The sequence below is a fragment of the Coregonus lavaretus genome (genome assembly GCF_964263955.1).
Source record: "Coregonus lavaretus genome assembly, chromosome: 19".
Classification (NCBI taxonomy): Eukaryota; Metazoa; Chordata; class Actinopteri; order Salmoniformes; family Salmonidae; genus Coregonus; species Coregonus lavaretus.
This window is the reverse complement of record NC_140006.1, coordinates 40309430-40453137: the sequence shown is the minus strand read 5'-3', so window position 1 is coordinate 40453137 and position 143708 is coordinate 40309430. Positions and strand designations below refer to the sequence as shown.

Genomic DNA, 143708 nt, shown 5'->3' with positions numbered 1-143708 from the left:
TAAATATAACTGTTGCCGGCCAAAATGACTGGGGGAAGAAAAAAAATGGCATTGCAAAATAATGCTTTTTATCCATTGATGGAAATACCAGTCGATGGAAATACATTTGACCATCATGCCTATCGGTCTATATGTTAATTTGCATAATTTAGTGGAATTCAATTAACCTGTATCTTTATTTATCCAACAAAACTATCACACACGCACAGCTCCTCAGAGGCTGGTTGTTGCTGGAGTAAAACATGTGCTTTTACAAGCCCATTCATTGCGCAACAATTCTAAATACAATCGCGTGTTAAAAACAGTTTTGGTGCACGATTAAAAATAGCTACTATTTTTATTACTCAACTGGTAATTGAAGCACGCCTCCCATTCACAACTCAAGTGCAGGCAACAGGCCATCAGCGAGCCATCATTGATGCATTTAATCACCATTTTATTTCGCAGGGTATCTCTTTGAAATAACTTCTATATTGGGCTGGATGCTGATATGGGAAACTTGCTGAATGATCAGAGAAATGATATTCAAAGCTTTTCTTTTAGGCCGTTTACAGAAAAATAAGTATTGGATGCTTTGATAGCAATATACAACAAGAAATCCACAGGAGCCGACCAACTGGATCCTGGTCTGCTTAAGTGTGCAGCGCCCATCGTTGGCTCAATAACCCACATTTTCTATTTAACATTGGTATCAGGAAATATTCAAAATATATGGAAATCAGCCCTTGTCACTCCATAAGGGCGGGGATATTAGTGATCTTAATAATTAGCGCCCCATTTCAAGGCTTCCTTGTCTAGCTAAGATTCTTGAATCCTTGGTAAATGTATTTTGAATGTAAACCAATCAGGGTTTAGGCCTGGGCATAGCAATATTACAGCAACCACTTTAGTTGTTAATGATCTTGTCAATGCTTTAGACACTAAAATGAAAGGTGCTGCTTTGTTTGTGGACCTGTCAAAAATGTTTGATACTGTTGATCATGCTATTTTATTGAATAAGTTGTCCTCGATAGACCTGAGCTCTGACGCCTGTTCATGGTTTCATGATCATCTTAGTGACAGAACTCAGGCCATCGTGATTGATTGGGATAAGTCAGAATTTCTTGAAGTACATAAAGGTGTACCACAAGGGGTCGATTTTGGGACCTGTTATCTTCACAATTTATACTGAACAAAAATATAAACACAACATGTAAAGTGTTTCATGAGATAAAGATCCCATAAAGATCCCAGAAATGTTCCATACACACAAAAAAGCGTATTTCTCTCAGATTTAGTGCACAAATTTGTTTACATTCCTGTTAGTGAGCATTTCTCCTTTGCCAAGAAAATTCATCCACCTTTACAGGTGTGGCATATCAAGAAGCTGATTATACAGTGTGATCATTACAAAGGTGCACCTTGTGCTGGGGACAATAAAAGGTCACTCAAAAATGGGCAGTTTTGTCACACAACTCAATGCCACAGATGTCTCAAGTTTTGAGGGAGCATGCAATTGGCATGCTGACTGCAGGAATGTCCAAAAGAGTTGGTGCCAGAGAATATAATGTTAATTTCTCCACCATAAGCCGCCTCCAACGTCGTTTTAGAGAATTTGGCAGTACGTCCAACCGGCCTCACAACCGCAGACCACGTGTGACCACGCCAGCCCAGGACCTGAAGAGTATTTCTGTTTGTAATAAAGCCCTTTTGTGGGGAAAAACTCATTCTGATTGGCTGGGCCTGGCTCCCCAGTGGGTGGGCCTATGCTCTTCCAGGCCCACCCATGGCTGCGCCCCTGCCCAGTCATGTGAAAACCATCAATTAGGGCCTAATGAATTTATTTCAATTGACTGATTTCCTTCTATGAACTGTAACTCAGTAAATTCTTTGAAATTGTTGCATATTGCGTTTATATTTTTGTTCAGTATATATAAACACGGTTGGTCAATCTGTTAAAATGTTTTAACTTCATCTCTATGCAGATGATACTATTATGTATGCTATTGCTCCGACTGTTGATCTGGCTGTGTTAAAACTACAGTCAGATTTTATAGCTATGCAGGAATCCCTCGCTGATTTAAAACTTGTGCTTAATACAGGCAAAATGAAATACATGTTGTTTTTAAACTCCCGTAAGAATGTTTCAGATAAACTACATGTTGACTCATTAGATGGTTCTCCAATCAAACATGTTCCCGCATATAAATACTTAGGCATTTGGATTGATAAGGATTTGATGTTTTAAAAAAACATATACAGTGGTGAGAACAAGTATTTGATACACTGCCGATTTTGCAGGTTTTCCTACTTACAAAGCATGTAGAGGTCTGTAATTCTTATCATAGGTACACTTAAACTGTGAGAGACGGAATCTAAAACAAAAATCCAGAAAATCACATTGTATGATTTTTAAGTAATTAATTTGCATTTTATTGCATGACATAAGTATTTGATACATCAGAAAAGCAGAACTTAATATTTGGTACAGAAACCTTTGTTTGCAATTACAGAGATCATACGTTTCCTGTAGGTCTTGACCAGGTTTGCACACACTGCAGCAGGGATTTTGGCCCACTCCTCCATACAGACCTTCTCCAGATCCTTCAGGTTTTGGGGCTGTCGCTGGGCAATACGGACTTTCAGCTCCCTCCAAAGATTTTCTATTGAGTTCAGGTCTGGAGACTGGCTAGGCCACTCCAGGACCTTGAGATGCTTCTTACGGAGCCACTCCTTAGTTGCCCTGGCTGTGTGTTTCGGGTCGTTATCATGCTGGAAGACCCAGCCACGACCCATTTTCAATGCTCTTACTGAGGGAAGGAGGTTGTTGGCCAAGATCTCGCGATACATGGCCCCATCCATCCTCCCCTCAATACGGTGCAGTCGTCCTGTCCCCTTTGCAGAAAAGCATCCCCAAAGAATGATGTTTCCACCTCCATGCTTCACGGTTGGGATGGTGTTCTTGGGGTTGTACTCATCCTTCTTCTTCCTCCAAACACAGCGAGTGGAGTTTAGACCAAAAAGCTCTATTTTTGTCTCATCAGACCACATGACCTTCTCCCATTCCTCCTCTGGATCATCCAGATGGTCATTGGCAAACTTCAGACGGGCCTGGACATGCGCTGGCTTGAGCAGGGGGACCTTGCGTGCGCTGCAGGATTTTAATCCATGACGGCGTAGTGTGTTACTAATGGTTTTCTTTGAGACTGTGGTCCCAGCTCTCTTCAGGTCATTGACCAGGTCCTGCTGTGTAGTTCTGGGCTGATCCCTCACCTTCCTCATGATCATTGATGCCCCACGAGGTGAGATCTTGCATGGAGCACCAGACCGAGGGTGATTGACCGTCATCTTGAACTTCTTCCATTTTCTAATAATTGCGCCAACAGTTGTTGCCTTCTCACCAAGCTGCTTGCCTATTGTCCTGTAGCCCATCCCAGCCTTGTGCAGGTCTACAATTTTATCCCTGATGTCCTTACACAGCTCTCTGGTCTTGGCCATTGTGGAGAGGTTGGAGTCTGTTTGATTGAGTGTGTGGACAGGTGTCTTTTATACAGGTAACGAGTTCAAACAGGTGCAGTTAATACAGGTAATGAGTGGAGAACAGGAGGGCTTCTTAAAGAAAAACTAACAGGTCTGTGAGAGCCGGAATTCTTACTGGTTGGTAGGTGATCAAATACTTATGTCATGCAATAAAATGCAAATGAATTACTTAAAAATCATACAATGTGATTTTCTGGATTTTTGTTTTAGATTCCGTCTCTCACAGTTGAAGTGTACCTATGATAAAAATTACAGACCTCTACATGCTTTGTAAGTAGGAAAACCTGCAAAATTGGCAGTGTATCAAATACTTGTTCTCCCCACTGTAGATGAGCTGGTTATGAAGCTAAGATTTAAAGTTGTCTTTTTCTACAGAAACAGATCATGCTTTTCTCTAAGCAGTATGTATAATGTGTATATTTATGTTGTATTATAAAGGGCGGAATTGAAAAAGAGACCTAGGTCTCAATATGTCTTCCCTCTTAAAATAAAGGTTCAATAAAACATGTAATAAATACAAATATATTATAATTCGCAATGGATGTATAAAAGAACACCAACACTTTCCTACATGTCAGGTACTTCCATGCTCAGGTGCACGCGCTCCCTCAACACTATCAGGATAGAGAAACCAGACGCTTGCTCATTGCTCACATGGAGCACTCCAAACAAAAGCCATTGTAAAAATTGACAAATCTCGTAAATGATGGTTATGAAATAAACCAAAACTTGTTTCTCACAAGTATAGCATTTTGTGAACTCTGCAAACAACATTTCCACGCTGAGAATGAGAACGGTAAATGACTAATTAATACATGCATTAACAGAAATTAATGTAACCAAATGACGGGGATTAAAGGTACATTTACTACTGGTGACATATGTAAAGGGAAAATTGATTTTAAAAAAATATTATAGAAGGGCAAACAATTCATACAATGAAACAATGAATGTGCAAGAATTGGCGGGAGACAGCTGAGCCATTCTGGAGAGAGAACCATTCTTTATAAAAGAATGGTGCCGGAGGGGATGACTGCCATTTTACGGGCTCCTAACCAATTGTGCTATTTTGTGTGTTTTTTCGCATTGTTTGTAACTTATTTTGTACATAATTTTGATGCTACCGTCTCTTATGACCAAAAGGAGCTTCTGGATATCAGAACAGTGATTACTCACCTCGAACTGGATGAAGATTTTTTATTTAATGAGTCTGACGCGAAGGATATAATGTTGCTCCCGGACAAGGCCCAAATCCCCGTCATTCGCATGAAGAAAATAAGGAAATACAGGGGGCGGAGATCGGTGCCTTGTGAGAATTAGTTGGCCAACGTGCAATCACTGCAGAATAAACTGGATGAGCTCCGTTCGAGACTATCCTACCAAAGGGACATTCAAAACAGTAATATCTTATGTTTCACTGAGTCATGGCTGAACGACGACACGGATAATATACAGTTGGCTGGGTTTTCCATGCATCGGCAGGACAGAACAGCTACGTCCGGTAAAACAAGGGGTGGGTGTGTGTGTCTATTTGTCAATAACAGCTGGTGCGTGATGTCTAATATTAAGGTAGTCTCGAGGTATTGCTTTCCTGAGGTAGAGCACACTATCTACCAAGAGAGTTTTCATCTATATTCTTTGTAGCTGTCTATTTACCACCACAAACCGATGCTGGCACTGAGACCAAACTCAAAGAACTGTATACGGCCGTAAGCAAACAGGAAAACGTTCATCCAGAGGCGGCGCTCCTAGTGGCCGGGGACTTTAAGGCAGGCAAACTTAAATCCGTTTTACCTCATTTCTACCAGCATGTCACATGTGCAACCAGAGGAAAAAAAACTCTAGACCACCTTTACTCCACACACAGAGACTCGCCCTCCATTTGGAAAATCTGACCATAATTCTATCCTCCTGATTCCTGCTTACAAGCAAAAACTAAAGCAGGAAGTACCAGTGACTCGCTCAATACGGAAGTGGTCAGATGACGCGGATGCTACACTACAGGACTGTTTTGCTAGCACAGACTGGAATATGTTCCGGGATTCATCAAATGGCATTGAGGAGTATATCACCTCAGGTACCGGCTTCATCAATAAATGCATCGACGACGTCGTCCCTACGGTGACCGTACGTACATATCCCACCCAGAAGTCATGGATTACAGGCAACATCCGCACCGAGCTAAAGGCTAGAGCTGCCACTTTCAAGGAGCGGGACACTAATCCGGACGCTTACAAGAAATCCCGCTATGCCCTCAGACGAACCCTTAAACAGGCAAAGTGTCAATACAGGACTAAGATTGAATCCTAATACACCGGCTCTGACGCTCGTCGGATGTGGCAGGGCTTGCAAACTATTACAGACTACAAAGGGAAACCCAGCCGCGAGCTGCCCAGTGACGTGAGCCTACCAGACGGGCTAAATGCCTTTTATGCTCACTTCGAGGCAAGCAACACTGAAGCATGCATGAGAGAACCAGCTGTTCCGGACGACTGTGTGATCACGCTCTCCGTAGCCGATGTGAGCAAGGCCGCGGGGCCAGACGGATTACCAGGACGTTTACTCAGAGCATGCAGGAACCTACTAGCAAGTGTCTTCACTGACATTTTCAATCTCTCCCTGACCGAGTCTTTAAAACCTACATGTTTCAAGCAGACCACCATAGTCCCTGTGCCCAAGAAAGCGAAGGTAACCTGCCTAAACAGGCCCCCATTAACATCGACAGGGCTGTAGTGGAGCGGGTCGAGAGTTTCAAGTTCCTTGGTGTCCACATCACCAACAAACTATCATGGTCCAAGCACACCAAGACAGTCGCGAAGAGGGCACGACAAAACCTATTCCCCTCAGGAGACTGAAAAGATGTTGCATGGGTCTCCAGATCCTCAAAAAGTTATACTGCTGCACCATCGAGAGCGTACTGACCGCTTGCATCACCGCCTGGTATGGCAACTGCTCGGCATCCGACCGTAAGGTGCTACAGAGGGTAGTGCGTACGGCCCAGTACATCACTGGGGCCAAGCTTCCTGCCATCCAGGACCTATATACTAGGCGGTGTCAGAGGAAGACCCTAAAAATTGTCAAAGACTCCAGACACCCAAGTCATAGACTGTTCTCTCGGCTACAGCACAGCAAGCGGTACCGGAGGTCCAAAAGGCTCCTTAACAGCTTCTACCCCCAAGCTATAAGACTGCTGAACAATTAATCAAATGGCCACTCTGACTATTTGCATTGCATTTTGCATTTTAGATGCTTTTCACTGACAGCCGCAACTCAATAATCAGCTAGGCCTATTGTCACGCGTGCTGCCCAAATTGCGGGCTTGTGATTTGAAACAATCCATTGCTAAAATAAATGTAAGAAGCTAATGATCCTCGATTCCTCTGTGGCTAAGTCGTGCTTTCTGGTGAAGTATTTTGAATGATTTTATTTATTTCTGTATAGAATGGATAAATTATATAATTTTGGCAAATGTATTTCCATTTACTTCCCTTTTGGACCCACCGCTATGCCATTTCTCTCCTGGTCTATTGGTTTTCATATCAACTGTCTTTTGTTGTCCAGAAGTCAAAGGCACAATCCTAGTCATATTAGCAACCCATCCTAGTTTTTGCATCTTTACATTCCCTGTTTTCATCTCTGTTACATATGGAACAGCTACCAGGTGCTCTGTTTAGAATGGTGTTTTCCCAGGTGCTCTGTTTAGAATGGTGTTTTCCCAGGTGTTCTGTTTAGAATTGTGTTTTCCCGTGAATTGCATTTTGGCAAATGTTTGAAAATGACGGTTTATTGGCTGCTTAATTACATGAGTTGCATGTTCTGTTAAGATGCATTACCATAATCTAAATGTGATTTCTGTCATTCTGAGCACTGTGGGTGGACGCCCTAATGGGTTTATGAACCTAATGCATATGGGTCCAGTACATTTCTTAAATGGCCGATACATTTAAATCTTCCCAGTCACGTTGTCCGGCGCCATATTTTCCTAACGGCAACCCTGGTGTGTGTGTGTGTGTGTGTGTACACGCACACACACTCTCATACAGTTGAAATCGGAAGTTTACATACATCTTAGCCAAATACATTTAAACTCAGTTTTTCACAATTCCTGACATTTAATCCTAGTAAAAATTCCCTGTCTTAGGTCAGTTAGGATCACCACTTTATTTTAAGAATGTGAAATGTCGGAATAATACTAGAGAGAAAGATTTATTTCAGCATTTATTTATTTCATCACATTCCCAGTGGGTCAGAAGTTTACATACACTCAAATAGTATTTTGTAGCATTGCCTTTAAATTGTTTAACTTGGGTCAAACGTTTCGGGTAGCCTTCCACAAGCTTCCCACAATAAGTTGGGTGAATTTTGGCCCATTCCTCCTGACAGAACTGAGTCAGGTTTGTAGGCAAACTTGCTCGCACACGCTTTTTCAGTTCTGCCCACAAATGTTCCATAGGATTGAGGTCAGGGCTATGTGATGGCCACTCCAATACCTTGACTTTGTTGTCCTTAAGCCATTTTGCCACAACTTTGGAAGTATGCTTGGGGTCATTGTCCATTTGGAAGACCCATTTGCGACCAAGCTTTAACCTCCTGACTGGTGTCTTGAGATGTTGCTTCAATATATCCACATCATTTTCCTTCCTCATGATGCCATCTATTTTGTGAATTGCACCAGTCCCTCCTACAACAAAGCACCCCCACAGCATGATGCTGCCACCCCCGTGCTTCACTGTTGGGATGGTGTTCTTCGGCATGCAAGCATTCCCCTTTTTCCTCCAAACGTAATGATGGTCATTATGGCCAAACAGTTATATTTTTGTTTCATTATACCAGAGGACATTTCTCCAAAAAGTACGATCTTTGTCCCCATGTGCAGTTGCAAACCGTAGTCTGGCTTTTTTATGGCGGTTTTGGAGCAGTGGCTTCTTCCTTGCTGAGCAGCCTTTCAGTTTATGTCGATATAGGACTCGTTTTACTGTGGATATAGATACTTTTGTACCTGTTTCCTCCAGCATCTTCACAATGTCCTATGCTGTTGTTCTGGAATTTTCCAAGCTGTTTAAAGGCACAGTCAACTTAGTGTATGTAAACTTCTGACCCACTGGAATTGTGATACAGTGAATTATAAGTGAAATAATCTGTCTGTAAACAATTGTTGGATAAATTACTTGTGTCATGCACAAAGCAAATGTCCTAACCGACTTGCCAAAACTATAGTTTGTTAACAAGAAATGTGTGGAGTGGTTGAAAAACAAGTTTTAATGACTCCAACTTCCCCTCTCCTCAAACACACACACACTTCCGTACCGCAAGATGTGACATCTCGCCGCCAAACTCTTATGGGCATTAAGCTCTTGGTTTCCACATCAATCGTGGAATGATGTCAGCTCCCCTCCGCAGAACGTCTTTTGAAGGCTGATAATGTTAGGGGAACATTCCAGTAAACAGAAAATAAACAATAACAACAACAGGGTGAAGTCGGGTTGCAGTCAGAGTTTACCTCCAACGGAGGAGCAGTGGAATGGAATGCTCACCCTTACAGTAGCGTTGAGAGATACAGTACCTATATATTTCTGAACTGTAAAAGTATAGCTTATTCACATGACATTGCTTGAGAAGTCAGACTGGCAGTATGTCTGTTTGTCCGTGAGTCAAATGTATTTTAACAACCCCTTTTACAACAACATTTCCCCAAAGTCCTTACTCTTGCACGCTGCTTTCAAAGTCTCACATTAGCTAGCTCGAGCCTTGTTTACATCACAGTGCTGTCTGTCTGCTGCATCATAGATACTTACACAACGTTATTGATGTACAAAGTGATTGTTGTAATCATTGCTTCTCCCTCCCTCCCACATCTCTATCCTCCTGTCAGGACCGTATCTACTGGACAGACCGGGAGAGGGAGGCGGTGTACAGCGCTAACAGGCTAACCGGCCAGGACATCAGCACAGTGGCCGAGCACCTCAACGACCCCCACGACATAGTGGTCTTCCACCCGCTCCGCCAGCTACCAGGTGTGTGTGTGTGTGTGGGGGGGGGGGGGGGGGTGTAGTAGTGTGTGTGTGTGTGTGGGGGGGGTGTAGTAGTGTGTGTGTGTGTGGGGGGGGGGGGTAGTAGTGTGTGTGTGTGTGGGGGGGGGGGGGGGGGGTGTAGTAGTGTGTGGGGAAGGGGGTGGGGGAGGGGGGGGGTGTAGTAGTGTGTGTGTGTGAGAGACCGAGAGATAACTTCACCCAAAATGTGCACATATCACCTGGACTAGCAAGGAATTGCTCAGATCTCATCTTGCACATTTGTTGTTTCCAGCATGGTGTCAAAGCTAGCTAGCGAGACTCTCCTTTCTCCGATTGGTCTGACTGTCGGTCTCTTTATATCTGTCTCTGACTGTGTCTCTGACTGTGTGTCTGTCTCTGACTGTGTCTCTGACTGTGTGTCTGTCTCTGACTGTGTGTCTGTCTCTGACTGTGTCTCTGACTGTGTCTCTGACTGTGTGTCTGTCTCTGACTGTGTGTCTGTTTCTGACTGTGTCTCTGACTGTGTCTCTGACTGTGTGTCTGTCTCTGACTGTGTGTCTGTCTCTGACTGTGTGTCTGTCTCTGACTGTGTGTCTGTCTCTGACTGTGTCTCTGACTGTGTCTCTGACTGTGTGTCTGTCTCTGACTGTGTCTCTGACTGTGTCTCTGACTGTGTGTCTGTCTCTGACTGTGTGTCTGTCTCTGACTGTGTCTCTGACTGTGTCTCTGACTGTGTGTCTGTCTCTGACTGTGTGTCTGTCTCTGACTGTGTGTCTGTCTCTGACTCTGTCTCTGACTGTGTCTCTGACTGTGTCTCTGACTGTGTGTCTGTCTCTGACTGTGTCTCTGACTGTGTGTCTGTCTCTGACTGTCTATTTGTGTCTCTGTCTCTGACTGTGTCTCTGACTCTCTCTTTGTGTCTCTGTCTCTGTGTCTCTGACTGTCTCTGACTGTCTCTGACTGTCTCTTTGTGTCTCTGTCTCTCACTGTGTCTCTGACTGTCTCTTTGTGTCTCTGTCTCTGTGTCTCTGACTGTCTTTTTGTCTCTGACTGTCTCTTTGTGTCTCTGACTGTCTCTTTGTGTTTCTGACTGTCTCTTTGTGTTTCTGACTGTTTCTTTGTGTTTCTGACTGTCTCTTTGTGTCTCTGACTGTTTCTTTGTGTCTCTTTGTGTCTTTGTCTCTGATTGTGTGTCTGTCTCTTTCTCCCCCACTAAGGCCCAGACAGCTGTAACCTGGGCAGTGAGGACAACGGTGGCTGTGAGTACCTGTGTCTCAAAGCCCCCCAGATCACGGAGCACTCCCCCAAATACACCTGCGCCTGCCCCACAGGACAGGACCTGGGCCCCGACATGCGCGCCTGCGTGCCAGGTGAGAGAGAGTGTGTGTGTGTGGGTGGGTGGGTGTTAGTGGAGGCTGGTGGAGGGAGAAATCAGAGGATGGGCTCAACTGATATCGTTCCATTCATTCCATTCTATCCGTTACCATAAGCCCATCCTCCGATTTAAAGTGACACCAGCCTCTACTACTGTGTGGGATTTGACTTTATTTGAGGTTTTGATTGAGTAAAACTATGTTATGATCACCTTAAAGTCTAATCGTGTTCTAGTCTAATCATGTTCTAGTCTAATCGTGTTCTAGTCTAATCGTGTTCTAGTCTAACATTGTTCTAGTCTAATATTGTTCCAGTCTAATTGTGTTCTAGTCTAATTGTGTTCTAGTCTAATCGTGTTCTAGTCTAATAGTGTTCTAGTCTAATAGTGTTCAAGTCTAATCGTGTTCTAGTCTAATTGTGTTCTAGTCTAATTGTGTTCTAATCTAATATTGTTCTTGTCTAATATTGTTCTAGTCTAATAGTGTTATATTCTAATCGTGTTCTAGTCTAATTGTGTTCTAGTCTAATTGTGTTCTAGTCTAATCGTGTTCTAGTCTAATATTGTTATATTCTAATTGTGTTCTAGTCTAATTGTGTTCTAGTCTAATTGTGTTCTAGTCTAATTGTGTTCTACTCTAATATTGTTCTTGTCTAATATTGTTCTAGTCTAATTGTGTTCTAGTCTAATAGTGTTATATTCTAATCGTGTTCTAGTCTAATTGTGTTCTAGTCTAATTGTGTTCTAGTCTAATTGTGTTCTAGTCTAATTGTGTTCTAGTCTAATATTGTTCTTGTCTAATATTGTTCTAGTCTAATTGGGTTCTAGTCTAATATTGTTATATTCTAATCGTGTTCTAGTCTAATTGTGTTCTAGTCTAATTGTGTTCTAGTCTAATTGTGTTCTACTCTAATATTGTTCTTGTCTAATATTGTTCTAGTCTAATTGTGTTCTAGTCTAATAGTGTTATATTCTAATCGTGTTCTAGTCTAATTGTGTTCTAGTCTAATTGTGTTCTAGTCTAATTGTGTTCTAGTCTAATCGTGTTCTAGTCTAATATTGTTCTTGTCTAATATTGTTCTAGTCTAATTGGGTTCTAGTCTAATAGTGTTATATTCTAATCGTGTTCTAGTCTAATTGTGTTCTAGTCTAATTGTGTTCTAGTCTAATTGTGTTCTAGTCTAATCGTGTTCTAGTCTAATAGTGTTCTAGTCTAATATTGTTCTAGGCTAATTGTGAATAATGATAAGTGAGAAAGTTACAGAGGCATAAATATCATACCCTCCTGTTATTGGTAATGGTGAGAGGTTAGCATGTCTTGGGGGGTATGATCTTTGACCCTCTGTAACTTTCTCACTCCTCATTATTCACGATTCATTCAGGATTATCCGTATTCATGGTAGCATCCACGTTAATGTAGAAGAGTTTAGAAACAGTATATTCTTATTTACAATAAAAGTGACTCCAAAATGACACAAAACATTAATGACCATTAATTTCTATTGGGTACAACATAATATGAAACACAACCAAAGCAAACTGCAAATGCATCCAACAAGTTTGTAGAGTCATTGTGTGCTAGGAATATGGGACCAAATACTAAACTTTTGACGACATTTAATAAACTATAAGTGAATTTGTCCAAATACTTATGACTTCTTTAAATGCGGGGACTAGATAAATAAAGTGCTTTCATTTCTAAACGGTGAATCAGATATGTATGAAAATACCCTAAAATAAAAGGTTACATTATGTGTTGTTGCATCATATGAAACATTTGATCTCAAATCCAAAATGCTGCAGTATTGAGCCAAATTAAAAGTTTTAGCTTCACTGTCCAAATAAGTTGCTAGACTGTAACTAATATTGACTTTTCCTTCTTCCTCTAGATACTATTACCACATCGTCGCCTGTGGCCATCACCATGGCAACGGTCGCCAACGACAAGGACTCCCCACGCACTTCTGGGTCGTCCCAGGCAGACGCCGGGGTGCCCCACCTCACCCCAGCCCCCTCTAGCACCCCAGAGCGCCCCCCTACCCCTAAACCTGGGGTGGTGGAGAAGGAGGACAGGGGTTTGGATCCCGCTGCTGACACCAAAATCATCATCACCTCCACCACAGTAGGCTTCGTCGTCAAGGAGGACAGCAACCTCTCCCACCACTGTGAGTGTGGGTGTTTGTGTGTGTGGGTGGGTGTTTGTGTGTGTGTGTGGGTGGGTGTTTGTGTGTGTGGGTGGGTGTTTGTGTGTGTGGGTGGGTGTTTGTGTGTGTGGGTGGGTGTTTGTGTGTGTGGGTGTTTGTGTGTGTGGGTGTTTGTGTGTGTGGGTGTTTGTATGTGTGGGTGTTTGTGTGTGTGGGTGGGTGTTTGTGTGTGTGGGTGGGTGTTTGTGTGTGTGGGTGTTTGTGTGTGTGGGTGTTTGTGTGTGTGGGTGTTTGTATGTGTGGGTGTTTGTGTGTGTAGGTGTTTGTGTTTGTGTGTGGGTGTTTGTGTGTGTGTGTGTTTGTGTGTTGGTGTTTGTGTTTGTGTGTGTGGGTGTTTGTGTGTGTGGGTGTTTGTGTGTGTTTGTGTTTGTGTTTGTGTGTGTGTGTTTGTGTGTTAGTGTTTGTGTTTGTGTTTGTGTGTGTGGGTGTGGGTGTTTGTGTGTGTGGGTGTTTGTGTGTGGGTGTTTGTGTGTCTATGCAGTATGTTTGTACTGTGTTTAACAGACATAAATAAGTGGCCATTAGCTACATAGGAAAATAGATTGGACAGCACACCATAAATAAGCTTCAATTATTCATTTATTCCACTTATTCTAGTAATTAGCTTCAGCAATTAGCATGGATGTGCAATTTTCAATCATTTAGAGAGATAGAAACAACATTTCACCTAGCGGGCATGATCATATAATATTTCATTATTGTGTGTGAGTGTGAGGCTAGAAGTGGGTACATACACTACATGACCAAAAGTATGTGGACACCTGCTCGTCGAACATCTCGTTCCAAAACCATGGGCATTAATATGGAGTTGGTCCCCCCTTTGCTGCTATAACAGCCTCCACTCTTCTGGGAAGGATTTCCACTAGATGTTGGAACATTGCTGCGGGGACTTGCTTCCATTCAGCCACAAGAGCATTAGTGAGGTTCGGGCACTGATGTTGGGCTATTAGGCCTGGCTCGCAGTCGACGTTCCAATTCATCCCAAAGGTGTTCGATGGGGTTGAGGTCAGGGCTCTGTGCAGGCCCAGTCAAGCTCTTCCACACCGATCTCGACAAACTATTTCTGTATGGACCTCGCTTTGTGCACGGGGTCATTGTCATGCTGAAACAGGAAAAGACCTTCCCCAAACTGTTGCCACAAGTTGGAAGCACAGAATCGTCTAGAATGTCATTGTATGCTGTAGCGTTAAGATTTCCCTTCACTGGAACTAAAGGGGCCTAGCCCGAACCATGAAAAACAGCCCCAGACCATTATTCCTCCAACTTTATAGTTGGCACTATGCATTGGGGCAGGTAGCGTTCTCCTGGCATCCGCCAAAACCCAGATTTGTCTGTCAGACTGCCAGATGGTGAAGCGTGATTCATCACTCCAGAGAACGCGTTTCCACTGCTCCAGAGTCCAATGGTGGCGAGCTTTACACCACTCCAGCCGACGCTTGGCATTGCGCATGGTGATGTGTATGTGGCTGCTCGGCCATGGAAACCCATTTCATGAAGCTCCTGACAAACAGTTATTGTGCTGACGTTGCTTCCAAAGGCAGTTTGGAACTCGGTAGTGAGTGATGCAACCGAGGACAGACTATTTAAACGCGCTACGCTCTTCAGCACTCGGCGGTACCGTTCTGTGGCCTTGTGTGGCCTACCACTTCGCGGCTGAGCCGTTGTTGCTCCTAGACGTTTCCACTTCACAACAACAGCACATACAGTTGATCGGTGCAGCTCTAGCAGTACAGAAATTTGACGAACTGACTTGTTGGAAAGGTGGCATCCTATGGTTAGGGCAGTGAGGAAGCAGGAGGGAGCAGCTGGTTAGGGCAGTGAGGAAGCAGGAGGGAGAAGCTGGTTAGGGCAGTGAGGAAGCAGGAGGGAGCAGCTGGTTAGGGCAGTGAGGAAGCAGGAGAGAGCAGCTGGTTAGGGCAGTGAGGAAGCAGGAGGGAGAAGCTGGTTAGGGCAGTGAGGAAGCAGGAGGCAGCAGCTGGTTAGTGCAGTGGGGAAGCAGGAGGGAGCAGCTGGTTAGGGCAGTGAGGAAGCAGGAGAGAGCAGCTGGTTAGGGCAGTGAGGAAGCAGGAGGGAGCAGCTGGTTAGGGCAGTGAGGAAGCAGGAGAGAGCAGCTGGTTAGGGCAGTGAGGAAGCAGGAGGGAGCAGCTGGTTAGGGCAGTGAGGAAGCAGGAGAGAGCAGCTGGTTAGGGCAGTGAGGAAGCAGGAGGGAGCAGCTGGTTAGGGCAGTGAGGAAGCAGGAGGGAGCAGCTGGTTAGGGCAGTGAGGAAGCAGGAGAGAGCAGCTGGTTAGGGCAGTGAGGAAGCAGGAGGGAGCAGCTGGTTAGGGCAGTGAGGAAGCAGGAGAGAGCAGCTGGTTAGGGCAGTGAGGAAGCAGGAGGCAGCAGCTGGTTAGGGCAGTGGGGAAGCAGGAGGGAGCAGCTGGTTAGGGCAGTGAGGAAGCAGGAGGGAGCAGCTGGTTAGGGCAGTGAGGAAGCAGGAGAGAGCAGCTGGTTAGGGCAGTGAGGAAGCAGGAGGGAGCAGCTGGTTAGGGCAGTGAGGAAGCAGGAGGGAGCAGCTGGTTAGGGCAGTGAGGAAGCAGGAGGGAGGCAGGAGCAGTCATCTGATGAAGCTGTGGCCTAGTGCACTGCCACCTCTTTAGAATGTGTGTGTGTGTGTGTGTGTGTTCGGAGTTAGAGAGGGGTAGGTAGGGTGCGAGGTGACTTTGTACTAATGGAGGCTTTATAGAGATTATGTATAGAAGGGTAAGGACAGTGCCAAGGTAATTCAGCCCTGTACCAGGGGTCATGAGGGGTAATACAACCCTGTACCAGGGGTCATGAGGGGTAATACAACCTTGTACCAGGGGTCACGAGGGGTAATACAACCCTGTACCAGGGGTCATGAGGGGTAATACAACCCTGTACCAGGGGTCACGAGGGGTAATACAGCCCTGTACCAGGGGTCATGAGTGGTAATACAACCCTGTACCAGGGGTCATGAGGGGTAATACAACCCTGTACCAGGGGTCACGAGGGGTAATACAACCCTGTACCAGGGGTCACAAGGGGTAATACAGCCCTGTACCAGGGGTCATGAGGGGTAATACAACCCTGTACCAGGGGTCATGAGTGGTAATACAACCCTGTACCAGGGGTCATGAGTGGTAATACAACCCTGTACCAGGGGTCACAAGGGGTAATACAGCCCTGTACCAGGGGTCATGAGGGGTAATACAGCCCTGTACCAGGGGTCATGAGGGGTAATACAACCCTGTACCAGGGGTCATGAGGGGTAATACAGCTCTGTACCAGGGGTCATGAGGGGAGAAGTGAGACAGTGAGAAATGCCACTTATGTAATATTTTATTTTCTCTTTCTCCCTCTTTCTGTCCCTATCACTGTCTCTCGCACTTTTAATTCCCCTCTCTCTTTTCTTCTCTGACACTCTCTCTCTCTGTCTCTCTCTCTCTCTCTCTCTCTCTCTTTTTCTCTCTCCTCTCTCTCTCTCTCTCTCTCTCTCGTTTTCTCTCTCCTCTCTCTCCTCTCTCTCTCTCTCTCTCTCGCTCTCTCTCTCTCTCTCTCTCCTCTCTCTCCTCTCTCTCTCTCTCTCTCTCTCTCTGCCTCTCTCTCTCTCTCTCTCTCTCTCTCTCTCTCTCTCTCTCTCTCTCTCTCTCTCTCTCTCTCTCTCGCGCTTTCCTCCACCACCACCCCCCCCCCCTCTCTCTGTAGCTGGAAGTGAGCATTTCCTCCTGGGTGAGAACATGACAGTTGCAGTTCTGGGAGTAGTGATCCCCATAGGTAAGTACATGTCCTCTCTCTGTGCTCCACAGGGACTGCTTCTCCTGTCCCACCTGCTATATTTATCTCCTTTCCACTGATCCTGGTTCAGTTTGGACCAGAGGGACCATGCCTAGAGACATGGCCCTACACTCCTATCCACTGATCCTGGTTCAGTTTGTACCAGATGGACCATGCCTAGAGACATGGCCCTACACTCCTATCCACTGATCCTGGTTCAATTTGGACCAGAGGGACCATGCCTAGAGACATGGCCCTACACTCCTATCCACTGATCCTGGTTCAGTTTGGACCAGAGGGACCATGCCTAGAGACATGGCCCTACGCTCCTATCCACTGATCCTGGTTCAGTTTGTATCAGATGGACCATGCCTAGAGACATGGCCCTACGCTCCTATCCACTGATCCTGGTTCAGTTTGTATCAGATGGACCATGCCTAGAGACATGGCCCTACACTCCTATCCACTGATCCTGGTTCAGTTTGGACCAGATGGACCATGCCTAGAGACATGGGCCACTCAGAAGCCATGGTTTGTTTGTCTTGACATTCTGCCACTGCATATCCATTCATGTATTGTCTGTGTTGGGTACGTTCCAACCAAAACAACCATAGACCTTCAGGTGGCTGTGCGTTTGTTTGCATATATTATTGCAGGTAGTCAGAAAACCCATAGAGATGAGAGGTAGTCCAAACTGATGAAAAACGGACTGAAACAGCAGGGGGCTAAACTGGATTTGTCCAATAAGACAGCTCATTTTTTGTTTTACGCTGCAAATGTTTTACGTTGCTTGCCCTAATGAACGTGACCCTGTAATTCTGTCGTTTTCTGGAGTGTTTTATCATAATTAATGTGGAGCTGAGGCTTTACGTGTAGGTCATACTGAGGGCATATAGTCTCTCCTCAGAGTAATGGACACACTGGTGGTCACAGGGACAGCCGCAGACTCACCAAGGTGAATTAGATTAGCAGGGAATTAGCCATTCAGCAGAAAGAACCCAGCTATGTTTGGGCTGACCCCCTTCACCTGGCCCCACCACCTAATCTGCATAAGGTGATATAGACAGGACAGGATTTACCCATATAAGGTAATAATGTCCTCAAGCATAAGTAATGGTATTGTGATGATGATAATATGTTTTTACTCAGGGAAAGAGAGAAAGTTAGTAAGTCTCTGTACTAAAATGTAAATCAATTACAATGAACACTTAGATGATGAAATTATGTCACCTTTTAACTGAAGATAATCTGAAACTCCTTTTGAATCCAGCTAATATTAAAGTGTAATTCATCTGCAGTTAAAGTTGACCTGTAGTAATACTCAATTGAAATATTATGTTGAAGTAGCTAGTGAAGGTAATGTTAGCTTCTACCTAGGATGGGATGTCTTCCAGACACTCTTGTCTCTCGATACTTAAATGTATTAGTAAAGGACAGAACCCTTAAAGATTCTAGTAAATCCTCCGTTTTATGAGCTTGCTGGACAGTTGATGTTCCTCTGTGCCAAACTGTACTTCACTGCCCAAAATTCCAGTCCATATAGCCACAGAATACAGAATACTGGCTCAAGCCCAGTTTTTGCGAAGATCTCTCAGAAATGGCCCATATGGCATGACTTGGGGTCACGGTTACACAGACCCTAGTTGCCTCCAGAAGTTCTGAGACAACCATACTGCTGCCTAGAAATGTGTTCTTCAAAGTAATGAGATCATACCCTGATTATATTAATGGCATTTAATCCACCAGCCTAGCACAGAAATCTCCAACACGTCCGCGTCCCCCTCCCCGCTCTGCCCCCCCCCCCCGCATGCCTTAATTTGCTCTACTTCATCTCTGTGCCTTTCGTCTCATGGTCCGACGACATTAACGCTCTCCCATCTCCCCCATCTTCCCGTGTCCCCCCCCCCACCCCCATCCTTCCCCCTGCCACTGTGTGTTAAACACATGCAGTTCCTATTGTTGCCACAGTGATCTTCGGCCTGCTCTGCACTGGGGTCTACCTGGTTTGGCGGAACTATCGGCAAAACGCCACCAAGAGCATGAATTTTGACAACCCTGTCTACCGCAAGACCACGGGCGAGGGCGAGGAGGATGAGATTCACATCGGCCGGACGGACGGCGGCATGGGTGGCCACCACGGTCACCACCCATACCCAGCCGGAGTGGGGTGTGGCGTAGTCGGCGGAGGTGGAAATACATGCCCACAGTTCATTGCGCTGCCACTGGGTGGCAGTATGCCCGATCCGGGGACTCATTGGTACACGGAGCAGCCTATGCTGTCTACTACGGCGAAGTGAGATGGATATAGTGGGAGTATGGATACAAGACAAGATGGCCGCTCAGGGGGTTAATTTTCAAGATGGTCGCCGCTCAGGCACACGCACACTCAGTACTGAGGTTACGGGTCACTCACGCTGACTGACTGAGTCTGTTGACAGGATGGACATATGATGTTATGATATCATCACATCCAGCCATTCAAGTTCATGCTGTGCCAATTCATTACACAGGATCAACAATTTTTCACTTTCTACGTTTTTTAAATGTGATGTCAGAGTTTGGGTGGGTTCCGTTTGAATTCCTGTCAATTTAGGAAATTGATAAGAATTCAGTTAATGAATTCTCTATGTGTCAATTGAATTTAGATACATTTCCTACTAATATGCCATTTAGCAGACACTTTTATCCAAAGCGACTTACAGTCATGTGTGCATACATTTTTACGTATGGATGGTCCCGGGGATCGAACCCACTACCCTGGCGTTACAAGCGCCATGCTCTACCAATTGAGCTACAGATGACCACACTGGACTTAAAACGGAGTCAACTCCAATTCTGTATGTTTTTCATCCACTTTTGATCAATCTAAGCAGTATTGAGCTGGGTTATATGTCTCACGTTTATTTTCGTCTTTTGATGTTTTAAATTTATGCTCTTCATTTTATTTCCCTGGTGGAACCTCATTTTCGGGAGAGACTTTTTAGGAGGTTTAAACCAGGTCAGCACCTTAGTAGATGGGACAATCTGTATTGTTTTAAGATATTAATTGAACATGTTTTATCGTTCACTTCATGATTACTAAAGATGTCATAGTGTTCAGTTATTCTGGTCAGGGCATTTGTCTTGGAGTGGAGTGAAAGGTTGAAGAGAGAGGTTGCTGTGTGTGAGTGAGTGTGAATTTGCTTGTCTGTCCCAGCGTGTTTGTGTGCATTTACGTGTGTGTAAGCCTGTGTGTGTACTTTCTCTCGCCATTGGAGAGGAGTTTTCAAAGCATCCTTGTTGATATCCTGTGAAGTACAGTTGAGCCCATGGCAGAAACCTCTTTGATGTTTTCCTTATTGAACCACAAAGGCTACCTGAAGGCAAGCAGGGCATAGGAGGGTCGTTGAGAGATTTAGGTGGGATCCAAGAGAAACTGAAAGCTTAGCGAGAGAAGCCTTTGTAGTTATTAATGGTGGCCTGGATTTATAGGCCCAGTGAAAATATGTCTAATTAGCAGCTAATGGCCAAGGGTATCCGTGTTAGGCGTGATAATGACAACAGAGTTGGCTAAAGCAGAAATAGCTAGCTTTCTGGCTAGCAGGCTAATGTTTAACTAGGCTAAAGCAGAAATGGCTAGCTTTCTGGCTAGCAGGCTAATGTTTAACTAGGCTAAAGCAGGACCAGAAATGGCTAGTGGCTACCAGGCTAATTGTTAGCTATTATTCTCCTTTGTAGCTGTTTTCCATGGCCACAGGGTATGTGGTTGGTAAATGTGTCATCTGTTTTTGGGGATTTTATTCTCCCATCTGCTCTCGTTGTCAGTAAACACACACACACACAAACAAACACACACACACACACACACACAGTCGCTCACCCTCGATAGATGACACACAAGCATGCATATTCACTCGCCACTCACAAGCACTCCACTCGCCCCAAAGACAGACACACACACATACACACACACATACACACACACACATACATACACACACACATCCATGCCCCTGTCCTCGTTATATGAGCATATGTCATTGTGAGCTTTCATACAGGAGGACCTCAGTGGGAGGTCTATCATACAGGAGGAGCTCAGTGGGAGGTCTGTCATACAGGAGGAGCTCAGTAGGAGGTCTATCATACAGGAGGACCTCAGTGGGAGGTCTATTATACAGGAGGATCTCAGTAGGATGTCTATCATACAGGAGGAGCTCAGTAGGATGTCTATCATACAGGAGGAACTCAGTAGGAGGTATATCATACAGGAGGATCTCAGTAGGAGGTCTATCATACAGGAGGAGATCAGTAGGAGGTCTATCATACAGGAGGAGCTCATTAGGAGGTCTATCATATAGGAGGAGATCAGTAGGAGATATATCATACAGGAGGAACTCAGTAGGAGGTCTATCATACAGGAGGAGCTCAGTAGGAGGTATATCATACAGGAGGAACTCAGTAGGAGGTCTATCATACAGGAGGAACTCAGTAGGAGGTATATCATACAGGAGGAGCTCAGTAGGAGGTATATCATACAGGAGGAACTCAGTAGGAGGTCTATCATACAGGGGGAACTCAGTAGGAGGTCTATCATACAGGGGGAACTCAGTAGGAGGTCTATCATACAGGAGGAGCTCAGTAGTAGGTTGACTGCTGACAAAAGGCTCCTGTCAGGTGATTTGGTGGCCGAGGCCACGGTGGCCGATTTAGGGTTCGTCCCAAATGGCACCCTATTCCGTTAATAGTGCACTACTTTTGACCAGGACCCAGAGGGAAACCCCAAAGTAGTGCACTGTATAGAGAATAGGGTGCCATTTGGGACGAAGTCTTCAATAGTAATGAGGTTTAGTCAGGTTGGATCCTCCTGTCAGTAAACACGGCCCTCCTTTATGCCCCTCTCTTTTGTCCCCCTCTCTTTTGTCCCCCTCTCTTTTGTCCCCCTCTCTCTCGTCCCCCTCTCTTTTGTCCCCCTCTCTTTTGTCCCCCTCTCTTTTGTCCCCCTCTCTCTTGTCCCCCTCTCTCTTGTCCCCCTCTCTTTTGTCCCCCTCTCTCTTGTCCCCCTCTCTCTTGTCCCCCTCTCTTTTGTCCCCCTCTATTTTGTCCCCCTCTCTTTTGTCCCCCTCTCTCTTGTCCCCCTCTTTCTTGTCCCCCTCTCTTTTGTCCCCTTCTCTTTTGTCCCCCTCTCTCTTGTCCCCCTCTCTTTTGTCCCCCTCTCTTTTGTCCCCCTCTCTTTTGTCCCCCTCTCTCTTGTCCCCCTCTTTCTTGTCCCCCTCTCTTTTGTCCCCTTCTCTTTTGTCCCCCTCTCTCTTGTCCCCCTCTCTTTTGTCCCCCTCTCTTTTGTCCCCCTCTCATTTTGTCCCCCTCTCATTTTGTCCTGTCTGTCACACTGGTGCTCTGCTCCGCTGGGAAAATAGACATTTCAGAGTCCCTTCCATTGTTGTATTTTTGTTCACGGAGACCAACAGGATGGAATGGGAAAGAGCGAGGTGTGGAGGTGTGTGTGTGTGTGTGTTTATGTTTGTGCATTCATGCGAGAGTTTATGTTCATCCCACAGACATATTGAAAACGTTTTTGTAGGCTCTTTGTTGCACAGCCCTCTCAGAATGCCTTCTATGTTGTGTGTATTGCATGGGAGAACAAAAGGTGTGTGTGTGTGTGCACGTTTGTGAGTGCATGTGAGTGTGTGTGTGTTTGGGACCGGAGTAGCTGCGAGGGGGTGGTTTTTTGAAAATCATGATTTGTAAATACATTGTCATATTGCAAAAAAAATCTTTTGATAACGTATTATACAATTCTGTACAAGAAAAATATGTATATAAGATTTTAGATAAGAAAAAATTGTTGATGACGGTATCTTCATTTATTTGAATAAAAGAACACTGAATTGCCTGATTGTACAAACTATGAATTAACCACCAAAGTGTTTTGTGTTTTTACTTGGTCTTGCTTAATATGATATCCTTTTATTTTTCAATTTTTTTATTTATTTCTTAGTACAAATCATACAAGGTGGTTCTTCCTCAATGTTCTCCATATCATCCCATTGTCTTTCATCCCCGGTGTTTTATAATATGAATTATTGTTTTCTCATGCCTTTTTATTATTTTGTTATTTTTTACACAGTTTTGCTGTGAGAGGAAATGGGTTCTTATGTACATGAAGGGAGGGAAAATAACATGAAAATAACATCTGTACTCAAATTGCCAAAATGGTCTCTCACCTTTTTATTATTTAATGAAGTTGTTCTTAAATGTCTTTATATATTGATATATTCAATTTTATTGAAAATCTCTTCCTTGTGTCTTTTTTTGTGTAATTTCTTTACATTAGATTGACAGAGGATCGCTATTTTTCAGCAGTTTGAAGCTGGCGGACCAAAACTGAATAGCGCGAGTCTCTACCATGCGATGGGAAATGGGATGCGGGGAGGGGGGATATTTGTTTTGAATGCAGCCTAGTGCTGTTGCAATTCACCAAGCTTCCACATGGGGGAGACATTCAGAGAGATTCTATTTGTAGCACCTTTAACCACACAAGGTAAAGTGGTCGTGAGCAAACCAAGTCACAGAATCATCATCCGCTGTGTCTCATTCCACAAGGGTGCTAACTTATGAGGCAGCATTCGACGGTAAGAAGATAAATCACCATTCATCTGCATAGTTCCTTAATTATTCCCACAGTAAATGATACACTAGGTATAGGAAGCCCGGTTGAGCTTTGGGCAGATAGGAATGAGTCACAGATGTTGGTCCTCCAGATTAGAGCCCAGATGGGCATCTTTAGTCAGAGCCCCGTGAACACAGGATGGGGAGGATGGAGGATGGAGCTCACTCATATGCTGAGTCAACTGGCACCCATAGCGCTCTCTGGTCCAAAGTAGTGCACTATATAGAGAACAGGGTGCCATTTGGGTCTCAGGAGTACAGTACACAGCTGGGTTTACTAGACAGTAGCAGTGATTCAATCGTAGTGTGTCAGTGATGTGTCATACAGACCATATACTGTATGAATATAAATTAATCTGGGAATCTATCATTTTATACAGTGACTTCAGAAAATATTCATGCCCCTTGACTTATTCCACATTTTGTTGTGTTACAGCCTAAATTTAAAATGGATTATTTTTTTTGTTTTTTCACCCCATCTACACATAACACCCCATAATGACAAAGTGAAAACATGTTTTTAGAAATGTTTGCAAATGTATTGAAAATGAAATACAGAAATATCTAATTTACATAAGTATTCACACCCCGAGTCAATACATATTAGAATCACCTTTGGCAGCGATTACAGCTGTGAGTCTTTCTGTGTTAGTCTCTAAGAGCCATGCACAATTGTACAATATTTGCACATTATTATTTTTAGTGTGATGGGGATGTGACTGCAGGCGAGGGGTCAGTGTGATGGGGATGTGACTGCAGCCGAGGGGTCAGTGTGATGGTGATGTGACTGCAGGCGAGGGGTCAGTGTGATGGAGATGTGACTGCAGGCGAAGAGTCAGTGTGATGGGGATGTGACTGCAGGTGAGGGGTCAGTGTAATGGTGATGTGACTGCAGGCGAGGGGTCAGTGTGATGGGGATGTGACTGCAGGCATGGGGTCAGTGTGATGGTGATGTGACTGCAGGCATGGGGTCAGTGTGATGGGGATGTGACTGGAGGCGAGGGGTCAGTGTGATGGGGATGTGACTGCAGGCGAGGGGTCATTGTGATGGGGTCAGTGTGATGGGGATGTGACTGCAGGCGAGGGGTCAGTGTGATGTGGATGTGACTGCAGCCGAGGGGTCAGTGTGATGGGGATGTGACTGCAGGCGAGGGGTCAGTGTGATGGGGATGTGACTGCAGGCGAGGGGTCAGTGTGATGGGGATGTGACTGCAGGCGAGTGGTCAGTGTGATGGGGATGTGACTGCAGGCGAGGGGTCAGTGTGATGTGGATGTGACTGCAGGCGAGGTGTCAGTGTGATGGGGATGTGACTGCAGGCGAGTTTTAAGTGTGATGGGGAAGTGACTGCAGGCGAGGGGTCAGTGTGAAGGGGATGTGACTGCAGGCGAGGGGTCAGTGTGATGGGGATGTGACTGCAGGCGAGGGGTCAGTGTGATGGGGTCAGTGTGATGAGGATGCGACTGCAGGCGAGGGGTCAGTGTGATGTGGATGTGACTGCAGCCGAGGGGTCCGTGTGATGGGGATGTGACTGCATGCGAGGGGTCAGTGTGATGGGGATGTGACTGCAGGCGAGGGGTCAGTGTGATGGGGATGTGACTGCAGGCGAGGGGTCAGTGTGAAGGGGATGTGACTGCAGGTGAGGGGTCAGTGTGATGGGGATGTGACTGCAGGCGAGGGGTCAGTGTGATGGGGATGTGACTGCAGGCGAGGGGTCAGTGTGAAGGGGATGTGACTGCAGGCGAGGGGTCAGTGTGATGGGGTTGTGACTGCAGGCGAGGGGTCAGTGTGATGGGGATGTGACTGCAGGCGAGGGGTCAGTGTGAAGGGGATGTGACTGCAGGCGAGGGGTCAGTGTGATGGGGATGTGACTGCAGGCGAGGGGTCAGTGTGATGGGGATGTGACTGCAGGCGAGGGGTCAGTGTGATGGGGATGTGACTGCAGGCGAGGGGTCAGTGTGATAGGGATGTGACTGCAGGCGAGGGGTCAGTGTGATGGGGTTGTGACTGCAGGCGAGGGATCAGTGTGATGGGGATGTGACTGCAGGCGAGGGGTCAGTGTGAAGGGGATGTGACTGCAGGCGAGGGGTCAGTGTGATGGGGTTGTGACTGCAGGCGAGGGGTCAGTGTGATGGGGATGTGACTGCAGGCGAGGGGTCAGTGTGAAGGGGATGTGACTGCAGGCGAGGGGTCAGTGTGATGGGGATGTGACTGCAGGCGAGGGGTCAGTGTGATGGGGATGTGACTGCAGGCGAGGGGTCAGTGTGATGGGGATGTGACTGCAGGCGAGGGGTCAGTGTGATAGGGATGTGACTGCAGGCGAGGGGTCAGTGTGATGGGGTTGTGACTGCAGGCGAGGGATCAGTGTGATGGGGATGTGACTGCAGGCGAGGGGTCAGTGTGAAGGGGATGTGACTGCAGGCGAGGGGTCAGTGTGATGGGGATGTGACTGCAGGCGAGGGGTCAGTGTGATGGGGTCAGTGTGATGGGAATGCGACTGCTGGCGAGGGGTCAGTGTAATGTGGATGTGACTGCAGCCAAGGGGTCAGTGTGATGGGGATGTGACTGCAGGCGAGGGGTCAGTGTGATGGGGATGTGACTGCAGGCGAGGAGTCAGTGTGATGGGGATGTGACTGCAAGCGAGGGGTCAGTGTGAAGGGGATGTGACTGCAGGCGAGAGGTCAGTGTGATGGGGATGTGACTGCAGGCGAGGGGTCAGTGTGAAGGGGATGTGACTGCAGGCGAGGGGTCAGTGTGATGGGGATGTGACTGCAGGCGAGGAGTCAGTGTGATGGGGATGTGACTGCAGGCGAGGGGTCAGTGTGATGGGGATGTGACTGCAGGCGAGGGGTCAGTGTGATGGGGATGTGACTGCAGGCGAGGGGTCAGTGTGAAGGGGATGTGATTGCAGGCGAGGGGTCAGTGTGATGGGGTTGTGGCTGCAGGCGAGGGGTCAGTGTGATGGGGATGTGACTGCAGGCGAGGGGTCAGTGTGAAGGGGATGTGACTGCAGGTGAGGGGTCAGTGTGATGGGGATGTGACTGCAGGCGAGGGGTCAGTGTGATGGGGATATGACTGCAGGCGAGGGGTCAGTGTGATGGGGATGTGACTGCAGGCGAGGGGTCAGTGTGATGGGGATGTGACTGCAGGCGAGGGGTCAGTGTGATGGGGATGTGACTGCAGGCGAGGGGTCAGTGTGATGGGGTTGTGTCTGCAGGCGAGGGATCAGTGTGATGGGGATGTGACTGCAGGCGAGGGGTCAGTGTGAAGCGGATGTGATTGCAGGCGAGGGGTCAGTGTGATGGGGTTGTGACTGCAGGCGAGGGGTCAGTGTGATGGGGATGTGACTGCAGGCGAGGGGTCAGTGTGATGGGGATGTGACTGCAGGCGAGTTTTAAGTGTGATGAGGAAGTGACTGCAGGCGAGGGGTCAGTGTGAAGGGGATGTGACTGCAGGCGAGGGGTCAGTGTGATGGGGATGTGACTGCAGGCGAGGGGTCAGTGTGATGGGGTCAGTGTGATGAGGATGCGACTGCAGGCGAGGGGTCAGTGTGATGTGGATGTGACTGCAGCCGAGGGGTCCGTGTGATGGGGATGTGACTGCATGCGAGGGGTCAGTGTGATGGGGATGTGACTGCAGGCGAGGGGTCAGTGTGATGGGGATGTGACTGCAGGCGAGGGGTCAGTGTGAAGGGGATGTGACTGCAGGCGAGGGGTCAGTGTGATGGGGATGTGACTGCAGGCGAGGGGTCAGTGTGATGGGGATGTGACTGCAGGCGAGGGGTCAGTGTGATGGGGATGTGACTGCAGGCGAGGGGTCAGTGTGATGGGGATGTGACTGCAGGCGATGGGTCAGTGTGAAGGGGATGTGACTGCAGGCGAGGGGTCAGTGTGATGGGGTTGTGACTGCAGGCGAGGGGTCAGTGTGATGGGGATGTGACTGCAGGCGAGGGGTCAGTGTGAAGGGGATGTGACTGCAGGCGAGGGGTCAGTGTGATGGGGATGTGACTGCAGGCGAGGGGTCAGTGTGATGGGGATGTGACTGCAGGCGAGGGGTCAGTGTGATGGGGATGTGACTGCAGGCGAGGGGTCAGTGTGATAGGGATGTGACTGCAGGCGAGGGGTCAGTGTGATGGGGTTGTGACTGCAGGCGAGGGATCAGTGTGATGGGGATGTGACTGCAGGCGAGGGGTCAGTGTGAAGGGGATGTGACTGCAGGCGAGGGGTCAGTGTGATGGGGATGTGACTGCAGGCGAGGGGTCAGTGTGATGGGGTCAGTGTGATGGGGATGCGACTGCTGGCGAGGGGTCAGTGTAATGTGGATGTGACTGCAGCCAAGGGGTCAGTGTGATGGGGATGTGACTGCAGGCGAGGGGTCAGTGTAATGGGGATGTGACTGCAGGTGAGGGGTCAGTGTGAAGGGGATGTGATTGCAGGCGAGGGGTCAGTGTGATGGGGTTGTGACTGCAGGCGAGGGGTCAGTGTGATGGGGATGTGACTGCAGGCGAGGGGTCAGTGTGATGGGGATGTGACTGCAGGCGAGGGGTCAGTGTGATGGGGTTGTGTCTGCAGGCGAGGGATCAGTGTGATGGGGATGTGACTGCAGGCGAGGGGTCAGTGTGAAGCGGATGTGATTGCAGGCGAGGGGTCAGTGTGATGGGGTTGTGACTGCAGGCGAGGGGTCAGTGTGATGGGGATGTGACTGCAGGCGAGGGGTCAGTGTGATGGGGTTGTGACTGCAGGCGAGGGATCAGTGTGATGGGGATGTGACTGCAGACGAGGGGTCATTGTGAAGGGGATGTGATTGCAGGCGAGGGGTCAGTGTGATGGGGTTGTGACTGCAGGCGAGGGGTCAGTGTGAAGGGGATGTGACTGCAGGCGAGGGGTCAGTAAGATGGGGATGTGATTGCAGGTGAGGGGTCAGTGTGATGGGGATGTGACTGCAGGCGAGGGGTCAGTGTGATGGGGATGTGACTGCAGGCGAGGGGTCAGTGTGATGGGGATGTGACTGCAGGCGAGGGGTCAGTGTGATGGGGATGTGACTGCAGGCGAGGGGTCAGTGTGATGGGGATGTGACTGCAGGCGAGGGGTCAGTGTGATGGGGTCAGTGTGATGGGGATGCGACTGCTGGCGAGGGGTCAGTGTAATGTGGATGTGACTGCAGCCAAGGGGTCAGTGTGATGGGGTTGTGACTGCAGGCGAGGGGTCAGTGTGATGGGGATGTGACTGCAGGCGAGGGGTCAGTGTGAAGGGGATGTGACTGCAGGCGAGGGGTCAGTGTGATGGGGATGTGACTGCAGGCGAGGGGTCAGTGTGATGGGGATGTGACTGCAGGCGAGGGGTCAGTGTGATGGGGATGTGACTGCAGGCGAGGGGTCAGTGTGATAGGGATGTGACTGCAGGCGAGGGGTCAGTGTGATGGGGTTGTGACTGCAGGCGAGGGATCAGTGTGATGGGGATGTGACTGCAGGCGAGGGGTCAGTGTGAAGGGGATGTGACTGCAGGCGAGGGGTCAGTGTGATGGGGATGTGACTGCAGGCGAGGGGTCAGTGTGATGGGGTCAGTGTGATGGGGATGCGACTGCTGGCGAGGGGTCAGTGTAATGTGGATGTGACTGCAGCCAAGGGGTCAGTGTGATGGGGATGTGACTGCAGGCGAGGGGTCAGTGTGATGGGGATGTGACTGCAGGTGAGGGGTCAGTGTGAAGGGGATGTGATTGCAGGCGAGGGGTCAGTGTGATGGGGTTGTGACTGCAGGCGAGGGGTCAGTGTGATGGGGATGTGACTGCAGGCGAGGGGTCAGTGTGAAGGGGATGTGACTGCAGGCGAGGGGTCAGTGTGATGGGGTTGTGTCTGCAGGCGAGGGATCAGTGTGATGGGGATGTGACTGCAGGCGAGGGGTCAGTGTGAAGCGGATGTTATTGCAGGCGAGGGGTCAGTGTGATGGGGTTGTGACTGCAGGCGAGGGGTCAGTGTGATGGGGATGTGACTGCAGGCGAGGGGTCAGTGTGATGGGGTTGTGACTGCAGGCGAGGGATCAGTGTGATGGGGATGTGACTGCAGGCGAGGGGTCATTGTGAAGGGGATGTGATTGCAGGCGAGGGGTCAGTGTGATGGGGTTGTGACTGCAGGCGAGGGGTCAGTGTGAAGGGGATGTGACTGCAGGCGAGGGGTCAGTAAGATGGGGATGTGACTGCAGGTGAGGGGTCAGTGTGATGGGGATGTGACTGCAGGCGAGGGGTCAGTGTGATGGGGATGTGACTGCAGGCGAGGGGTCAGTGTGATGGGGATGTGACTGCAGGCGAGGGGTCAGTGTGATGGGGATGTGACTGCAGGCGAGGGGTCAGTGTGATGGGTATGTGACTGCAGGCGAGGGGTCAGTGTGAAGGGGATGTGACTGCAGGCGAGGGGTCAGTGTGATGGGGATGTGACTGCAGGCGAGTTTTAAGTGTGATGAGGATGTGACTGCAGGCGAGGGGTCAGTGTGAAGGGGATGTGACTGCAGGCGAGGGGTCAGTGTGATGGGGATGTGACTGCAGGCGAGGGGTCAGTGTGATGGGGTCAGTGTGATGAGGATGCGACTGCAGGCGAGGGGTCAGTGTGATGTGGATGTGACTGCAGCCGAGGGGTCCGTGTGATGGGGATGTGACTGCATGCGAGGGGTCAGTGTGATGGGGATGTGACTGCAGGCGAGGGGTCAGTGTGATGGGGATGTGACTGCAGGCGAGGGGTCAGTGTGAAGGGGATGTGACTGCAGGCGAGGGGTCAGTGTGATGGGGATGTGACTGCAGGCGAGGGGTCAGTGTGATGGGGATGTGACTGCAGGCGAGGGGTCAGTGTGATGGGGATGTGACTGCAGGCGAGGGGTCAGTGTGAAGGGGATGTGACTGCAGGCGAGGGGTCAGTGTGATGGGGTTGTGACTGCAGGCGAGGGGTCAGTGTGATGGGGATGTGACTGCAGGCGAGGGGTCAGTGTGAAGGGGATGTGACTGCAGGCGAGGGGTCAGTGTGATGGGGATGTGACTGCAGGCGAGGGGTCAGTGTGATGGGGATGTGACTGCAGGCGAGGGGTCAGTGTGATGGGGATGTGACTGCAGGCGAGGGGTCAGTGTGATAGGGATGTGACTGCAGGCGAGGGGTCAGTGTGATGGGGTTGTGACTGCAGGCGAGGGATCAGTGTGATGGGGATGTGACTGCAGGCGAGGGGTCAGTGTGAAGGGGATGTGACTGCAGGCGAGGGGTCAGTGTGATGGGGATGTGACTGCAGGCGAGGGGTCAGTGTGATGGGGTCAGTGTGATGGGGATGTGACTGCTGGCGAGGGGTCAGTGTAATGTGGATGTGACTGCAGCCAAGGGGTCAGTGTGATGGGGTTGTGACTGCAGGCGAGGGGTCAGTGTGATGGGGATGTGACTGCAGGTGAGGGGTCAGTGTGAAGGGGATGTGATTGCAGGCGAGGGGTCAGTGTGATGGGGTTGTGACTGCAGGCGAGGGGTCAGTGTGATGGGGATGTGACTGCAGGCGAGGGGTCAGTGTGATGGGGATGTGACTGCAGGCGAGGGGTCAGTGTGATGGGGTTGTGTCTGCAGGCGAGGGATCAGTGTGATGGGGATGTGACTGCAGGCGAGGGGTCAGTGTGAAGCGGATGTGATTGCAGGCGAGGGGTCAGTGTGATGGGGTTGTGACTGCAGGCGAGGGGTCAGTGTGATGGGGATGTGACTGCAGGCGAGGGGTCAGTGTGATGGGGTTGTGACTGCAGGCGAGGGATCAGTGTGATGGGGATGTGACTGCAGGCGAGGGGTCATTGTGAAGGGGATGTGATTGCAGGCGAGGGGTCAGTGTGATGGGGTTGTGACTGCAGGCGAGGGGTCAGTGTGAAGGGGATGTGACTGCAGGCGAGGGGTCAGTAAGATGGGGATGTGACTGCAGGTGAGGGGTCAGTGTGATGGGGATGTGACTGCAGGCGAGGGGTCAGTGTGATGGGGATGTGACTGCAGGCGAGGGGTCAGTGTGATGGGGATGTGACTGCAGGCGAGGGGTCAGTGTGATGGGGATGTGACTGCAGGCGAGGGGTCAGTGTGATGGGGATGTGACTGCAGGCGAGGGGTCAGTGTGAAGGGGATGTGACTGCAGGCGAGGGGTCAGTGTGATGGGGATGTGACTGCAGGTGAGGGGTCAGTGTGATGGGGAAGTGACTGCAGGCGAGGGGTCAGTGTGAAGGGGATGTGACTGCAGGCGAGGGGTCAGTGTGATGGGGATGTGACTGCAGGCGAGGGGTCAGTGTGATGGGGATGTGACTGCAGGCGAGGGGTCAGTGTGATGGGGATTCGACTGCAGGCGAGAGGTCAGTGTGATGGGGATGTGACTGCAGGTGAGGGGTCAGTGTGATGGGAAATGTGACTGCAGGCGAGGGGTCAGTGTGATGGGGTTGTGACTGCAGGCGAGGGGTCAGTGTGATGGGGATGTGACTGCAGGCGAGGGGTCAGTGTGATGGGGATGTGACTGCAGGCGAGGGGTCAGTGTGAAGGGGATGTGACTGCAGGCGAGGAGTCAGTGTGATGGGGTTGTGACTGCAGGTGAGGGGTCAATGTGATGGGGATGTGACTGCAGGCGAGGGGTCAGTGTGAAGGGGATGTGACTGCAGGCGAGGGGTCAGTGTGATGGGGTTGTGACTGCAGGCGAGGGATCAGTGTGATGGGGATGCGACTGCAGGCGAGGGGTCAGTGTGAAGGGGATGTGACTGCAGGCGAGGGGTCAGTGTGATGGGGTTGTGACTGCAGGCGAGGGATCAGTGTGATGGGGATGTGACTGCAGGCGAGGGGTCAGTGTGAAGGGGATGTGACTGCAGGCGAGGGGTCAGTGTGATGGGGATGTGACTGCAGGCGAGGGGTCAGTGTGATGGGGTCAGTGTGATGGGGATGCGACTGCTGGCGAGGGGTCAGTGTAATGTGGATGTGACTGCAGCCAAGGGGTCAGTGTGATGGGGATGTGACTGCAGGCGAGGGGTCAGTGTGATGGGGATGTGACTGCAGGTGAGGGGTCAGTGTGAAGGGGATGTGATTGCAGGCGAGGGGTCAGTGTGATGGGGTTGTGACTGCAGGCGAGGGGTCAGTGTGATGGGGATGTGACTGCAGGCGAGGGGTCAGTGTGAAGGGGATGTGACTGCAGGCGAGGGGTCAGTGTGATGGGGTTGTGTCTGCAGGCGAGGGATCAGTGTGATGGGGATGTGACTGCAGGCGAGGGGTCAGTGTGAAGCGGATGTGATTGCAGGCGAGGGGTCAGTGTGATGGGGTTGTGACTGCAGGCGAGGGGTCAGTGTGATGGGGATGTGACTGCAGGCGAGGGGTCAGTGTGATGGGGTTGTGACTGCAGGCGAGGGATCAGTGTGATGGGGATGTGACTGCAGGCGAGGGGTCATTGTGAAGGGGATGTGATTGCAGGCGAGGGGTCAGTGTGATGGGGTTGTGACTGCAGGCGAGGGGTCAGTGTGAAGCGGATGTGACTGCAGGCGAGGGGTCAGTAAGATGGGGATGTGACTGCAGGTGAGGGGTCAGTGTGATGGGGATGTGACTGCAGGCGAGGGGTCAGTGTGATGGGGATGTGACTGCAGGCGAGGGGTCAGTGTGATGGGGATGTGACTGCAGGCGAGGGGTCAGTGTGATGGGGATGTGACTGCAGGCGAGGGGTCAGTGTGATGGGTATGTGACTGCAGGCGAGGGGTCAGTGTGAAGGGGATGTGACTGCAGGCGAGGGGTCAGTGTGATGGGGATGTGACTGCAGGCGAGTTTTAAGTGTGATGAGGAAGTGACTGCAGGCGAGGGGTCAGTGTGAAGGGGATGTGACTGCAGGCGAGGGGTCAGTGTGATGGGGATGTGACTGCAGGCGAGGGGTCAGTGTGATGGGGTCAGTGTGATGAGGATGCGACTGCAGGCGAGGGGTCAGTGTGATGTGGATGTGACTGCAGCCGAGGGGTCCGTGTGATGGGGATGTGACTGCATGCGAGGGGTCAGTGTGAAGGGGATGTGACTGCAGGCGAGGGGTCAGTGTGATGGGGATGTGACTGCAGGCGAGGGGTCAGTGTGATGGGGTCAGTGTGATGGGGATGTGACTGCTGGCGAGGGGTCAGTGTAATGTGGATGTGACTGCAGCCAAGGGGTCAGTGTGATGGGGTTGTGACTGCAGGCGAGGGGTCAGTGTGATGGGGATGTGACTGCAGGTGAGGGGTCAGTGTGAAGGGGATGTGATTGCAGGCGAGGGGTCAGTGTGATGGGGTTGTGACTGCAGGCGAGGGGTCAGTGTGATGGGGATGTGACTGCAGGCGAGGGGTCAGTGTGATGGGGATGTGACTGCAGGTGAGGGGTCAGTGTGATGGGGTTGTGTCTGCAGGCGAGGGATCAGTGTGATGGGGATGTGACTGCAGGCGAGGGGTCAGTGTGAAGCGGATGTGATTGCAGGCGAGGGGTCAGTGTGATGGGGTTGTGACTGCAGGCGAGGGGTCAGTGTGATGGGGATGTGACTGCAGGCGAGGGGTCAGTGTGATTGGGTTGTGACTGCAGGCGAGGGATCAGTGTGATGGGGATGTGACTGCAGGCGAGGGGTCATTGTGAAGGGGATGTGATTGCAGGCGAGGGGTCAGTGTGATGGGGTTGTGACTGCAGGCGAGGGGTCAGTGTGAAGGGGATGTGACTGCAGGCGAGGGGTCAGTAAGATGGGGATGTGACTGCAGGTGAGGGGTCAGTGTGATGGGGATGTGACTGCAGGCGAGGGGTCAGTGTGATGGGGATGTGACTGCAGGCGAGGGGTCAGTGTGATGGGGATGTGACTGCAGGCGAGGGGTCAGTGTGATGGGGATGTGACTGCAGGCGAGGGGTCAGTGTGATGGGGATGTGACTGCAGGCGAGGGGTCAGTGTGAAGGGGATGTGACTGCAGGCGAGGGGTCAGTGTGATGGGGATGTGACTGCAGGTGAGGGGTCAGTGTGATGGGGAAGTGACTGCAGGCGAGGGGTCAGTGTGAAGGGGATGTGACTGCAGGCGAGGGGTCAGTGTGATGGGGATGTGACTGCAGGCGAGGGGTCAGTGTGATGGGGATGTGACTGCAGGCGAGGGGTCAGTGTGATGGGGATTCGACTGCAGGCGAGAGGTCAGTGTGATGGGGATGTGACTGCAGGTGAGGGGTCAGTGTGATGGGAAATGTGACTGCAGGCGAGGGGTCAGTGTGATGGGGTTGTGACTGCAGGCGAGGGGTCAGTGTGATGGGGATGTGACTGCAGGCGAGGGGTCAGTGTGATGGGGATGTGACTGCAGGCGAGGGGTCAGTGTGAAGGGGATGTGACTGCAGGCGAGGAGTCAGTGTGATGGGGTTGTGACTGCAGGTGAGGGGTCAATGTGATGGGGATGTGACTGCAGGCGAGGGGTCAGTGTGAAGGGGATGTGACTGCAGGCGAGGGGTCAGTGTGATGGGGTTGTGACTGCAGGCGAGGGATCAGTGTGATGGGGATGCGACTGCAGGCGAGGGGTCAGTGTGAAGGGGATGTGACTGCAGGCGAGGGGTCAGTGTGATGGGGATGTGACTGCAGGCGAGGGGTCAGTGTGATGGGGTCAGTGTGATGGGGATGCGACTGCTGGCGAGGGGTCAGTGTAATGTGGATGTGACTGCAGCCAAGGGGTCAGTGTGATGGGGATGTGACTGCAGGCGAGGGGTCAGTGTGATGGGGATGTGACTGCAGGCGAGGAGTCAGTGTGATGGGGATGTGACTGCAGGCGAGGGGTCAGTGTGATGGGGATGTGACTGCAGGCGAGGGGTCAGTGTGATGGGGATGTGACTGCAGGCGAGGGGTCGGTGTGAAGGGGATGTGATTGCAGGCGAGAGGTCAGTGTGATGGGGTTGTGACTGCAGGCAAGGGGTCAGTGTGATGGGGATGTGACTGCAGGCGAGGGGTCAGTGTGAAGGGGATGTGACTGCAGGCGAGGGGTCAGTGTGATGGGGATGTGACTGCAGGCGAGGGGTCAGTGTGATGGGGATGTGACTGCAGGCGAGGGGTCAGTGTGATGGGGATGTGACTGCAGGCGAGGAGTCAGTGTGATGGGGATGTGACTGCAGGCGAGGGGTCAGTGTGATGGGGATGTGACTGCAGGCGAGGGGTCAGTGTGATGGGGTTGTGACTGCAGGCGAGGGATCAGTGTGATGGGGATGTGACTGCAGGCGAGGGGTCAGTGTGAAGCGGATGTGATTGCAGGCGAGGGGTCAGTGTGATGGGGTTGTGACTGCAGGCGAGGGGTCAGTGTGATGGGGATGTGACTGCAGGCGAGGGGTCAGTGTGATGGGGTTGTGACTGCAGGCGAGGGATCAGTGTGATGGGGATGTGACTGCAGGCGAGGGGTCATTGTGAAGGGGATGTGATTGCAGGCGAGGGGTCAGTGTGATGGGGTTGTGACTGCAGGCGAGGGGTCAGTGTGAAGGGGATGTGACTGCAGGCGAGGGGTCAGTAAGATGGGGATGTGACTGCAGGTGAGGGGTCAGTGTGATGGGGATGTGACTGCAGGCGAGGGGTCAGTGTGATGGGGATGTGACTGCAGGCGAGGGGTCAGTGTGATGGGGATGTGACTGCAGGCGAGGGGTCAGTGTGATGGGGATGTGACTGCAGGCGAGGGGTCAGTGTGATGGGGATGTGACTGCAGGCGAGGGGTCAGTGTGAAGGGGATGTGACTGCAGGCGAGGGGTCAGTGTGATGGGGTTGTGACTGCAGGTGAGGGGTCAGTGTGATGGGGATGTGACTGCAGGCGAGGGGTCAGTGTGAAGGGGATGTGACTGCAGGCGAGGGGTCAGTGTGATGGGGATGTAACTGCAGGCGAGGGGTCAGTGTGATGGGGATGTGACTGCAGGCGAGGGGTCATTGTGATGGGGATGTGACTGCAGGCGAGGGGTCAGTGTGATGGGGATGTGACTGCAGGCGAGGGGTCAGTGTGATGGGGATTCGACTGCAGGCGAGAGGTCAGTGTGTCAGATAGCAGTAGGTGTCCTGGGTATCCCCTGGGGAAATGTGGGGCTTTGCAGCAGTGGAGATAAAGCCAACCCCCCCCCCCCTCCCCACATGGTCGCACACACACAGACATATACACACAGACTCACAACACATAACAAGGTTATTATAGTTTTGGTTATTTTAATATTTGTTTTTATTTCTATTCATTTTGGGATTTTTATTTGAAATTCAGTTAAGTTTCAGTTGGTTTTCAGACTTGATTTACTCGTTTTTTTATTTAGTTTCAGTTTGATAAAAACATTTAAACATTTATATTTAGTTTAAAATTTTTATATTATTTAGTTTCAGTGTTAGGGACAGAAAATAGCCTATGCATGGGAGATTAGGAGCCATTTATGGGTTGTAGGCCTATAGTTTTTTTTGGTGTCCTTAATAAAGAGATGCGCTGCTTTTTTGACACCACACTCCAAAAAGCAAGTCCTGCAGGCTCTAGTTTTGTCTTATCTTGATTATTGTCCAGTCGTGTGGTCCAGTGCTGCAAGGAAAGACCTAGTTAAGCTGCAGCTGGCCCAAAACAGAGCGGCACGTCTTGCCCTTCATTGTAATCAGAGGGCTGATATAAATACTATGCATGCCAGTCTCTCTTGACTAAGAGTTGAGGAGAGACTGACTGCACCACTTCTTCTTTTTATAAGAAAATGTGGTGAAAATCCCAAATTGTTTGCATAGTCAAAAAACAGATAAAGCAACACCTCACGGCACAACGCCTCTCCCGTATTTGACCTAGATAGTTTGTTTGTATGTATTGATATGTAGGCTACATGTGCCTTTTTAACAACAACAAAAATGGATGTAGTTCTGTCCTTGAGCTGTTCTATTATGTCATGTTTCATGTTCTGTGTGGACCCCAGGAAGAGTAGCTTCTGCTTTTGCAACAGCTAATGGGGATCCTCATAAAATACTAAATACCACTTCTTGCCACTGGAGGGCAGTAATACTTAAGGTGATGGGCCAGGACCATAGACTTGGATAGACATAACATCTCTGAATCTGTGTCATGCGAGCATGGGTAGCACCACTGAGGCTATCAATGGCGCTGCCCATGCTAACATAGGCTTTTGGCCACTAGAGGACTCTATACAACTCCATGGCCAGGACATAGGTTTGGTTAACTTTAAATTATAAATCAATCCAAATGTGACTTGGATTTAAAGGATACGTGCCTAGACTGGTGGAAGGAAACTCTTGCCGATGTTTACACCAATCCAATGCTCTTTTAACTAGTAGTAGATGTAAGAAGAATCACCTATCTTTACCTTTATCTGACAGAAAGAGAGGGGAAAAAACAACAAATTAACTCATGGCACATTTGACATGTTATGCTTATGTAATATTAAACCTGTATCACTGACTAACCCCTTCAAATAGGGCTAATACAAACAGCTGCAACTACAGCAAAACCATAAGCAGTACAACAAATCTATCAGTTCACAGCCAGCTTGTGTGTGTGTGTGTGTGTGTGTGTGTGTGTGTGTGTGTGTGTGTGTGTGTGTGTGTGTGTGTGTGTGTGTGTGTGTGTGTGTGTGTGTGTGTGTGTGTGTGTGTGTGTGTGTGTGTGTGTGTGTGTTTCTGTTCAGCCAAACAAGGTTTTCTGGTTTATCTTCAAGAAAACTGCGTTCCAGAGAGGTGGTCGTTCGGTTTTTCAAGCCTGATGGCAGTTGTCCACAGACAGAATATTCTCTCCACGAACGCTTGGGAGGCAGAGGCAGACACCCGATCCAGTGCCACAGGGCACAGCTTTAGATAAACCGCCATCCTTGTCTGGCAGAACTGAAGAGGCGACTCTGTAAACATACCCCCCTTTACCTCTTCCAGGTATTTCCGCAGCTCACGCATGGCACCTAATGCCCTGCCAGGTTGACCCTCCGGCCGGACAGTGACCTCAGACACAATCCTCGATGCGAGGAAGCTATATTTCTGAAGCACTGTAGTCGAGATGCTTGTTGGATTCATCCTGCTGGCATCTGCCTGGGGTGCTGTGATTTGCTGAGGTACAAAAGACTCTGCTTCCCTCATCAGTGGCTCCATCTCTGTTGAGCGACGTGCCAGAGACACTCTTGGGTCCATCAGGGAAGCTGCAGTAGGGGTTGGATCGAAGCTAGCTGCCAGAGGATTCAGTATGCATGAGAAGCTCTCACGCAGTGACTTCAGGAGGACCTGCGCCAACTGTTTTGCAACAGTAGTTGACTTCAAGTGTGCCTCAAGGTTGAGAAGGTCAGACAGCGACTGGCTGTCAGTTTGAAGTTGGTCGGGGTGGATCGCGAACGGCTCCAGCGACTTCACAGGCTGCTCTAGCTTGGCCCAGTCACGCTCCGTGCTCGCCCTCGGATTTCTTCCCTGTTAGCTACTGATAGCTAGTGATAGTGATGCACAAGCTAGGCCTATTTGAAACATCGCCATCTACTGGCAGCATTTACACGCCAGATTCAGAAGCTCGGAAACCCCATTAGAAAACAAAGTTTAGAAGAAAACAACTAAAACTAAACAGAATTTCTGAGTTTTATTTTATTTTATTTTTACAGTCAAAGATAATAGTTTCAGTATTTTTTTTGTTTTTCAAATATTTGTAGTTTTTATTTCAGTTTACTAAATAGTTTTTCCAATATTTGTTTTTATTTTTGTTTCAGTTTTCGTTTACTATAACAACCTTGACACACACACACACACTCACCTAGATGCACACGCACACACACACACTCTTTCCCTCTGTCTTGCCTCACACAATCCATCTCTCCATATAGTCAAGCCTCACATACTCCCACCAGGATACTGGTCTGGGAGAATTAATGTGATCTATTATGGCTGACAGGGCATTGAATTTCAATTTGTAAGTGCAAGGTGGATTACTTTGAATGCTTGTGTGATTATTATAACACTAGTAATGGATTGGAGCTTTTGTAAATGCTAAAAGCATTTTGCATTTCAAACGGGCGGACTCACCTTATCCAGATGCACCACTACTACTACTATCAATGAGTAGCACTTACTGGAGAAATTAGAAATTCGGATTGATGTGTCACATTACAAAATTATTTGATTTCTAATCCAATACATATGTATGTCTCTGAATAAAATGTAAAGACTTTCAGTCAGTAATGCATTCACAACATGCATTCGTAACAGTATGGAAAGGTAGCGCCATCTGCTGGCCATTTCTGTCATGACATACAATGAGTTGTAATGTGTTTTCCCAATATCCAATACAAAATAATTGGAAAACGCCTGACATTTTATTAAAACAGTCATATGTCAACAATCTTGCTTTGTTTTAAGAATAATGAATGGAAATTAGTAGTGAAATCAACTGTCAGATTTGTCTCCAATGGATATTGATCATAATGAAATACAGTTTTAACACTATAGCTCACTGATATTTAACTTCATACAGTATTGAGATTGACATGCAACATATTGCTGATAGTAGGAGACAGTTCAATCCAGGCAAGCATAAATGTAAATGTACTGTATATATACTGTAATAATTCTCTCTAGCTGAAATGCCCTGAGGGTAGTGGTGCAAACCCAAAGACCAACTACATTGGCTTCATTTGGTATTTATATCAGTCTGTTAACACAGCTCTCCTTCCTGCTGCACGTGCTAGAGCTAGTATAAAGCAGAGTCAGAATAACAGATATCAAAATAAAAGTCCCACATTACAATCAATAAAGGCCAGTCAAGGCATGTAAAAGCATTTGACACACTATCCCCTAATGCCATACCAGGGGATAGCATAACAGCAATGTTTACAGTACCAGCAGAGCAATCAACCCATCAACCCCACTGGTATTTTATTTGTAACGCGCTTTCTCACAAACCTTTCTCATGGACGTAACAGGGATAGACAAGGGCGCAGTCCTGCTGGTTTTTGGGATCTCCCTTTGTGGCACTTATTGGGTCAATTCATGTCATTGATTGGCTGACGAGTCCCAGGTAGAAAATAGACAATTGGATCTATTTTAAAGGCGAGGACAAAGACCAGGAGACAATATCGCCCTCCAGGATTGGAGCTTCGCACGGCTGTCATAATAACACTTCCACTGGCACACACAAGTCTTTAAAGAAAAAATGTTTTCCTGTCCAGGAACAGGAAGCGAAGAGCTCAGTCCAAGCATGGTTGGGAATAGTGAATGCCATTGACCTCACAACCTGAACCTTAGTGACCCAAGAGGGAGAGAAGGAAAGAGACCTCGGAAAGCGGATGAGCGGAGGTTAGAGATCTTCGCCTGGGTCTGAAATGGCACCCTATTCCCTACTGTATAGTGCACTACTTTTGGCTAGAGCCTAGTAGTCAGCGACTAACGTGACCAGCTGAGCTCAGTCGGTACTGAGTGTCGGAGAAGTCAAGCCACAGCCAATAGGTGACCAACACAAAGAATGAGAAAGAGAGACAAAAGGAGACCGAAGGGGACAGAAGGGGACGGAAGGAGACAGAAGGAGTCAAAAGGAGACAGAAGGAGTCAGAAAGAGACAGAAGGAGTCAGAAGGAGTCAGAAGGAGTCAGAAGGAGACAGAAGGAGTCAGAAGGAGTCAGAAGGAGACAGAAGGAGTCAGAAGGAGACAGAAGGAGACAGAATGAGTCAGAAGGAGACAGAAGAAGTCAGAAGGAGTCAGAAGGAGTCAGAAGGAGACAGAAGGAGTCAGAAGGAGACAGAAGGAGTCAGAAGGAGACAGAATGAGTCAGAAGGAGTCAGGAGTCAGAAGGAGTCAGAAGGAGACAGGAGACAGAAGGAGTCAGAAGGAGACAGAAGGAGACAGAAGGAGAGAGAAGTAGTCAGAAGGAGACAGAAGGAGAGAGAAGTAGTCAGAAGGAGACAGAATGAGTCAGAAGGAGACAGAAGGAGTCAGAAGGAGACAGAAGGAGTCAGAAGGAGACAGAAGGAGTCAGAAGGAGTCAGGAGTCAGAAGGAGTCAGAAGGAGACAGGAGACAGAAGGAGTCAGAAGGAGACAGAAGGAGAGATAAGTAGTCAGAAGGAGACAGAAGGAGTCAGAAGGAGACAGAAGGAGTCAGGAGACAAAAGGAGTCAGAAGGAGACAGAAGGAGTCAGAAGGAGACAGAAGGAGTCAGAAAGAGACAGAAGGAGTCAGAAGGAGACAGAAGGAGTCAGAAGGAGACAGGAGACAGAAGGAGTCAGAAGGAGACAGAAGGAGTCAGAAGGCGACAGAAGGAGTCAGAAGGAGACAGAAGGAGTCAGAAGGAGTCAGAAGGAGACAGAAGGAGTCAGAAGGAGTCAGGAGTCAGAAGGAGACAGGAGACAGAAGGAGTCAGAAGGAGACAGGTCCTCTGTAGCTCAGCTGGTAGAGCACGGCGCTTGTAACGCCAAGGTAGTGGGTTCGATCCCCGGGACCACCCATACACAAACATTTATGCACGCACGACTGTAAGTCGCTTTGGATAAAAGCGTCTGCTAAATGGCTTATTATTATTTATTATTATTAAGGAGTCAGAAGGAGACAGAAGGAGTCAGAAGGAGACAGAAGGAGAGAGAAGTAGTCAGAAGGAGACAGAAGGAGTCAGAAGGAGACAGAAGGAGTCAGGAGACAGAAGGAGTCAGAAGGAGACAGAAGGAGTCAGAAAGAGACAGAAGGAGTCAGAAAGAGACAGAAGGAGTCAGAAGGAGCAGGATGAGTCAGAAGGAGACAGGAGACAGAAGGAGTCAGAAGGAGACAGAAGGAGTCAGAAGGCGACAGAAGGAGTCAGAAGGAGACAGAAGGAGTCAGAAAGAGACATAAGGAGTCAGAAGGAGACAGAAGGAGACAGAAGGAGTCAGAAGGAGTCAGAAGGAGACATAAGGAGTCAGAAGGAGACAGAAGGAGACAGAAGGAGTCAGAAGGAGACAGAAGGAGTCCGAAGGAGACAGAAGGAGTCAGAAGGAGACAGAAGGAGTCAGAAGGAGTCAGAAGGAGACAGAAGGAGTCAGAAGGAGTCAGAAAGAGACAGAAGGAGTCAGAAGGAGACAAGGAGTCAGAAGGAGTCAGAAGGAGACAGAATGAGTCAGAAGGAGACAGAATGAGTCAGAAGGAGTCAGAATGAGTCAGAAGGAGACAGAATGAGTCAGAAGGAGACAGAAGGAGTCAGAAGGAGACAGGAGACAGAAGGAGTCAGAATGAGACAGGAGGAGTCAGAAGGAGAGAAGGAGTCAGAAGGAGACAGAAGGAGACAGGAGACAGAAGGAGTCAGAAGGAGACAGAAGGAGTCAGAAGGAGTCAGAAGGAGACAGAAGGAGACAGAAGGAGTCAGAAGGGGTCAGAAGGAGTCAGGAGTCAGAAGGAGACATAAGGAGTCAGAAGGAGACAGAAGGAGACAGAAGGAGTCAGAAGGAGACAGAAGGAGACAGAAGGAGCCAGAAGGAGCCAGAAGGAGACAGAAGGAGACAGAAGGAGTCAGAAGGAGTCAGAAGGAGTCAGAAGGAGACAGAAGGAGTCAGAAGGAGACATAAGGAGTCAGAAGGAGACAGGAGGCGACAGAAGGAGTCAGAAGGAGATACTTTACCTAAGTTCTGGTAAAAAGAAAGGCTCTATATACAGTAGAGAATATGGTGTCATTTGGGCTTGGACATTCCTTGTACTGCGACATCTGTGTCTTTGACTCCATCCAGGGGGACGGGGTCTCAGACAGACGTCCCAGCGTGTGTGTGGTGGGCCTTGAGAAGGGCTGTGATGTCATCGTGGGACCCCTGCTGCGCTACAGAGAAGGCCGTGCGACCACGCTGGAGGAGGTGGACATGAAAAGAGGGGGGGGGGTGGAAGAAAGAAGAGAAGATCAACACTTGAGGTATGCACTTTAAATCATTCTGTGTATGCTAAGGCAGTGTTTCCCAAACCCTCTCCTTGACTAACCTCAGCTATTCCACATTGGTATATTCCTGAACTAGCACACCTGATTAAACTACTGAAGGACTTGATGATAAGTTGACTATTTGAATCAGGTGTGCTAGTAGTGAAATACATCAAATAAGTGGAATGAGTGGAGGTACTGCAGGAGGTTTGGCACACACTATGCTAAAGTATGTAACCATGCTAAACGACAGCAATATAAAAAAACGTGAGAGAAAACGGCATAGTGCACATTTAAGAATTGATTCAATGAACACTTTGGCATCGAGGATAGGATGGAGGCAATTCAGGGAAGGAGGCCCTTAACTGAGACAGCTTTGCTCTAATCCTCTACCAGTCTACGGGGAGAATTGGACAGAGGATTTCTCTCTCGTTTTTTCCTCTTTCTCTACAGATTAGCAGATTAGTGATTAGCTTGTCATAGTGCAGTGAGGTTTGCCTCAACAATAGGCTTCATTAATCCACAGAGCTGAGTGCTAGCTCTATTATAGCAAAGCCACGCCGTCACTCTCAGCTCAACGAGTCAAGGGATGCATCCCAAACTGCACCCTATTCCATGTTTAGTCCACTACTTTTGACTAGGGCCCATGGAGAACAAGGTGCTATTTGGGACTCAACTGAGGTATTTGGGCTTTCAAATGCTTCCAATGGCCTAAGCTGCTCTTTCAGCAAAGTCACTAATTCTAGTGAGAAAAGAGGACTGACATCCTGTTAACATTGAGTCTTATAATGGCAATATACTTGACTTGAGATGGTCTTTAATTCCCCCCAAGGGTGTAGTTTGTAGTCTTATTCACTAGGTGGCGTAGGAGCAGGGTCGTTAGATGTATTGCCTACTCCTGAAGTCACCATTGGCCTCATGGTGAAACCCCCGAGGCTTTCAGGGGGTGGGGGATTGTGTGTGTGTGTTCTGTAGTGTATCCATCTAACACTCACGCTGTCTGTGACGCTGGTGTCACACTCTGCCCTCTGCAGCAGCAGCCGGGCGATGTGTGTGTGGCCCCTCTCGCAGGCGCACATGAGGGCCGTGGCCCCCTGGCGGTCCTGGACTTTGGTGTCGGCGCCGCGGCGCAGCAGCAGACGCACCATCAGGCCCCGGCCATGTCTCACCGCTAGCATCAGAGCTGTCTGACCCCCCTGGACGGAGAGAGACAGGGATGAGGAGATGCAGAGCTGAAACTGACGGGCCAGAATCCATCTTTAGGCTAGGGGGCTGGACATACAGGACAATATTTTGTTGTGTGTTTGAAATAGAGAGGAAAACTATGCAGGCGCTGCCCATGGGCCAGTTAAGACATGTTATTGTGATTTCTGCGCGGAATGATCACCGTGGTAGTCCTCTGTGGCTCAGTTGGTAGAGCGTGGCGCTTGCAACGCCAGGATAGTGGGATAGATTCCAACAGGGGACCAGTACGAATTGTATGCTCTGCTAAATGACTAAAATGCCTGACACACCATTGGCCCTTGGTGCGGATTCATATAGTTTATAGCTTAGTCTCCTATATCAACATTTAAAATATATTATTATTCTAAACAAGTAATCACTACACAGGTCCAATTTACTGTATATTGATGTTTCATAGCTACACTACATGACCAAAAGTATGTGGACACCTGCTCGTCGAACATCTCATTCCAAAATCATGGGCATTAATATGGAGTTGGTCCCACCTTTGCTGCTATAACAGCCTCCACTCTTCTGGGAAGGATTTCCACTAGATGATGGAACATTGCTGCGGGGGACTTGCTTCCATTCAGCCACAAGAGCGTTAGTGAGGACAGGCACTGATGTTGGGCGATTAGTCCTGGCTTGCAGTCACTGTTCCAATTCATCCCAAAGGTGTTCGATGGGGTTGAGGTCAGGGCTCTGTGCAGGCCAGTCAAGATCTTCCACACCGATCTCGACAAGCCATTTCTGTATGGATCTCGCTTTGTGCACGGGGGCATTGTCATGCTGAAACAGGAAAGGGCCTTCCCCCAAACTGTTGCCACAAAGTTGGAAGCACAGAATCATCTAGAATGTAATTGTATGCTGTAACGTTAAGATTTCCCTTCACTGGAACTAAGGGGCCTAGCCCGAGCTTTACACCACTCCAGCCGATGCTTGGCATTGCGCATGGTGATCTTAGGCTTGTGTGCGGCTGCTCAGCCATGAGTTGAGGAGAGACTGACTGCAACACTTCTTCTTTTTATAAGAAACATTAATGTGTTGAAAATCCCAAATTGTTTGCATAGTCAACTTACACACAGCTCTGACACACACACTTACCCCACCAGACATGCCACCAGGGGTCTTTTCACAGTCCCCAAATCCAGAACAAATTCAAGAAAGTGTACAGTATTATATAGAGCCATTATTGCATGGAACTCCGTTCCATCTCATATTGCTCAAATGAACAGCAAACCTGATTTCAAAAAGCAGATAAAGCAACACCTCACGGCACAACGCCTCTCCCCTATTTGACCTAGTTTGTGTGTATGTATTGATATGTAGGCTACATTTATTTGTATTTTTTATTGTCCTTGAGCTGTTCTTGTCTATTCATGTTCTGTATTATGTCATGTTTCATGTTTTGTGTGGACCCCAGGAATAGTAGCTGCTGCTTTCGCAACAGTTAATGGGGATCCTAATAAAATAACAAAAATACCAAATACCATGGAAACCCATTTCATGAAGCTCCCGACTAACAGTTATTGTGCTGATGTTGCTTCCAGAGACAGTTTGGAACTCGGCAGTGAGTGTTGCAACCGAGGACAGACGATTTTTAAGCGCTTCAGCGGTCCCGTTCTGTGAGGTTGTGTGGCCTACCACTTCACGGCTGAGCCATTGTTGCTCCTAGACGTTTCCACTTCACAATAACAGCACTTACAGTTGACTGGGGCAGCTCTAGCAGGGCAGAAATTTGACGAACTGACTTGTTGGAAAGGTGGCATAATAATAAGCCATTTAGCAGACGCTTTTATCCAAAGCGACTTACAGTCATGCGTGCATAAATTTTTTTGTATATGGGTGGTCCCGGGGATCGAACCCACTACCTTGGCGTTACAAGCGCCGTGCTCTACCAGCTGAGCTACAGAGGACGGTGCCACATTGAAAGTCACTGAGCTCTTCAGTAAGTCACTGAGCTCTTCAGTAAGGCCATTCTACTGCCACTGTTTGTCTATGGAGATTGCATGGCTGTGTGCTTGACTTTATACACCTGTCAGCAACGGGTGTGACTGAAATAGCCAAATCCACTAATTTGAAGGGGTGTCCACATACTTTTGTATATACACTACCGGTCAAACGCCTTAGAACACCTACTCATTCAAGGGTTTTTCTTTATTTTTACTATTTTCTACATTGTAGAATAATAGTGAAGACATCAAAACTATGAAATAACACATATGGAATCATGTAGTAACCAAAAAAGTGTTAAACAAATCAAAATATATTTTATATTTGAGATTCTTATAATATATATAATATGCCATTTAGCAGACGCTTTTATCCAAAGCGATTCTTCAAATAGCCACCCTTTGCCTTGATGACAGCTTTGCACACTCTTGGTATTGTCTCAACCAGCTTCACCTGGAATGCTTTTCCAACAGTCTTGAAGGAGTTCCCACATATGCTGAGCACTTGTTGGCTGCTTTTCCTTCACTCTGCGGTCCAACTCATCCCAAACCATCTCAATTTGGTTCAGGTCGGGGGAATGTGGAGGCCAGGTCATCTGATGCAGCACTCCATCACTCTCCTTCTTAGTAAAATAGCCCTAACACAGCCTGGAGGTGTGTTGGGTCATTGTCCTGTTGAAAAACAAATGATAGTCACACTAAGCCCAAACCAGATGGGATGGCGTATCGCTGCAGAATGCTGTTAAGTGTGCCTTGAATTCTAAATAAATAACAGACAGTGTCACCAGCAAAGCACCCCCACACCATAACACCTCCTCCTCCATGCTTTACGGTGGGAAATACACATGCGGAGATCATCCGTTCACCCACACTGCATCTCACAAAGACACGGCGGTTAGAACCAAAAATCTCCAATTTGGACTCCAGACCAAAGGACAAATTTCCACCGGTCTAATGTCCATTGCTCGTGTTTCTTGGCCCAAGCAAGTCTCTTCTTCTTATTGGTGTCCTTTAGTAGTGGTTTCTTTGCAGCAATTCGACCATGAAGGCCTGATTCACACAGTCTCCTCTGAACAGTTGATGTTGAGATGCGTCTGTTACTTGAACTGTGTGAAGCATTTATTTGGGCTGCAATTTCTGAGGCTGGTAACTCTAATGAACTTATCCTCTGCAGCAGAGGTAACTCTGGGTCTTCCATCCCTGTGGCGGTCCTCATGAGAGCCAGTTTCATCATAGCGCATGAGGGTTTTTGAGACTGCACTTGAAGAAACTTCCGTATTGACTGACCTTCATGTCTTAAAGTAATGATGGACTGTCATTTCTCTTTGCTTATTTGAGCTGTTCTTGCCATAATATGGAATTGGTCTTTTTCCAAATAGGTCTATCTTCTGTATACCCCCCCAACTGATTGGCTGAAACGCATTAAGAAGGAAAGAAATTCCACAAATTAACTTTTAAGAAGGTACACCTGTTAATTGAAATGCATTCCAGGTGACTACCTCATGAAGCTGCTTAAGAGAATGCCAAGAGTGAGCAAAGCTGTCATCAAGGCAAAGGGTGGCTATTTGAAGAATCTCACATATAAAATATATTTTTGATTTGTTTAACACTTTTTTTGTTACTACATGATTCCATATGTGTTATGTCATAGTTTTGATGTCTTCACTATTATTCTACAATGTAGAAAATAGTAAAAATAAAGAAAAACCCTTGAATGAGTAGGTGTTCTAAAACTTTTGACTGGTAGTGTATAGTGTATGTAACTCTGAAATATCCGCTATGGATTTTGTAGCAATTCTTGTCTATTGCTTTGGAATACTGAGAAGCTTGGTCCTACGGTACAATATGTGCCATATAAGAGTGTTAGGATGAAGTATGAGGCGTGTATTTGGCGTTTACAGAGGCAGTGACAGTGACCTGACCTGGCTGGCTCGAGCGTTGACGTCCCCCAGCTCCATGAGCCTGCCGACCACCTCCATGTCCCCAGAGCCGTCCGGGGCCGTCAGGGAGGCCAGCATCACCGCTGTGTACCCCGCCTTGTTCTGGAGGTCCACATCACACACACCTGCAGAGGAGGGAACACACACACACACACACACACATTTAGAAACCTGTATTGGAATGTTCATGTCAACTTGTGTTTTTGTGGGATTGTTTCAGGAGAGTCTATAGAAGTGGATGAACAGACATGAATACAATGTGGAACCATGTAGATACAATGTGGAACCATGTAGATACACGTGTGGAACCATGTAGATACAATGTGGAACCATGTAGATTCACGTGTGGAACCATGTAGATACAATGTGGAACCATGTAGATACATGTGTGGAACCATGTAGATACAATGTGGAACCATGTAGATACACATGTGGAACCATGTAGATACATGTGTGGAACCATGTAGATACAATGTGGAACCATGTAGATACACGTGTGGAACCATGTAGATACAATGTGGAACCATGTAGATACAATGTGGAACCATGTAGATACACGTGTGGAACCATGTAGAAACAATGTGGAACCATGTAGATACACTGTGGAACCATGTAGATACAATGTGGAACCATGTAGATGCACTGTGGAACCATGTAGATACAATGTGGAACCATGTAGATACACGTGTGGAACCATGTAGATACACGTGTGGAACCATGTAGATACAATGTGGAACCATGTAGATACAATGTGGAACCATGTAGATACAATGTGGAACCATGTAGATACAATGTGGAACCATGTAGATACAATGTGGAACCATGTAGATACAATGTGGAACCATGTAGATACACGTGTGGAACCATGTAGATACAATGTGGAACCATGTAGATACAATGTGGAACCATGTAGATACATGTGTGGAACCATGTAGATACAATGTGGAACCATGTAGATACACTGTGGAACCATGTAGATACAATGTGGAACCATGTAGATACAATGTGGAACCATGTAGATACACGTGTGGAACCATGTAGAAACAATGTGGAACCATGTAGATACACTGTGGAACCATGTAGATACAATGTGGAACCATGTAGATGCACTGTGGAACCATGTAGATACAATGTGGAACCATGTAGATACACGTGTGGAACCATGTAGATACACGTGTGGAACCATGTAGATACAATGTGGAACCATGTAGATACAATGTGGAACCATGTAGATACAATGTGGAACCATGTAGATACAATGTGGAACCATGTAGATACAATGTGGAACCATGTAGATACAATGTGTAACCATGTAGATACACGTGTGGAACCATGTAGATACAATGTGGAACCATGTAGATACAATGTGGAACCATGTAGATACACGTGTGGAACCATGTAGATACAATGTGGAACCATGTAGATACACTGTGGAACCATGTAGATACAATGTGGAACCATGTAGATGCACTGTGGAACCATGTAGATACAATGTGGAACCATGTAGATACACGTGTGGAACCATGTAGATACAATGTGGAACCATGTAGATACAATGTGGAACCATGTAGATACACGTGTGGAACCATGTAGATACAATGTGGAACCATGTAGATACAATGTGGAACCATGTAGATACAATGTGGAACCATGTAGATGCACTGTGGAACCATGTAGATACACTGTGGAACCATGTAGATACAATGTGGAACCATGTAGATATCCCATACAGTGAGTGTTTATGTACACATACTGTCCTACCTTTACCATACTCATAATAGTGGAATAACACACACACACACACACACACACACACACACACACACACACACACACACACACACACACAGTGGTACCTACCTGTGTCCAGTAGCAGGCTGACAATGGGGTAGTTGGTGTGAGACACGCTGTAGTGCAGCACTGTGTTGCCGTTGTCGTCAGCCATGTTAACTAGGAAGGGGAGGAGCGAGGGCGTGGCCGTCCTCACCTCTCTGAGGTACACAGACACCGTATTGGCCAGGGAGTCCTCCTCAGCCGCCACCCGGAACCAATGCTGGAACAGCACCACCAGGCCCCGCCTCTGGGGAACAGACAGAAGTTAACCGGGGAGTGTTAGTTCGGGGCTAGGACAAAAGCCTGCACACACTGTGGCCCACCTGGACTGGAGTTGCCCAGCCCTGCCATAGACTCCGATCTAAGATCAGTTTCCTGTTTTCCCCCCAAATGGAGGATAAACTGGTCCTAGATCTGTATCTGAGGACTTCTATCCATAACCCTTGGATATTTCAGAGAGAAAATGCATACAGCAGATAGACATGTTAATGATTCTAACAGCAGATAGACATGTTAATGATGCTAACAGCAGATAGACATGTTAATGATGCTAACAGCTGATAGACATGTTAATGATGCTAACAGCAGATAGACATGTTAATGATGTTAGTGACGAGACCTCTGGTGGCATGTCTTGTGGGGTATGCATGGGTGTCCGAGCTGTGAGCCAAAAGTTCAAACAGACAGCTCGGTGCATTCAACATGTCAATACTTCTCATAAATACAGTGAGGGAAAAACGTATTTGATCCCCTGCTGATTTTGTACGTAGGTTTATTTGAACAGTGAGAGACAGAATAACAACAACAAAAATCCAGAAAAACGCATGTCAAAAATGTTATACATTGATTCGCATTTTAATGAGGGAAATAAGTATTTGACCCCTTCTCAATCAGAAAGATTTCTGGCTCCCAGGTGACTTTTATACAGGTAACGAGCTGAGATTAGGAGCACACTCTTAAAGGGAGTGCTCCTAATCTCAGTTTGTTACCTGTATAAAAGACATCTGTCCACAGAAGCAATCAATCAATCAGATTCCAAACTCTCCACCATGACCAAGATCAAAGAGCTCTCCAAGGATGTCAGGGACAAGATTGTAGACCTACACAAGGCTGGAATGGGCTACAAGACCATCGCCAAGCAGCTTGGTGAGAAGGTGTCAACAATTGGTGAGATTATTCGCAAATGGAAGAAACACAAAATAACTGTCAATCTCCCTCGACCTGGGGTTCTATGCAAGATCTCACCTCGTGGAGTTGCAATGATCATGAGAACGGTGAGGAATCAGCCCAGAACTATACGGGAGGATCTTGTCAATGATCTCAAGGCAGCTGGGACCATAGTCACCAAGAAAACAATTGGTAACACACTACGCCGTGAAGGACTGAAATCCTGCAGCGCACGCAAGGTCCCCCTGCTCAAGAAAGCACATATACAGGCCCGTCTGAAGTTGAGAGGAGAACTGGGTGAAAGTGTTGTGGTCAGATGAGACCAAAATCGAGCTCTTTGGCATCAACTCAACTCGCCGTGTTTGGAGGAGGAGGAATGCTGCCTATGACCCCAAGAACACCATCCCCACCGTCAAACATGGAGGTGGAAACATTATGCTTTGGGGGTGTTTTTCTGCTAAAGGGACAGGACAACTTCACCGCATCAAAGGGACGATGGACGGGGCCATGTACCATCAAATCTTGGGTGAGAACCTCCTTCCCTCAGCCAGGGCATTGAAAATGGGTTGTGGATGGGTATTCCAGCATGACAATGACCCAAAACACATGGCCAAGGCAACAAAGGAGTGGCTCAAGAAGAAGCACATTAAGATCCTGGAGTGGCCTAGCCAGTCTCCAGACCTTAATCCCAGAAAATCTGTGGAGGGAGCTGAAGGTTCGAGTTGCCAAACGTCAGCCTCGAAACCTTAATGACTTGGAGAAGATCTGCAAAGAGGAGTGGGACAAAATCCCTCCTGAGATGTGTGCAAACCTGGTGGCCAACTACAAGAAACGTCTGACCTCTGTGATTGCCAACAAGGGATTTGCCACCAAGTACTAAGTCATGTTTTGCAGAGGGGTCAAATACTTATTTCCCTCATTAAAATGCAAATCAATTATAACATTTTTGACATGCGTTTTTCTGGATTCTTTTGTTGTTATTCTGTCTCTCACTGTTCAAATAAACCTACCATTAAAATTATAGACTGATCATGTCTTTGTCACTGGGCAAATGTACAAAATCAGCAGGGGATCAAATACTTTTTTTCCCTCACTGTACAAGTAGTGATGAAGTCAATCTCTCCTCCACTTTGAGCCAGGAGAGATTGACATGCATAGTATTAATATTAGCTCTCTGTGTACATCCAAGGGCCAGCCGTGCTGCCCTGTTCTGAGCCAATTGCAATTTTCGTAAGTTCTTTTTTTGTGGCACCTGACCACACGACTGAACAGTAGTCCAGGTGTGACAAAACTAGGGCCTGTAGGACCTGCCTTGTTGATAGTGCTGTTAAGAAGGTAGAGCAGCGCTTATTATGGACATACTTCTCCCCATCTTAGCTACTGTTGTATCAATATGTTTTGACCATGACAGTTTACAATCCAGGGTTACTCCAAGCAGTTTAGTCACCTCAACGTGCTCAATTTCCACATTATTTATTACAAGATTTAGTTGAGGTTTAGGGTTTAGTGAATGATTTGTCCCAAATACAATGCGTTGAGTTTTAGAAATATTTAGGACTAACTTATTCCTTGCCACCCACTCTGAAACTAACTGCAACTCTTTGTTAAGTGTTGCAGTCATTTCAGTCGCTGTAGTAGCTGACATGTATAGTGTTGAGTCATCCGCATACATAGACACTCTGGCTTTACTCAAAGCCAGTGGCATGTCGTTAGTAAAGATTGAAAAAAGTAATGGGCCTAGACAGCTGCCCTGGGGAATTCCTGATTCTACCTGGATTATGTTGGAGAGGCTTCCATTAAAGAACACCCTCTGTGTTCTGTTAGACAGGTAACTCTGTATCCACAATATAGCAGGGGGTGTAAAGCCATAATACATACGTTTTTCCAGCAGCAGACTATGATCGATAATGTCAAAAGCCGCAATGAAGTCTAAAAAAACAGCCCCACAATCTTTTTATCATCAATTTCTCTCAGCCAATCATCAGTCATTTGTGTAAGTGCTGTGCTTGTTGAATGTCCTTCCCTATAAGCATGCTGAAAGTTTGTTGTCAATTTGTTTACTGTAAAATAGCATTGTATCTGGTCAAACACCATTTTTTCCAAAAGGTTACTAAGGGTTAGTAACAGGCTGATTGGTCGGCTATTTGAGCCAGTAAAGGGGGCTTTACTATTCTTAGGTAGCGGAATGACTTTTGCTTTCCTCCAAGCCTGGGGGCACACACATTCTAGTAGGCTTCAATTGAAAATATGGCAAATAGGAGTGGCAATATCGTCCGCTATTATCCTCAGTAATTTTCCATCCAAGTTGTCAGACCCCGGTGGCTTGTCATTGTTGAAAGACAACAATCATTTTTTCACCTCTTCCACACTCACTTTACGGAATTCAAAATTACAATGCTTGTCTTTCATAATTTGGTCAGATATACTTGGTGGTGTAGTGTCAGCAATTGTTGCTGTCATGTCATGCCTAAATTTGCTAATCTTGGCAATGAACAAATGATTAAAGTAGTTGGAAAAATCAGTTGGTTTTGTGATGAATGAGCCATCTGATTGAATTAATGATGGAGCTGAGTTTGCCTTTTTTCCCAAAACTTCATTTAAGGTGCTCCAAAGTTTTTTACTATCATTCTTTGTCATTTATCTTTGTTTCATAGTGTAGTTTCTTCTTATTTTTATTCAGTTTAGTCACATGATTTCTGAATTTGCAATACGTTTGCCAATCGGTTGTGCAGCCAGACTTATTTGCCATTCCTTTTGCCTCATCCCTCTCAACCATTAATTTCTAAATTCCTCATCAATCTACAGGGATTTAACAGTTTTTACAGTAATTTTCTTAATGGGTGCATGCTTATTAGTAACTGGAATAAGCAATTTCATAAATGTGTCAAGTGCAGTGTCTGTTTGCTCCTCATTACACACCACGGACCAACATATATTCTTTACATCAACAACATAGGAATCACTACAAAACCTATTGTATGACCTTTTATACACAATATTAGGCCCAGCCTTTGGAACTTTGGTTTTCCTAGATATGGCTACTATATTGTGATTACTTCATCCAATGGATCTGGATACTGCTTTCAAACAAATCTCTGCAGCATTAGTAAAGATATGATCAATACATGTTGATGATTTCATTCCTGTACTGTTTGTAACTACCCTGGTATGCTGGGCAGGCCATTCTTTTGGTTACCATGGCTATGCCCCCATAGGATGACAAAGACCCCATCCACAAGGCACGAGTAAGCCATATGCCATGGCCGTCTCAGTCACCAGATCTCAACCCAGTTGACCACCATCAACAAATGATGTATTTTCTCATGGAAGAATGGTGTCGCATCCCTCCAATAGAGTTCCAGACACTTGTAGAATCTATGCCAAGGTGCATTGAAGCTCTTCTGGCTCGTGGTGGCCCTTTATGTTGGTGTTTCCTTGATTTTGGCAGTTACATTTACATTTTAGTCATTTAGCAGACGCTCTTATCCAGAGCGACTAATAGTTAGTGCATACATTTTTTTATATATTTTTTTATACTGGTCCCCCGTGGGAATCGAACCCACAACCCTGGCATGGCAAACGCCATGCTCTACCAACTGAGCTACACGGGACTATAGTTACCTGTACATTTTAATGATGCTAATGAAAGTAATGAGGTGTATAACTATGCTTTTCTTCCATTCATTAAATGAAAAATGACACAAATGATTTCATCTTTAAGACACTGTGTTTGGTAGTGCCTGCCTTATCTGTGTTGACAGCCGTTCATAGAGGTGTTGAATAAGGCTTGTGCAATTAGGTTGTGCCTATAGGTCTATGTCTAAGTGTATTTCTGTACCATACGTACCATTCCATCATTGGGGTTATCAATGTTATCCATGTGATCGTTGACGAAATGACATGCTGCTATGAACTCCCCTTCTACAGCCTCTCTATGAGGAAATAGAATCAGTCCCATGAGTTGGACTGTCAACAATATTAATATACTCTCACTAACATCAATACGTTATAATAAATCGTTTTTTTTTATTCTGAAAAAATGTCATGGCACTTTTCAAAATTAGAAAATGAATATGCCAAAATTTAAACTGGCAAATCATCAAATTGTATAATTAATGAATGAAATACGATATACTCAGTTCCCCTCACCTGTCTTGTTTGGGATCTGTGATAGGGTCTGGTTCTGCTTTCATGGTTTCCTCTGGTGTTGTGTCTGTCTTGTTCTGTTCCTTTGGTTCTGCAGCTTCCGCATCCCCACCACTATCTGTCTGTTCGTCTGGTTGTGCAGCTTGAGTAGTCTCGTCCGTCGGATTGGTTCCTTCCATCATCTCTTGGCCTGGGCTTGGGTCTCCCTCTTTCTGGTCTCCATGGTTGGAACCCCTGTGGTCTGCACGTTTCTCTGCCATCTCCCCAGGGTGGAGTTGTCCATCCGGTTGTTGCTGCAGGGCTGACATGTCCTCGTTTGCATGCCTCTTACTGTCCAAATCCTCATTTGGTGTCGTTTCAAAGCTAAACACATATCATTAGGAACCAGTTTGTTTTTGCCATTACACTATTAGAAAAAAAAAAAGGGTTCCAAAAGGGTTCTTCAGCTGTCCGCATATGATAACCCTTTTGGGTTCCATGTAGAACCCGCTGTGGAACCAAAAAGGGTTCTTCAAAGGGTTCTCCTATGTGGACAGCCAAAGAACCCTTTTAGGTTCTAAATGTACAGCCATCCTGCCAATCTAGCCATATAGAGTGCCTTCAGGAAGTATTCACACCCCTTGACTTATTCCACATTTTAGTTGTTACAGACTGAATTCAAAATTGTTTAAATATACAGTGGGGAAAAAAGTATTTAGTCAGCCACCAATTGTGCAAGTTCTCCCACTTAAAAAGATGAGAGAGGCCTGTAATTTCATTCATCATAGGTACACGTCAACAATGACAGACAAAATGAGAGAAAAAATTGCAGAAAATCACATTGTAGGATTTTTTATGAATTTATTTGCAAATTATGGTGGAAAATAAGTATTTGGTCAATAACAAAAGTTTCTCAATACTTTGTTATATACCCTTTGTTGGCAATGACACAGGTCAAACGTTTTCTGTAAGTCTTCACAAGGTTTTCACACACTGTTGCTGGTATTTTTGCCCATTCCTCCATGCAGATCTCCTCTAGAGCAGTGATGTTTTGGGGCTGTCGCTGGGCAACACAGACTTTCAACTCCCTCCAAAGATTTTCTATGGGGTTGAGATCTGGAGACTGGCTAGGCCACTCCAGGACCTTGAAATGCTTCTTACGAAGCCACTCCTTCGTTGCCCGGGCGGTGTGTTTGGGATCATTGTCATGCTGAAAGACCCAGCCACGTTTCATCTTCAATGCCCTTGCTGATAGAAGGAGGTTTTCACTCAAAATATCACGATACATGGCCCCATTCATTCTTTCCTTTACACGGATCAGTCGTCCTGGTCCCTTTGCAGAAAAACAGCCCCAAAGCATGATGTTTCCACCCCCATGCTTCACAGTAGGTATGGTGTTCTTTGGATGCAACTCAGCAGCATTTTGTCCTCCAAACACGACGAGTTGAGTTTTTACCAAAAAGTTATATTTTGGTTTCATCTGACCATATGACATTCTCCCAATCCTCTTCTGGATCATCCAAATGCACTCTAGCAAACTTCAGACGGGCCTGGACATGTACTGGCTTAAGCAGGGGGACACGTCTGGCACTGCAGGATTTGAGTCCCTGGCGGCGTAGTGTGTTACTGATGGTAGGCTTTGTTACTTTGGTCCCAGCTCTCTGCAGGTCATTCACTAGGTCCCCCCGTGTGGTTCTGGGATTTTTGCTCACCGTTCTTGTGATCATTTTGACCCCACGGGGTGAGACTTGCGTGGAGCCCCAGATCGAGGGAGATTATCAGTGGTCTTGTATGTCTTCCATTTCCTAATAATTGCTCCCACAGTTGATTTCTTCAAACCAAGCTGCTTACCTATTGCTGATTCAGTCTTCCCAGCCTGGTGCAGGTCTACAATTTTGTTTCTGGTGTCCTTTGACAGCTCTTTGGTCTTGGCCATAGTGGAGTTTGGAGTGTGACTGTTTGAGGTTGTGGACAGGTGTCTTTTATACTGATAACAAGTTCAAACAGGTGCCATTAATACAGGTAACGAGTGGAGGACAGAGGAGCCTCTTAAAGAAGAAGTTACAGGTCTGTGAGAGACAGAAATCTTGCTTGTTTGTAGGTGACCAAATACTTATTTTCCACCATAATTTGCAAATAAATTCATTAAAAATCCTACAATGTGATTTTCTGGATTTTTTTTCCTCAATTTGTCTGTCATAGTTGACGTGTACCTATGATGAAAATTACAGGCCTCTCTCATCTTTTTAAGTGGGAGAACTTGCACAATTGGTGGCTGACTAAATACATTTTTTCCCCACTGTATGTTTTTCTCACCCTTCTTTTTCTCACCCATAATGACAAAGTGAAAATATTTTTTTGAAATTTTAGCAAATGTATTGCCATATATTTTCAAGCCGATTTAAGTCAAAACTGTAACTAGGCAACTCGGGAACATTCAATGCCGTCTTCGTAAGCAACTCCAGTGTACACTGAGTGTACAAAACATTACTAACACCTGCTCTTTCCATGACAGACTGACCAGGTGAATGCAGGTGAAGGCTATGATCCCTTATTGATGTCACTTGTTAAATCTACTTCAATCAGTGTAGATGAAGGGTAGGAGACAGGTTAAATAAGGATTTTTAAGCCTTGAGACAATTGAGACATAGAGTTGTGCCATTCAGAGGGTGAATGCGCAAGACAAGATTTAAGTGCCTTTGAACGGGGTATGGTAGTAGGTGCCAGGCACGCCGGTTTGACTGTGTCAAGAACTGCAACGCTGCCTGGTTTTTCATACCCAACAGTTTCCTGTGTGTATCAAGAATGGTCCACTACCCAAAGGACATCCAGCCAGCTTGACACAACTGTGGGAAGCATTGGAGTGAATGTGGGCCAGCATCCCTGTGGAATGCTTTCGACACCTTGTAGAGTCCATGCCCCGATGAATTGAGGCTGTTCTGAGGGCAACTCAATATTAAGAAGGTTTTCCTAATGTTTTGTACACTCAGTGTATATTCGGCCTTATGTTTTAGGTTATTGTCCTGCTGTAAGGTGTATTTGTCTCCCAGTGTCTGTTGGAAAGCAGACTGAACCAGGTTTTCCTCTAAGACGTTGCCTGTGGTTACAGCTGTATTCCATTTCTTTTTATCCTAAAAAAACTCCCTAGTCCTTGCCGATGACAAGCATACCCATAACATGATGCAGCCACCACCATGCTTGAAAATATGAAGAATGGTACTCAGTGATGTGTTGGATTTGCCCCAAACATAAGACTTTGTATTCAGGACATAAAGTTAATTTCTTTGTCACATTTTTTGCAGTTTTACTTTAGTGCCTTATTGCAAACAGGATGCATGTTTTGGAATATTTTTATTCTGTACAGGCTTTCTTCTTTTCACTCTGTCATTTAGGTTAGTATTGTGGAGTAACTACAATGTTGTTGATCCATCCTCAGTTTTCTCCTATCACAGCCATTAAACTCTGTAACTGTTTTAAAGTCACCATTGGCCTCATGGTGAAATCCATGAGTGGTTTCCTTCCTATCCGGCAACTGAGTTAGGTGGACACCTGTATCTTTGTAGTAACTGGGTGTATTGTATATAGCCTCGTTACTGTATATAGCCTCGTTACTGTATATAGCCTCGTTACTGTATATAGCCTCTCTACTGCTGCTCTTTCATTTATAAAAAATAAATAAAAAATCTGTTTTTTACTTAACACTTATTTTTCTTAAAACTGCATTGTTGGTTAAGGGCTTGTAAGTAAGCATTTCATTGTAAGGTCTACACCTGTTGTATTTGGCGCATGTGACAAATACAATTTGATTTGATTTGACTGATACACCATCCAAAGTGTAATTAATAACTTCACCATGCTCAAAGGGATATTCATTGTCTGCTTTTAAATTTTTACCCATCTACCAATAGGTGCCCTTCTTTGTGAGGCATTGGAAAACCTCCCTGGTCTTTGTGGTTGAATCTGTGTTTGAAATTCACTTCTCGACTGGGGGTACAGAGATGAGGTAATCGTTTAAAAAATCATGTTAAACACTATTATTGCACACAGAGTGAGTCCATGCAACTTATTATGTGACTTGTTAAGCACATTTTTACTCCTAAACTTTAGGCTTGCCATATCAAAGGGGTTGAATACTTATTGACTTAAGACATTTAATCTTTTCATTTTGTATTAATTTGTGAACATTTCTAAAAACATAATTCCACTTTGACATTATGGAGTATTGTGTGTAGGCCAGTGACACAAAATCTCAATTTAATCCATTTTAAATTCAGGCTGTAACACAACAAAATGTGAAAAAGTCAAGGGGTGTGAATACTTTCTGAAGGCACTGTACAAGGGGTTTTCATAGCTAAACGCAGACAGTACCAAACTAGTGTTGCCGCACAGTAAAATCTTCAGGGTTAGCCATAAGTTGGTCATAAATTCAGAGGGTGATGCTCAAGTTAGTTATTTGTAAACAACATATACATCAGGAGACTGGTGTCTTACCCTCTGCTCACACCAGCAAAGTGGAGGTTCTTTGACAGCCGAGCACTCCCATTTCTCTTCATGATGGATGTTGGGACTAGGAGAGAAAAAGACATGACTAGGATTGCAAAACTACTGGTAAAAGCTATGGCAATCTATAGGAACGTTGGTAATTTATACTTTAATAACTTTAAACAAATGTATTCATATATAATATTCTTTTTATATATCTGTGCCCATGAGTTTCTAGTGCAGTGGTTCCCAACCAGGGGTAATAAGACCCCTGGGGGTACTTGGTCTATCCACAGGGGGTACTTGAGAAGACTCATGAGACCAGAGGCCTACTGGTAAAATGCACATGAGGGGGTACTTCAGGGGTACTCCGGGCAGAGCAAAATTCAGTTGGTGGTACAGTAACCAAAAGAGGTTGGGAACTACTGCTCTAGTGAATAGGCCATTTAATTCAAGAGAAAATTGCCTACTTAATGAAATAAGCATCTAATCAACAATGGCATTATTTGCCATTAACTATGCAACTCTTCCAACTATTTAGTTTTTTCACAACTGCCACCAGTTTGGCACCAGAACATTTAAAACAAAGACATATTGACATAGTAATACAAATACAGTATAAAGGATATTTCATGCTGAAACCCTCATATTAAACACCAATGGTATTCACTAAGTTGATGGTTTATATTTGTATTTGTTATTTTAAAATATTCTTATTTGATTATTTAATATATTTAACATGTGATAAGGCCACACAGAGGGCCAGAGATAATTACAGACACCTGTGATCATCTAAAGTACCCCAAAAGGCCACTAGATAAAATTCCTAAAATAACTTGAAAGTTACCACAATTCTGGTAGTTTACTGGTAAACTTCAGAAGTTTCCAGTAATATACCCTCCCTTTGCAACCCTAGACGAGACGGAATAATGTTTTAAGGCGTAGGAGCTGTTAAATCACACGGTCTCACTTTGAATACAACAACGGCTAAACAAACAACAACAACTAAAGGGTTGGTGAAGCTTGAACCCTTCATAAAAGCTACATAATTGTAAATGCTTTGCAAATTGTTGTCCTTTCAGGTGGGACCAACCACACAGTACGACATAGACATGGAAATAGACAGTCCTTAAACATACTCCATTATACATGGTTGGTAGCCTAATAGCAATGGGAAGCTTTGATAACTTTCTTTGCTTTAATAAGACACACGAGTCTGGTGAGTTGTGTCCTCAGCAGCTTTGAATTGTCTTTTGCACGAGAACAAAATAATTATGACCAAAGTGCTAGTATAAAGGAGGAAAAGGGAAGTGCTTGTAGGGACTGAGTCATTTCAATATGGCAAAAATAAAATCCTTCATAAAGTGCCTACAGTAAGAGAGAGTTACAGTCGTCACTACACTTCTATCAGGCATAAAGCCAGGCCAAATATAACCATTCATTTACACTGCATGGTAAAATTGTGGGTCTCGATGTGAGAGAGGCAAGTAAAGTTGTCAAAAAATGGTCTCTTTGACATGGTAATAAAATGTGTGTGCAGGGAATTCCCGTAAATGACTCGCAAATCTGACCTAATCGTTCATGCTAGATGGAGAAATAGCTCAAAGCTGTGAGTTAAATGTGCTGACGTGACGTGAATGGGGTTTAACAAACATTGGGAATCGATTGCGTTACACTTTGAAATTCAAATGAGTTCGAAAATGTCTACCTTATAAAAGACAAAAGAGCTCTGTGCTATAAAATTAGCATTGGAATTCAATTAGCTTTATAAGGAACCTGAGAAGATAATTCCTTTTTCCAAATAACTTCTCTTTTTATATTTAATTGAAAATATTTAACGTCTGTGTAGACTGTCAATTATTGGCCAGGTTCCCAGTCCTAGATCAAGACTTCTCCTGGACTAGAAAGCACTTTCAATTGAGATTCTGCTTTTTAGTCTAGCAATGGGCTTAATCTGTGTTCTGGAAATCAACCCAAAGATCTGTGAAAATAAACGATACCTCCTTGAGAAACCTCTCCGTCACTGGATCCATGGTTGTAGTAGGAGGAAAGAGTATGAACCAGACTCATCATCTCCTCCTGTAGCGAATTGACCTTGGGGTCTGGGTGCTCCAGGGCCTTGCCCCCCTCTGTTGCTGTCCCCCCACACAGACACTCCCACTGCTGTTCCAGGAGACCCTGGATCCTCCTTATGTGGAGGGCTGCCACAGCTTGATCCATGCTCCCTGGGGGGGCTTCCTCCTGAGGCATGTGCTCCATGGGTACTGCCAAGCCTGGTTCTCTGACAGAGCAATGGACCACCGTTTCTGAACTGTGTTGACCAGCTCCAAGACGGATCGCTTGGGCCTCCATCATGAAAGAGCTAGCTGAAACCCAAACTTGATGATCTTCTAGGCCCTCAATCTGAGCGCCAGAGTTTTGTCTATTTGTTCTAATGGTCACTGTATTTGTCGACAAAGCTTCTCCTACATTCAAACTTTCTCGAATGGACGTACCATGCGCACCTGCTAAGGCCCACCTAGAAGTATTCTCAGTCTGTTCTTCATCTTGGTCCACAGGGACTCTATCTGCTCTCACCCAGTCCCCAGTGTTCCTTGTCAGCTGGCACTTCCTCTCATCCTTCCTCCGGCCCTCCTTCTGCTGTTCTCTCAATAGCACGGTTGTCTTCTGGAGGTCCAGGCTGCTCTCATGAAGCCTCTGCTCCAGCATGGCCACTTTGGCCTGCAGGGACGTCACTGTGAGAAGCTCATCCAGGTCTGTGCTTGTCCTCCATTCATGTGTCTGGTTAGAGTCATCATCAGTGACATCGTCTTTGGTGGGGAAGAGATGACTCTCTTTCCTGGGTCTTTTGAGGTCAGAGGTCACGTAAGAGTGGTCTTTAACCCTGTTGGCGAAGGTTCGGGACCCGGGTTTGGGGTTCAGTCCAAGACGGAGCATCTCCCTCTCCTCCTGCAGGATGCAGATCTGTGCCTTGAGCTCTGGGATGACCCGGACCTCCTCCTCCAGTTCGCCCATGCGCGCCAGGGCTTCATTTAGGCGGCGGAGGGTTCCAGAAAAGTCCTGGTCGGACGGACAGTCGGACGAGCGGTCCAGGGAGTAGAAGATGTCTTCCGTGGACGTGTCCCTTCCTCCAAGACGGTCTCTGGAGCTTCGGAGACTGACTGGGTCTTCAGTTGAACTTTTCCTCAGCAGAACGGTGAGAGGCAGGTTGGAGGCCCGCAGGAGATTGGGCCTGATGTGCTCCCCCAAGGGCTGCTCATCAAAGGCCCGGATACTGGCTTCCATCTCTGCCACAGACTTGTACCCTCCAGGGGAGGCTGGCGATCTGCCGTCATAAACCCAAGAGCCATAGCCTTGGTGGGGGTCGGCGAGGCGAGACTTGGGGGCCAGAGCTCCAGTGGAGCCCAAGGGGCTAGGCTGGTAACCATGCCCAGAGAGCTTGAGGTGCCTGGGGAGAGTGCTGGGCCTCTGCCCACTGCTCCGGCGCAGGATGGGGACCCTCTTTATGGTGTGGCCCTTCTCGATGTCGTCCACGTACTTGAGGAAGTCCAGGTCCAGGTGGAAGCCATAGGGCGTTTCCACAGAGTACGGAGGCTTCCCCTTCACCCCGTTCTCTGGGGCTTTGGGCCCATTTCCTAAAAAAGGATTGCAGTGTTGCAATACTTGTTATCATAGCATTGATAGATAATAAGCACTGTAGTGTGTGGAGCGTAAATGTGTTTAGGAATTATCTAACATACAGTTTTAGTTTCATATAACCAACTATCAAAAAGGTAGCCAATTTTCATTTATACATTTCATATATTTTTAAGGCTGTTACCATTTTGTTTGTCCATCATTGTCAGGCTTCAGCTGTGAGCATTGTTTTTTAGCACATTGTATGTTTGTTGGTAGTCTGAGTGCCAGTTGGTTTCTGCTCTCCTGCCAACTTCTACGGGCGTTGTGACTCTTTTCTCGTGATGGAAAGCAGGTTGACTGCCTGGCAAGAGAGAGCAAACGGGACAGAGGAGGAGGTGAGAACATTTGTAGATTATTGTTGTTAATGTCTCTGTTGTGTGTTCTAATGTCTCTGTTGTGTGTTCTAATGTCTCTGTTGTGTGTTCTAATGTCTCTGTTGTGTGTTCTAATGTCTCTGTTGTGTGTTCTAATGTCTCTGTTGTGTGTTCTAATGTCTCTGTTGTGTGTTCTAATGTCTCTGTTGTGTGGCAAGTCCGCCCCTGATTATAGCCCTTCAGTCCAAATACAGATCTCAAAATAACTCCCAGACTGTTGAGACCAATAGTCAGGGAACCCAATACACTCCTACATATAAAAATGTCTCTCCTACTCTCTATTGGCCTCCCACCTTTCTCCCAGTGATTTCTCTCTGTTTCTCTTCCTCAATATATTTCTCTCCTCTTAATTTCTCGCCTGTCTTCTCTCCTTTCACTCTCTTTACTTATTCTACATTGTACCCTCTTGTCCTCCCGCCATCTTGTCTACTTTGTCTCTATCCTGACCACCCATATCTATCCATCTCACTCTTCTCTTTCTCCCCTCTTCCCAAGCTTCTTCCCTCCCTCCTCCCTCTCTGTCTGTCCTTCCCGTCTCCCCCTCTATAACCCTAAGCCCCCCTCTCTCTCCTGACCACTCAGTGGGTGGGTGCTAGACTCTCTGGCCTCTTGAGGGACCACTGTGACAGCCACATGCAGCCACAGACCCAAACAATGTCAGCTATGCAGTAAACAGAGAAATACCACTGACTGAACAGTCCCATTGTGAATGACGCCCGACACACACACGATAAGCACAATAACAGACGTGCACACACACACACACACACACACACACTCTCCATACATACAGAACATACTGTGCATACATTCACAAAGATCACTCACACACATGTGCATACTACTGTAAATAAAATAAGATATGCTGGACAGTTTTATCTCCATCTCTTCATTCAAAGACTCATTCATAGACACTCTTAATGACAGTTGTGGCTGCTTCGCGTGATGTATTGTTGTCTCTACCTTCTTGCCCTCTGTGCTGTTGTCTGTGCCCAATAATGTTTGTACCATGTCTTGTGCTGCTACCATGTTGTGTTGCCATGCTATGTTGTTGTCTTAGGTTTCTCTTTATATAATATAATATAATATTCCATTTAGCAGACGCTTTTATCCAAAGCGACTTACAGTCATGCGTAAATACATTTTTGTGTATGGGTGGTCTCGAACCCATTACCCTGGCGTTACAAGCGCCGTGCTCTACCGGCTGAGCTACAGAGGACCACGTAGTGGTGTGTCTCTTGTTGTGATGTGTGTTTTGTCCTATATTTTTATTTTTAATCCCAGCCCCGTCCCTGCAGGAGGCCTTTTTGCCTTTTGGTAGGCCGTCATTGTAAATAAGAATTTGTTCTTAACTGACTTGCCTAGTTAAATAAAGGTTAAATAAATAAAATAAATAAATATACTGTGTCAATGGTATGTATTGACATATCATTTCTGTGACCCACAACAATCCACACGCCACCTGTGAGTTATTCCTTATTCCCCTAGCTACGCACATCATCGCTGACACCAATCGCCCCCGGTATAAACAAACAATACTAATCACAGGACGAAGGTAGATGGCGACATAGAGAGACGATAGAGAGACATTGTGGTGCCAGGCCTTTTCACTGAGATGAAAGTAGTCTTTCAACACCTGACTCAGCTAAGCTTAGCGCTGAGATTTAGTCTGAAGACCTGGGGCTGTGACAGCAGAGGGTACAGCACAGGGCACGCGTCTTCATGTTCACAGGTGACTGTTGACAGAGTACTGTAGTATCGTCAATGGGGGGAAACAAACAGAGATATCTTAGGAAGGAAAGAGAGGAAGCCCCTGTCATGACTCTCCCTGGGTGAGGATCAAAGACTCATATCAGCCAAGACAATGGCCGACAACACGGGGGGGCTGTGCCGGTCTTGACACCTTAATACTGCCATAAATTAGAGATAGGAGAATCTATCTCTGGCCCTGTAGTATGGTGAAAGGAATGTCCTTTGTTTCAGAGACTTTTGCCGCCCAAAAACTTCAACATCCAACAATGAACATTGGGACAATATATTTCAACATCCAAACGTTGGGAATGATGAGAAATGGAATATAGAAAAATTTATGTATATTTTGTATAAAGGTGTTATAAGGAAAACATTGTGACTTGAAGAGCTTTTACACTGTGGATATCAGGTATACATCCTTTACCTTGGGTAGAAAATATCAAGGAGGAAGACAATGTTTTCGTGAAGATAGGAATGTGATTTTAGCTTTCTAACAAAATCATAGTGATAATAATACTTTTGCCTCGTAACTAGCCACGCCCGAGGGAGCTCAGAGAGCGTGTCAGTATGACGGAAACGCCCCTCTTTACCAGAATACAAGACTGAGATAAGAATGATCAGATCAGACTAGACGGACCTCAAGCTGCAGCTGTTGTCCATATTGGTCCCGACCCTGAAAATCAACACGAGGTGAAGACGACAAAGTTGCCTCCACTAACAATCAATGGTACGGCTGTGTAGCTGTTCTAAGTAGTGTATCTAAGAAGGTGAATTTAAGTGGGACCACCCTGTTACTCTCTTCAAACCATCGTCTACTACACTGCTCTCATCACCCCACTGGGGATCATCAACACGGCTGATTAGCCGTCCTCAGAAGACCACTTCCAGAACGAGTGAAAGTAAACAGACGACTAAGAAGAAGGACATTGTGACCTCTAGTGGACAATCTGAGCATTATATCTGAACCTTACTTCTAAAAGGCCACCCGAAAAGAGAAGGCCCAATCGACCCATCTCACGAAGGCCTGTGTCCAACAGAGACGACGAAATCAAACAAGTACATACATGCATTACTTCTTGCCAAACGGGCGTCAGTTCTGGAAAAGTATTAGGATGACTATGAGCTTAGGTTCATGTGTATCCAAGTGTTTCTCTCTCCCTCTCTTTAACTCGCCATCTTTTGTAACAAGTGTCATATTGTGTTAGTCCGCTAGGGACCCGTTTTCATTGTATTACGTTTCTAATCCCTACCTATACTGTGTATGTGTTTGTATCTTGTGTTATCATTTTTAATTAGTTAGTAAATAAATAATTAAATCAATTTGTGTGGTACAGAATGATCAGTAAGACCCAGGTTCGTGCAGACTTAAAGAGCCTACTGTCACGTTCGTTGAAAGACGGGACAGACCAAGGCGCAGCGTGATATACGTACATGCTTATTTTCTAAATAAACACACGACAAAACAAGAAACGAAACGTGAAGTCCGAGGTAGACGACACAACATACCTTAACAAGATCCCACAACCCACTAGTGCCAATAGGCTGCCTAAGTATGGTCCCGAATCAGAGACAACGAACGACAGCTGCCTCTGATTGGGAATTACACCGGCCAACATAGAACCATACATACTAGATCGACAAACAATGACCAAACACAACAAGGAATATACACACCCTGACTCAACATATAAGCGTCCCCTGAGTCAGGGCGTGACACCTACGTATTTCAGAATGAGACTGATATGAGGTAAATGATAACTTAATAAATTACTGTTAAATTATAAGAGATATCTAGATATCTTTAGAGTTAATTCGGGAAACGGTAACTTGTTAAACAACGTTTCCCGTGGTGCCCCAAATTCCTAATGAGTTAATTGTTACATGATTAATTTAATCTAGTAACAATTAAACATAGTAGGTAATTATTCGATAATAGTCATCGCAATAATGAAAGGCACGTCACGACACCCATTTGCTTGTGGGAAATGTCAATCAAAACAAACTGTTTTAGGAGTTAGTGAAGAGAGAGAAAGGGCGGGGTGTTAACAACGCTCTGTTACCTCTGTGATACTAAACTGTATACACACGTCTAACTTTTCTGTGGTGTAATTAAGCGACAATGCCCGAGATAGCTACATAAATCACTTTAATTGTGTGGTGTATTCATGGGTTGCACGTTTCGTCACAATATTGTTTTGAACATTTGTTTTGGACTGATGACCGACTGCGCATTCTACTCAATGCATTGCCAATGAGCGCTGATGAATATTTCATCAAAAGTGCATTATTGTGGCTTGGAAATACAATGACATTTCTAAAGGAGGCAAATAACTAGTAGGAAAACCTTTTGTCATCATTTTGATGTCGCCAGATTGACTTTAGATGCAGTATAACTTTAGCTAGCTAGCGAAGATTGAGGGGAGACCACCACATTTTTGCTAGCTGACATTAGCATTGCTAGCTATTTTTGACGAACTTTGCTAGCTAATGACAACATTGCCATCCGTCTAAAGTAAATTTGACGACATGATAATAATGGCAAAGTTGTTTCCTGCTAAATATCTATCTACTTTAGCAATGTCATCGTATTTCCAGGAAACTATAGTGTAATTTAGTCGAAACAGCCGTTAGCCTCCATCCAGAATGACTGGGCTTATCGCTATGGCACCGCCGGTAGAGGGCGGATTGAGAACGTTCATAGTAATGGCATGACGCGACTATTGATGGAGGTGCAACCTATGTATAGCTACAGACATTTACTTTAACTATGGTGTATAGCTACAGACATTTACTTTAACTATGGTGTATAGCTACAGACATTACTTTTAACTGTCTTTGTACTTTAAAAAATAATATTTTTTAAACACTTTTAACATAGGCCAGGCCCTGTTGTTACCTCATTTCCCAGCAATAATGCCTTGCCACTAGTCTCCTGAGTGGCGCAGTGGTCTAAGGCACTGCATCGCAGTGCTAACTGTGCCACTAGAGATCCTGGTTCGAATCCAGGCTCTGTCGCAGCCGGCCGTGACCGGGAGACTCATGGGCGGCGCACAATTGGTCCAGGGTAGGGGAGGGAATGGCCGGCAGGGATGTAGCTCAGTTGATAGAGCATGGCATTTGCAATGCCAGGGTTGTGGGTTTGATTCCCACGGGGGGCCAGTATTAAAAAAAAATGTATTCACTAACTGTAAGTCGCTCTGGATAAGAGCGTCTGCTAAATGACTAAAATGTAAATGCATTACTACGCCTGGGAAGAAAAAAACACTTCAAGTTGCTCAACTTGCCATTGGCTCAACTTACCCCATGGCCATTGGCTCAACTTACCTCAAGGTAAACATTTTGACTATATTAGCCCACACAGCTACAAGTATGCACTTTCATGCTAGGTTTAGGACCTCATATTGAAGCTTATAGAGACCCCAACTGATGTATAGAACAATCTTAAAATGTGACTTTTTCAGTATGTCGCGCGTCACTACCTCAAAGGAGATCCATTTGAACGTAAACTTTTTTATTTATTATAAAAAATGCTTTCTGGTGCCTTAATAACAAACGTGTATGCCATCTGTAAATACGAATAAAATGGTTAAATTACAAGCCTAGTTGGTTTAGCCACAGAAAAAGACAGCAACCTTCCCGCTAGCCATGATTGGCTGAGATAATGAGTGGGCTGGACATGCCGAGAGATGAGTTCGGATTGGTCTGCCATGTGGCACGCTTCTGTCTATTTGAGCTGGTCAGTATGTGTAGTTAATCCTGTCTAACGCGTCTTTAAACAATATATATCCCGTAGTAGAACTGCATAAGTGTTGCTCTCCACTTTCTGGAGGACCGAGTTTTGAAATCAGTGGAATTAGAGTATGATAGCTAAGGAGATGGAGAAAACAACTGTCTCCGGATTACATATTCAAACTAACGGCAACCATGGCATCCGTGAGAGAGGGAGAAGCGTTTTCAGATATTACACATTTCTAATTTTGTCATAAAGTCGTTTTCATTTCAAGTTAGTGTACTGTTAGCTAGCTAGCTAACGTTAGCTGGCTGGCTCGCTAGCTAACGTTACGTGTATGATCTGTGTAGTAATATTATTCGTATCTCAGAGCCATTTGCTTTGCTAGTTATAACCTAATGTTAGCTACCTAACATTGAACCTGGTTGGTTAGCTAGCTGCAGATTCATGCAGGGTAGTAACATCATGAGTTGGGATTATGGTTAATTGTTTAGCTAGCTAGCTAGCTACGTGTCTTAATAAAAGACTACACTATGCAAGTAACCATTTCAATAGAATGTTAATGATGTCACTGCGACAACTGTTGATAGACGTAGCTGGTAAATTCGCTCTGCTATTTACTCCAATTTCAGAGCACTCTCGTCTGAGTGTGCCAGAGCACAGAATAACTGACACATTTCCGAACGCTCAACACCCGTTGAATATGGCCGGTGTTAGTAAACTTTTGCAAAAAAGCGTAAATTGTTGCCAGCAGCACAGTTGCAGTCACCAACACTCTGGATAACATAAAAACAGCCTTATCCAGCTCTGCTAAGGTGAGTAAAATAGTCTGGAAGTAGCTATCAAGTTAGCCAAACTTAGCCAGTTAGCTTGGGTGCTTGACTGCTGTTGTTAGGACAGAACGCTCTGATCAACCCTTAAAGAGATGGGTGGGCCTAAAGCTTAAGAGGGTGTGAATGATGCTGAATGGGTATAGACAAAGAAGAGCTCTCCAGTAGGTGCACCAAAACATTCAAAGGCCATTTTCTCAAAAGTGAGGTTACAAGTTTATCAACTTTCAAAGCAGAATTACTTTCCCATTGTTCCTCAACTGTAGTGTATGATATACCATTTTCTAGCTCTGAGTCTCTACTTTTATCCAATGTAAAAAAACACAATTTTAAATTTGGCTACATAAGACCGAATCGAGCCGGTCGGTCACAAATCATCTACTTTGGTTTAGATACAAGCATCATGAAACCTCTAACAAAATAAATTCATTAGACTTGGTGAAAATTAGTTTTTTGGACCTAACTTGCTTACCACTTTTTCCATGTGGTTTCTTCCTTCACAGACTCCATGAAATGATTACCCCTTCCTAAATAGTTGGTCAAATTATTAATTTCCCTAGAAACTTACCCCTTTGGCTCAACTTACCCCACTCTCCCCTACTGCAATCATTTATTGTTATAGTTATAGTCCTTGGTGTGGATGGCCCTTAAAGCCTTTTCCCCAGTTTAAAGGTCTTAGAAGAAGGAAGTCTCAATATTTTTTGACTGACATTTTGGGGTCAATATGAGGGCTTTGTTTCCCTTCCTGTCCCCACCACTGCTCTGTCCTGGGTATAAATGCATCGGTTTCTCCTCACGTGGCCTCCTCACATCGTTACAAACCTTGGAATCCAAACATCTCCAACCACAGCATTCTTGACTAAAAAGCGCAAATTAAATTTGAACTCATGGCACTGTTAAAACGGTCGCCTCCCTAAGATGATATGTTCTAAAACACTAAGGCCACCATTTTTAGTTGCTGGTTTTAGATACGTAATGGGGACACGTACACATTGTTTAGATTTTTTTGTTCCTAGAACACCTTCATCTATTTGTGCTAACACCTATCTATGTATTTGACAATGACCATTGTTGGCAAGCACAAACAGGCCTGGGACCAGGCTACCTTGAAGTTGCTACATACGTTGCTACACTAAAAACAAAGGGTTGGGAATTGGGCTCTCAAATAAGCTTTGTGAAGAATGTTGTAGAAGACATAAAGCTGTCATCAACATAAGAGTCCAGAAGATTCCTTGTTTCTCAGCTGTTCCTGGACTGATTCCTCTGATAAGATCAGATGTTTCTGTCTCTCCCTTTCGTTAAAGCGGCAATCAGCAGTTGAAACAATAACAAAGCGAACGCCCCCACCACTGGTTCGCAAAAAACCTGAGCGACGGGATTGGAGAAATGGAACCACTCTCAAATTCATAGACAGAGCTATGGATGCAAGGACTGACCATCCATGATATCAAAATTATAGTTTTAACCATGTTTTGAGGCTATACAGTGTTTGTTTACATTTACATTGTTTACAAACATTGGAGTAAACGAAGTTTATATTTTGGGCTCTGATGAGGTACGACAGTTGAACTAAAGCTCATGAGGCATTTACATGTTATATTCTTCAAGAATCAATGGGTACATAGTCCAAAAATGGATGTAGCTACTGCAGATTGTCCCTTTAACTGTGGTGGTGGTGTGTATGCATTTTATTTGTGATTCACGCTCACAAACCTAAAGTGCTACTTACAACGTGCCGTGGACTCGAATGAATGGTTCCATTAACAAAGCAATCAATCACACTTCTTTAAGTTCATTGTTTTCTCGTCACTCATGGCACCCTAGTGGTTAGAACAAAAGGTCACATTTGTTGATTTTGTTCTGCCACAGTCAGTGTACAAGGGTGTGGCGTCCCAAATGCCACCCCCTTCCCCATTTGTTGCACTATTTTTGAACTATGGGCTCTGGTCAAAAGTATCGCACTATATAGGGAATAGGGTGCCATTTGGGACGTACTGTAAAACTGGAGAGCGCAGTGACTTTCTCCTCTCTGTTCTGTTCTCAGGAAAAGGGATATTTTCTTCCTCCAGTTTGGCCATGCTGACTGTGTGGTTTTTCCAGCACATAACTCTATTCCTTGTCTTCTGTTTGGAGTTGGTTTAGAAACTCAAGCCAACTTCTTGGACTCCAACTCCCCCTACCCAACCACTGTCTTTCTCTTCTCCCAACTTCCTCTATCTGTCACTCTCTCACACACACACTCATTCTCCCTCTCAATCCAGTTTGACTCCCTGTGGTTCTGTAGTGTTCTCTGTGTTCTAATGTCTCTGTTCTTTGTTCTAATGTCTCTGTTCTGTGTGTTCTAATGCCTTTGTTCTGTGTGTTCTAATGCCTCTGTTCTGTGTGTTCCAATGCCTCTGTTCTGTGTGTTCTAATGTCTCTGTTCTGTGTGTTCTAATGCCTCTGTTCTGTGTGTTCTAATGCGTCTGTTCTGTGTGTTCTAATGCGTCTGTTCTGTGTTCTAATGCGTCTGTTCTTTGTGTTCTAATGTCTCTGTTCTGTGTGTTCTAATGCCTCTGTTCTGTGTGTTCTAATGTGTCTGTTCTGTGTGTTCTAATGCCTCTGTTCTGTGTGTTCTAATGTCACTGTTCTGTGTGTTCTAATGCGTCTGTTCTGTGTGTTCTAATGTCTCTGTTCTGTGTGTTCTAATGCCTTTGTTCTGTGTGTTCTAATGTCTCTGTTCTGTGTGTTCTAATGCGTCTGTTCTGTTTGTTCTAATGTCTCTGTTCTGTGTGTTCTAATGTCTCTGTTCTCTGTGTTCTAGAGAATTTGGACCATTTGGATAATTATGCTATCTCTTCAACCTTTTGAGGCCTTTGACATGGACTCTGGCTGTTCATGCCCTCTGTTCCTGTATGAGGATGATGCTGCCCTCTTGGTTTCACATTAGAATGAGGAGACTGTTGAAAAGACCCTAAGCAGCCAACTGACTAAAGTCAGTAAGTGGTTATCCAACAACAAACTGTCTCTGCATTTAGGCAAGACAGAATGTATCCTATTTGGTTACAAACACAAAGTTAGAAACTCTTCCAACTTCTCAGTCAAGTGTAATGGAGTAGTGGTGAAGGAGAAATGCTCGGGTGAACTCATGGCTCTGAATGTCATTGAGAAGGTTCATTGCAGTTCCTGCCAAGAGTAGGCAAGTTCCTGGATACAGAGACTATGAGGACCCTGGTAACATCTCTGATACAGTGCCACTATGATTATGCATGGTTCAGTGGCATGACCAAAACTCTGAAGGACAAACTTAAAACAGCCCAAAACAAACTAATGAGAATAATATTTAAGCTCAGCCCTAGGATGCACATTGATCCTAATCATTTCAGGGAACTGAAAATGCTTCCAGTTGATCTACGGGTGGTGCAGATCAAACTGTTGATGGTTTAAAAAGTTATACATAACCTTTCCCCAAGTTACTTGGGGGAAGCAGGTAGCTTAGTGGTTGTGCCAGTAACCGAAAGGTCGCTGGTTCTAATCCCTGAGCCGACTAGGTGAAAAATCTGTCGATGTGCCCTTGAGCAAGGCACTTAACCCTAATTGCTCCTGTAAGTCACTCTGGATAAGAGCGTCGGCTAAAATGTATTTATTTTAATTTTAATTTAATTAGAGTCTCTCATCGACCATCACACCAGAGCCAGTGTTGCCAATAGAAGATCGCTGCGCTATATAAGCATGGCTGTAAAAAGCTATTTCCTTAACACTTGTGCAGAGGAATGGAATTGTGTACCAAACCATATAAAATCCGTACCATCCATACCAAACCATATGAAATCCATAAAATCCATACCTTAAGAAATGGTTTATGGGCAAAATGCTTTAAAACTGCACAGGCTAAAGAAAGTATAATTGCTTCAATGAACTTACTGTAACTTGGTCATCTATTTTATTCCTTCTACTGTTTCCTCCCTATTGATGAAATGTATTTGAGATGTATTTTCTTTTCATGTTATAATCTTGTGTATATTTTGTTTTCATTATATAATCTTGTGTATATTTCCACAATGGAAATATATTTTTATTTTTACCTTTTCGTGTCAGCGTCAATGATTTGAATGGCATTGCTCTGTATCCACGTGTGGTTGTATTGTGTTTAAATGGTCAAATAAATCAAATCAAATCAACAACAACAAAACAGCAACAGGGTCTCAATCTCATCTCCGTGCGCAGAAGGACATAGTGCCAAAGCCAATAGGATGAAACAGCTGCCAGTGAGGCTTTCACGTAAGGAAGAAAAACAGCATGGTATTTTAAATGGTCAGGCTAAAATAGTGAGTGTGTGAGTGAGTGAGTGAGTGAGTGAGTGAGTGAGTGAGTGAGTGAGTGTGGGAGGTGTAATAAATGTGTGATAGACAACTGATCTCTAAAAGTCGACTGTCTATCAGATGGTCAGACGTCTATCAGATGGTCAGATGTCTATCAGATGGTCAGACGTCTATCAGATGGTCAGACGTCTATCAGATGGTCAGACGTCTATCAGATGGTCAGACGTCTATCAGATGGTCAGACGTCTATCAGATGGTCAGACGTCTATCAGATGGTCAGACGTCTATCAGATGGTCAGACGTCTATCAGATGGTCAGACGTCTAACTGTAACTGCTCCAAGTCCTACCTGTTTACCTGATTAGCTCGGACTACTGAATATCCCTTTGCTATCTACTTCTTATTTCAACTCTAAGTTTAAAATGACCAATGTTTAATTCAAGACAATTAAGGACAACATACATATATTCAGAAACATACAACTATTATCCACCCTGTCAATTATTATAGTACAATCAACCAGCAGAGAAATGGAAGAAACAGCCATGTCTAACTTTCCCTTACCGTTAACAACTCTGCCCCGGCTTGTTCTGAGTTTTCTGCTGTAACCTGATGTGAGTGTGTCAGAGGATCCACTCCAGTCTGAGTTCCAGTACTTCTCCAGTGACTTCTCTCTCTCAGCCCAGCCCTGCTTGTCCGTCAGTCTGTCTCCTAGAGGGACGTACCATCTGGGAGAATGGGATGCCGGAGCTGCTTGGCAAATTTAGAATCCTTTCATAGCACAGGCCGTGCTGTTGTTGTGCGTAAAGAGCAGAGCGGGGAGGGGTTTCAGAGCATGCCTTTCTCCCTCTGTCCAATTAGACTGCGGGTGGGGGCCCACACTGAACAGCCACACCCACGTTATTAGATATCGACCCAATAGGAGCTGGCAGGTGGGGTCCCTCACTCAAAGCAGTGGACAGCAGCTCACCCGAGACCCTGGCTGCTGTTAGTGAGTTTTCAAAATAAACTCCCATAGGTAGCCAGTGAAGGTAATGTGTAGGGTGTTTAACAGTGGCTGTGTGGGGTGTTTCCTACACACACACACACTTATTTTTTAACTCACCTAATGGCACCTCAATCTACTCAGGCCAAGAGAAATATAGTCCTCCCAGCAATAGAAGAAAACTGTTACCCTGAAAAAAACGAATTACCATCTTATAACAGAAATACTGTTCTTAAACGAGTTTACATTTACATTTTTTACATTTTAGTCATTTAGCAGACGCTCTTATCCAGAGCTTTTTTTTTTTGCAGTCTGTGCGCAAACTAACGACACACCTTTATTGACTTACACAAAACAATATTCTGCTGAATTTCATTACACAGAAAGAGATGCCCACGGAGCTGTAACCACGGCATTTCACTTTCACCATGTTTGTAACACAGATGGAAAAGGAATTAGCAAAGAAAGGCTCCTTTTCCATTTTCACACGCAGTCCTCTGACTCCGAAAGGGATTGTGGTTTAACTCTGAGTGCAAAAAAAAGCACTGGACCGAAGCACTGCTGACTGACCACATACTGCAGTGTCCACAACAGAAAACTCTGAGCTGCCATAGCTGGTCTGCAGAGACAGACTGGCCATTGGGCAGTTCGGGCAAATGCCAGATGGGCTGGTCCATTTTAGCCCAGTGGGCCGGTCTAAATTACAGTTTTGTGCAAAATTATCATTATGTGGCTAATAATGGGAGCCTCAAGGAGAAAAATGGGCCGGTGTGTTAAAAATACCCGGACCGATTTCTGGTCCCAGTCAACCCCTGCTGGTCTGGGCAGCTACAGTATAAAGGGAAGCGTTACCGTTACTTTACTGTGGTAAAATAAGGTCTAAGAGCAAGGAAAGGCATACCTGGTATGGCAACTGCTCAGCATCCGACCGTAAGGCGCTACAGAAGGTAGTGCATACGGCCAAGTACATCACTGGGGCCAAGCTTCCTGCCATCCAGGACCTCTATACCAGGCGGTGTCAGAGGAAGGCTCCAAAAATTGTCAGACTCCAGTCACCCAAGTCATAGACTGTTCTCTCTGCTACCGCACGCCAAGCGGTACTGGAGCGCCAAGTCTAGGTCCAAAAGGCTCCTTAACAGCTTCTACCCCCAAGCCATAAGACTGCTGAACAATTAATCAAAAGGCCACCAGGACTATTTACATTGACCCTTTTGTTTTTACACTGCTGCTGCTAGCTGTTTATTATCTATGTATAGTCACTTTACCCCTACCTACATATACAAATTACCTTGACTAACCTGTACCCCCGAACATTGACTCGGTACCGGTACCCCCTGTATATAGCCTCGTTACTGTTATTTTATTGTTTTACTTTAGTTTATTTAGTAAATATTTTGAACTGCATTGTTGGTTAAGGGCTCGTAAGTAGCCATTTCACGGTAAGGTCTACACATGTTGTATTCGGCGTGTGACAAATAAAGTTTGATTTGATTCGATTTTGATTTTTGATTTGAAGATCTTTTGATTTGTACCAAGACAGCAAATCATGTAGATGTTTGTTTTTACCTTTATAAATCCTTGTTCTAAGTCTTTGGGACATGCACTGAATGTTGGGCGACAAGTAGCCTAGCGGTTAGAGCATTGGGCCAGTTACCGACAGGACACTGGTTCAAATACTCAAGTGGACACGATTTAAAAAATATATATATCTGTAGATGTGCCCCTGAGCAAGGCACTTAACCCTAATTTGTTCCAAGGTTGTCATACTACTATGGCTGACCCTGTAAAACAATACATTTCACTGTGACAATAAAAAACATAATCTAAAATCTGTTCCATCTCAACTTTCCCCAATGCCTATATTGTTCATTTGTCAATAAAGCCCTCTAGTGGTGAAAGGTGATCATCACATAAAGGTTTAGGAGATCTCCAATTGGTGCTTTTATTAGGTGCACATTTGATATTGGTGACAGTACCTATAGCTTTCCGATATAATGCTGTATAACGTGTTTTAAGCATGTATGAGGCTTTAAGTTGAAGTCTTACTGTGATATGTTGTTGTAACGTTCCAAACCCGGGAGAGTTTGTTACATTTACTCAGTATCAGTAGTGTTGTGCAATGTGCAAAACTGAAAATATGTTAAATCTAAGTAGGAAATATGTTAATCTAAGTATGACTGAATTGAAGTGATACACAATCCATAGGAATGTGCCATTGCAGTTTACAGTCATGGCAGACTCCTAATTTGATGTGCATTATGTAACTCAATGCTACTGTAGGTCAGTGTGGTTATTGGTTACTATTGACAGTGTTGGTATAGTCCTCTATGATGCGGAGGCCTCCCCTTGATCGAGAGTTCACAGACCTCAAACTCAGCTGGCCTCTTTCAGCAAGAAGGACCAATCACAACTTCACTTACTAGAATCCACACCCACAGAAGGATTACCTGTAGATACAGTATGTGTTGCGCTATTCAAACAGTTAATATAGTAACGATTCTACTTTACTGCAAAAGTTCATGCAGTTTAGTCAGTACTGTTATTGAGCAATTTCATATGAAGTCCTGTACCTGTGAATATACTGTATGTCATGGATCAAATACATTCCATATTTCCTTGTCTCTATGTATCCTTTCCATTTTCCTCACGCATTTTTACATACACAATTATAAATATATGATTATGTTATATTACAATATTATATGAATTATGTTACATAAAATATTTTGGTCCTCTCATATTGGACAAGCCCCACTACCAAAATGTACCTTACCGTATTGGGAGCAAAAAGGTTATCTTGCTAGCTGGTATTACCAAGATTTCAAGTTAGTCAGTAGAGTCAATGTCTGTGCGACTGTGAGCCTTAGGTAGTGTCATAGCTTACTGCTAGATAAATCTCCCGGTGTTGAATGTCAAGCGATGCTGAAAGCCATAATTCACTGTGAATGAGGTAGGGCGTTGACTCAGGGACAATGACGATGCAGTATCTGGCCCTGAAAGTTTGACTATGACATGTGAGTTATGAGTCGTCATATTTTAAAGCCATAATCCAATAACTCACAGAATAACTCACAGAATATGGTGGGGCTTTTGGGTCTTGCGGTGACAAAGTGACACCCATTTAAATATGCTCCACAACCAACATTTGATGATCTACACATCAGACCTGGGTTCAATACAGTATTTGTTTCTTTCAAATACTTAAGTGGCACTTAATTCCAATGTAATAGTCCCAAATGTGCAAACCCCACCCATCTGGCACTATAGATTTAATCAAACAAGTATTAGAAAAAAAATCTAAATCAAATGTTAACCCAGGTCTGCTACACAGATCACATGGACAGAAACATGATAAAGCTAAAGGTTATAGGGGGTGATTGACAGCGAGGACAGAAATGTGACATTCATTGGTGGTTGGGCTTAAAACGTGATTTACCGATTGCTCAAACACACATTGGCTTTGGTTTGATTAGCGATCTAGGTCTACTGGAAATGTCTTGTCTGGCAAAACTGTTTGACTAGTCAATTATAAAACGCCACTGTAGACTAATATAGCATGCCTGGCCGCAGACAGTTCAAGGGAAACCAGTTATCGACTGTCAAGCGTGTGCCAGATTAAACTTTATCTTACTGAATCTTTAACTGAATCTTCAAATACAAATGAGAGTTTTAAATTCAATTGGTCAAATCAGATTTTCCTCCATGAGACAGTTCTAAAGCCGAATTTATTGTCTACGTAAATAAAGCTCACAATGCAAGAATGCAATTAGCTGCAAAATGACTACGCTGCGTTACAGCCAGACTGAGCGTAGTGGTTAAGAGCGTTGTGCCAGGAACCGAAAGGTCGCTGGTTCTAATCCCCGAGCCGACTAGGTGAAAAATCTGTCGATGTGCCCTTGAGCAAGGCACTTAACCCTAATTGCTCCTGTAAGTCGCTCTGGGTAAGAGCGTCTGCTAAATGACTAAAATATAAATGTAAGCTACAGACAGAAAGCATTTATGGTAGCAAGAGTAGCTGCTCTTGCATCACATGGGACACATGGTTCCACAACCATAAGTCAAAAGGCTGTTGGCAGCCTATGCTAAAAAAACTCCAGTCATGGCTGCCAACAGCCTTTTGACTTTTGGTTGTGGAACCATGTGTCCCATGTGATGCAAGAGCAGCTACTCTTGCTACCATAAATGCTTTCTGTCTGTAACTCAGTCTGGCTGGAACTCAGTGTAATGTGACGCAACTACGCAGCGTAGTCATTTTGCATAGCTAATTGCGTTTTTCTTACATAGACTATAAACTAGCCTTTACGGTCACTGTCAGGTTAACGGGTACTTCGTTTGAAGTGATCAAGCAAAATGTAGGGCAACAGGGAAATGTGTTACTCCTGTTGACCAGTTCCAACTTATTCCTCCGCCCTGCCCCATGAAACTATCCCAAACCCACCCACATACCCCCAAGCAAACATGTGCGTACACACACACACACACACACACACACACACACACACACACACACACACACACACACACACACACACACACACACACACACACACACACCCCCAACGCATAGAGGGTTAGAGCCCTCTCCCGTCCAGAGAGTGGCCAGAGACAGGGGCCTCTGGTTCAACACAGGGGTGAGGGCAGTGTTTGCTGTGTCCACACACTGGGGTTTGATGTCGGACCAATCAGTTAACATTTAACAGAGGGACCTCTGGAGCACAGAGCTGTGGCACTGGCAGATCTTATGTTGCATCAGAGTTGTATATAGGTTGTATATAGGTTGTACTGTATAGAGGTTGTATGGATCAAAATCACATCAGCACTACTATACAGGTAGCAGTATCTGCTGTATCAGTAGGAATGACTATCCTATTTTCTAGAGTAGAACTAGCCCAGGATGTAATCCTAGCTGTGCAAACTTGTTTTTTTCTGCAGATGATGGCATGTATTAACTTACTAGACACGATAGAGATGTATGACCTGACCGATGTTTTAATCATCTGTTGGAGCTAGAGTTTTTCAAGGGCGTGTGATTTAATTCCTGAATTTACAAGAATTTCAGCTGAATTGATCGCGCCTCTTGACATATAGATCCATTATTGCTTGCAAATACACTATATATACAAAAGTATGTGAACACCCCTTCAAATTAGTGGATTCGGCTATATCAGCCACACTCGTTGCTGACAGGTGTATAAAATCGAGCACACAGCCATGCAATCTCCATAGACAAACATTAGCAGTAGAATGGCCTTACTAAAGAGCTCAGTGACTTTCAACGTGGCACCGTCATAGGATGCCACCTTTCCAACAAGTCAGTTCGTCAAATTTCTGCCCTGCTAGAGCTGCCCCGGTCAACTGTAAGTGCTGTTATTGTGAAGTGGAAATGTCTACGAACAACAATGACTCAGCAGCGAAGTGGTAGGCCACACAAGCTCACAGAACGGGATGGCCAAATGCTGAAGCGCGTAGCGTGTAGATCTGTCCTCTCACTACTGAGTTCCAAACTGCCTCTGCAAACAACGTCAGCACAAGAACTGTTCGTCGGGAGCTTCATGAAATGGGTTTCCATGGCTGAACAGCCGCACACAAGCCTAAGATCACCATGCGCAATGCCAAGCTTCGGCTGGAGTGGTGTAAAGCTCACCACCATTGGACTCTGGAGCAGTGGAAACACGTTCTCTGGAGTGATGAATCCCGCTTCACCATCTGGCAGTCTGACAGATAAATCTGGGTTTGGCAGATGCCAGAAGAACGCTACCTGCCCGAATGCATAGTGCCAACTGTAAAGTTTGGTGGAGGAGGTATAATGGTCAGGGGCTGTTTTTCATGGTTCGGGCTAGGCCCCTTAGTTCCAGTGAAGGGAAATCTTAACGCTACAGCATAAAATGACATTCTAGACGATTCTGTGCTTCCAACTTTGTGGCAACAGTTAGGGGAAGGTCTTTTCCTGTTTCAGCATGACAATGCCCCTGTGCACAAAGCGAGGTCCATACAGAAATGGTTTGTCGAGATCGGTGTGGAAGAACTTGACTGGCCTGCACAGAACCACAACCCTATCGAACACCTTTGGGATGAATTGGAAAGTCGACTGCGAGCCAGGCCTAATCGCCCAACATCAGTGTCCGACCTCACTAATGCTCTTGTGACTGAATGGAAGCAATGTTCCAACATCTAGTGGAAAGCCTTCCCAGAAGAGTGGAGGCTGTTATAGCAGCAAAGGAGGGACCAACTCCATATTAATGCCCATGAATTTGGAATGAGATGTTTGACGAGCAGGTGTCCACATACTTTTGGTCATGAAGTGTATGAAGGCCTATTATCATTTAGGATGTCAGTGAGTATTCCATACACTCTGTCATTGCAGAGGGCTGCCATGAAAATATTTACATATATTCAGTTTTACCAACCTTGGTTACATCATTGACTTTTTGTCAGGTAAAACACAGTTTAAACAAAACATTGCAAAGTGTGGTGGCTCATGTTACCTAATCAATACAATATGTAAACTTGGTAATCTTAAATTTACTAGGAACTATTACTAGGAACTTAAAAAATAACTCAGCCTCATTAGTAACTGTTTCACTGAGAGACAAACAGACCTGCCACTAGAGACCCATGGCCTGATTAAAAAGTTTACTTTAGTATTTATTAAGACCCCATTACAGGAATAAAACAATGACATCACAACAAAGCCTACATCATCAATAAAACAATAACATCAAACAAGACAATTACATTATTACTCTCTTATTACAAATGTACAATATACAATACTACAACATTACAATATTACAATGTGTTTGTGTGTAGAGTGTGTGCATTAGAGTGTGTGCGTGTGTGTCTCTTCGCAGGTCAGGGCTCTCCAACCCTGTTCCTGGAGAGCTACCGTTCTGTAGGTTTTCACTCCAACCCTGTTCCTGGAAAGCTACCGTTCTGTAGGTTTTCACTCCAACCCTGTTCCTGGAGACCTACCGTCCTGTAGGTTTTAACTCCAACCCTGTTCCTGGAGAGCTACCGTTCTGTAGGTTTTCACTCCAACCCTGTTCCTGGAGAGCTACCGTCCTGTAGGTTTTCACTCCAACCCTGTTCCTGGAGAGCTACCGTTCTGTAGGTTTTCACTCCAACCCTGTTCCTGGAGAGCTACCGTCCTGTAGGTTTTCACTCCAACCCTGTTCCTGGAGAGCTACCGTCCTGTAGGTTTTTACTCCAACCCTGTTCCTGGAGTGCTACCGTCCTGTAGGTTTTTACTCCAACCCTGTTCCTGGAGAGCTACCGTCCTGTAGGTTTTTACTCCAACCCTGTTCCTGGAGAGCTACCGTCCTGTAGGTTTTCACTCCAATCCTAATCTAGCGCAACTAATTCTAATATTTAGCTGGTTGATAAACTGAACCAGGTTAGTTACAACTGGGGTTTGAGTGAAATCCTACAGGAGGGTAGCTCTCCAGGAACAGGGTTGGAGCCCTGCTCTAGGTCATATGCCTTGTACACACTGCAGGCCTCAAATCAGTTTAGTTTTTCAAATCCATTTTGGAATACTGACTGTCCAAACAGCAAGCTACACGTTTTCAGACAGCAGTCATTTACTGACATGGCTACGCTAGCTGTCATAGTAACGACGGGTGTGTGTGCACAGTGGTGTAGGCTGATTGGTGGTGGTGCTTGTGCTTCCTTTCACTCAAAAGTTATGTAACAAGCTAAGGTGACAACAATGCCTGCCATGGGCGTTTCCCAGTTGCTTTGAATGTTCAAAATCGTAGCGTAAGAACACTTTTATTAAAGCCTCAAAGGATAACACGATTATCCAGCTTTCAAAACAAGTCCTTTTTGGCTAGCCACAGCAGTCAACTAGATAGCTATTTAGCTTTCTAGCACATTTGCTAATAAACAATTAACATCTACGTCATTTAGCAGACGCTCTTATCCAGAGCGACTTACAGTTAGTGCATACATTATTCTTTTTTTTTTCATACTGGCACCCCGTGGGAATCGAACCCACAACCCTGGCGTTGCAAACACCATGCTCTACCTCCCTGCCGGCCATTCCCTCCCCTACCCTGGACGAATTGTGCGCCGCCCCATTGGTCTCCCGGTTGCGGCCGGCTACAGCAGAGCCTGGATTCGAACCAGGATCTCTAGTGGCACAGCTAGCACTGCGATGCAGTGCCTTAGACCACTGCGCCACTCGGGAGGTAATTAACAAGTTAGTTAGCTACCACATGTTCTTGTCATAACTGTCAACAGAGTAGCTAGCAAGCAACAAGATATGCCAAATAACAGTCTAAAAACCACTTGAGGGCAAATAAATCAGATTTGACCATTCAGACACAAGTCGCATGTCCCATGTGCTTTTTGGCTGTTCAGACTGCAGGATATATTTGGATTTGGAACTTTATTCCAACAATATTTGGACTTCGGCACTTTGCTTAAAATGCTTTCTGAGAACCAACAACAACAGCCTATTCGGTCTTCTATGACGATTCACCGACTGGCACACGGATGTGGCAATTTTGGAATTGGCATTGGTGGTGGATGCTGGCACCAGACTGGCACACCAGTGTGTTTTGACCTGAACATTCCGATTGATTGCATCACACACAGCTGCCCACTCAGTTCTTTTCTTTTGAATTTCAGAATAGAACACTGAAATAACTGTCAGACTCCAGTCATTTCAAACAAAGTCTACTCATGAAAGAGTTAAGCTCTTTGTAAATTGGACTTGTGAACGTTGCATCCATATTTGTAGAGGTAAATTCAGTGGAGACTGAGTAAGTTAATAATCAACCTCATCTCAGGCAGCCTATATAGTTTACTAGCTCTCTGTCCTGTGGTGTCTTTTCAAGGGAAGAGGGGACTCAAGCGGCCGGCCAGCTCACTACCAACATCTTGAAGGTCTCAAGACAGAAACAAACAACATCATGAAGCTAATGCTAACCTTTCTGTTCGTTCTTGTGGCTTCTTGGCCCTTGGTCCTCTGCACCAAGGAGGAGTCCATGTCCAAAGACTCTCCCCTCCCTCAGGTTCCCGCCGTCGAAACCCGCTCCCGCTTCGCCGCTCTGGACGACGTGCGTCTCCTGGCCAACGGTCTCCTCCAGCTCGGCCAAAGCCTCAGGGACTTCGTCCATAAGACCAAGGGCCAGATCAACGACATCTTCCAGAAACTCAACATCTTCGACAGCTCCTTCAACCAGCTGTCTGTGCTGGCCAGCGAGATCAAGGAGGAAGAGGAGGAGCTGAAGCAGACCACTGTGGTGCTCAAGGCCAACAACGAGGAGATACGGAACCTGTCACTGGAGATCAATTCCAAGGTGGAGAGCATCCTGCAGGAGCGTAGCCAGCTTCAGAGCAAGGTGGGAGGGCTGGAGGAGAAACTGAGCGGCCTGTCTCAGGGACTGGTGCCTGCTGAGCAGCTGGCTGAGATCGACTCACTGAAGGTGAGCCACTCCAACCTGACCTTAACCCATGGGGGGAAATGCTGTTTTGAGTTGAACATAGTGTTAAAGCTGATTAAGATTCTCCCAAAACTCACTGCAATGTCCATGTAGAATACTGGTGTGGTAAGATACCAAAAACAAGGTAAGGTTTATGGGGACATTTTACAAGGTTTTCAGACACTTCAACAAACCTCAAGAAGATACGCTGACCAAAGTCACCTTTGGTTCTAGGGATTAGCCTACTCCATTTTTAGAAGAGTAACACCACTATAGTACCAGATACAACTTTTGAACCCTAGAAGGATAAATAGTAATGTCTGGTGAAATTACCCATCCCTGTCCCATCGTGTGTCCCTCAGGATGTGATCCACACCCAGGAGAGGAGTATCAGTGAGCTGCTGAAGGCTGTGAGAGAGCAGAGCGACCAGCTCGACCACCAGAGGAGCAAGATGAAATCTCTGGAGATGAAGGTAGTTACAGTTATTGTACAACAAATTATGTAGCTTGAGCCTTACAGTCTTCCAGTCATGACTACATTTTTATGTTCAATCCATTATAATAATGATCATTAATTGGATTTATATATCACCAGATGCTCAAAGCGCTTTGGGTGAATCTCACCTCATCCACTTTGATTATTCAGCAGGTTGACGTTTTTTTTGTCATGAATCTTGCCCTGGAGGCAGAACCGAGCGATTTCCGCTAGATGGGCCAGCTGCAAAGTTAAAATTGGCAATAGTGTAAAAACAAAATTGTAGTTAGGTTTAAAATATTATTAGCAGAGCTTCATGTGTATGCTTCAAACCTATAAAACAACTATTGTGCAGAGTGCCAGAAATGACTGCTTGTGCCATAAGAACACTATTCCTTCTCATTTTTAGCTCACCTACAACCCTTTCATGCAAGAGACCTTTGAGAAACAATCTGACAACTTCCAGTCTGTCACACCCACCCTCGCTGGGTATCTGACCAACACCTCCACCAATGGCAGCTTGGACATGACGGGTAAGGTGGCTTAAAAGGATCATGATATTTTGTTTATTTTGTATTCCCATTAGCCGCTACTCTTTCAGGGTCCCTACAAAACACAAGGTCCACACAAAACACAATGTTTGAGGAACAACAGGTTTCAGCAATCACTGCAACGTGCTGTTGATTGACTGTATATATGGTTGTGTCACAGATCTCTCATCAGACTGCAGTGAGCTATTCAACAGGGGGGAGAGAGCCAGTGGAGTGTACGCCATCAAGCCTAACCAATCTGAGCCCTTCATGGTCTACTGTGACATGGGTGAAGGTAAGACAGACAACGAGTAGCGCCAATGATCCCAATGCTCCCACTGGAGGCTGCTGAGGGGAGGACGGCTCATAATAATGGCTGGAATGGAGTGTAATGGAGGGAATGGAGTGAATGGAATGGTATCAAACACGGGAAAACCATGTGTTTGATGCCATTCCATTTACTCCATTCCAGCCATTAGTATGAGCCGTTCTCCCCTCAGCAGCCTCCACTGGACTGGACTGAAACATTGTTTACTAATGTATTTCCTCTTTCCTTTCTGCAGATGGAGGGGCTGCTATCATCCAGAGAAGGAAGGATGGGTCAGTGAATTTCGATCAGAATTGGGAGAAGTATGAAAACGGATTTGGAGACTTTCAAGGTGAGTGATCGAGTTGTGAGGTGCAATGTGTACTTCCCATGACCAGCGCACCAGACCAATCACCTCACATGCCTGGTTATGTGTGTACAGCTTCAGCACTGAACCTTTTTGATTGGTCTGCGTCACAGGGGAGTTCTGGCTGGGCCTGAGGAAGATCCACTCCCTCGCTAGTCAAGGTGAATCTTTCCTGAACATCCAACTGGAGGACTGGAAAAAGGGAAAACGCTTCATCGAGTACAACTTCTCTCTGGATGGACCCGAGGCCCACTATAGAATCCACCTCTCACAGGCGTCCGGAAATCTGCCTGACGCAATGAGCAACCACACCGGTGTGAAGTTCTCCACCAAGGACAGGGACAATGACAACCTTGAAGACTCACACTGTGCCTACACCTACACAGGTAAAGTAGTGGGGAGTGGGTAGGATGTTATGGATGCATGGTGTATCGTAGGGCTCAAGTACAGGGTTTGTTTGAATGAAATTCTTTATTGACAGGGTTTAATCTAATTTATGAAGCATTCGATTTAATGGAACATTAGATTGAATGGAGTTTGCTGTTTTTTACACCAGCATCCAGTTCAACTAATCCGATGGGTTTTCGCAGGTGGCTGGTGGTTCAACGCTTGCGGAGACACCAATCTGAACGGGAAATACATCCACGTGAGACCCAAGGGACGGTCAGAGCGTAGGAGGGGAATTCATTGGATGCCAACCCGAGGGGCCTCCTACTCCCTCCGATCCACCCAGATCTCCATTCGCTCCACCCCTGCCGCTACCTCCATTTCAACCTCCTCAGAGACAGGCAACTTCAGCTCAGAACAAACACAAGACATTTACCTATGGACAGAAACAAGACATTGACCAACCTTTGGCGAAAATATGTGATAAGGCCCTGACAACAAGGCTTTAAGGAGATTTAGGATGTCAGTTTAGTGAGTCTCTTCTGTCGACTGCATAGTCGGACCAAGTTGATTGAATAGGACTCTGAATCTGTGTCTCTAAACCCCAGTTTGCCTTATAGCTAGTGTAAAAAGGAATCGCTTCTCCTCTTCAGCATTAAAGTCTTTGGGATACAAGGAACCAAATGAATTGTCTAACATTTCTCAGTTTAGCCTTCTAATTTTGGGGTGAAATTAATCGATAACATCCTCATATTGTTACATGCATTTGAGGAATCCTCTATGTAACTGTATTTCACACTGTAAACTATGAATTAATGGTGGACAGTATTCATACCTGAGATCCGCGCACAAACCTCGTAAATATGCAAAACGTGCATCATTCTTTTATGTGAATGGGAGACTTGCACAACAATTTGAGTTAAGCGTGCAGATCTTAAGTCTGAATACAACCAGGTATGAAATGGTGAGGAGTTGAGAGTTAAGCGTGCAGATCTTAAGTCTGAATACAACCAGGTATGAAATGGTGAGGAGTTGAGAGTTAAGCGTGCAGATCTTAAGTCTGAATACAACCAGGTAAGAAGTGGTGAGGAGCTGGATGGACAGCACACAGGCATCCAACTGAATAACAGCAGTTATCACCACTTACTGAGTCACATTGACTCTCAGCACATGTGTACTGTAATACTGTTTTTAATAAATAAAGCATATTTATGACTACTGGTGTGGTTCTGGATAATTACCCACAAAAGACTACAACAGTCGGTAACACGACAGTCCAAATGACCAAATAATATGATTTCTAGCCGGCTCTACAGCCATGTTCCAACAACATGGTCATTCAGCTGAAAGATTGGAACGTCTATTTGCTTATCTATGTCCAAATGTCTAGCTGTAGCTGTTAATAGCTATACCTGTAAATATAAAGTATTACAGTATACAGTATTATTACTACTCAATCAAAATGGTCTTGAATGGACTCGAGGGATGGGAGTATCACGATTGGCAGAACAAGTTAAGCCTGGGTACCAGTCCGTTTAGCTAACATTCCACTCCTTGTACTTCGTGTCATGTTTCGCAATGTTAGCTAAACAGACTGGTACCCAGGCTAGAACAAGTTGGCTCCTTTATGTAAACGTGTACGACAACATGGTGAGTGTCTGACAGGTACCTTTGGTCTTCCCCTGTTCAGCCTTGACCTGAAAAACATCACATATCTCACTGACCTCTGATGAAATCAGACCTATAATGTATTTTTTTCTTACCAGGCCAATGAGTGGACACAATGGAATAACAGTGCACTACAGCACTCGTAGTTCTTCCCAAAAAAGTGCACTTGGACCTCAAAGCAGCTTTCAATTGACTTGTGGCTAGATATATATTGTTTTGTCTGACTGGAAGGTCACAAGAAACGTTGAAAGGCATAAGGTAGGTCACGACGTTCATAACGTTTGGGGATGATACACTAGCCTCTCAAAACAGACCACATTAGCCCTAGGAGGCAGCGTTGCATTCTACTCTCTGAGAAGAAGTTGACCCTTCACACTGCTCCGCGATAGTATTACCAGTTTCTAAACCCAGAGGAGCAACATTGCGAGACTTCCGGGGAACGCTTCGGAAGCAGACTCGGCAGACCAGACCGGGGTTTGGGGTTTGACAAGTCAATGAGAGAAGTGAAAAATTCTTCCTTAGTTGTTAATTTTCTCGAACTCTAAAGGCACAACGTAGATTCGAGCCGATGTCTTCAGTAGCTGAACACGTTATTACTCCAACCTCGTGAAAGTGACAAACTGACACATTTTCATTTTTTCGCAAAAAAAAAACTACTTCATATCGAACGAGTGCCTTTCAGTTGACGGCTTGCACATGCGCAGTTCGGCACGAGACGACCGTTAGACCCGACTACGTGATTCTGTGCATGAGCTTAGCTAACGTCGCCATGACATCGCCTACAAGCGTGATCTGTGATTTCTATTGGGGAAGCAGTTTCTGCCGATCTCCATACTGTAGTGTCTTTGGTATTACCATCACAAATGAAAATGGACCCTGAATCAGTGCTTGGGGCCTCTCTTACTGGAGACAACAGCGCTGACAGTGATCCCCCTGCACATGTGTGAACTAAGGAGCGTCTTCAGTTACCATCTGCCTCTGCACACACATTAGTCCCCCTGGTTATTTTTGGACCCATAGCTTCCCCCTACCAGCCCGTGAAATACTGGGAGTGGCTAAGGCTTTTCCCTCCCGTTACCCCTGTACACCGTTTCAACCATCAGGGGATCATATCTACACAACAGGTTCCCCCTCGTGTTTTGTTTTCGTTTTTTTGTACCACATTGAAACGATGGATGAGAGTCCACTGCAAGTTCTGACTCTACCCACAGCCCCTTACCTAGACCAGAGACCAGGGACTAGTGGTCTGAGGAAGAAGGTGTTCGTCTTCCTGTCCAAAAGGAACTACCTTCAGAACTTTGTCCAGAGTATATATTCCTCCATCGATCTGCGAGACCGCCAGGGGTCCACGATGGTAGTCGGGGGAGATGGACGCTACTTCAATCAAACAGCCATCGAGGTCATTGTTCAGATGGCAGCTGCGAACGGGGTCAGTGTCACCTGTCACTGTAACCTGCCACTATGTGGACGACTGTGTATCAACTGTTCCAAGTCACCTATTGACGGGGTTACCTATCTGACGCCACGTGGCCTATCCAGGGCATGCAAACATTAGCAATGGATTAAAGGTGTCTGAAAATATGCCAGGACAAAATTAACAAATTGTTTTATATATTTTAATCACATAATGTTTTAAGAAAGACCGTCTACATATGCCACATTTATTACATTTGTTGAATCCTTATTCTAAGTGGGTCTGGAAAGCAAACTTTCTTAACTGAGGACTCACTGTCTTGAAATAGATGTGTATTTAAACTAGCTTTGTTGTTGTCCCATTGCCAGCACTTATGTGGCCCTGAAGTGCTGAGTCTTAAATTAGAGAGCCTCTGATGCATTCACAGATGGGGGGGGGGGGGGATTAAAGGGGAGTTATAAATTATGACACCTGCACTTAATGTGACTGTAGTATATTTAATGTGACTGTAGTATACTTAATGTGACTGTAGTATATTTAATGTCTTTCTACCACAATGACTGTAGTATATTTAATGAGTTACTACTACAGTGACTGTAGTAGATTCAATGTGTTTCTGCCACAATAACTGTAGTATACTTAGGTTGGCTAAGTATAACCACCAGCAACCATAGCCTATGGACTTCTCATGTTAAAATCCAGAAGTGAATATTGAATAAAATGTAATCTATACCATCCACATTCAGTCATAAAATGTGTACAACTCCAAGCCATAGTGACTTTTTTCAAAAACTAAAATGTGCGACCACAACAGAGATACTAATCTGAAAGTCCACTTTAAGACACCGCTGCCAAAACACACACACACACACCTGACCTGTGTCATCTTGGCAGGTCGGCCGGCTCGTGATTGGTCATCACGGGATCATGTCCACTCCTGCGGTTTCCTGTGTGATCAGGAAGTACAAGGCCATCGGCGGTATCGTCCTCACAGCCAGTCACAACCCCGGGGGACCCAACGGAGACTTTGGCATCAAGTTCAACACTGCTAATGGAGGTACTGTAACTAGAGAATAAGGGACAGGAGGAAAGGATGTTAGCCAAGAGTGTTACAAGATAAGATAGAGACATTTCCCACAAGTATCATGCTCAGTGATGCAGATATTTGACACTTTTGATACAATGTCATTCTATATCAATAATTGGTGACTTCACCAGCACAATTTAATAGACTAGAGCAGCACAATTAAGATCAACACAAATGAGTGCCCTTGTGTAACACATGACATGAAGTCTTGCTTCTGTTTGAACCAACCCAGGTCCAGCTCAGGAGGCGGTCACCAACAAAATCTTCCAGATCAGCAGAACCATAGAGGAGTATGCCATCTGCCCAGAGCTCCGGGTAAACTTGGCTACCCCGGGAAAACAGATGTTTGACCTGGAGAACAAGTTCAAACCCTTCACAGGTGAGCACAAACACATCGCTCATAAACCTGGCAAGAGTTCTAGAGAAGTAGACATGTACCTGATGTTTGAATAGAAGGAAATAAACTGAATTCCTTGTTGGCAGTTTTAGAGTAGGCAATAGAATACTTAGGCTAGAATTCAATAAAACCTGCTCTATAGAAAAACGAATAAAACCATGACATTCCATGTTTGCAGTGCAAGATCAATGTGACTTTTTAACAGCATAGGTTCTGGTTTGATTGAATCTGGCCACAGAACATTGCCCCTATCTTCATTATTTGAACTGTTTCCCTACTTTGTTTTCTGAGATGGGCAACTGAAGGGATTCTTTGTCTTCTCACAGTGGAGATAGTGGACTCGGTGGAGTCTTATGCCAACATGCTGAGGAACATCTTTGACTTTGCCGCACTGAAGGAGCTGTTGTCTGGGGAGAACCACATCAATATCCGTCTAGACGCCATGCATGGAGGTTAGTAATCTATCGTGCCAGACTTTCCAGCTACAACGTGTAGTTGGAGTATATGCAGTATTTACAGACCCACTCGCCTGGCTCTGTAAGATTAGGAGGTAAGAAGAAGGCTGCTCTATTCAGATGTACAGTACAGAACATATAGCGCAGATTTTTTTGTTGTTGTTGTTGTTTTTTATTTAACCTTTATTTAACTAGGCAAGTCAGTTAAGAACAAATTCTTATTTACAATGACGGCCTACCCCGGCCAAACCCGGACAACGTTGATATCCAGATGTTGATATCCAGTTTAGGTTTAATCTAATCTCACACAGTGCCACCGTAAAGATGAGCAGAGCAGAATTTGTGAGAGCAGCAGCCCAGTTGAGAATTCAGCTGTTGTATCCAACTATCCGTTACATGATCCAGTCTTTCAGGAGAGAGGGGGGTTACAGAAACTGTCTGCTACAACCTCTCAACTCAAGCTGTTCCTAGAACCATTTCCAGGAGCTCCCCAGTGATAACATTTACACTTATCCAGAGCAATTAGGGTTAAGTGCATTGCTCAAGGGAACATTGACAGATTTTCACCCAGTCGGCTCAGGGATTTGAACCAGCAACACTCTTAACCGCTAGGCTATCTGCCACCCCGCTGAACACCAGTGATAACACTGAAACCAAAGGCTGGACCCCCCCTTTGCACAGGAAAGTGTCTTTCGATTGCAGAAGATCTTGACATTAATGGAATTTTAACAAGGTTCCACGTTCATGCCTGCTCCCTCTCTCTCCAAGATGAAGTTCATGCTTATGTGGCTTTGAGCAATCGGGAGGTCAACACAAGGATGTGGCCTTGTTAATCTGACTTCAAAGCTTCTGAAAATGAGAGATCAAAGTTATGATTATGATGAGTAATTGGATATTCTGGTATCTAAAATGTAGGTTAACGGTGGTGCACTTGGCAAATGTTTTCACGGGACTGGGGTAAGGGTCAAATAATCCATGAAGAAAAAGGATAGTATTTCAGCTGTCTATTCATATTTCCTTCCAATTCTTAACAATCTCTCTCATTATGGTTTACCAAATGTCTCCATCGCAGTCATTCTATCACTATGAAACCCTCAAAGTCTTTGCCAAGTCTTCACCCTAACCCTCACTCCCTATCCAATAACCCACAGAACCCGACCCAGTTTCTCTGAACTTCTCTCTCAAAGACTGAGAGATTTCTCTAATGCTAGTCTCTTTCAACAGCCACAGTTGGGTACTGGAGATGACTCTAATTCAAATTATGTAATTCTCTACTTCTCTAATCCTGTCCCTTAATACCTCTGTCCATGGCACTTGTCCCATCAACCTGTTCATCATTAAACTCTATCCCTCCCTCCCTCCCTCCCTCCCTCCCTCCCCTCCCTCCCTCCCTCCCTCCCTCCCTCCCTCCCTCCCTCCCTCCCTCCCTCCCTCCCTCCCTCCCTCCCTCCTCCCTCCCTCCCTCCCTCCCTCCCTCCCTCTCTCCTTCCCTGTGTACCTCTGTTTAATCCTCAGTGGTAGGTCCCTATGTGAAGAGGATACTGTGTGAAGAGCTGGGCTCTCCTGCTAACTCCGCCATTAACTGTGTCCCCTTGCAAGACTTTGGGGGTCAGCACCCTGACCCCAACCTCACCTATGCAGCCGACCTGGTTGAGACCATGAAGAGTGGCCAGCACGATTTTGGAGCTGCCTTTGATGGTGACGGAGTGAGTGTTCAATCAACCAATAATTGAACAGTCTTTTTAATAATGATCACCATTGTAAGTAATTATCTTTAATTCGTGAATTTGTCATTTATATATTTTATATATATATATCAAAGTGGCAAATGTTTGGCAAATTCAAAGCATCCAACCCCAAACCTTAAAGATTTACACTAGGCTAAGCTGACACAACAACTGCGAATCTACTGATACACTATATTTATTTATCTTAGTCATATTTCATCCAAGACTATTTCTAAAAGGAAATGTTAAAATAGTACCCATCAAGGTACAATAAACATCAGTGACGTTCTTTACGCATCCCAGACAGGCTGAAGACTTCAATCCCAACTTTAAGGTTTGGGGTTGGATGCTTTGAATTGTATTTAGATGTTGCCAACACCCTCTGACCTCTAACCCCTGCCTGGTTTCCTAGGACCGTAACATGATCCTGGGTAAGCATGGCTTTTTCGTCAACCCCTCAGACTCTGTGGCTGTCATCGCTGCCAATGTCTTCAGCATCCCCTACTTCCAGCACACAGGGGTGAGAGGTTACGCCCGCAGTATGCCCACCAGCGCTGCTCTGGACAAGTAAGGCCTTATAATAATTACATTCAATTATATAATAAATAATTGCATTATAATAATAAGTATTGGCATTATCCAATGAGACATTTTTTATTTAAATAAAAAGTAATTTAAATGTAAATAAAAATAATGATTTTAAAAAACAATTTTAAAAAACAATAATATTTTTTAATTTAAATAAAAAATATTTTAAATTTACGTAATGCATTATAATAATTAAATTAAATTATATAATAAATAATTACATTATAATAATAAGTGTTGGCACTATCCAATGAGAAAATGTGACATTGACCATTACTGCATTTCATCCTGTCTCAATGAATGAATGAATAACAAACTTGTGGACACTGTAAGGTTGAATGTACAGAATGATCATAAACCGTAATCATGTAAGATCACCAAAATAACAAAATGACTATATCCCCCTATTTCTCCGTATTTCGTAGTGTGGCCAGAGCAACAAAGATTGAACTCTACGAGACCCCCACGGGGTGGAAGTTCTTTGGCAACCTGATGGACGCAGGCAGGCTGTCCCTGTGCGGAGAAGAGAGTTTCGGCACAGGTAGCTCATCAGTGAGTCCAAATGTCAGGAACTAGTTACAAGAAAAGGTGGCTAACACCGCAAGAACCTCAAGCAAACCTATACTGTTTCTATCATTTCAGGTGCTGACCATATCCGTGAGAAGGATGGACTTTGGGCCGTGCTGGCATGGCTGTCCATCCTGGCAGCGAGGAAGCAGAGTGTGGAGGACATCATGAAGGACCACTGGCAGAAGTTTGGCAGAAACTTCTTTACCAGGTGAGCAATGGACAGTGTGAATCACAAAGCATATAATTGGAGAACATATTTCTGAATCCCCACAGACTTTCTCAGGGCCAGGGAGTTGTAGAAGGGCAGGCTAGTGCTGAAGTCTGAGTGAAACCTTGAGTTGTATAGCAAGCTGGAAATTAAGTCAAATAGACACTATGCCTGGAAAGCAAAGTGCCTTGCAGCCAATAGCCTGTTCCTGCTTGAACAAATTACAAAGGAGTTGGCTGCAGAAACAAAGAGGCACGCGAGCAATGCAGCCAAAGCTCCTGGTTTCATCTTCTGCTGTGCTGTCTTGGGCAGGTATGACTATGAGGAAGTCGACCTGGATACAGCCGTTCAGATGATGGAGGATCTGGAGCTGATGATGCTGGAGAAGGGCTTCGTAGGCCAGAGGTTCGCAGTGGGGGAGAAGCTCTACCAGGTGGAGAGGGCCGACAACTTTGAATACACTGACCCCGTAGATGGGCGCATCTCCAGAAACCAGGTGGGGAATTGGGGTGGCTGTTTCGGCGTGCTCACTGAACAGGACATGCATGTCACTTTGGATTAATTGGATATAAGGATGATATCAACTTCTGTAGCTACTGTAGGAGTCTCCAATACTTTATTTAACTGGCTAATCTCCTCTCTCTATCTGCAGGGCCTGAGGATAATATTGACAGACGGCTCCCGGGTCATCTACAGGCTCAGTGGAACAGGGAGTACGGGGGCGACAGTTCAGGTCTACATCGACAGCTACGAGACAGACCCCAACAAGATCTTCCAGGATCCACAGGTAAGTCTTACATCAGACAAAGGATGATTCAGAGATTAGATCTCACTGACCAAACGGTGGTGTTTCTAAGAATATCATCATAGAACATGTGCATGTAGCTACATACTAGTGTATAACCTAATGTCTGTGTGTGTGTGTGTGTGTGTGTGTGCCAGGTGATGTTGGCCCCCCTGGTTACCATAGCCCTGAAGGTCTCACAGCTTCATGAGAGGACAGGCCGCAGTGGCCCATCAGTCATCACATGATTGTCCCTTACCACCCCCTGCCCCTTCCTAATAAAATACTCAAACTACACTGTCTATCCCCCATCCTACCATCACTTAGATGGCCCTTTCACCCTCTATCAAAAGCATCTTTGTTCGATTTTGTACTTTCAGATTACCCCCAATTCAAAACACTCACCACTCAGCTTCAAATTGAGCAAGAGTGAATTGTACCAAAAATAAAACATGATCAACTTCGTATTTAGTTGTTGTTTTCATTAGTCAAATCCTGCAAGGTATAAAGAAGAGACATTCTTCCATAAATGGGTAGCCTAATGAGTGACCTAAATAATTATATAATCAAAATGAAACAAGTGAAAAATGCATCCCAAACAGGAAAATTTATATATTCTGTGTTCATATAATGTGATTTAAAGTGGCAACCTGCAGTTCAAACAACAACGATGCTACACCACGCCAACTTTTTAGATAAACGGCTTAGGGAAATGTAACCACTCTCAAATTCATAGACAGAACTACAGATGCAAGGACTGACCAGCCATAAGATCAAAATAATAGCTTAAGTTATGTGTGAAGCTATACAGTGTTTTTACAATTACGATGTTTATAAACAATGAAGTAAAACAAGATTATGTTTTGGATTCTGATGGGGTTAGACAGTTGAACTAATGGCATGAGGCATTCATAAGTTATATTCTTCAAGAATCAATGGCTATATATCATTAATTTAAAAGTCAAAACATGGATGTAGAATCGCAGATTGCTCCTTTAAGATGGAGCTTGTTATAGCGACACTATAATTGGCTCCATACAAAGCTGTTCTTGCCACCAAATTGACAGACATGTTGCTTGACAACAGCTTCGAAACATTACATCACCTCGCTCCATTGTTCTCTTGAAAAAAAAATATGTCTGTGCGTTGCGCCAGTGTAATATTTTATCATTTCAGACTATGAAAGCATGCGTTTGTTGTATGAAATATTCGCACATACCATTGTGAAGTTGTGAAGAACCGAGTGAATGATGCACACCCACTCTCACTTCTTGCTGGGAAAACAATACCTCAAACTGCAGACAGCGGATCTAAAAGTGAGTTTTTACTATATTTTTATGTATCCATCATATCTTAAGATATTAGGTCATTCCACTTGTGTGTGCTCATAAGAAGAAATCTCTCACAGGAAACAAGTGTGTATTCATGTCACCTTCAAATAACCAGTGAAGCGCTGAAAGTTTTTATTTCTTTTTTTTGGACAAGGGATTGGAGGCCAAGCCAGTAAGTGACAGCCTGCTTGAATGGGAGGCTAAAGTGGAGGGACTGAAGGACACTTTGTGGGAAGGTGTGATATGGCCATGAAGTGTTCAGCATCCACAAAATAATATTGATGATGATGATCAGCTAGTGACGATGATTACATGGTGTCTACATTTAGGGCTTGGTGTCTGAACTACCAAAATCATTAAAAAAAGAAGAAAAAAAAAGCAAATTCGTTTTCAAATCTATCTGTTCTATAAGGTGCTGTTTTGCTGCTGACATTGCATTTCAGTGAGGCTTACAACTCTGTCCCTCCAACTGTCGAGTTCAACGCCATCCCTTTCCACCCCAATGGTGAGTTCCCGACAATATCTATTGCCATAATAGTGTCATAAAAAGGAAAAGTGTTTCATTTCACCCTGTACATGTCTGTTGTGACTGAAGTGGACAAGGACACAGGTAGCCCATGTATCCCCTGCCTGGACAGCGAGTGGAACCCCAGCATCTCAATCAGCAGTATTCTTCTCAGCATCCAGGTTGGCACTCACGTTACTGCACATTTTGAGATACAGCAGCCTGGTCTCATAGACTAGACGTAACATAGTAAACGCAAAGGACACTTATATGGTTATGTTATGTTTGGTATGGTTACGTAAGACAGAAGGTTACTTAAGGCTAAAATGAAAGTAGGGTGGTTGGTCGGAACAGATCGGTGGGCGTATAACACGTCGTCTAGCAACCCAAAGGTTGCATGTTTAAATCTCATCACGGACAACTTACGCATTTTAGTGAATTAGCTACTTTGTAACTACTTACTACTTGTTAGCTACTTTGCAACTTCTTAGCATGTTAGCTAACCCTTCCCCTAACCCTAACCTTAACCCTTTAACCTAATTCTTAACTTTAACCCTAACCTTAACCCCTACCCTAGTTAACGTTAGCATTAGTCACCTAGCCACCTAGCTAACGTTAGCCACAACAAATTAGCGCAAATTCATAACATATTTTAGGAATTGCAATTGCTAACATATTATACAAATTGTAATTCGTAACATATCATATGAAATGGATGATGGACATCCACAAATGAATACCATACGAAACGTAACATATCATACTAATTGGTATCGTACTATTTGGAGTGTCCCGGATTTACATTTACTATGTAATGTCTACCCCAGAGTCCAGGTTGGATACAGCCCTTCCATATAACCAGTCACTTTATATAGAGTAGCGACAGTAACTAGGGCCTGAAGGAATTTGCAGGATTATCTTTTATCAACATTTTAATTGCAATGTTGTTGTCTGTATATTTAATAAATTAGACTGCATTTAGTTTAATTTTGTTGCAGTATTTGGTGCAATTGTTAGTCTATTGTGATAAAGATAGAACTATTACATACTCGTTTTAAAAAAGCCCTGCCACTTGCAGTGTTCATAGACCCCATAGTAGTAGTGTAGTAATATCAAGTCTCTGTATGGTCTCCTCTCCTATGTCCCCTCTAGACCATGCTGTCCAACCCAGTCCTGGAGGGAGCGGTGAACCCCGAAGCTGCTGACATGCTCTGGTCCAGCCCATCCACCTACCACCGTGTGGTGCTGGACTGTGTCAAGGCCAGCCAGGAACTGGAGAGTGAGTGAGCGCCACCTAGTACAAAGATTAGCTATTGATTACATTGGGCTACGTTACAAAGCTAAACTGTAAAAAAAAAAAAAAAGGCAACCAGCTGCAATAGGATTGTGAGTTTGCTCAGCAAAAACTCGCAACAAAAAGTTTGTGTGAAAATCCTATTGCAGATGGTTGCCTTACAATTGCCTTTACAATTGTACGTTGACTCAATTTTACAGTGTATGCTAATGTTATCATTATCTAAATAAATGCAAGAATTACCATAAACTTTTACAATACTGTAAGACACAAACGGCAGCATTATTTTTCTTTTTAAATGCTTCCTATTGGTTAGAGAGGAACATTGGATGCTTTAACACCAGAAGTGCTCCCATCAAAAAGCAGCAGTGGTGGAAAAAGTACACAATTGTCATACTTGAGTAAAAGTAAAGATACCTTAATAGAAAATGACTCCGGTAAAAGCGAAAGTCACCCAGTAAAATACTACTTGAGTAAAAGTCTAAAAGTATTTGATTTTAAATATATTTAGTTATCAAAAGTTAAATGTAATTTTAAAAAATATACTTAAGGATCAAAAATAAAAGTATAAATAATTTCAAATTCCTTTTATTAAGCAAACCAGACGGCATGATTTTCTTTTTTTCTTTTTATTTACGGATAGTCAGGGGCACACTCCAATACTTAGACATCACTTACAAATGAAGCATTTGTGTTTAGTGAGTCCACCAAATCAGAGGCAGTAGGGATGAGCAGGGATGCTGTCACGATCGTCGTTAGATGAAGCGGAACAAGGCGCAGCGTGATATGCGTACATTCTTTTATTGCAGTACACAACACGAACCAAAACAACAAAACAAACGATACGTGATGTCCTGGGTTGAACACAAACCTTCCGGAACAAGATCCCACAATAAACAGTGCCAAACAGGCTGCCTAAGTATGGTCCCCAATCAGAGACAACAAGCTACAGCTGCCTCTGATTGGGAACCACCCTGGCCAACATAGAAATACACAAACTAGAACAAAACATAGAAAATAACACAGAAAATCCACACCCTGGCTCAACATATAAGAGTCCCCAGAGCCAGGGCGTGACAGTACCCCCCCCCCCCCCCAAAGGCGCGGACTGCGACCGCGGCAACCAAACACAAGAGGGTAGGGGCCGGGTGGGCATTCCGCCTCGGAGGCGGATCCGGCTCCGGGCGTGACCACCACTCTCTCTCTACCCCCCCCGTAGCGCCCCTGGTCTGGTCTGGCCCCGCTGGCCGGAGCTGGACTGGACATCGGTGGAGCGGATTGCTCTGGCTCCGGTGTGGAGCAGCTGACCGGTGCCGGACCAGGACTGACGACGCGCACCACTGGCTTGGTGCGGGGAGCAGGAACGGGCCGGACCGGGCTGACGACGCGCACCACTGGCTTGGTGCGGGGAGCAGGAACGGGCCGGACCGGGCTGACGACGCGCACCACTGGCTTGGTGCGAGGGACAGGAACAGGCCGGGCTGGACTGTGGAGACGGACTGGAGGTCTGGAACGGAGAGCTGACACAACCCGTCCTGGCTGAATGCCTATTTCCACACACTCTGTGTGAGGCATCAGCACAGGACGTACAGGGCTGTGCACTCGTACTGACACTACAGCACGTGGCACTGGCGCAGGATATCCGGGACCGAGGAGGGGTACTGGAGGCCACGAGCGTTGAGCCGGCACACTCCTTCCTGGCTGCATGCCCACCTTAGCAAGACACGTGCGTGGTGCTAGCACAGGACGTACAGGACTGTGCCGGAACACTCGCGGCACAGTACGTAGCTCCGCATAACTCGGAACCTGCCCAGTCTCACGCTGCCTAGCCTGAGTACGGGAAGTTGGCTCTGCTCTACCTCTATGCTCCGCCAACCACCCTTCCAGCCCCCCAAACCTGATGGCCTCCTCTCTTAGATCGCCGATGCGCCCTGTAGCTGCCTCCAGCAGCCCCGTCGTCCACGCCGTGTGCCCCCCCCCCAAAAATGTCTTGGGGTTGCCTCTCGCGTGTCCGTCGTCGGCACGGTTGGTGCCGTTTCTCCTCTCTTGCCAGGGCCTGTACCTTTGCCCAGGGCCCTCTGCCCGCGAATATGTCCTCCCAAGACCACCATTCGCCCACCTGGGACATCGCCAACTCCTCCTGCTTGGCACGCTGCTTGGTCCTTTTATGGTGGGATCTTCTGTCACGATCGTAGTTAGATGAAGCGGACCAAGGCGCAGCGTGATATGCGTACATTCTTTTATTGCAGTACACAACACGAACCAAAACAACAAAACAAACGATACATGAAGTCCTGGGTTGAACACAAACCTTCCTGAACAAGATCCCACAATAAACAGTGCCAAACAGGCTGCCTAAGTATGGTCCCCAATCAGAGACAACAAGCTACAGCTGCCTCTGATTGGGAACCACCCTGGCCAACATAGAAATACACAAACTAGAACAAAAGATAGAAAATAACACAGAAAATCCACACCCTGGCTCAACATATAAGAGTCCCCAGAGCCAGGGCGTGACAGATGCTCTCTTGATAAGTGCATGAATTGGACCATTTTCCTGTCCTGCTAAACATTCAAAATGTAACGAGTACTTTTGTGTGTCAGGGAAAATGAATGGAGTAAAAAGTACATTATTTTCTTTAGGAATGTAGTGAAGTAAAAGTTGTCAAAAATATAAATAGTAAAGTACAGATAACCCAAAAAACTACATAAGTAGTACTTTAAAGTACTTTACACCACTGGAAAGCAGAGTTCATTACAGCATTACAGAACGGTGCTCCCCTCACAAAGGGAAGAGCAGGTTGCCACTGAAGGTGCTGTAGTTATTAGTGCTGTCATAGAGCCCTTTCCCCGAGGGGAGACGGACGTAGACCACATCCCAATTGTCCAGCTCTAGAGACAATGACTTTGAAACATACTTATCTTGATGGTCAGTGTGTACATAATTATACACAACTGTTTGGTCATTGTGGAACAGGCCTACTCTCATGGTTTGCGAACTGCGGTATTACCCAGGCACTGTATCTGAAGTAGTAGACTACTCTCACTGGTGCTGGGAAGACACCTGTAATTGGGTTATAGGCCGCTCCAATGTCGGTGATGACTCTCTTGTAGATCAGTTGGGATTCAGTATTGAATGGTCCTACAATTCCTGAATCAGTCAAACCAGCAGAGAACATATTGTCTGTGTTCTCCCTCTTCAGCTCCTCTACCTCCCTTTTACTGGCTGTCACTCTGGCCTCCATGGCTGCATTCTTTCTCTCCAGCTCCTCCATCTTGTTTTTCTGGAGCTGCAGTTCAGACTTGGTGATGCTCATCTCCTCTCTAAGTGCTGTCAGCTACTTTTTCCTGCTCCTCCTTCGCACTGGCTGTCACTCTGGCCCCCATTGGCTGACGGTTTAGCTGCTTGGGCTTCGTTTCCGTCTTCAGCTCCTCCACCTACAGTACTTCTTGGTGAGTCGAAGCTCAAATCGTTGGTCCTCTGCCAGGTCCTCACTGTCTTTCAGTCTGGCCTCCATGTTCCTCAGTTCAGTCTTGGTGACACTCAGCTCCACTTTCTGCTCCATCACCATGTCTCTCAGCTCCTTCAGCTCTGCCCAGATGTCAGGGGGGGTGGTGGTCTGGCTGCTTGTCTGTTTGTGGGTGGTCTATGTAGCTTCAGTCTCTTGGCACTCGATCAAACTCTCTCTGACCCCTCCACTCTCTCCCTGAGCCCATGACCCCATGACCCCAGCCAGACAGAACAACAACACCAACAGAGCTACACCACCTCTCATTCTGAAACGATGCCTCTTCAGAAATAATGTCGTTTTTGTGGCTCAGTTTCCTTCTCTTTTTACACACTCATAACGTAGTGCGCCAACGCCTGAGAATTTAACACGCTTCTGATGTAAGATGTGAAACTACAGCCACGTATTCTGGTAAGGTGAAACACTGGGTGAGCTGACCTCATAGCAGGTCATTTGAATCTGTCACTGTAAAAGGCTGTGGGATAACTCCACCTGTTATTCAGTTGAAGGTCTCCCCCCCCCCCCCCCACTGGCGGTGGATTTGCGTCCTTTGCTGATTTTATTAGTTTGGTACCATGGGGTAGGCTACTTTATATTCCACTGTGTTTTGTGTTTTTGTTATTGAGTTGAAGAGTCTGTGGTGGTTGCTTCACTTTCGGTCTTCAAATATGAAATTAAAACGTATTTCAAATGATTTACCGCTGGATGCCGCTAGTCTATTCTATTCTAAGATAAGGCTATCATATCCCATCTCACACTGATCTGTCTATTATGACCACCCCCCTGTAGGGAACAGGAAAGCTGTGCAGTTGGACTCACAGAACAGGTGAGAGAATATCTCCACTTTCCATGTGCTCATCTCTTTCATTTACAGAATCATTTTTCTCTTCGTTCCCTTGATTGATTAGTTAATTCACAATGATAGAACTGACATTACGGTATTATGTTATGTTTTATCCCCTTTTTTTTTGTGATGACACATTCAAAGTGAAAACATTGTGAATTTCTTGCGTAGTATCATAATAGTACTATACTCTTGACTTCTGTAGTTACACTAGTTTAGTGTAATATTCTGTGTTCCATGGCTAAATGTAATGCCTCAAGGCTTGTGAGGAGAATCCCTTTTGAGGATTATCTGAAGACGTGGACAAAGATGGCCACAACTAAAGCTGGCTCGTGGATGAGGAATGAATGTATGTATTTCTATCTAAATACACAAACTCCTCATGATTAGGAGTTAGCCTGTTAAAAGATGATGATACAAGTTACTATGAGTGCTACCTGATGTTGTATTCCAGCCCTGGAGGATCTCATCAAGCGCCCAGAGACCTTTGCCATGTATTATGGGTCACCAGACAAGGAATCTCCCATGGGTCCACAGCGTGAAACGTAAGTCTGTTTACTCTGAAGATAAAGAAGGTTACCTCTTGGCTTGTATTGCTGTGTAAGAAACACAAATACTGTCGGTACTTGTCTGATTTCCCATAGCTGCTGCCTTTCCAATATGGTTGGGTTTTGCATTGTCTTTCCAGAATTCCATGGCTATACAAAGGCAAACATCTCAATCATTCGCAAATGGAAACGTATTTCTCTTGTTTTTTTTAAACTCTCAAATAACCAGATGTGCTTTGTGACAGGTTCAGAGCCTTAATAACCAGATGTGCTTTGTGACAGGTTCAGAGCTTTAATAACCAGATGTGCTTTGTGACAGGTTGAGAGCCTTAACAACCAGATGTGCTTTGTGACAGGTTCAGAGCCTTAACAACCAGATGTGCTTTGTGACAGGTTCAGAGCTTTAATAACCAGATGTGCTTTGTGACAGGTTCAGAGCCTTAACAACCAGATGTGCTTTGTGACAGGTTCAGAGCCTTAATAACCAGATGTGCTTTGTGGCAGGTTCAGAGCCTTAATAACCAGATGTGCTTTGTGACAGGTTCAGAGCTTTAATAACCAGATGTGCTTTGTGACAGGTTCAGAGCCTTAATAACCGGATGTGCTTTGTGACAGGTTGAGAGCCTTAATAACCAGATGTGCTTTGTGACAGGTTCAGAGCCTTAACAACCAGATGTGCTTTGTGACAGGTTCAGAGCCTTAATAACCAGATGTGCTTTGTGACAGGTTGAGAGCCTTAATAACCAGATGTGCTTTGTGACAGGTTGAGAGCCTTAATAACCAGATGTGCTTTGTGAAGGTTGAGAGCCTTAATAACCAGATGTGCTTTGTGACAGGTTCAGAGCCTTAATAACCAGATGTGCTTTGTGACAGGTTGAGAGCCTTAATAACCAGATGTGCTTTGTGACAGGTTGAGAGCCTTAACAACCAGATGTGCTTTGTGACAGGTTCAGAGCTTTAATAACCAGATGTGCTTTGTGACAGGTTCAGAGCCTTAACTACCAGATGTGCTTTGTGACAGGTTCAGAGCCTTAATAACCAGATGTGCTTTGTGACAGGTTCAGAGCCTTAACTACCAGATGTGCTTTGTGACAGGTTCAGAGCCTTAATAACCAGATGTGCTTTGTGACAGGTTCAGAGCCTTAATAACCAGATGTGCTTTGTGACAGGTTGGGAGCCTTAATAACCAGATGTGCTTTGTGACAGGTTGAGAGCCTTAATAACCAGATGTGCTTTGTGACAGGTTGAGAGCCTTAATAACCAGATGTGCTTTGTGACAGGTTGAGAGCCTTAATAACCAGATGTGCTTTGTGAAGGTTGAGAGCCTTAATAACCAGATGTGCTTTGTGACAGGTTCAGAGCCTTAATAACCAGATGTGCTTTGTGACAGGTTGAGAGCCTTAATAACCAGATGTGCTTTGTGACAGGTTGAGAGCCTTAATAACCAGATGTGCTTTGTGACAGGTTGAGAGCCTTAACAACCAGATGTGCTTTGTGACAGGTTCAGAGCTTTAATAACCAGATGTGCTTTGTGACAGGTTCAGAGCCTTAACTACCAGATGTGCTTTGTGACAGGTTGGGAGCCTTAATAACCAGATGTGCTTTGTGACAGGTTGAGAGCCTTAACAACCAGATGTGCTTTGTGACAGGTTGAGAGCCTTAACAACCAGATGTGCTTTGTGACAGGATCAGAGCCATAATGTATGGTACCGTGCGCCAGCCTAAGAAGACAGAACCAGTGAGTGAGGGGAGACAGGCGAGGATGGACCAAATGAGAAAGATTTACCTCCTCTACAGAGCACCAGGTAAGTCCATGATGAATTCAGTGTGTGTGTGTGTGTGTGTGTGTACTTTGAGCAGTGACAGAGCCCATATTTTATGTGTGTCCTTGTAGACATGCTGGCCCCTCAGGTGAGTGTGCAGGGAGACACCATGTTCTCCAGGGATCTCTGTAGAGCCCATGACAGACAGCAACAGGACCTCTGGGAGAACGAGGTGGACAAACTGGTGGCCTGGACACACTCACTGTCATTCGAGGAGTTGGAGGACTGATGCCTCCACGTGCACTAACACGTGCACGTATACACACACACACACACACACACACCTTGCAATTGGATACACTTGACCAATAAAATGTAAGGACTTCTTGTACTTTGTTTACTATTATAGAACATTAATACCAAGGGTAATCAATTACACCATTTTGATCCTAACAGATGAGGCTTTAGAGGATTCAATCAGATCAGCGTTAACCTGCGTTAGCCGACAAACGCATAGCCTTTTCATTGCTTTTGTTAAGGCGGTGTCGGAGGTGTAACTACGTTAGAGCTGTCGAATCCACAAGCTCCTGGCGTTACCTATCGCAGACGCTGCCATTAGATGCATCGAGTCGCATGAGTAGAAATCCCTGCGCACGAGTTCGAACACTGGAATGTGTGATGTAATCTACACCTTGATTAGGCTCACAGCTCTTAACGCAGTTACACCTCCGACACCGCCTTAACAAAAGCAATGAAAAGGCTATGCTTTTGTCGGGCTAACGCGGGTTACCGCTGATCTGATTGAATCCTGGCCTTAATGTCTTTCATCCTAACACAATGAACTAACTCACTCGTCCATAAAGGTCCTGTTACTTGCACTGTATCCATAGCATCCATAAAGGTCCTGTTACTTACACTGTATCCATAGCATCCATAAAGGTCCTGTTACTTACACTGTATCCATAGCATCCATAAAGGTCCTGTTACTTACACTGTATCCATAGCATCCATAAAGGTCCTGTTACTTACACTGTATCCATAGCATCCATAAAGGTCCTGTTACTTACACTGTATCCATAGCATCCATAAAGGTCCTGTTGCTTACACTGTATCCATAGCATCCATAAAGGTCCTGTTACTTACACTGTATCCATAGCATCCATAAAGGTCCTGTTACTTACACTGTATCCATAGCATCCATAAAGGTCCTGTTACTTACACTGTATCCATAGCATCCATAAAGGTCCTGTTACTTACACTGTATCCATAGCATCCATAAAGGTCCTGTTACTTGCACTGTATCCATAGCATCCATAAAGGTCCTGTTACTTACACTGTATCCATAGCATCCATAAAGGTCCTGTTACTTACACTGTATCCATAGCATCCATAAAGGTACTGTTACTTACACTGTATCCATAGCATCCATAAAGGTCCTGTTACTTACACTGTATCCATAGCATCCATAAAGGTACTGTTACTTACACTGTATCCATAGCATCCATAAAGGTACTGGTACTTACACTGTATCCATAGCTTGTGAAAAGGAAAACAAATCAATACTGTACTATAGAAAATATAGAATACGACAACAACATGCATTTGAAGGTCACAATACAGTGGGGGAAAAAAGTATTTAGTCAGCCACCAATTGTGCAAGTTCTCCCACTTAAAAAGATGAGAGAGGCCTGTAATTTTCATCATAGGTACACGTCAACTATGACAGACAAAATGAGAAAACAAAATCCAGAAAATCACATTGTAGGATTTTTAATGAATTTATTTGCAAATTATGGTGGAAAATAAGTATTTGGTCAATAACAAAAGTTTCTCAATACTTTGTTATATACCCTTTGTTGGCAATGACACAGGTCAAACGTTTTCTGTAAGTCTTCACAAGGTTTTCACACACTGTTGCTGGTATTTTGGCCCATTCCTCCATGCAGATCTCCTCTAGAGCAGTGATGTTTTGGGGCTGTCGCTGGGCAACACGGACTTTCAACTCCCTCCAAAGATTTTCTATGGGGTTGAGATCTGGAGACTGGCTAGGCCACTCCAGGACCTTGAAATGCTTCTTACGAAGCCACTCCTTCGTTGCCCGGGCGGTGTGTTTGGGATCATTGTCATGCTGAAAGACCCAGCCACGTTTCATCTTCAATGCCCTTGCTGATGGAAGGAGGTTTTCACTCAAAATCTCACGATACATGGCCCCATTTATTCTTTCCTTTACACGGATCAATCGTCCTGGTCCCTTTGCAGAAAAACAGCCCCAAAGCATGATGTTTCCACCCCCATGCTTCACAGTAGGTATGGTGTTCTTTGGATGCAACTCAGCATTCTTTGTCCTCCAAACACAACGAGTTGAGTTTTTACCAAAACGTTATATTTTGGTTTCATCTGACCATATGACATTCTCCCAATCCTCTTCTGGATCATCCAAATGCACTCTAGCAAACTTCAGACGGGCCTGGACATGTACTGGCTTAAGCAGGGGGACATGTCTCGCACTGCAGGATTTGAGTCCCTGGCGGCGTAGTGTGTTACTGTTGGTAGGCTTTGTTACTTTGGTCCCAGCTCTCTGCAGGTCTTTCACTAGGTCCCCCCGTGTGGTTCTGGGTTTTTGCTCACCGTTCTTGTGATCATTTTGACCCCACGGGATGAGATCTTGCGTGGAGCCCCAGATCGAGGGAGATTATCAGTGGTCTTGTATGTCTTCCATTTCCTAATAATTGCTCCCACAGTTGATTTCTTCAAACCAAGCTGCTTACCTATTGCAGATTCAGTCTTCCCAGCCTGGTGCAGGTCTACAATTTTGTTTCTGGTGTCCTTTGACAGCTCTTTGGTCTTGGCCATAGTGGAGTTTGGAGTGTGACTGTTTGAGGTTGTGGACAGGTGTCTTTTATACTGATAACAAGTTCAAACAGGTGCCATTAATACAGGTAACGAGTGGAGGACAGAGGAGCCTCTTAAAGAAGAAGTTACAGGTCTGTGAGAGCCAGAAATCTTGCTTGTTTGTAGGTGACCAAATACTTATTTTCCACCATAATTTGCAAATAAATTCATAAAAAATCGTACAATGTGATTTTGTGGATTCTATTTTCTCAATTTGTCTGTCATAGTTGACGTGTACCTATGATGAAAATTACAGGCCTCTCTCATCTTTTTAAGTGGGAGAACTTGCACAATTGGTGGCTGACTAAATACTTTTTTCCCCCACTGTATGTTTGAGTTACTGTATGTGGAAAAGTAAATATTTGTTTATTTAACCTTTATTTAAGCAGGTAAGTAATTGAGAACACGTTCTCTTTAACAATAATGACCTGACCAAGATGGGGCAATAACCGTGCCGCAAAGCAGACCGGTGTATACATACAGACAGACAGACAAACCAGACATTTATTAAAAAGCTAAAAGACATATTTACAACACATAACATTAAAACACCTACAGGGGACACAACTAATAGCTACTGAGTCTAAAAGCAGTCACGGGTAGATAACCAGGTAATGTAAACTGATAATGAAACTGAGGATGGAGATTAATAATTGGTTGAGTTGTACATCCTGTTGGAGTTTATTCCAGTCAGTAGCAGCAGAGTGTTGAAATGTTTTGGAGCCAGAGTTGGAGCCGGATGTGGGAACAGACAGGGAGAGGTAGAGTGTAGAAGGACTGGGAGAAGGACAGGGAGAAGGACTGGGAGAAGGACTGGGAGAAGGACTGGAGTTTAGAGAGCTAGAGTGTAGGTAGGCTGTAGAAGGACTGGGAGAAGGACAGGAGTTTAGAGAGCTAGAGTGTAGGTAGGCTGTAGAAGGACTGGGAGAAGGACAGGAGTTTAGAGAGCTAGAGTGTAGGTAGGCTGTAGAAGGACTGGGAGAAGGACAGGAGTTTAGAGAGCTAGAGTGTAGGTAGGCTGTAGAAGGACTGGGAGAAGGACAGGAGTTTAGAGAGCTAGAGTGTAGGTAGGCTGTAGAAGGACTGGGAGAAGGACAGGAGTTTAGAGAGCTAGAGTGTAGGTAGGCTGTAGAAGGACTGGGAGAAGGACAGGAGTTTAGAGAGCTAGAGTGGGGCTTTGCCAGTAAGGGTTTTGTAAGTAAGGGTGAACCAGTAAATTTGTCATCTGCTTGTGAGGGATGGTAGGCCAAACTGCTCATAGAGAGAAACCGTGGCAGGTGCGGTAGGGGGCTCCAGTGGGAGAGAACAGTGGGTGCGGTAGGGGGCTCCAGTGGGAGAGAACAGTGGGTGCGGTTGGGGGCTCCAGTGGGAGAGAACAGTGGGTGCGGTAGGGGGCTCCAGTGGGAGAGAACAGTGGGTGCGGTAGGGGGCTCCAGTGGGAGAGAACAGTGGGTGCGGTAGGGGGCTCCAGTGGGAGAGAACAGTGGGTGCGGTAAGGGGCTCCAGTGGGAGAGAACAGTGGGTGCGGTAGGGGGCTCCAGTGGGAGAGAACAGTGGGTGCGGTAGGGGGCTCCAGTGGGAGAGAACAGTGGGTGAGGTAGGGGGCTCCAGTGGGAGAGAACAGTGGGTGCGGTAGGGGGCTCCAGTGGGAGAGAACAGTGGGTGCGGTAGGGGGCTCCAGTGGGAGAGAACAGTGGGTGCGGTAGGGGGCTCCAGTGGGAGAGAACAGTGGGTGCGGTAGGGGGCTCCAGTGGGAGAGAACAGTGGGTGCGGTAGGGGGCTCCAGTGGGAGAGAACAGTGGGTGCGGTAGGGGGCTCCAGTGGGAGAGAACAGTGGGTGCGGTTGGGGGCTCCAGTGGGAGAGAACAGAGGGTGTGGTAGGGGGCTCCAGTGGGAGAGAACAGTGGGTGCGGTAGGGGGCTCCAGTGGGAGAGAACAGTGGGTGCGGTAGGGGGCTCCAGTGGGAGAGAACAGTGGGTGCGGTAGGGGGCTCCAGTGGGAGAGAACAGTGGGTGCGGTAGGGGGCTCCAGTGGCTAACCTAATGGCGGAGTGGTACAGTGTCCAGTTTTCAATCTAGCCTAAATGTGTTTCCCTATTGTAAAAAAAGATATTGCTTTTATCTTTTGACAAAAGTGAGCTTTTGTCTGTGCTTTCTGTATGTCTTTGTCTGTATGTCCATCTTTGCTGGCTGTGTTTTCATCCATCCATCCACCCGTCTATCTATCTATTTGGATAAAAGTGTCTGCTAAATGGCATATATATTATTATTATAATATGAATTATATTATTATCTATCCATCTATGTGTGAGCTTTGTCAGGTCAGACAGCCAGTCTATCTCCTCCATGCATCTCGTTCAGCAGCAGCTCCAGCTCTGTGATCAGGCCTTTGAACTGAATCCTGTTCTCCGGGGAACTCTCCCAACACCTCCTCATCAGAGAGTATACCTGCGCACACACACACACACACACACACACACACACACACGGAAGAGCAAAGATCAGAGACCAGATAGAAAGATCTTCTTTGGTCAAGAAGCAGCAAAAAAGGAATATGATGAAAGGTCAAAACATTGACCTAAGGGTCAAAACGTTGTTATGATAAACACACCTGGGAAGACATGTTAATCCCAGTGTATGCAGTTTTCCTTTTTATGCTAATGTACATTGACTTTGATACCCAGCACCTGCTCAAAGCCATTGGATGTGCAGATTGGTCTATTCCCACTCATTCCTATTGAGGGTCGTTTTTTTTTATATAGGTGTAGGATCTTAATTTGATCACCCTGTTGTTGCAGGACATTTCCTGCAGAAAATTCAAGGTTTGAAAAGGCTTCTAAAGTTTGTAATTTCCACTTTAAAATGTCAGACTTGATTTGTCCTAACTAAGAATTTATCAACCCCTACAAAATAATTCACATTTCCTGTTGCTGTAGGATTATTTTCCTGCTGTGAGAAACTGGTCAAATTAAGATCCTATACCTGTAGAGGAACACTACTGATTTTGTATGTAGAAAGGGTGCTATTATCGTTGGTGACGCTGATCTTGGGTCAGTTTCCCCATGGTTAAGGTTATGATTGGGGGAGGGGAAGCTGAGCCTAGATCTGTACATAGGGGAAACTTCACCCCAGAGTAGTATCTTTCAGATGAAAGAGAAGGAACGACCACAGCCTTGGTGAGCAGATGACATCATTCCCCAGTTCTCTTACCGCGTCTGGGCAGCGAGGTGGACAGGGCAGCCTCCTGCCGGACATCAGCACTTCCACCAATCGGGTGAGAGTCATCTGACCCTGGGTTGGACGAAGCATCTCCAAGAATACCTGTGAACAACCATAACACCAGATCAAAACCAAAACAGATGAAACACTGGTCCTACGCTCCGCATTTCTGTCCCAACCTACACCCCAGTCTTTTCTCCCAAAGTATACACTTGTGCACTCTTCCCATGCACTTAGAAGCATTGGATTGGTACAAGCATGGGGAAGGAATTTCTAGTAATTTCCTTTAAAATCCATGAAGGGAAGTGGAAAAGTGAAGACTTCGTGGGAAAAAGCTCAGAGTATTGAACTTCTGAATGATTTGACCCCAAAACAGACAGGCGCTAGTTTGATTAGCCAAGACTAGGATACTTCTCATCAGATACATGTTAACATGTCTGACCCCTAATATTTTTTTAAATCAGCAAAGTTTAAGGAATTTGTATAAACATATTTTCATAGTGAGGTTAACAAGAGACAAAGTTATTTACCGTGGTAGGACTGCTGCTTGTCTCACAGTAGGTCAACAGCTCATACAGGGTCACTCCGAAGGACCACACGTCAGACGCAGGGTAAAACTTACAGTCCACCAGGCACTCAGGAGCATACCTACAAGGCAACACAAGGGTTAGGGCACACCGTAGCAAAATGTTTTGCAACCGAAAACAGCATTTCTTATTGGACAAGTTCAGGTAGTTCCTCCCCGTTGGGTGCCAACTGCCTAATGATCACGACCAAGGTTCATATGTACATTGTAATCACTTAGCAGAAACTCTTATCCAGAGCAAGGACTCAAGAGTACATCGACAGATTTTTCACCTAGTCAACTCGGGGATTCGAACCAGCAACCTCTCAGTTACTGGCTCAACACTCTTTACCGCTAGGCTACCTGCCGCCCATGTGAGCTAATGTCAATAGAATGAGCCCCACCCTGTTAACATAATAGGAGCGAACATCAGAATTGAATCTGATCAATCACAGATAAAGATAAATTAGTGGATTCGGCTATTTCAGCCACACCCGTTGCTGACAGGTGAATAAAATTGAGCACACAGCCATGCAATCTCCATAGACAAACACTGGCAGTAGAATGGCCTTACTGAAGAGCTCAGTGACTTTCAATGTGGCACCGTCATAGGATGCCACCTTTCCAACAAGTCAGTTCATCACATTTCTGCCCTGCTAGAGCTGCCCCGGTCAACTGTAAGTGATGTTATTGTGAAGTGGAAACGTCTAGGAGCAACAACGGCTCAGCCGCGAAGTGGTAGGCCACACAACCTCACAGAACGGGACAACCGAGTGCTGAAGAGCGTAGTGCGCACAAATCCTCAGCTGCAACACTCATTACCGAGTTCCAAACTGCCTCTGGTAGCAACAATAGAAATGAAATAGACTGGGATCCAGGCTTTTAAATGCACCTGACCTCATCTCCTTAACATTGATCTGGGAGTGAAATATCACATTAAGTTTTAGGACCTGATCTTGTCATTCAGTGGAGGCTGCTGAGGGGAGGACGGCTCATAACAATGGCTGGAACGGAGCGAATGGAATGGCATCAAACACGTGGAAACCATGGAAACCATGTTGTTGATACCTTTCCAGTCATTCTGCTCCAGCCATTACCACGTGCCCGTCCTCCCCAATTAAGGTGCCACAAGCCATTCTATTGTCATTCTATTTATACATTGCTCACCAGAACACAGGGCTGTCGGTCTCCTCTTTGACGGTGTAGTAACTCTTGTCCTCCTTCATGCTCTTAGTCAGGCCAAAGTCTCCAATCTTCACTGTGCTCTCGTTCTCCACCAGAACGTTCCGGGCCGCCAGATCCCGGTGGATGAACCGCTGGGATCCCAAGTAATCCATTCCCTGAGAGAGACACACACACATTTTCACTTGTTTTTATAGCTTGTATACTTTTATAGCTATTTACCTGGCAGTCTTGTGGTTTCTATGAGAGTCATCAAAACATTTACCACAACATTCCATTTGGTACTAGGCAACAGTTACCAAGTAGCAGAAAGTACATTTAAAGGAGTGCAATGGTTTAGATTCTGTCCAACTCTCTCCATAATCACAAACCGCAGTAGATTCATAAATACCTATAGGGCAGGGATCATCAACTAGATTCAGCCGCGGGCCAATTTTTTCTTGAGCGGATGGTCGGGGGGCCGGAACATAATTAAGCAATAAGGCACCTTGAGGGTTTGTGGTATATGGCCAATATACCACGGCTAAGGGCTGTTATTATGCACGACGCAATACGAAGTGCCTGGATACAACCCTTAGCCGTGGTATATTGGCCAATAAAAATAAAAACTATATATTTTTTGCTCCGAAAACTGGAGGGGCCAAATAAAACCACCTGCGTGCCAAATTCGGGCCGTGGGCCGCCATTTGTGGAATCCTGCTACAGGGTCTAATTAAAACAATGAAATGAAAATGGAATTTATTTTGGCATTAATTAAGCTCCATACTACTATACCTGGCAGATCTGGAGGGCGTAGTGGAGAAGTCTCTTGAGGTCAGTCTGGTGTTTCCTCCAGGGCAGATATTCCTTAAGGCTCCCCGCTGGCAGGTACTCCATGATCAGCTTAGTGGTCCTCCCACCTAGACAAAGAAACACGGTGTTAGCACAAACCCCCATCACTGGGATGAGGTGTGTGTGTGTGTGTGTGTGTGTGGTGTGGTTTGTCTACTGTATATAATCATGTGTGTATGTGTGACTCTCCTCACCCTCCTCGCTACACACTCCTCTGTATTTGACGATGTTGTGGTGGTAGAGCCCCCTCATGGTATCTATCTCTCTCCACAGCTGCCCTCTGCTCTCTGGCTTCAGAGACTTGACCGCCACCAGCTGCCCTCGGCCGTCCCCACGGGGGTCATACTGACACAACTCCACCTTGCCAAAGTGACCCTGCGAATAGTACACACACACACACACACACACACACACACACACACACACACACACACACACACACACACACACACACACACACACACACAGGAACACACGCACACATACACACACCCCACATGAACAATGAAATAATATATATAAGTGATACTCTTCAAGAATCATTGGCTATAATTAAAAAGTCCAACAATGGATGTACCAATACCAGATTGCCCCTTTAATGTGGACAAGCACCCCCAAAAGTCTATATGTATTAAGAGTTTCCCTACCTCGCCTAGGTCTTTGATCTTCCTGAGGAACCTGGTCTCAAACACGGTGGGGTCCACTTCCTGGATGGGCACCCTACCAGGAGGCAGGGCTGGGTCTGGGGGAGGGGCCACACAGAGGCAGGGTTATAATACTTATACTCACACATTGTCTATAATATAAACACACACACAAACTTGTTCGCACATACACATGCATGTGAGAGAGCGTGACAGAGATCATGACAACAGACACAGATGGTCACACAGAGAGAAACAGAGGGAAGGTGACAGAGAGAAAGAGGGAAGGTGACAGAGAGAAACAGAGGGAAGGTGACAGAGAGAAAGAGGGAAGGTGACAGAGAGAAAGAGGGAAGGTGACAGAGAGAAAGAGGTAAGGTGACAGAGAAAGAGGTAAGGTGACAGAGAGAAACAGAGGGAAGGTGACAGAGAGAAACAGAGGGAAGGTGACAGAGAGAAAGAGGTAAGGTGACAGAGAGAAACAGAGGGAAGGTGACAGAGAGAAACAGAGGGAAGGTGACAGAGAGAAACAGAGGGAAGGTGACAGAGACAGAAACAGAGGGAAGGTGACAGAGAGAAACAGAGGGAAGGTGACAGAGACAGAAACAGAGGGAAGGTGACAGAGAGTAACAGAGGGAAGGTGACAGAGAGAAACAGAGGGAAGGTGACAGAGAGAAACAGAGGGAAGGTGACAGAGACAGAAACAGAGGGAAGGTGACAGAGACAGAAACAGAGGGAAGGTGACAGAGAGTAACAGAGGGAAGGTGACAGAGACAGAAACAGAGGGAAGGTGACAGAGAGAAACAGAGGGAAGGTGACAGAGAGAAACAGAGGGAAGGTGACAGAGAGAAACAGAGGGAAGGTGACAGAGACAGAGGGAAGGTGACAGAGAGAAACAGAGGGAAGGTGACAGAGAGAAACAGAGGGAAGGTGACAGAGACAGAAACAGAGGGAAGGTGACAGAGAGTAACAGAGGGAAGGTGACAGAGACAGAAACAGAGGGAAGGTGAGTACTCTTTGTCCTCTTACTCTGCTCAGCCAACCCGGTGACATCCCTGACGATGGCCCTGAAGAAGGGCCTCCTCTTGGGGTCGTAGGTCATGCATTTGGTGATGAGCTCACCCAGCTGAGGGAAGTCTGGGGTCACCAGGGAACACTGGGCCGAGTAGAACATCTCCTTCTGCTCACAGAGAGAAAGAGAGGAGTCAGATCAAGGACCAAGACTTGGGCTCTGCTCTAATATTGATTCCAATACCTTGCATCTAAGTGGTATGGTATGAATTTTCACAGTGTCAATAAACTAGACAACAACAGCTGTATTCAATTAAATAACTCAAGACCTCCCCTCTGAAAGACATATCTCACCTGGGTAAATAAAGGATATATAAATGTTTTGTATGCTTGAGTCTAGGGGTGGTTAGACTGTAAACTCTCCTTCCAGACTCACATTAAGCATCTCCAATCAAAAGTTAGATCTAGAATCGGCTTCCTATTTCGCAACAATGCCTCCTTCACTCATGCTGCCAAACATGCCCTCGTAAAACTGACTATCCTACCGATCCTTGACTTTGGCGATGTCATTTACAAAATAGCCTCCAACACTCTACTCAGCAAATTGGATGTAGTCTATCACAGTGCCATCCGTTTTGTCTCCAAAGCCCCATACACTACCCACCACTGTGACCTGTACGCTCTTGTTGGCTGGCCCTCACTACATATTCGTCGCCAAACAAACTGGCTCCAGGTCATCTATAAATCACTGCTAGGCAAATCCCTGTCTTATCTTAGCTCACTGGTCACCATAGCAACACCCACCCGTAGTATGCGCTCCAGCAGGTATAACTCACTGGTCATCCCCAAAGCCAACACCTCCTTTGGCCACCATTCCTTCCAGTTCTCTGCTGCCAATGACTGGAACGAACTGCAAAAATCTCTGAAGCTGGAGACTCTTTATCTCCCTCACTAACTTTAAGCGTCAGTTGTCAGAGCAGCTTACCGATCACTGTACCTGTACACAGCCCATCTGTTATTAGCCCATCCAACTACTATTGTTATTTATTTAGCTAATTTGCACCCCAGTATCTCTATTTGCACATAATCTTTTGCACATCTATTAATTACAAAATTGTCACTATTTTTGCACTATGGCCTATTTATTTATTGCCTTACCTCCATAACTTACTACATTCGCACACACTGTATATATATTTTCTGTTGTATTTTTGACTTTATGTTTTGTTTACCCCATATGTAACTCTGTGTTGTTGTTTTTATCGCACTGCTTTGCTTTATCTTGGCCAGGTCGCAGTTGTAAATGAGAACTTGTTCTCAACTGGCTTACCTGGTTAAATAAAGGTGAAATAAAAAAAATAAAATAAAAATAAAGAGATTGTGTTGTTCACTGTATGTTAGTAGGTCTCTTGTGTTGTGAGGGGAAGTATGGGTGTACCTCTATGAGTGTCCTGTCTTTGAGAGGAGCCTCTCCCTCGTAACAGATCTCCCACAGCGTGGTGCCGAAACCCCACTTATCCACCGCAACACTCAGGGCCTGGCTGTTCTCCACACACTCTGGGGCGATCCACGGGATCCTCTCCACACACTCTGGGGCGATCCACGGGATCCTCTCCACACACTCTGGGGCGATCCACGGGATCCTCTCCACACACTCTGTAATACAACACAGCCTCATCAGCTAGAGAAAAAAAACAGATAGACACACACACACACACACACACACACACACACACACACACACACACACACACACACACACACACACACACACACACACACACACACACACACACACACAGACACACCTTGTCTGTTGAGTGCGGAGATGGGGACCCCAGGGCCACTGAGTTTGATGAAGGGCCCAGCCTCTCCCTCCAGGCCATCCCGCTCCACTAGGATGTTCTTAGCAGACACATAACCATGGACCAGCTTCTTATCCTCCTGAGAGAGAAACACAGGGAAGGGTCATGTCCACAGTCATATAGACCTATAACACAGGAGTTTTGTGGCACATTAATTGGGGAGGATGGGCTTGTGATAATGGCTGGAGCGGCGGAATAAGTGGAATAGTACCAAATACATCAAACACATGGTTTCCATGGTTTCCATGTGTTTGATGCAATTCCATTCACTCCGTTCCAGCTATTATTATAAGCCGTCCTCCCCTCAGTAGCCTCCACTGACGTATACAGATACGGTCAAATATATAGCCACCCTTGCATGATTTCTTTTAAAATAAGTTGAGATTTATTTTTTGTTTTGTTTACACATGTTTGATTGACAACTGCACAGGACCAAGAAGGAAAACTAATTCTAACTTAAATTAAGATCTTTCACTTCAACGTAAAAAATGGCCTGGACTAAATTATTCCAAATTCGAATTAATTTTTGGAAGCAATGATTCTTGTTTAATGTATAACTTATTTTGCCTGTGGTAAATTGCAGGTGCCTACGTGGTAAAAATAGCCATTCAACCAGTTTTGAAAAGAAAAAAACGGAACATTATTCTCCATTGCACTCCATTGTAAAGTGCAAGGGTGCCAATATATTTGACTGCATCTGTACAAGTTTGAACAAACTACTTGTGTCCTCCAGGTTGGCACCAAGTTCCAAAGACGCTTTCATTCTGGTAAGAATACAGAATGTAATGTTATTACCATGGCAAATGTTTATGCCTGTTTTATACTGTAGGGCCAACCTGAACCATACAGGACTGTCTCTGATATTTTCCTTGCACATTGTCCTTTCCAGCACAGTTCCATTAACTATGGTGGATGCGTAACCAGGCCATCCCAGTACAGCTAGGCTTGGCCCTATAGTGTGAATCATTGATTGTGTCTCGCGCCTCTTCCTTTCTCACCAGGTAGCTGAGGGCTCTGGTCAGTTGTTTGGCCACCTGGAACTTCCAGGAGGTGCTGAGTTGAAGACGACGCCCCTGCATGAATACATCCAGAGGACCCAGCTTCACATGCTCCTCCACAATGATATCTGAACAGGGACCACACACAGTTAGAGGTCCCAAAAAAAGTCTAGCCCATTTTCAGATGAAAAAGTACTAGCAAATTGCATTATTTTTTTTATTTTTTTATGTCAGAGATATTAAGTATTTTCCACAACATACGGCCATATTGCAAATGCAGACACTATGTCGTTACGTCTAGGACTTCAGCGAAGCACAAAGCAAACAGCAGTATCGGGACAACTTCCTCAACATCCAAGAGCGCGAGGCTAAACTTCTCCCTAGTTGTTATGTTGCAGTTATCACGTTCTAGCAGATACTCTGTGGGAGTACATAGTCTTACATCACAATCATCTACAATAACTTAGGTTCGTCCTGCGGCTTGTGGCATGTCGCTGAGTCTCAGTTTAAGAACGAAGATAAGAGGAAGGGTGGACGTTGACTTACTGTCCTGGTTGCGAACACAGACGCCATGCAGCAGAGCAATGTGTTGGTGGGACACCTGACGCATCATACTGACCGTCTCAAAGAAAGCCTAACGGAAAGAGGTCAGTGTTAAACATCAGAGTCAAAAGGTCAAAGAAAGCAATCACAAGGTCAGACAGGGGTAATGGAGGGAGGAATTGTGTGTGTGTGCAGTGGTTGAAAAAGTACTAAATTGTCATACTTGAGTAAGTAAAAGATACCTTAATAGAAAATCACTCAAGTAAAAGTGAAAGTCACCCAGTAAAATTAGCAATGCGCATGGCCCGCCCTCTATCTTTTTCAGCCATCTATTTCCTGTGGTTGAGGGGTGGGCCCTCGCTGGATTGATTTCTTTCATTTTACTCTTTCATACTCTTGCTCAGTGAATTTCATAAAAATATATATTTTTAAACATTAAAAAAGTTATCCTTTTTAGATAAAACAATACTAAATATAATCACGTCACCAAATAATAGCACCATGGTGTAGCTGGAGGACAGCTATCTTCCGTCCTCCTCTGGGTACATTGACTTCAATACAGTAATTATGACAACTTCTGGACGACGTCCTCCATCCTATCAGAGCTCTTGCAGCATGAACTGACATGTTGTCCACCCAATCAAAGGATCAGAGAATGAATCTAGTACTGAAAGCATAAGCTACAGCTAGCTAGCACTGCAGTGCATAAAATGTGGTGAGTAGCTGACTCACAAAGAGAGAAAGACAATAGTTGAACAGGACAAGCGAGAGAGACACAGCTAGCAAATGCAGGTATCTAGTTAAGCCTACTCAAACACCATGCTCAAACAGAGGGATGCTATGTTAGCTAGCTGGCTATGACTATCCAACACAACACTGGAACTCTTCCAAGTCAAGGTAAGCTTTTGGTTTTACAAATTTATTGCCACCGGGGCCCGCCGGTCTAACTGCTTACTGACTATACAATGTAACATTACTGCGTGATTGTGGCGGGTTTACTAACGTGTTAGTTCTATTAGCCATGTTGACTGGGCTCCCGAGTGGCGCATTGGTCTAAGGCACTGCATCTTAGTGCTTGAGGCGTCACTACAGACCCACTGGTTCGATTCCAGGCTGTATCACAACCGGCCATGATTGGGAGTCCCATAGGGCGGCGCACAATTGGCCCAGCGTCGTCCGGGTTTGGCCGGTGTAGGCCTTCATTGTAAATAAGATTTTTTTCTTAACTGACTTGCCTAGTTAAATAAAGGTAAAATAAATTATAAATAAACTATGACGTTATTTTAGCTAATATAGGGACAACGATGTAGGCTGTGTGTAGCGGTTATGATATGGTTTGGCTTGGAAGGGTTTTTTCGCCTGGTCACATACAGCTGATGTGTTGTGCATTGAAGTCCATAAGCGAAGGGAAAAGTTGAAGGAGAGCGCATAGATGCGAGAAGGAATACAACGTGGCTACTATGAAAGTAAACTGTGTTTACGCATGATCAGGGGTGTATTCATTCCGACGATTCTGTTGAAAAGCATTTCTTCAATGGAAGCAAACAGAACAAAACGGGGATAAACATACCTGAATTTGTCCAATAGTAACTTTTGTTTGCAACTGTTGGACTAATGATTACACCTTATATCAGCTAGAGGCAAGAGGGTGGTTCGACCCCAGAATGCTGATTGGCTGAAAGCCGTGGTATATCAGACCGTATACCATGGGTATGACAAAACATTTATTTTTACTGCTCTAATTGTGTTGGTAACCAGTTTATAATAGCAATAAGGCATCTCAGGGGTTTGTGATATATGGCCAATATACCACGGCTAAGGGCTGTATCCAGACACTCCGCGTTGCATTGTGCATAAGAACAGCCCTTAGCCGTGGTATATTGGCCATATACACCACACCCCCTCGGGCCTTATTACTTAAATGTAATCTAGAGCCAAGCCTGTTGATTTTTAATACGAGGTTATCCTGCTATTGACACACTTTTTGAATTATGCAACAAAACGTGACAACAACAGTAATTCATGAGGCAGTCTAGACACCGCGGGTGAGTACAGATAGACCTAGACAGAGTACGTTTTTGGTGGTTGCAGCCCTGTTCCACCCCTTTATGTTAATAATTCATATATGCAAATAGACCCAGTGTATTTATGCAAATGCTGCACATAACATTTTCTTTATCTTAACACAAAATATTTACAAAATACTTGATACCATTAGAAAGAGTATATATATATATATGAGTGCATTCCAAGAAAATTAAAGTGAAATTTTACAATAAATTGAATACCTGAATTCCCACCAAATTCCCTGAACTCCATTCATTATTTGTCCATGCCAGTAAAATGTTTTATGTCCTATAATTCAATCAATATCTGTTGGATTTTTAAAAAATGATACATGTTTAGAGTATCTTCATCCATTGATGATTGAATGATCTTTTAAAACTTTTGTTTAAACAATTTTGATGACCGTTGCTAGTAAAATACTACTTGAGTAAAAGTCTAAAAGTGTCTGGTTTTAAATGTACTCAAGTACAGTGGTGGAAAAAGTTCTCAACTGTCCTACTTGAGTAAAAGTTAAAGTAAATGCTATACATTAAATTCCTTATATTAAGCCAACCAGATGGCACAATTTTCTTTTTTTCTTTTTCTTTTCGGACAGACAGGGGCACACTCCAACACTCAGACACTTACAAACTCAGTATTTGTGTTTAGTGAGTCCGCCAGATCAGAGGCAGTAGGGATGACAACGCGTTATATTGATATGTGCGTGAATTGGACCATACTGCTGTCCTGCCTAAGCATTCTAAATGTAACGAGTACTTTTGGGTGTCAGAGAAAATGTACGGGAGTAAAAAGAGATTCTTTCTTTAGGAAGGTAGTGAAAGTAAAATTTGTTAAAAATATACAGTTGAAGTCGGAAGTTTACATACACCTTAGCCAAATACATTTAAACTCAGTTTTTCACAATTCCTGACATTTAATCCTAGTAAACATTCCCTGTCTTAGGTCAGTTAGGATCCCTACTTTATTTTAAGAATGTGAAATGTCAGAATAATTGTAGAGAGAATGATTTATTTCAGCTTTTATTTATTTCATCACATTCCCAGTGGGTCAGAAGTTTACATACACTCAATTAGTATTTGGTAGCATTGCCTTTAAATTGTTTAACTTGGGTCAAACATTTCGGGTAGCCTTCCACAAGCTTCCCACAATAAGTTGGGTGAATTTTGGCCCATTCCTCCTGACAGAGCTGGTGTAACTGAGTCAGGTTTGTAGGCCTCCTTGCTCACACACGCTTATTCAGTTCTGCCCACACATTTTCTATAGGATTGAGGTCAGGGCTTTGTGATGGCCACTCCAATACCTTGACTTTGTTGTCCTTAAGCCATTTTGCCACAACTTTGGAAGTATGCTTGGGGTCATTGTCCATTTGGAAGACACATTTGCGACCAAGCTTTAACTTCCTGACTGATGTCTTGAGATGTTGCTTCAATATATCCACATAATTTTCCTTCCTCATGATGCCATCTATTTTGTGAAGTGCACCAGACCCTCCTGCAGCAAAGCACCCCCACAGCATAATGCTGCCACCCCCGTGCTTCACGTTTGGGATGGTGTTCTTCGGCTTGCAAGGGACCCCCTTTTTCCTCCAAACATAACGATGGTCATTATGGCCAAACAGTTCTATTTTTGTTTCTTCAGACCAGAGGACATTTCTCCAAAAGGTACAATCTTTCTCCCCAGGTGCAGCTGCAAACCGTAGTCTGGCTTTTTTATGGCGGTTTTGGAGCAGTGGCTTCTTCCTTGCTGAGCGGCCTTTCAGGTTATGTCGATATAGGACTTGTTTTACTGTGGATATAGATACTTTTGTACCGGTTTCCTCCAGCATCTTCACAAGGTCCTTTGCTGTTGTTCTGGGATTGATTTGCACTTTTCGCACCAAAGTACGTTAATCTCTAGGAGACAGAACACGTCTCCTTCCTGAGCGTTATGACGGCTGCGTGGTCCCATGGTGTTTATACTTGCATACTATTGTTTGCACAGGTGAACGTGGTACCTTCAGGCGTTTGGAAATTGCTCCCAAGGATGAACCAGACTTGTGGAGGTCTACAATTCTTGGCTGATTTCTTTTGATTTTCCCATGATGTCAAGTAAAGAGGCACTGTGTTTGAAGGTAGGCCTTGAAATACATCCACAGGTACACCTCCAATTGACTCAAATGATGTCAATTAGCCTATCAGAAGCTTCTAAAGCAGGGGTGTCAAACGTACGGCCCGCGGGCCGGATCAGGCCCGCAAACGGGTTTAATCCGGCCCGCGAGATGATTTTGAAAAAAATATATATATAATAATAATAATAATATTTTTGTAAAGTATAAAAATGCGCTGCAATTTTTCAATAAAATAAACTGCTGTTCCAATTGCGTCCACTGGATGGCGCAATAGCAATTGTGTTAAGCAAGCAAACTGTTTATACCGGGGCAGAGCAAGTAGGTCAAGCACGTGCAGCCAATGAGCTACTTTGTTTTGCCCGCGATATTTATTACGGCTTCTACTTTTAACATTATGTGCTTTGGCACCCTCATTGCCCCAATATGTCTCTGTCAAAAAAGAGAAAAGTGGACGCAGAGTGCAGAGTGTTCCAAGAAAAATTGTCATCCTATTTAATCACGGAATTGAATGGGAAAGCTGTATGTTTGGTGTGTTCAGAGCATGTTGCAGTGCTGAAAGAATATAACCTTCGTCGCCACTATGTGAGTCTTCATGCCGACAAATATGACAACTTTCAAGGACAGCGGAGATGAGAGAAGGTGAATGAACTGTTGGCGGGTCTGAAGAAACAGCAGTCTGTGTTTACTCACAGCCGAGACATCAGTGACGCTGCAGTGAAAGCTAGCTACCTCATTGCTAATGAAATCGCAGTGGCTTCAAAACCATTTAGTGAGGGTGAATTTGTAAAAACATGCATGATGAAGGCAGCGGAGATTGTGTGCCCTGAAAAGCGGCAGGCTTTTGCAAATATCAGCCTGACAAGAAACACAGTTGCAGACAGGATTTCCGATCTTTCAGTGGATTTGGACAGCCAGTTGAAGCAAAAAGTAAAGTCATTTATTGCGTTTTCGGTTGCAATTGATGAAAGCACGGACATTACAGATGTTGCACAACTGGCCATTTTTTCATCCGCGGAGTTGATGACACATTGACCGTCACCGAGGAGTTTGTGGAGTTGGTGCCGATGACAGATACAACGACAGCAGCTGATATTTTTACCGCACTCGTCGGCGCGCTGGACAGGGTCGGAGTGGACTGGTCCCGCGCTGTCAGCCTGGCTACAGATGGTGCGCCCTCAATGATCGGGAAAAAAGCAGGCGTTGTGACAAAGTTCAGAGAGAAAGTGCAATCTGCAAATGGAGGACGTGATTTTTTGACTTTTCACTGTATTTTGCACCAGGAGGCTTTGTGTTGCAAGTCATTAAAGATGGATAACGTCATGAAGGTGGTCATCCAAACTGTTAATTTCATCCGATTTAGAAGCCTGAATCACCGTCAGTTTGACAGCCTTCTCAGAGAGAAAGACCACATCTATGGCCTGCCATACCACACTGAGGTAAGATGGTTAAGCCGAGGTGCTGTGCTGAGGCGTTTCTTTGATTTACGAGAAGAAATTGAACAGTTCATGGAAGAAAAGGGCAAACCAGTGTTAGAATTTCATTACGCAGAATGGATGCCGGACCTTGCATTTATGGTGGATGTTACTGAGCACCTGAATAACTTGAACAAACAGCTGCAATGTCACACCCTGGTTCTGGGACTCATTATTGTTGAGCCAGGGTGTGTGCAGTCTATGTGTTTTGGTTCTATGTTGGGTGTAGAGTGTTGTATTTCTATGTTTGGGCAATGACTCCCAATCGGAGGTAACGAGTGTCAGCTGTTCGGCTCGTTATCTCTGATTGGGAGCCATATTTATCTGTATGTTTTTCCTGTGGGGTTTGTGGGTTTTTGTTTCCTTGTTGCTGTCTGTATCAGTAGTGGAACTTCACGTATCGTATTTTGTTGTTTTCTCGTGTTGCACTTTAATTTAATAAAGTCATCATGTTTATCGGTACACGCGCTGCGCGTTGGTCTCATCCTTCACACGATCGTGACAGAAAAACCCACCACAACAAGACCAAGCAGCGTGTGAAGCGGCAACAGGACCCAGCCATAAAGGATTCATGGACATGGGAGGAGATTCTGGATGGTAAGGGGCCTTGGGCACAACCGGGAGAGTATCGCCGTCCTCGTGAAGAGCTGGAGGCAGCTAAAGCCGAGAGGCGGCGATATGAGGAGGCAGCACGGAGGCAAGACTGGAAGCCTGTGGGTACTACCCAAGAATTTCTTGGGGGGGGGCTAAGAGGGAGTGTGGCGAAGTCAGGTAGGAGACCTGCGCCTACTCCCTGGACTGACCGTGGAGAGCGAGAGTACGGGCAGACACCGTGTTACGCAGTTGAGCGCATGGTGTCTCCTGTACGCAGGCATAGCCCGGTTCGGTACAGTCCAGCTCCACGTATCGGCCGGGCCAGATTGAGTGTTGAGCCGGATGTCATGAAGCCGGTCCCACGCATCAGACCACCAGTGCGTCTTCTCGGGCCGGCGTACATGGCACCAGCCTTACGCATGGTGTTCCCGGTTCGCCCACATAGGCCGGTGCGGGTTAGTCCACCTCCCCGTACTGGTCGGGCGACGGGGAGCATCAAGCCGGGTAAGGTTGGGCAGGCTCAGTGCTCAAGGGGGCCAGTACGCCTGCACGGTCCGGTGTTTCCGGCGCCACCTCCCCGCTCCAGCCCAGTACCACCAGTACCTACACCACGCACCAGGTTTCCAGTGCGTCTTCAGAGCCCTGTGTCTCCTCCACGCACTGGCTCTATGGTGCGTGTCTCCAGCCCTTTACCACCAGTGCAGACACCACGCACCAAGCCTCCTGTGTGTTCCCCGAGTCCTGTGCGTCCTGTTGTTGCTCTCCGCACTAGCCCTGAGATGCGTGTCCTCAGCCCGGTACCTCCAGTTCCGGCACCACGCATCAGGCCTACGGTGCGTCCCCAGGGCCAAGCATGCCCTGTTGCTTCTCCCCGCACTAGCCCTGTGATGCGTGTCCTCAGCCCGGTACCTCCAGTTCCGGCACCACGCAACAGGCCTACGATGCGCCTCAGACGGCCAGAGTCTGCCGTCTGCCCAACGGGGTCTGAACTGTCCGTCTGCCCAACGCCGTCTGAACTGCCCGTCTGCCCAACGGCGCCTGAACTGCCCGTCTGCCCAACGCCGTCTGAACTGTCCGTCTGCCAAGCGCCGCAGGAGCTGCCCGTCTGCCATGAGCCTGCAAAGCCGCCCGTCTGCCATGAGCCTACAGAGCCGTCCGCCAGACCGGAGCCGCTAGAGCTCTCCGCCAGACAGGAGCAGCCAGAGCCTTCCGCCAGACAGGATCAGCCAGAGCCGTCCAGCCGGGATCCGCCAGAGCCGTCCAGCCGGGATCCGCCAGAGCCGTCCAGCCGGGATCCGCCAGAGCCGTCCAGCCGGGATCCGCCAGAGCCGTCCAGCCGGGATCCGCCAGAGCCGACCAGCCAGGATTCGCCATTCAGCCTGGTACTGCCCCTTAGTCCGGTACTGCCCCTTAGTCCGGTACTGCCCCTTAGTCCGGTACTGCCCCTTAGTCAGGTGCTGCCCCTTAAACCGGTGGGGGTCATTTGGAGGAGGCTACATAAGCGGGAAGTGACTATGGTGTGGTGGTGGTCTAGGCCGGAGCCAGAACCGCCACCGAGGAGGTATGCCCGCCCAGCCCTCCCCTGTTTGGGGGTTTTGAGGCGCGGTCGCAGTCCGCGCCTTTAGGGGGGGGTACTGTCACACCCTGGTTCTGGGACTCATTATTGTTGAGCCAGGGTGTGTGCAGTCTATGTGTTTTGGTTCTATGTTGGGTGTAGAGTGTTGTATTTCTATGTTTGGGCAATGACTCCCAATCGGAGGTAACGAGTGTCAGCTGTTCGGCTCGTTATCTCTGATTGGGAGCCATATTTATCTGTATGTTTTTCCTGTGGGGTTTGTGGGTTTTTGTTTCCTTGTTGCTGTCTGTATCAGTAGTGGAACTTCACGTATCGTATTTTGTTGTTTTCTCGTGTTGCACTTTAATTTAATAAAGTCATCATGTTTATCGGTACACGCGCTGCGCGTTGGTCTCATCCTTCACACGATCGTGACATGCAAGGGCGCAACAAAGTTGTCACGCAGTATTATGACAGCATACGTTCTTTCAAGTTGAAGCTGTCATTGTGGGAGACGCAACTTGCCGGTGGTGATGCAGCTCACTTCCCCTGTCTGAAAAATGTGTGCGCGACCCAACATGTGGCAGACATGAAGCGGTTCAAAGATAAAATAACGGGACTGTTACGGGAGTTTGAGCAACGCTTTCAGATTTATGTTTATATGTTTTTATGTTGATGTGCTATTGTTTTTAATTGATTTTATTTTATTTGTATATTTAACCTATTCTTGACTGTGGTTCTTGCACTTGTTTGGGGAACAGGATTTCATTATTTTTATCTACATTTCTGCCTGAGAAATGACACCCTGATATAGTTCTGTGATCTGTGATATACTTCTGTGAATCACTGAGGCATTGTGTGTTTGTGTGTTCTTTGTCCTCAGAACTTTCAAATAACTTTAGGTGTTTTATGATTAATAGTGATGTTGTGCTTTTGGACACTGTCCTCAGGCTCCAGCTTTATGTTTATATGTTTTTATGTTGATGTGCTATTGTTTTTAATTGATTTTATTTTATTTGTATATTTAACCTATTCTTGACTCTGTGGTTCTTGCACTTCTTTGGGGAACAGGATTTCATTATTTTTATCTACATTTCTGCCTGAGAAATGACACCCTGATATAGTTCTGTGATCTGTGATATACTTCTGTGAATCACTGAGGCATTGTGTGTTTGTGTGTTCTTTGTCCTCAGAACTTTCAAATAACTTGAGGTGTTTTATGATTAATAGTGATGTTGTGCTTTTGGACACTGTCCTCAGGCTCCAGCTTTATGTTTATATGTTTTTATGTTGATGTGCTATTGTTTTTAATTGATTTTATTTTATTTGTATATTTAACCTATTCTTGACTCTGTGGTTCTTGCACTTGTTTGGGGAACAGGATTTCATTATTTTTATCTACATTTCTGCCTGAGAAATGACACCCTGATATAGTTCTGTGATCTGTGAAACAGTTCTGTTAATCACTGAGGCATTGTGTGTTTGTGTGTTCTTTTTCTTTAGAATTTTCAAATAAACTTGACGTGTTTTATGATTAATAGTGATGTTGTGCTTGTACTATTTTGGACACACTGTCCTCAGGCTCCAGCTTTATGTTGTATGTTGATCGTATTAAAACAAAGAAAACAATCTGAAGTTGTTGTTTTTAAGTTATATATACCATGATTTTTCCGGTCCGGCCCACTTGGGAATAGATTTTCCTCCATGTGGCCCCTGAGCTAAAATGAGTTGGACACCCCTGTTCTAAAGCCATGACATCATTTTCTGGAATTTTCCAAGCTGTTTAAAGGCACAGTCAACTTAGTGTATGTAAACTTCTGACCCACTGGAATTGTGATACAGTGAATTATAAGTGAAATAATCTGTCTGTAAACAATTGTTGGAAAAATTACTTGTGTCATGAACAAAGTACATGTCCTAACCGACTTGCCAAAACTACAGTTTGTGAACAAGAAGTTGTGGAGTGGTTGAAAAACGAGTTTTAATGACTCCAACCTAAGTGTATGTAAACTTCCGACTTCAACTGGAAATAGTAAAGTACAAATACCCCAAAAAACTACTTAAGTACTTTACACCACTGTGTGTATGTCAATCAAACGTATTAATAAAGCCCCTTATATTTATACAGAACGTGTGTGGGTGTGCTCGTGTGTGTTCTCACCATAGAGATGTCCCTGTGTTGGGACCCTAGCACTTTCAGGACCACTTTGACCTGGTGGTGGGTTTGGGAACCCCACACATCCGTCTCTTCCTCACTCTTTATCTTCAATTTCCCAGCATAGATGTTAGTTCTGGTGCCACAGCCCAAGTGCTCCTCCTAGATAGACACAGACTTGGTTATGGACAGAAAAGCATATCTGTAGATGTCGAACAAATGAATGAAAAGGCAGTATTGCCAGTGTAGGGCATCCTGCGCACACGAACATACCGTACACACGAACATACCGTACACACGAACATACCGTACACACGAACATACCGTACACACACATAGTGAAGCCTAGCATGCAAACACACGTGCACATACATACATACACACGCATATAAGCACGCACGCACGCACACACACACACACACACACACACACACACACACACACACACCTGCAATATGTCCTCTTTGAGGATCCTGTGGAAGATGAGTTGACTCTGTATGGGGTGTGTCGGCTCCGCCTCTCTCTTTGTCACAAGCAGAAGGTTAGAGATTTCTAAAAAATATATAAAATAATAATGAAAAACCTGAAAGCTGAAATAGGAAACTGAAATAGGAAACTGAAATAGGAAACAAAACACGCACACCAAACACGTCACCTCTTCTCACTTTAGAGGGACAGAGAAAACCACTGTTACTGAGCAACATTTCCTGTTTGATATAGGTATAACACAACACAAGAACTCGTCCAGGTCAGGGGCCTCATTTATAACCGTTGTGTAAATTTAACACTAAATATCTGCGCGCACCACTTCTGAAAAATATTAAGTTTTATAAACTTGCCACTCGTCATACAGTGCCTTCAGAAAGTATTCATACCCCTTGACTTATTCCACATTTTGTTGTGTTACAGCCTGAATTCAAAATGGCAATAAATATATTTTTTTCTTACCCATCTACACACAATACCCCATAATGATAAGTGAAAACATGTTTTTAGACATTTTTGCAACTTTATTGAAAATGAAATACAGAAATATCTCATTTACACAAGTATTCACACCCCTAAGTCAATACTTTGTATAAGCAGCATTGGTGGTGATTACAGCTGTGAGTCTTTTTGGGTAAGTCTCTAATAGCTTTTCACACCTGGATTGTACAATATTTGCCCATTATCCTTTTTAAAATCCTTCAAGCTCTGTCAAGTTGATTGTTGATCATTGCTAGACAACCATTTTCAAGTCTTGCCATAGATTTTCAAGCCGTTTTAAGTCAAAACTGTAACTAGGCCACTCAGGTACATTCCATGTCGTCTTGGTAAGGAACTCCAGTGTATATTTGGCCTTGTGGTTTAGGTTATTGTCCTGCTGTAAGGTGTATTTGTCTCCCAGTGTCTGGTGGAAAGCAGACTGAACCAGGTTGTCCTCTAAGACGTTGCCTGTGCTTATAGCTGTATTCCGTTTCTTTTTATCCTAAAAAGCTCACTAGTCCTTGCCATTGACGAATACACCACATCAGTCACTGGCTTCATCAATAAGTGCATCGATGATGTCGTCCCCACAGTGACTGTACGTACATACCCCAACCAGAAGCCATGGATTACAGGCAACATCCGCACTGAGCTAAAGGGTAGAGCTGCCGCTTTCAAGGAGCAGGACTCTAACCCGGAAGCTTATAAGAAATCCAGCTACGCCCTCCAACGAACCATCAAACAGGCAAGGCGTCAATACAGGACTAAGATCGAATCGTACTACACTGGCTCCGACGCTCGTCGGATGTGGCAGGGCTTGCACACTATTACAGACTACAAAGGGAAGCACAGCCACGAGCTGCCCAGTGACACGAGCCTACCAGACGAGCTAAATTACTTCTATGCTCGCTTCGAGTTAAGTAACACTGAAACATGTATTAAGAGCATCAGCTGTTCCGGATGACTGTGTGATCACGCTCTCCGTAGCCGATGTGAGTAAGACCTTTAAACAGGTCAACATTCACAAGGCCGCAGGGCCAGACGGATTACCAGGACGTGTATTCCGAGCATGCGCTGACCAACTGGCAAGTGTCTTCACTGACATTTTCAACCTCTCCCTGTCGGAGTCTGTAATATTGTTTCAAGCAGACCACCATAGTTCCTGTGCCCAAGAACACTAAGGTAACCTGCCTAAATGACTACCGACCCGTAACACTCATGTCTGTAGCCATGAATTTATTTGAAAGGCTGGTCATGGCTCACATCTACACCATTATCCCAGAAACCCTAGACCCACTCCAATTTGCATACCGCCCCAACAGATCCACAGATGATGCAATCTCTATTGCGCTCCATACTGCCCTTTCACATCTGGACAAAAGGAACACCTATGTGAGAATGCTATTCATTGACTACAGCTCAGCGTTCAACACCATAGTGCCCTCAAAGCTCATCACTAAGCTAAGGACCCTGGGACTAAACACCTCCCTCTGCAACTGTATCCTGGACTTCCTGACGGGCCACCCCCAGGTGGTAAGGTTAGGTAACAACACATCCACCACGCTGATCCTCAACACAGGGGCCCCTCAGGGGTTCGTGCTCAGTCCCCTCCTGTACTCCCTGTTCACTCATGACTGCATGGCCAGGCACGACTCCAACACCATCATAAAGTTTGCCGATGACACAACAGTGGTAGGCCTGTTCACCGACAACGACAAGACAGCCTATAGGGAGGAGGTCAGAGACCTGGCCGTGTGGTGCCAGGACAACAACCTCTCCCTCAACGTGATCAAGACAAAGGAGATGATTGTGGACTACGGGAAAAAGAAGAGGACCGAACACGCCCCCATTCTCATCGACAGGGCTGTAGTGGAGCAGGTTGAGAGCTTCAAGTTCCTTGGTGTCCACATCACCAACAAACTAACATGGTCCAAGCACACCAAGACAGTCGCGAAGAGGGCACGACAAAACCTATTCCCCCTAAGGAGACTGAAAAGATTTGGCATGGGTCCTCAGATCCTCAAAAGGTTCTACAGCTGCACCATCGAGAGCATCCTGACTGGTTGCATCACTGCATTGTATGGAAACTGCTCGGCCTCCGACCGCAAGGCACTACAGAGGGTAGTGCGTACGGCCCAGTACATCACTGGGGCCAAGCTTCCTGCCATCCAGGACCTCTATACCAGGCGGTGTCAGAGGAAGGCCCTAAAAATTGTCAAAGACTCCAGCCACCCTAGTCATACACTGTTCTCTCTGCTACCGCACGGCAAGAGGTACCAGAGCGCCAAGTCTAGGTCCAAGAGGCTTCTAAACAGCTTCTAACCCCAAGCCATAAGACCCCTGAACAGCTAATCAAATGGCTACCCAGACTATTTGCATTGCCCCCCCTCTTTTACGCTGCTGCTACTCTCTGTTTATTATCTATGCATAGTCACTTTAATAACTCTACCGACATGTATATATTACCTCAATTACCTCGACTAACCTGTGCCCCCGCACATTGACTCAGTAACAGTACCACCTGTATATAGCCTCGCTACTGTTATTTTACTGCTGCTATTTAATTATTTGTTACTTTTATTTCTTATTATTTGGTTATTTCATGTTTTTTTTTTTTTATTCTTTCTTAAAATTGCATTGTTGGTTAAGGGCTTGTAAGTAAGCATTTCACTGTAAGGACTACACCTGTTGTATTCGGCACATGTGACAAATACAATGTGATTTGATTTGATTTGACATACCCATAACATGATGCAGCCAACAACAAGTTTTAAAATATGAAGAGCGGTACTCAGTGATGTGTTGTGTTGGATTTGCCCCAAACATAACGCTTTGTATTCAGGACAAAAAGTTAATTTCTTTCCCACATGTTTTTCAGTATTAATTAAGTGCCTTGTTGCAAACAGGATGCATGTTTTCAAATATTTGTATTCTGTACAGGCTTCCTTCTTTTACTCTGTCATTTTGGGTAGTATTGTGGCGTAACTACAATGTTGTTGATCTAGCCTCAGTACTCATACCACAACCATTAAACTCTATAACGGTTTCAAAATCACCATTGGCCTCATGGTGAAATCCCTGAGCAGCTTCCTTCCTCTTCGGCAACTGAGTTAGGAAGGACGCCTGTATCTTTGTAGTGACTGGGTGTATTGATACACCATCCAAAGCCTAATTAATAACTTCACCATGCTTTTCTATTTTTACATATCTACCAATCGGTGCCCTTCTTTGCGAGGCATTGAAAACCTCCCTGGTCTTTGTGGTTGAAATTCACTCCTCGATTGAGGGACCTTACAGATAATTGTATGTGTGGGGTACAGAGATGGGGTAGTTATTCAAAAATATTGTTAACCACTATTATTGAACACAGAATGAGTCCATGCAACTTATTATGCAATTTGCTAAGTACATTTTTACTCCTGAACTTATTTAGGCTTGCCATAACAAAGGGGTTGAATACTTATTGACTTAAGACATTTCAGCTTTGAATTTTTAATTAATTTAAAAAAGAATCTACAAACCAAATTCAACTTTGACATTATGGGGTATTGTGTGTTGATCAGTGACACAACATCTCATTTTAAATTCAGGCTGTAACACAACAAAATGGGGAAAAAGTAAAGGACTGTGAATACTTTCTGAAGGCACTGTGTTTCACGTTATAAATCAGACCTGTCGTAAACTGTGCGCGCGTGAACCAGCATTATAACGCCGCCTGAAAATCACCCATCATTCACCAAATATGGTGACAATAACGCCCTTATTTGCTGTATACTTTGGAAGTATTGGAAGTAGGCCAAGACAGTAAAGGAAATAACCTAGTAATGGCGAACTTGATCAAATGTCTTTGGAGGTGTTCGCAGAATGTTTGATTTTGCAGTGACATTTGCTGTATCTGACCGTTTCTGAAAGACAAAAACAATTGCAAATTGTTGTGGACCTGTAAACTGATCGTTTGAACGCAATAATGTTTTTTGCACTCACTTTTTCCGGAATCTAAATATGCTGCACTGCCCGTGAATTCTGAAACATTATCTACTCTGATGAAAACTACAGTAGGCCTACTTACAGTGGTAGCCTACACACTTCAATGCAAAAGATCAACTGTCTGTTCACCTGTTAAATTCTACTGTATGTTATAAACTACACTCCCTGTCGGACGCATAGAGCAAAAACGTGAAATTATAATAGTCTTGGCCCAATTAAATGAGAGATGCGCATGGCAATTTGTTGTATGATTACTTCGGGAATATGAACTCATCATAGGAATTCGTGAGGAATTTATTCTGCAATGGTTATGATATACACAGAGTGCACAAAACATTAGGAACACCTTCCTAATATTGAGTTGCACATGTTTTGCCCTCAGAACATTCTCAATTCATCGGGGCATGGACTATAAGGTGTTGAAAGCATTCCACAGGGATGCTGGTCCATTTGAACTCCAATGCTTTCCACAATTGTGTCAAGTTGGCTGGATGTCCTTTGGGTGGTGGACCATTCTTGATACAAACTGTTGAGCGTGGAAAACCCCAGCAGCGTTGCAGTTCTTGACACCCTCAAACTGGTGCACCTGGCACCTTCTACCATACCCTGTTCAAAGGCACTTAAATCTCTTGTCTTGCCCATTCACCCTCTGAATGGCACACATACACAATCCATGTCTCAATTGTCTCAAGGTTTAAAAATCCTTCTTTAACCCGTCTCCTCCCCTTCATCTACACTGACTGAAGTAAGGTGACATCATTAAGGGATCATAGCTTTCACCTGGATTCACCTGGTCAGTCTATGTCATGGAAAGAGCAGGTGTTCTTAATTTGTTGTACACTCAGTGTAGTGTATTATGTATTATGTTTATAAATTAAATATTAACATTACAGTATTCAAACGTAGCCTACAAACGTCTGTTCTACCGTTAAACTGCGCTTCGGATCAGATCCTAGCTTGTTGTAAGCCTGGAGGCTATTTCGCGAGTAGCCTATGAAACCATCACAATCAGAAAAGGTGAGGAATTTATTCTGTAATGATCATGGAAATGAAATAAATAATAGGAAATATATGCCTATTTTCAAATTATTTTAGCGTGCAAAGATAAAATAGGCCTAAATTGATTTTTGCTCTTGTCACTAACAGCAAATGGTTGCATCATGTTATTATATTTAGCTACCTGTTTTTTTATGAAAAGAGTTTCATTATATTCTCCATTAGGCTACAAGGCTACTAGGCTACAAGGATACTAGGCTATTAGGCTTCAAGGCTACTAGGCTCCTAGGCTACAAGGCTACTAGGCTACTAGGCTACAAGGATACTAGGCTACAAGGCTACTAGGCTCCTAGGCTACAAGGCTACTAGGCTACTAGGCTACAAGGCTACTAGGCTCCTAGGCTACAAGGATACTAGGCTACTAGGCTACAAGGATACTAGGCTACAAGGCTACTAGGCTACAAGGCTACTAGGCTCCTAGGCTACAAGGATACTAGGCTACTAGGCTACAAGGATACTAGGCTACAAGGCTACTAGGCTACAAGGATACTAGGCTACTAGGCTACTAGTCGACAAGGCTACTAGGCTACAAGGCTACTAGGCTACAAGGATACTAGGCTACAAGGCTACTAGGCTACAAGAATACTAGGCTACAAGGATACTAGGCTACAAGGCTACTAGGCTACAAGGCTACAAGGCTACAAGGCTACAAGGCTACTAGGCTACTAGGCTACTAGTCGACAAGGCTACTAGGCTACAAGGCTACTAGGCTACAAGGATACTAGGCTACAAGGCTACTAGGCTACTAGGCTACAAGGCTACTAGGCGACTAGGCTACAAGGCTACAAGGCTACAAGGCTACAAGGCTACTAGGATACTAGGCTATTAGGCTACAAGGCTACTAGGCTACAAGTTCAGTTTTTATAAAAGCCAACTTTTGCGTGAAAACTGGCGCATGCATGTTTCGGGGCAAATTGTGTGTGTACGCAACGTTTATAAATGAGGCCCCCTGGTGTATAAGGTGCCAATGCCTGTATGGTAAGGAATTAGTTGCCGTGGTGATAGTTTTGGGGAAGGGTATCATACCGTACCTCTGGGCTGGGGAGGGCAGGCCTTGCGGAGCTGGAAGGTGATTCTGTCTGTCCTGAGAGTCTGGCCCCTCAGCTGTTCAATCAGCTCCCTGAGGGAGGGCTGCCTCAGGTCCGTACCATTCAGGCTGTAGCCCTCCGGCCCTACCTTGATCTTAAAGCTACGGTACGGATCTCTATCGGTCAGGTCCACCTACAACAGGAGAGCCAAGAGTAGGAGAAAGAGGTTAGAGTGCAATAAATCAGTCAATTTATTCACACAGCCTTTATACAGCCACAAATTGTCACAATTCAGTTCAGACAAATAATGGTGACAAACAAGATAGGGTCGCTAACAAGATAGCCCGGCCATGTTTTCAAAAGAGATAAATCCTCACAAACATTTTTCAAATGTACGACTGTCTTAAAAGGAGAGTGTCTGTATACATGTCTACATGACTGTGGGTGAGGCAGGTGGTGGTTGTGGTACTGTACCTCGTTGCATGTGACAGTCAGGAGGATGTGGTCATAGTCGATGCAGCTCCAGCGCAGCACGTACGTTCCCTCCACCTCGCCCTCCTGACGCAGCTTGTGGGAGGTGTAGTCCATGCTGGAAGGGGAGGGGCCAAAAGGGGTGGATCAACTCAGTTCTACACTAGTATTGAAGTATTATTGTATCATTGACACAAATATCTGTATAATCGAAACAAATTGACTGTATTACTACATTTTTTGTATTGTACTAATATTTACATGTTCTCTATCCAATGACAACTGATTGGGGATACTTAAACTCACCTGATTGGACCATGACAGCCTTCCTGCAGGTTCCGCACCACAGAGGGGGGGGCCACATCTGTACACAGGAAGTGATGTGCGTCCACAGTCAGACGGAAGTATCCATCAATGAGGGTGGCAAAAGACAACGCCTCTGCGTGGAAACCCAGGCTCAGTTCCTATGGTGGAAATGGTGTGACAACAAACGACAATGAAGGTGAATGTCCAATGTAAAAAAATGGGTACAAAAGAACACACAGACGTAATGTAAAGCAATGGAACTTAGCCTCATTCAAGATTGCTCATTCAGATATTATTAAACATTTTTGCTAAATAAGTTTCCCCTGAAACTTCAAACAACGAAACTCCACCATCTTTGTGTTGTCTTGCTTGTGGACAGTCACTGTGGAGCCCTTGATGTTGATGTGTGTGATCTCATGGAAATCGGAGAAGGTTTTCCAGTCGTTCGAAACGCCTTGAGCTGGTTTGTTCTTCCCGTTGATGTTGGTTTTGTACTTTGGGTATTTTTTATTCTCTTTGGCAGTCCATGCATTCTGAGAAATAGATGAACATTAAATGTTTTTATCTCTTGATAAACAAAATATCAGACGATATTCAGATAATAATGACAGATACAAGGTGTGCCATAATTGACACATTATAAGCCAAAATAATAAACTTACTGTCACATTCTGTTGCTTCCTCCGCCACTTGATCCCTGTATTTCCAGACACAACGACTTGGTACTGGGTGGGCTGACCCTGGTTACAGGAAGTTGGTGTTCCTTGGATCTCCCCTTCGCTGTCCGTCACACGGAGCTCTTTAGGCTCGTGCTCCTTGTATTGATAATGAGACAGGACACCATTTTGTTAGCTTCAGGAACTTCTTTACACAGACCTTAGACCGACTTTTCGGAGTACCACCTGGTTCGGTCTTTGGCCCAGTGCAATTCTTTTTTTTCTGAGAGTGTGACTGCAAACACGATTACACGGAGCATTCGTCTTGCTACACACCTCACAGCCGAACCCACAGGTCAGCGTTTCCAGCGTAGCTAGGTATTTGACCTTGATGTCGTGGGTGTTGACGTTGTTGCTCTGCACTGTCTTGTTGTTGAACTCGTTGAGGAAGTTCTGGAACACCCGGGAGATACGGAGTCGTGTCAGGACGTTGCGCTGCTTGATGATTTGGTTCACGCTATCTGGGATAAATTTCTTATAGCTGGGTGGGATGGAAGGAGAGTCGTGTGTGAGTCGGGAGTGTGTGTGTGTGTGTGTGTGTGTGTGTGTGTGTGTGTGTGTGTGTGTGTGTGTGTGTGTGTGTGTGTGTGTGTGTGTGTGTGTGTGTGTGTGTGTGTGTGGTGTGGGTGTGGTGTGGGTGTGTGTGTGTGTGTGTGTGTGTGTGTGTGTGTGTGTGGTGTGGGTGTGTGTGTGTGTGTGTGTGTGTGTGGTGTGTGTGTGTGGTGTGGGTGTGTGTGTGTGAGAGAGTGTGTGTGCATGAGCGTAAATGGATGGGTATTAAGAAAGATGGTAAACCGACAGTAATAAACGGTTTAATTTTGAGCCTCTGGGATTGTTACCTGATCTGACCAGCTACACCGGGGATGACGATGTTGTTGTCCAGGGCATGGTGTGCTATAGACAACACTGCCATCCCCAGGCACTCATTCTCAATATAGTGGACCTCCTCTTCATTCTCAGGGCTACGCAGTGCGGCCTGCCCCTTCAAGAATTCATGCTGACCCTGGGAAAATCAAACGCACAAACACCTGATTCAAGATATATGATTGTGTATGCTAGAGCTCTCCATTTGAGTATATACAGTCGTGATCAAAAGTTTTCAGAATGACACAAATATTAATTTTCACAAAGTCTGCTGCCTTATGATGGCAATTTGCATATACTCCAGAATGTTATGAAGAGTGATCAGATGAATTGCAATTAATTGCAAAGTCCCTCTTTGCAACGAAAATGAACTTAATCCCCAAAAAACATTTCCACTGCATTTCAGCCCTGCCACAAAAGGACCAGCTGACATCATGTCAGTGATTCTCTCGTTAACACAGGTGAGAGTGTTGACGAGGACAAGGCTGGAGATCACTCTGTCATGCTGACTGAGTTAGAATAACAGACTGGAAGCTTTAGGTGCTTGAAATCATTGTTCTTCCTCTGTTAACCATGGTTACCTGCAAGGAAACACGTGCCGTCATAATTGCTTTGCACAAAAAGGGCTTCACAGGCAAGGATATTGCTGCTAGTAAGATTGCACCTAAATCAACCATTTATCGGATCATCAAGAACTTCAAGGAGAGAGGTTCAATTGTTGTGAAGAAGGCTTCAGGGCGCCAAAGAAAGTCCAGCAAGTGCCAGGATCGTCTCCTAAAGTTGATTCAGCTGTGGGATCAGGGCACCACCAGTGCAGAGCTTGCTCAGGAATGGCAGCAGGCAGGTGTGAGTGCATCTGCACGCACAGTGAGGCGAATACTTTTGGAGGATGGCCTGGTGTCAAGAAGGGCAGCGAGGAAGCCACTTTTCTCCAGGAAAAACATCAGGGACAGACTGATATTCTGCAAAAGGTACAGGGATTGGACTGCTGAGGACTGGGGTAAAGTCATTTTCTCTGATGAATCCCCTTTCCGATTGTTTGGGGCATCTGGAAAAAAGCTTGTCCGGAGAAGACAAGATGAGCGCTACCATCAGTCCTGTGTCATGGCAACAGTAAAGCATCCTGAGACCATTCATGTGTGGGGTTGCTTCTCAGCCAAGGGAGTGGGCTCACTCACAATTTTGCCTAAGAACACAGCCATGAATAAAGAATGGTACCAACACATCCTCCGAGAGCAACTTCTCCCAACCATCCAAGAACAGTTTGGTGATGAACAATGCCTTTTCCAGCATGATGGAGCACCTTGCCATAAGGCAAAAGTGCTAACTAAGTAGCTCGGGGAACAAAACATCGAAATTGTGTGTCCATGGCCAGGAAACTCCCCAGACCTTAATCCCATTGAGAATTTGTGGTCAATCCTCAAGAGGCGGGTCGACAAACAAAAACCCATAAATTCTGACAAACTCCAAGCATTGTTTATGCAAGAATGGGCTGCCATCAGTCAGGATGTGGCCGAGAAGTTAATTGACAGCATGCCAGGTGGATTGCAGAGGTCTTGAAAAAGAAGGGTCAACACTGCAAAATATTGACTCTTTGCATAAACTTAATGTAATTGTAAATAAAAGCCTTTGACACTTATGGAATGCTTGTAATTATACTTCAGTATACCATAGTAATATCTGACAAAAATATTTAAAAACACTGAAGCAGCAAACTTTGTGAAGACCAATACTTTTGACCACGACTGTACAGTTGAAGTCGGAAGTTTATATACACCTTAGCCAAATACATTTAAACTCAGTTTTTCACAATTCTTGACATTTAATCCTAGTAAAAATTCCCTGTCTTAGGTCAGTTAGGATCACCACTTTATTTTAAGAATGTGAAATGTAAGAATAATAGTAGAGATAATTATTTCTTTCAGCTTTTATTTCTTTCATCACATTCCCAGTGGGTCAGAAGTTTACATACAGTCAATTAGTATTTGGTATCATTGCCTTTAAATTGTTTAACTTGGGTCAAACGTTTCGGGTAGCCTTCCACAAGCTTCCCACAATAAGTTGGGTGAAATTTGGCCCATTCCTCCTGACAAAGCTGGTGTAACTGAGTCAGGTTTGTAGGCCTCCTTGCTCTTTCAATTCTGCCCACACATTTTCTATAGGATTGAGGTCAGGGCTTTGTGATGGCCACTCCAATACCTTGACTTTGTTGTCCTTAAGCCATTTTGCCACAACTCTGGAAGTATGCTTGGGGTCATTGTCCATTTGGAAGACCCATTCGCGACCAAGCTTTAACTTCCTGACTGATGTCTTGAGATGTTGCTTCAATATATCCACATCATTTTCCTTCCTCATGATGCCATCTATTTTGTGAAGTGCACCAGTCCCTCCTGCAGCAAAGCACCCCTACAGCATGATACTGCCACCCCCGTGCTTCACGGTTGGGATGGTGTTCTTCGGCTTGCAAGCACCCCCTTTTTCCTCCAAACATAACGATGGTCATTATGGCCAAACAATTCTATTTTTGTTTCATCAGACCAGAGGACATTTCTCCAAAAAGTACGATCTTTGTCCCCATGTGCAGTTGCAAACCGTAGTCTGGCTTTTTTATGGCGGTTTTGGAGCAATTGCTTCTTCCTTGCTGAGCGGCCTTTAAGGTTATGTCGATATAAGACCTGTAGTCCTCTGTAGCTCAATTGGTAGAGCACGGCGCTTGTAACGCCAGGGTAGTGGGTTCGATCCCCCCGGGACCACCCATACGTAAAAATGTATGCACACATGACTGTAAGTCGCTTTGGATAAAAGCATCTGCTAAATGGCATATTATTAAGACTTGTTTTAATGTGGATATAGATACTTTTGTACCCGTTTCCTTCAGCATCTTCACAAGGTCCTTTGCTGTTGTTCTGGGATTGATTTACACTTTTCGCACCAAAGTACGTTCATCTCTAGGAGACAGAACGCGTCTCCTTCCTGAGCGGTATGACGGCTGTGTGGGCCCATGGTGTTTATACTTGCGTACTATTGTTTGTACAGATGAACGTGGTACCTTCAGGCGTTTGGAAATGTCTCCCAAGGATGAACCAGACTTGTGGAGGTCTACAATTTCTTTTCTGAGGTCTTGGCTGATTTCTTTTGATTTTCCCATGATGTCAAGCAAAGAGGCACTGAGTTTGAAGGTAGGCCTTGAAATACATCCACAGGTACACCTCCAATTGACTCAAATGATGTCAATTAGCCTATCAGAAGCTTCTAAAGCCATGATATCATTTTCTGGAATTTTCCAAGCTGTTTAAAGGCACAGTCAACTTAGTGTATGTAAACTTCTGACCCACTGGAATTGTGATACAGTGAATTATAAGTGAACTAATCTGTCTGTAAACAATTGTTGGAAAAATGACTTGTGTCATGCACAAAGTAGATGTCCTAACCGACTTGCCAAAACTATAGTTTGTTAACAAGACATTTGTGGAGTGGTTGAAAAACGAGTTTTAATGACTCCAACCTAAGTGTATGTAAACTTCCGACTTCAACTGTAACTGTTCTAAATTGTGTGACAATATTTTTGAGTGCGGAAGGATACCTGGGCAAACAGATACTTCAGTGAGGCAGCGTCAAGGAGTGGACTACCCCCTGGTTCGGTCTTCGGCCCATTTCTGTTCTTTCTCTCGAGGGCGTGTCTGCAAACACGTGGCACACTTTCATTCGCACCATGCCAGTTGGTGAAGTAGAACCTGGATAAAGAGATGAGGGTTATCTTTAAGGTATTTCACTGTCGGTATGAAGGTTTTGTATGAAATAAAAAAAATTAACTCAACAAGTTTGTTGAATTTGCAGACCAAATAGCTGCTGCATCCTAAAATGGTTCCCTCTGTTTTGTTCCTTCAATATTTGTGACAAACTGAGGAGTAACATATCCTAATGCTTACCTCATGCGATAGTGGAGCTTTAAGCGGGTGCTTTCATTGAAGGTGTGATTAGGAGGGAACCAGATGTTCCTGACCTCGTCATACAGGGCAAACAAATTGAAGCAAAGAGGGGAAATGCCTAAAAAGAGAGAGACATGATTTCCCTCAACCCTCAACAAGAACCAGCCAGGTGCTATTTGACATAATGTCATATTCATGATCCATGACAAACATTCAAATCAGTCAGGGGGGAGAAGGGAGACTCTTGGAATTTCTCGAGAACACGGTCTGTGAAAATATCCTGCTGAATGTTCTGCTCAGAAATGAAGGATACAAACAGAGGAGAACAAACCGAGATGGGGCACCAACTAAGAGTGTGTGTGTGTGTGTGTGCGCGCGTTTGTGTGTGTGTGAGAGAGACAGAGAGAGAACGACAGAGAGAGAGAGAAAGAGAGAGTGAACAGAGACGGGGGACATACACTGAGTATACCAAACATTAGGAACACCTTCCTAATATTGAGTTGCACCCCCAATGTTGCCCTCAGAACAGCGGATTTAACAAGTGACATCAATAAGGGATCATAGCTTTCACCTGAATTCACCTGGTCAGTCTATGGCATGTAAAGAGCAGGTGTTCCTAATGTTCTGTTCACTCAGTGTATGTGCCAACACTAACGTGACTCAGACTCACCGCACTTCTTGGCTGCCTCTGTGCACAGCTCCTCAGCTGTGTAACAACCCCGGAGAAACTCCAGCTGGTGAGAGTCTTCCAGGTAGAAGTGGATCTCGAGGCCCTGCACTATTACAG

The 143708-nt window shown here is 45.4% G+C and overlaps 6 protein-coding genes across 6 annotated transcripts in view; 4 read left to right on the top strand and 2 right to left on the bottom strand.

The window, feature by feature from the left end:
* LOC311146515 (low-density lipoprotein receptor-related protein 8-like) overlaps positions 1-19178 on the top strand; it is a gene marked incomplete at both ends in the record, with an annotated part of 192492 nt that extends 173314 nt beyond the window's left edge. Inside the window, 5 exons of the mRNA XM_084183032.1 lie at positions 9392-9533; positions 10748-10912; positions 12792-13067; positions 16813-16881; positions 18832-19178. Coding sequence (XP_084039158.1) covers positions 9392-9533; positions 10748-10912; positions 12792-13067; positions 16813-16881; positions 18832-19178 — 999 coding nt within the window. The remainder of the gene's footprint in view (positions 1-9391; positions 9534-10747; positions 10913-12791; positions 13068-16812; positions 16882-18831) is intronic.
* A 23520-nt stretch (positions 19179-42698) lies between these two features.
* LOC311146754 (KN motif and ankyrin repeat domain-containing protein 4-like) lies at positions 42699-78567 on the bottom strand. The gene is made up of 12 exons (XM_084183319.1): positions 78487-78567; positions 75834-75903; positions 75293-75519; positions 63885-64043; positions 62065-63699; positions 60074-60149; positions 55607-55966; positions 55305-55389; positions 50318-50537; positions 48440-48582; positions 44337-44537; positions 42699-43273 (listed from the first exon to the last, which is right to left on the bottom strand). Exons 4-12 carry the CDS (start codon positions 63901-63903, stop codon positions 43175-43177), a joined length of 2838 nt encoding a protein of 945 aa, XP_084039445.1. The 5' UTR covers positions 63904-64043; positions 75293-75519; positions 75834-75903; positions 78487-78567; the 3' UTR covers positions 42699-43174.
* Positions 78568-84537: 5970 nt separating this feature from the next.
* Positions 84538-88425, top strand: LOC311146607 (angiopoietin-related protein 3-like). The gene is made up of 7 exons (XM_084183135.1): positions 84538-85144; positions 85504-85614; positions 86026-86149; positions 86328-86441; positions 86710-86805; positions 86934-87206; positions 87411-88425. Exons 1-7 carry the CDS (start codon positions 84629-84631, stop codon positions 87665-87667), a joined length of 1491 nt encoding a protein of 496 aa, XP_084039261.1. The 5' UTR covers positions 84538-84628; the 3' UTR covers positions 87668-88425.
* A 1526-nt stretch (positions 88426-89951) lies between these two features.
* Positions 89952-96572, top strand: LOC311146823 (phosphoglucomutase-1-like). Its single transcript, XM_084183421.1, has 11 exons — positions 89952-90304; positions 91184-91346; positions 91609-91755; positions 92100-92225; positions 93744-93934; positions 94368-94522; positions 94969-95084; positions 95186-95321; positions 95634-95817; positions 95974-96108; positions 96264-96572. Exons 1-11 carry the CDS (start codon positions 90047-90049, stop codon positions 96351-96353), a joined length of 1701 nt encoding a protein of 566 aa, XP_084039547.1. The 5' UTR covers positions 89952-90046; the 3' UTR covers positions 96354-96572.
* A 1440-nt stretch (positions 96573-98012) lies between these two features.
* On the top strand, positions 98013-106207 carry LOC311146304 (uncharacterized protein; the record flags this gene model as incomplete). The annotated part of the gene is made up of 5 exons (XM_084182794.1): positions 98013-98123; positions 99094-99220; positions 104043-104133; positions 105823-105941; positions 106031-106207. 5 exons carry the CDS (start codon positions 98013-98015, stop codon positions 106186-106188), a joined length of 606 nt encoding a protein of 201 aa, XP_084038920.1. The 3' UTR covers positions 106189-106207.
* A 3070-nt stretch (positions 106208-109277) lies between these two features.
* Positions 109278-143708, bottom strand: part of LOC311147161 (tyrosine-protein kinase JAK1-like) — a 37082-nt gene continuing 2651 nt past the window's right edge. Inside the window, exons 2-25 of the mRNA XM_084183797.1 lie at positions 143592-143708; positions 142922-143039; positions 142576-142726; positions 138968-139131; positions 138405-138609; positions 138075-138227; positions 137763-137945; positions 137413-137570; positions 137110-137224; positions 136639-136828; positions 130047-130150; positions 129605-129760; positions 119652-119739; positions 119106-119233; positions 118051-118186; positions 117681-117898; positions 116261-116411; positions 115235-115329; positions 114782-114962; positions 114531-114655; positions 113742-113914; positions 112540-112657; positions 112001-112111; positions 109278-111238 (exon numbers count right to left, since the gene is read on the bottom strand). The exon at positions 143592-143708 is cut by the window's right edge and continues 79 nt beyond it. Of these exons, the coding sequence (XP_084039923.1) occupies positions 111113-111238; positions 112001-112111; positions 112540-112657; positions 113742-113914; positions 114531-114655; positions 114782-114962; positions 115235-115329; positions 116261-116411; positions 117681-117898; positions 118051-118186; positions 119106-119233; positions 119652-119739; positions 129605-129760; positions 130047-130150; positions 136639-136828; positions 137110-137224; positions 137413-137570; positions 137763-137945; positions 138075-138227; positions 138405-138609; positions 138968-139131; positions 142576-142726; positions 142922-143039; positions 143592-143708 (3464 nt within the window). The 3' untranslated portion in view covers positions 109278-111112. The remainder of the gene's footprint in view (positions 111239-112000; positions 112112-112539; positions 112658-113741; positions 113915-114530; positions 114656-114781; positions 114963-115234; positions 115330-116260; positions 116412-117680; positions 117899-118050; positions 118187-119105; positions 119234-119651; positions 119740-129604; positions 129761-130046; positions 130151-136638; positions 136829-137109; positions 137225-137412; positions 137571-137762; positions 137946-138074; positions 138228-138404; positions 138610-138967; positions 139132-142575; positions 142727-142921; positions 143040-143591) is intronic.

Excerpts from the sequence above, each read along its gene's own strand:
- LOC311146607 (XM_084183135.1), top strand. The coding sequence starts at position 84,629 with ATGAAGCTAATGCTAACCTTTCTGTTCGTTCTTGTGGCTTCTTGGCCC. Across the intron at positions 86,150-86,327 it reads TGGCAGCTTGGACATGACGG|ATCTCTCATCAGACTGCAGT; the intron begins GTAAGGTGGCTT and ends GTTGTGTCACAG. Across the intron at positions 86,806-86,933 it reads CGGATTTGGAGACTTTCAAG|GGGAGTTCTGGCTGGGCCTG; the intron begins GTGAGTGATCGA and ends TCTGCGTCACAG.
- LOC311146754 (XM_084183319.1), bottom strand. Across the intron at positions 60,150-62,064 it reads CGGAGAGGTTTCTCAAGGAG|TCCCAACATCCATCATGAAG; the intron begins GTATCGTTTATT and ends TTTCTCTCCTAG. Across the intron at positions 48,583-50,317 it reads CAGCCTGCTACTGGACACAG|GTGTGTGTGATGTGGACCTC; the intron begins GTAGGTACCACT and ends CCTCCTCTGCAG.
- LOC311146823 (XM_084183421.1), top strand. The coding sequence starts at position 90,047 with ATGGATGAGAGTCCACTGCAAGTTCTGACTCTACCCACAGCCCCTTAC. Across the intron at positions 91,756-92,099 it reads CAAGTTCAAACCCTTCACAG|TGGAGATAGTGGACTCGGTG; the intron begins GTGAGCACAAAC and ends GTCTTCTCACAG. Across the intron at positions 94,523-94,968 it reads ACCAGCGCTGCTCTGGACAA|TGTGGCCAGAGCAACAAAGA; the intron begins GTAAGGCCTTAT and ends CGTATTTCGTAG.